Source organism: Emys orbicularis, chromosome 24 (genome assembly GCF_028017835.1).
Source record: "Emys orbicularis isolate rEmyOrb1 chromosome 24, rEmyOrb1.hap1, whole genome shotgun sequence".
NCBI classification, from domain to species: domain Eukaryota; kingdom Metazoa; phylum Chordata; order Testudines; family Emydidae; genus Emys; species Emys orbicularis.
Genome location: NC_088706.1, coordinates 2943614 through 3072476, shown reverse-complemented (window position 1 = coordinate 3072476; position 128863 = coordinate 2943614). Strand labels below are relative to the sequence as shown.

General features: G+C 48.8%; 1 protein-coding gene across 1 annotated transcript; it reads right to left on the bottom strand.

The window, feature by feature from the left end:
- Positions 1 to 7311: 7311 nt before the first annotated feature.
- Positions 7312 to 101784, bottom strand: LOC135894084 (excitatory amino acid transporter 5-like). Its single transcript, XM_065422105.1, has 11 exons — positions 101608 to 101784; positions 80692 to 80771; positions 59667 to 59879; positions 49773 to 49815; positions 46291 to 46513; positions 32731 to 32830; positions 29674 to 29907; positions 28499 to 28693; positions 23510 to 23644; positions 7567 to 7666; positions 7312 to 7449 (listed from the first exon to the last, which is right to left on the bottom strand). Exons 1-11 carry the CDS (start codon positions 101782 to 101784, stop codon positions 7312 to 7314), a joined length of 1638 nt encoding a protein of 545 aa, XP_065278177.1.
- Positions 101785 to 128863: the final 27079 nt, after the last annotated feature.

The following is a 128863-nucleotide window of genomic DNA, read 5'->3' as shown; positions in this document are numbered from 1 at the left end:
TGAACTGATGTCTTGGTAAATGATTGGAACATCAGACCCTCTTCCCATATAAGATGGCCTACAGTTTGGTCCCCCTTCCATTGTGAAAGGAGGCTGTCTAATTCTGGTGATAGACGGGCTAGACAAGTCAGGTAGGTGTTAAGCTGCGACAGAGGAGGGCATTAAGGGAGTAACCACCATTCATATGCTCAGACGTGTAACTTGGTCTCAAGGTGTCATGGACGTAAATCAAAGTATCAAAAGACATGAAAGGAATAAATTATTTAATTTCTTATGTCATTCCCAGGAACCTGGATATTAAACAGGAAGGATTGGAATTTCTTTCATGTATGAGAGAAAATTTGATGTTGGTAATAAAAACGATGGGAAGATTCATATGATTGGAATATTAAAATCATGGAATATTAGGGTTGGAAGAGACCTCAGGAGGTCATCTAGTCCAATCCCCTGCTCAAAGCAGGACCACCACCCCCTAAATCACCCCAGCCAGGGCTTTGTCAAGCCGGGCCTTAAAAACCTCGAAGGATGGAGATTCCACCACCTCCCTAGGGAACCCATTCCAGTGCTTCACCACCCTCCTAGGGAAATAGTGTTTCCTAATATCTAACCTCCCCCACTGCAACTTGAGACCATTGCTTCTTGTTCTGTCGTCTGCCACCACTGAGAACAGCCGAGCTCCATCCTCTTTGGAACTCCCCTTCAGGTAGTTGAAGGCTGCTATCAAATCCCCCCCTCACTCTTCTCTTCTGCAGACTAAACAAGCCCAGTTCCCTCAGTCTCTCCTCGTAAATAATTTTCGTTGCCCTCCGCTGGACTCTCCAATTTGTCCACATCCCTTCTGTAGTGGGGGGACCAAAACTGGACACAGTACTCCAGGTGTGGCTTTACCAGTGCCAAATAGAGGGGAATAATCACTTCCCTCAATCTGCTGGCAATGCTACTACTAATATAGCCCAATATGCCGTTGGCCTTCTTGGTAACAAGGGTACACTGCTGACTCATATCCAGCTTCTCGTCCACTGTAATCCCCAGGTCTTTTTCTGCAGAACTGCTGCTTAGCCAGTCGGTCCCCAGCCTGTAGCGGTGCATGGGATTCTTCCTTCCTAAGTGCAGGACTCTGCATTTGTCCTTGTTGAACCTCATCAGATTTCTTTTGGCCCAATCTTCCAGTTTGTCTAGGTCACTTTGGACCCTATCCCTACCCTCCAGCGTATCTACCTCTCCCTCCAGTTTAGTGTCATCTGCGAACTTGCTGAGGGTGCAATTAATCCCATCATCCAGATCATTAATGAAGATGTAGAAAAAAACCGGCCCAGGACCGACCCCTGGGGCACTCCGCTTGATACCAGCTGCACTGGCTACAACCTCCTCAGGAAGGGTAGAGGGAGCTGGCCACATCATCAGAGGCTTTATCTGCACACAGACTTGCACCAGTTCAACTTAGTGTGTTTTTAAACCAATGTAGTTAAATCAGTGCCAGTTTGTGTGTAGACAAGGCCAAAGATGCTATTACCTGCTTTAGTATTATTGACAACTTGGAAGCACAAGATCTTAAGGAATACTTGGGGATCAATGATAGAGCACAAAAGAAGGCATTGAAAGGGGTCTGTTACGGACTACCAAATAAGATTAGAGAACAGGGTAAACAGCTCGTTAAGCACCTATCTATAATGAATAGAAAGAAAAAGTGCATTATCCAGGGAGAATTTCAACTTGGGAGATTTATTGCAGGTCACAGGCCATCAATAGAAAATTATAATTTTGAGATACTCTAAGAACGTTTTACTTACACAAAATACATTGCATCCAATATGGGGTCATTCAATAGCAGACCTCATTCTGACAGAGAAAGATGAATTGTCCACTGAACTAAACAATATTGGTTGCCTAAATACAAGGGACCAATTGAGTTGCAAGTATCAGGGGGTAGCATGTTAGTCTGTATCCACAAAATCAACAAGGAGTCCGGTGGCACCTTAAAGACTAACAGATGTATTTGGGCATAAGCTTTCGTGGGTAAAAAACCTCACTTGACTTGCAGTTGATTTGTGCAAATGGAATACAGTCCTAACCAATAATATATATGCTTTACAAGAACTGATTTTTCCAAAGCTAAAGTTAATTGTGAGCAGTATTGATTGGGGCCAAAAATTTCAACAGAAAAATGTGAATAGGAATTGAGGGGTTTTTTAATAACTTGCTAGATGTCTAAGATGCCTCACTTCCATTGTCATGGGGAAAATGCTGCTTGAGCTAAAAACCATCTTGCTTTAGAGGTTATGAAAAAGCAATGAAAAATGAGAAACCAACGCCAGATTTGACCGGGTAATTATAAATGGGCTAGGTCAAATACAGGCTATCAGTCCTCATTCTCAAAGGCACCTGCACAACACTTTCAAAAGACGAGCCTTGGAGCTTAAATTCATAACTTTGCTAGACACTAAAAATCATGGACTGAACAGAGACACTGGATTTATAGCGTATTACAGCAATCTGTAACCCGCTAACATCCCTTTACTACAGGGCCCCCTTAGAATATGTGATAATTAGTGACGCTTTGACCTTGTATTTAGCTGTGACACTGTGAATACCTCTCCCAGACCTGAGGGACCCTCTGAATAGCTTGAAAGCCTGTCTCTCTCAGCAACAGAAATTGGTCCAATAAAAGATACTACCTCACCCTCCGTGTCTCTCTGGTTAGCCCGATGGCAGGCAGAATATTGGAACTGATAATATATGCCTCTATCAATAAAGAATTTAAGGATGGAAATGCCAGTCAGAAGGGCTAGACAGAATATAGTTCTTGTATTAAAAATAAAATTTATACTCTTGTCAAATAATTATATCAAGAAGAAAGTGAGGTTAATAAAAGTAATTACGCTGATGTAATTTACTTGTATTTCCTAATGGTATTTGCCTCAGTACTGTACAATTTTTTATTAAAAAAAAAAAAAGTATTGAACCATATCAAGGTGTGGTCCCTATTAAGTGGATCAAAAATGTTATTTAAGTGGGGGTTCTTGAATGGGGCTGTTTCTAGTGTGGCCCTGCAGTGAAGAATTAGAGGATGGCCCAATGGGTAAGGCCCTAGCCTGCAACCATGGAGTCCTGAGGCAACTCACATTAGGCCCAGATCCACAAAGGTGTTTAGGACTTAAATCCTAGTTTTGGCTCCATGGCGATCCACAAAACTCCCACCAAACCCTATAGGCGTCTAAACTTACTCAGCGCCTACATTCCTGCCTCTGAACATGCACCTCCTGCTAAGCCTCCAGGTGCCTGTCTTCTGCCTGAGGCTCAGGACAGTTCACAAACCAGGGGAAAATAGGAATTTGCCTAAGTTGTGGAGGGGCCTTATCCACTAGCTGTGCTCCACGTCCATCTACTGGATTGGATCCCATTCGAAATGTGGTAGAACGAAGTGGTGCCCACCAAATAACTTCTAGCCCAGTGGTTAAAGCACCCTCCCGAGAGGTGGGAGACCCCCCCGTTCAAATTCTTTCTCCCCCTCCAACAGACAGAGGAATTGAATGTGGGTCTCCCACATCTCAAGTGAGTGCTGTAACCACTGTGCTAAAAGTTATAGGTTGGCTAGCCAGAAGATGAATTTAGTTTTGAATAAACTATTGGTAAAACCCATTTGATTCAGAGGCTACCACCTCATTAGTTTTCGTGTCTCAGTTGCCTTCCTTGTGGCCATTGCTTTGGCAGAGTGTGTTAATTGACAAGAAATTCAATTTACAAAGACGCTTTTTCTATCACTTTTCCTGATGAAATAGAACTCTGGGCAGCACCCAAGTTCCCTCCTAAAGTTATTTCTCCCCTTCAGTTAGGAAATTAGTCCACCAAACTAGAGAAATAAATTAAATGGCATCACCTAGATGTCTGTTGAGCCATTACATTTTATTAGGGCAAATAACTTTTCAGGAAAACAAATGCTTTACTTTTTAAGCCTGTATGCTTTTCATCCACCAGATCCTACTGTCATGTTAACAGATGCAGCAACCACCAGTTGTGAGGGTACAACATAAGCTTACATGTTTGTGTATTAGAATTGAGAGCAATTTGATCACCTCTGAGGGCCTTTTCCCCCCTTAGGGACCTGGAAGAGATGTGTAAATATTAAGACAGTACCATCATGCATTCTATCAGCCTTTAGGGTGGAACTGGATCTGTCTGAGAGAAAATAGCATCAGTTTAACTTAAGATCTGATTCTAAACTAATTTTGTTAAATCTGTACGAAAGGGCTAGGGATATCCTTATTTTGGTTTTAAACAAATTTCAGTTGAATTGGTGCAATTTTCTCTGGGTATGTCTACACAGCAAAGAAAAACCTGCCCGCTGATTTGGGCTTATGGGGCTTGGGCTGCAGGGCTGTTTCATTGCTGTGTTGACTGCCCTGTTTGGGCTGGAGTCCAGGTTCTAGGGCCCTGTAACATGAGAGGGGCCCCAATCTTTGGCTCCAGCCTGAGGCTGGAAGTCTACACAGCAATGAAACAGCCCAAGTTGGCTGGCACGGGCCAGCCGTGGTGGCTAGTTCCTGTGTAGACATATCCTCAGAGACAAGGCCTAGGACCAATAGACTGTATCCCTCAACCGTACTGAAAGGGTTTCTAAGATTAGTATTTTTTTTAATTTCAAAGATTTCCATTCCATTTTGGATTTGAGAAAATGAAACAAATTTACTAACAAATTCAAATTTTATTTAGTAATGTTAGCAGTCTTTATTCCTCTTTGCAATCTTCAGGAGGGAGTGGAGTTCTTGATCTGAAGAGCCACTAATAGTATGTACGGTGTTTGGATTATGGTGGCTCCCAAAGGTCCCGGTGAGTACTGCATTAGAGACAGTCCATGACCCAAAAAGCTTTTCAGTCTAACCTGAAATGAAGCAACAAGTAAGTGTTTACACACACTGGCTTTATCCTCACTCCCTTTTCCCTCAAGGGTACGTAGGTTTTAATTGTCTTGATTCTGAATAGATAAAGGTTTTTTAATTAATTAATGAAATCTGCTGTCCCCACTGCCACAAACTGGCCATTCCTGGCTGGCTGATTTCTGCTAGGTGCTGTCCCCCTACAAAGGTCGCTGTAGCCCTGCTTACACTTTCTTATTGCAGCCTTGCAGGGCCAACCATCATAAGGCCCAAAGCTGTCATTGACATTTTGGTTAAATAAACATTAAAGGAAAATGTGGTTTTGGGCTGCGCACACCTATTTGCATAATTTTCATAGCATTTGCTTTTGTACTTGCCACATAGAAGATGCAGTTTATATTTTTCTTACAAAAAACAGAAAAAAAAATTAACCCCCCCCAGAAGATTACATTGAATCATACATAGACATTTTAGATCCAGTTTATAAAATTTTTGTTCTTGAAATAATAGCCTCTGCGCGGCGCACTGTAGAATGCCCCTGAGGTATTTCATAAGGAAATAAGTACTAGCTATTTCCTCAAAGGCTTTTCTCTCTTCCCCTCACAATTATACCTTTTAAATCCGTGATACTCAGCCTGAGGCTTACAAGCTGCAAGTGGTTCTCTAATGTGTCTTCCGCTGCTCCTTGCAGCACGTGATATTCAAACACTATGTGATTTAATTATTAACCAATTTAAGTGATTGACCAATCAGGATGCTTCTACTATGTTATTAACCAATTGTAGTTGATAAAATACTTGGTCAGTCATTTTGCTGTGAGAATAATGTATAATCTAAATATTGCCCCATCATACTGTTTAAATGTGAATACCTAGCACTATAGTAAATGAAACCATGACTTCACACCATTGTGGCTCTTTGGGGTAATGTTGATTGCTAATTGGGCTCCTGAACACTGAGGTCTAAGTATGACTGTTTTAAATTGTTACGTACTGCAAGGAACAGGCGCTTGCATCCATAGACCCCATGCAGCTCCACAGTCTCTCAGGGTCTGATCCAACCACATTGAAGTTAATGGGAGCCTTTCCACTGACCTCAAAGAGAGTCCGATCAGGCCCTTGTGGAATTCACTGAGTGGTTCCTTCTAGGGAATGCAAAATAAATGAATGGGAGTTTGAGAGAGGCAGCGCTTTGTTATATGGGAGTGGTAATGATACAGTGGGGTGGGGGAGAATGACATTTCCAAAAGGATATAAACTCACTCATGATTTTTTTTCCCCACAAAACCAGACTTGATATATTAAGGCTACCTTTGGAACAACATTCAAAACAGGGCCAGGTCCTCAGCTGGGAAATCAGTATAATTTTATTGGGATCTGGCCCATAACTCACTGATTGGGAAAAATGATGTGGGGAGGGGTTGGTTAATATGACATGTTTTATACTTGAAGAGGAAGATTGATTCATAAATAAAATATATTCAAAAGCACTGTTTTAATGCTTGATCATATTTTAAAAGAAAACATTTAAAGCCAGATACAATTGTATTTTCCATTTCCTTTTCATGCCTGCATGCAGTTTCCAGTTGCTTGCATTTAGTTCAAATTTATCATGAAGAAACCAAAGATGATTTTGATTCTTGTATTCCACTCTCATCATGCAAATTTTGCCATTCATTCCCAAATCTTGTGTTTAGTACCTGCATCTTCACCACACTAGATGGAGCAGTTATTGACAGAGCCCCAAATGGTTGTTGGGAACCTTATCAAGTGAAAAAATTGGAACATTTCCAAACAACTCTGCTACTAAATTCTGTGTCCGAAGATGTCCAAACAGCCTGTTCCTTGAAGACAAAATTAGATTTGGAATGACAGGCAGAAAGTCTGCTTGAAATCTCCATTTTTAGAAAATATAAAATCTCACTATAAAAATTTTTACCAACAACCATTTAAAAATAAGACGGTCAAAAAATGATCAGTATAATACACATAATGCAAACTGACCAGCAATTGCTAACAGACAATGGGCGAAGGTGACACAGCTCTGCCTTTTCTCAGCCCCTTTTTAAAACAACCAGCTAAGGTTCTCCTCTAATAACTGTCCATTCCTCTGTTCTGGGGGGGGGGGAAATTGTGTTGAGAAACTAGTGGCATGAAACCTTTAAAAATCTGTTGTTTTGGACTGTCAAGACAACAACGTCATAGCTGTAGCCTCTCGGGTTCAAGCCGCAAGCAGTTGGCACTGCTGCTTCTTATTTAACTTCTGGCCAGTACAGTTATGCTGCGGTAGGTCTTTGGAGCCTCCCAAACACCGCCATAGAAAATAATGGATTTTTCTGCCTTCTTTGTGCACAGTCAGGTCCACATCTACACCCAGAGTAGATTGGCAACGTTTTAGCACCGGAATCCCCTTCCTGGGGATGAAAATGCTGTGGCCATTACACCTGGCAGATACTGTAATTAACTCCTGTTCGTTCGGACAACGTTTCGACAATCATTTCCATCACGTGGTCTTTGGGCTGGAGAAGGGAGTTCTCTGCAGAAGAAAGCTTCTCTGTGTCGCTCACTGGATCTTGCTGCAAAAACAAGAAAGATTTGCTCTTAATTCTACTCCCTGACCTGCCCACAGTTTCTGTATTTGATTTTTGCTCCGGCACCCCTCTCTTTTTTTCCTCCCAAATGGATATACGTACTTTCTCTGGCTTCGGGGCAAAATCTTTCTGGCAGACGTGTGCTATGATGCCCGCAGCAAGTGCGTCACCCAGGACATTGGTCATTGTTCTAAGTCGATCTCTAGAAGAAAAAAGAGCAGTGAGAGCCAGCTAGCTTTGGTGAAAGTGCCGGTGGTGACAGATATTGGGAAGATTAATCTGATTTCCCCTGTAAGAACACAAGCAAAATAAATAACCTCTTGCATTTCCATACTACCTTTTTATCCCAAAGAGATCCCAAAGTGCTTTAAATATATACACTCACAGTACACTGATTTGCTTCACCTGACATTGCCAGGCAACTGCCTCTGGAGTAAAATGCAACAGCTATTCAAAAGGACAAGGTCAGGTCATTGAGCCCTACATTTTTGATTTACCAAACTGTGAATTCAAAAAAGTTACAAAATCTAAAATTTTATAGATTTTATAACAATTTTACTTATAAAAGTAGAAGTAGATAGTACCTTAGCATATGTATTGATGGGACTACTACTGGAATACTGTATTCACTTTTGGTGTCCACACTCTAAAGAGGATGTTGAAAACAGGATTCAGAGAAAAGCTACAAGAATGATTTGAGGTCTCAAAAACACTTTACAATGCAAGAGTTGGGTAAAACGCCCCCTAAATAGATAAAGCTCCTTAAAATGCCTCGGATTTTTAGGAGTGCAATTCCCATTGAAAGATTTCTGCTCCTAAATCCTTTAAACTAAGGCCTAGTCTACACTGCACGGTTATGTCAACACAAGACAGTTTATGTAGACCTCCCTATGGATGTGTCTACACTTAAATTTCACTTTTACTGACGTAACTGCCCCACTACACCAACTGAATAGCACCACCTCCCCAAGCAGCATAGATTCAGGGTGGATGTAGTTAGGTCGATGCAGTATCCGCGTAGACACTACGTTACTTACATCAACTGTTCTTGGCCTCCAGGAGCTGTCCCACAATGCCTCACATTCGCTGCCTAAGGGTCATGGGGACAAGAAGCTGCCCCTCCCTTTAAAAACTCCACACATTTTTGAAATTCCTTTTCCTGATTGCCCGGCTTGATGAGCACACCTAGCCTCTCTCCACTGGTGAGTGTAACTGCCCAGCTGACCATGCCCGGCTACATGCTGCAGATGTGCTCCTGCCTGGAGTACACAGGAGGTATTGGATCTCCTGAGCCTGTGGGGAGAAGAGGCTCTGCAAGCCCAGCTCCACTCCAGTCATAGAAATGTGACCCTTAAGAGCAGATTGCTCAGGGACAGCAGGAGAAGAGCTACAAGGGGGACCAGCGGCAGTGCCTCCTGAAAGCCAAGGACCTGGGGCAGGCATACCAGAAGGCAAGAGAGTGCAACAACCGATATGGTGCGGAGTTGCAGACCTGCCACTCTTACAAAGCGCTGCATGCCATCCTTGGTGGAGACCTCACCATGACCTCCGAGAGCCCTGTCAGTACTTTAAAGGAGCCCAAGTCACAGACCCCTGCCGTGAACAGTGAGGAGGAGGTGGAGGAGGAATATGGGGACCAGGCAACCGGGGGATCTAGCTGCCCAGTGAGCCAGGACATGTTTTTGACTCCACCAGCCAGTCCCGACAGTCCAGCTCAGGGAAGCCTGATGCAGGGGAAGGAACCTCTGGTAAATATGCTATTTTCTTTGAAAATCCAGGGATGGAAACCCCAAAGTAGCAGGACACATCTGTTAATTTACTTTTTTTTACTTGTGCTAGAAGAAGTAGTGAAACAACCAAGAGAGGGGCCACATGGAGCAGTTTGTTTATGTGCCCCGAATCCTTTGGAGAAATCTCAATGAAACTTTGATGGAGGTATTCTGCAATCCTCTACCGAAGGTTTCTGGGAAGGGCTGCCTTCTTTTTTCTGCTGCGGTAGGACACTTTACCACGCCACTTAGCAATTACTTCAGCAGACAACCATTGCAGAGCACAGGCTAGCAGCATACCATAGAATCATAGAAGATTGGGGTTGGAAGAGACCTCAGGAGGTCATCTAGGCCAATCCCCTGCTCAAAGCAGGACCAGTTCCCAACTAAATCATCCCAGCCAGGGCTTTGTTAAACCAGGCCTTAAAAACCTCTAAGGCCTGGTCTACACTGGTGGGGGGGGATCGATCTAAGATACGCAACTTCAGCTACGAGAATAATGTAGCTGAAGTCGACGTATCTTAGATCGACTTAGAATCACTTCGCATCCTCGCGGCACGGGATCGATGGCTGCCGCTCCCCCGTCGACTTTGCTTCCGCCTCTCACCGAACTAGAGTTCAGCAGTCGATGGGAGAGCGATCAGGGATCGATTTATCGTGTCTACACTACACGCGATAAATCGATCCCCGATAGATCGATCGCTATCCAATCCGGCGGGTAGTAGACGTACCTTAAGTATGGAGATTCCACCTCCTCCCTAGGTAACCCATTCCAGTGCTTCACCACCCTCCTAGTGAAAGTGTTTCCTAATATCCATCCTAGACCTCCCCCACTGCAACTTGAGACCATTGCTCCTTCTTCTGTCATCTGCCACCACTGAGAACAGCCAAGCTCCATCCCCTTTGGAACCCCCCTTCAGGTAGTTGAAGGCTGCTATCAAATCCCCCTCGCTCTTCTCTTCTGCGGACTAAACAAGCCCAGTTCCCTCAGCCTCTCCTTGTAAGTGATGTGTCCCAGCCCCCTAATCACTTTTGTTGCCTTCTGCTGGACTCTCTCCAATTTGTCCACATCCTTTCTGTAGTGAGGGGCCCAAAACTGTACGTAATACTCCAGATGTGGCCTCACCAGTGCCGAATAGAGGGGAATAATCACTTCCCTCGATCTGCTGGCAATGCTCCTACTAATGCAGCCCAATATGCCGTTGGCCTTCTTGGCAACAAGGGCACACTGCTGACTCATATCCAGCTTCTCATCCACTGTAATTCCCAGGTCCTTTTCTGCAGAACTGCTGCTTAGCCAGTCAGTCCCCAGCCTGTAGCAGTGCATGGGATTCTTCCGTCCAAAGTGCAGGACTCTGCACTTGTCCTTGTTGAACCTCATCAGATTTCTTTTGGCCCAATCCTCCAAGTTGTCTAGGTCACTCTGGACCCTATCCCTACCCTCCAGCGTATCTACCTCCCCCCCCACAGCTTAGTGTCATCTGCAAACTTGCTGAGGGTGCAATTAATCCCATCCTCCAGATCATTAATAAAGATGTTGAACAAAACTGGCCCCAGGACCGACCCCTGGGGCACTCCGCTTGATACCGGCTGCCAACTAGACATCGAACTGTTGATCACTACCCGTTGAGACCAACAATCTGGCCAGCTTTCTATCCACTTTATAGTCCATTCATCCAATCCATACTTCTTTAACTTGCTGGTAAGAACACCGTGGGAGACTGTATCAAAAGCTTTACTAAAGTCAAAATATATCATGTCCGCTGCTTTCCCCATATCCATAGAGCCAGTTATCTCATCATAGAAGGCAATCAGATTGGTCAGGCATGACTTGCCCTTGGTGAATCCATGTTGACTGTTCCTGATCACCTTCCTCTCTTCCAAGTGCTTCAAAGTGGTTTCCTTCAGGACCTGCTCCATGAATTTCCCAGGGACCGAGGTGAGGCTGACCGGTCTGTAGTTCCCCGGCTTCTCCTTCTTCCCTTTTTTAAGAAGGGCCTGGGTGGCTTCAGGATGCAAACAGCAGCTGTGCTCTCTGCCTCAGTTACCCTCAGGAGTGAGATACCAGCTAAAATCACCCCTGCCTGTGGAAAGCGGTGCTAGTATTCAGTCTCATTGCCCCATACACACATACTCATGCTTGTGAGCTATCCCCCCCTCATTTCCCTTACCTCCTCCCCCCCCCCGAGGGCCATATTCATAATGGCAGGTGCTGTGAGTGGGGCTGGGCTCTGTCAAGCCCAAGCAGATGTGAGAATGTACTGCTTACAACATTTGGGGAGCAAGGGAAGGGGGTTCAGTACAGTAACTCCTCACTTAACATCCTCCTGCTTAACTTTGTTTGGTGGCGCTTGGGACTTTCTGGGAGGGAGGGGGAGGAGCAGGGAAGCACCACGTCTCCTCTCCTGCCCCTCCCTCCCTCACAGAAAGTCTTAAGCGCCACCAAACAGCTGTTTGGCGGCGCTTAGGACTTTCGGGGGCGGGGGAGGAGCGGGGATGCGGCATGTTGTGGAGGAGGGTGGGAAGAGGTGGGCCTGGAGTGGAGCAGGGACAGGAAGTGGCGGGCCTGGAGCATCCCCCGGCAAAGTCGGCGCCTGTTCTTCGGGGAAGCTGCTACTATTGCTGTGAAGGTGCTTCCTAGCATCCTTGCCTGCAGCAGGCTGTGCCCGTGTGAGGTAAGCCAGGGGCCGTTCCCAACCACAGTACAGTACTGTACAGTATATAATGCCTTTTGTCTGCCCCCCAAAAATTTCCTTGGAACCTAGCCCCCCGCATTTACATTAAATTTTATGGGGAAATTGGATTAGTTTAACATCGTTTCACTTAAAGTTGCATTTTTCAGGAACGTAACTACAACGTCAAGTGAGGAGTTACTGTATCCTAAGTTTCTATTTCCATTGTGAATACACTAACAATGGTACCTCTCGATGTTGAATCTGCAGCTGCTGCCATTGTGGCCTTCAGGGTCTCCTCCTCCACACCCGCAGAAAGCCTGAGCCAGATGAGGAGGAGAAAGAAGAGGACTCGGGCTGGCATGTTCCATGGGATCATGCAGGCCTGTGCTGCATCAGAGAATGAGACCAGGGCCTGGAGGATGACCATTTCAGACAGCATGGAGAGGGAAAAGTTGAGAGGAGAAAGGCCCGGGAGTCCAAGCACGAAAAGGAGAGGGGGATATAATGGGGCTTCTCAGGCAGCAAACAGATGCTGCACTGACTCTGGTAACCTGCAGGTATAAGAATCCTGTGCTCGCCTCCCTCTGCAGCCCATAGAGAACTCAGTATCGCCTCCCTTCACCCCCCTCAATATTCCACATGGCATTGGGGTTGCTGCCAGTGTTCCCGCTAATTTTTCCCACCCATGTGCAGGATGAATTTTATGTGTACCAATATGGAGGTGCATATAACAAAATTCATGTGGTGGGGGTGGGGCTGAGGGGTTCCAGTGGGAGGGGGCTGAAGGCTGGGGCAGAGGGTTGGGGTGTAGGGGGTGAGGGCTTGGGCAGGGCCGGGGACGAGGGCCAGAGGGTTGAGTGCAGGGGGTGAGGGCTCCGGCTGGGGGGGTGGGGCCGGGATCAAGGATTTGGGGTGTAGGAGGGTGCTCCGGGGCTACGGTGGGGAGAGAGGACACCCCCCCCCAGCACTCTGTCCCTGCAGCAGCAACTGGGCTGGGATAGGAGAGGTACCTGTCCCTGCTGTGGGAGCTCTAGGGCTGGGGCTGCAGGATGGGTGCCCCTCCCCTGGCTCCAGCAGGTCCGTACCAGGGGAGGGCCGCGGCTGGGTCTGGGCCACTACAGCCATGGCAGGTCCAGGCCGCAGGGTGAGTTGGGGCCGGGGGAGGGGTGCCCCTCCCGTGGCAGGTTGGGGGCTGGGCTAGGTGGGGGCCGCAGCAGGTCCCTGGCCGGGGTCCCTAAGCGCCTGCGTGGTGCTAAGTAGGCTGCTGCGCATCCGCGCAGCTTACAGGGAACGTAGGTCGCTGCACTGCCCCCACCACTCCACCCCAAGGGACGTGAAAGACAATCACAACTACACGTAGACTGACCTGTGAAAGCCATGGTTGGGGTGTGTGTACCTGAAATGGAAATGTTTTGTTCTGTCCCCTTCATAAGTTCTGTCCCCTTCATTTATTAAGTTTCAAAAGGTTTTGTAATTGCCTGGTTCATGTTACAGAATAAAAATCCATTTTTGGAACAAAATTCATCTTTATTAGTTCACAACATGTGCTGTCTGGTGCTGAGCACGTCTGACAAGCACCAATTTCCTGTTACTTCATTTTGTCACAGAAACCATAACCTCGTTCAAGCCTATATTAATAGGTGCATTGGCAATGTTCTATTTCTACACACACACAATCACCACAAGAATCGTACCAGGCTGCAAAAGAGCAAGGCCAGGTAGAGTACACTGCAGCAACACACACTGTTCTGGCTCACTATTAAATGTTCTTTCAAAGTCTTCCTGAGCTACGTAGCTCTGTACTGAACCCTTCTAATAGCCCTTGTGTTCGGCTGTTCAAATTCAGCAGCTCCAGCTCCGCCCCGGTGGAAACTTTCCCCCTTTGATTCACAGGTGATATGCAGGACACAGCAGGCAGCTATCACCATTGGGATCTTTTTTTCACTGAGGTCCAACGTTGTAAGTAAACAACGCCAGTGACCCAAAGGCCCATTCAACTGTTGTTTTGCACCTGCTGAGCTGATAGTTGAAGCATTCCTTGGTGCTGTCAAGATGGCCAGTGTATGGATTCATGAGCCGTGGGAGCAAGGGGTAGGCTGGGTCTCCCAGGATATTGTGATTTCAACATTCCCAATGGTAATCTGCTGGTTGGGAAGGAAAGTCCCTGCTTGCAGCTTTTTGAACAGTCCTGTGTTCTTAAAGATGCTTGCAGCATGCACCTTCCCTGTCCCGCCCACAGTGATGTCAGTAAAGCATCCCCGGTGATCCACCAGCACTTGCATTACCGTAATGTACTCTGTGGCAAGGTGGTCTGGTGTTAAAATAGGGATGTGCATGCCATCTATTGACCCTCCGAAGTTCAGGAAGCCTATTGCTGCAGAACCATCCACTGTGTCCTGCATATTGCCCAGAGTCCTGCATAGCAGGTGGTGTGTAATGGCCTTGCACACTTGCATGACAGTGGCCTCCATGGTGCATTTCCCAACTCCAAGATGATTTCCCACCGACCGGTAGCAATTTGGCATTGCAAATTTCCACAGTGCAATCACCACTCACTTCTTCACTGTCAATGCAGCTCTCATTTTGGTGTCCCTGCGCTGGCGGACTGGGGCAAGTTTGGCGGACAGATCCAGGAATGTGGCTTTGTGCATCCAAAAATTCTGCAGCTACTGCTTGTCATCCCAAACCTGCACAACAATGCGATTCTACCAGTCAGTGCTTGTTTCTCAGGCCCAGAAGCAGTGCTCCACCACTTGCAGCTGCTCTGTGAATGCCACCAACAACCTTGACTTGTTTCTGTCTATGTCCCACAGTGATCTAGCCTTCAAGGAAATGTCATGTTCCCCACAGCTCCTCTTGGGGCTCTGCAAATACACCTCTACCCCAATATAACGCGACCCGATATAACACGAATTCAGATATAACGCGGTAAAGCAGCGCGCCGGGGGGGGGGGGGGCCTGCGCACTCTGGCGGATCAAAGCAAGTTCGATATAATGCGGTTTCACCTATAACACGGTAAGATTTTTTGGCTCCTGAGGACAGCGTTATATCGGGGTAGAGGTGTACTGCAAGATTAGGCACCCTGTGCTTGCAACACTCATGACAATAACGCGGAGCTGTGCAAGCTCCACGTGCTTGTCAGATAGCGGACAGTGAGGCGGGATACATAGGTTTATGGGGGATTTTGAAGAGGTGTGAAATATTACGGGATGCAGATGAAATTATGGGATGGAGAACACTTCATTATGAGAAGTTGACCCCATGCTCCTAGTCACACCTGTGCAACTCGTTTCTGCTTCATGAGGCATTGCAAAAACTTCCCAAAACATCCTGTGTCGCCTGGTGGCAAGTTGCACAGTGGAACACTGAGCCACAGTGCCCTGCACTCGGCATCGATACCAGCGCTTCTGGTGAGGAGGTGTGTGCCGACACAAGGAGCATAGTGCGCACAAGTACAAGCGATGTAATAACTGCGGCTGCTGTATGCCAATGTAACTTAAGTCGACATAATTTTTTGTGTGTAGACATGGCCTAAGGAAGAGATAAGAACATAAGAATGGCCCTACTGGGTCAGACCAAAGGTCCATCTAGCCCAGTATCCTGTCTTCCAACAGTGGCCAATGCCAGGTGCCCTAGAGGGAATGAACAGAACAGGGAATCACCAAGTGATCCATCACCTGTCTGTCGCTCATTCCCAGCTTCTGGCAAACAGAGGCTAGGGAAACCATTCCCTAGCTTATCCTGGCTAATAGCTATAGTTGGACCTATCCTTCATGAATTTATTTAGTTCTTTTTTGAACCCTCTTGTGGTCTTGGCCTTCACAACATCCTCTGGCAAAGGTTGACTGTGCGTTGTGTGAAGAAATATTTCCTTTTATTTATTTTAAGCCTGCCTATTAATTTCATTTGGTGACCCCTAGTTCTTGTGTTATGAGATGTAGTAAACAACACTTCCTTATCTACTTTCTCTACACCAGTCATGATTTTATAGACCTGAATCATATCCCCCCTTAGTCGTCTCTTTTCCAAGCTGAAAAGTCCCCGTCTTATTAATCTCTCCTCATACGGAAGCCGTTCCATACCCCTAATCATTTTTTTTTGCCCTTTTCTGAACCCTTTCCAATTCCAATATATCTTTTTTGAGCTGGGGCAACCACATCTGCACACAGTATTCAAGATGTGGGCGTACCATGGATTTATATAGAGGCAATATATTTTCTGTCTTATTATCTATCCCTTTCTTAATGATTCCCAACATCTGTTCACTTTTTTGACTGCCGCTGCACATTGAGTGGATGTTTTCAGAGAACTATCCACAATGACTCCAAGATCTCTTTTTAGAGTGGTAACAGCTAATTTAGACCCCATCATTGTATATGTATAGTTAGGATTATGCTTTCCAATGTGCATTATTTTGCATTTACCAACATTAAATTTCATCTGCCATTTTGTTGCCCCGTCACCCAGTTTTGTGAGATCCTTTTGGAGCTCTTCGCAGTCCGCCTGGGACTTAACTATCTTTAGTAGTTTTGTATCATCTGCAAATTTTGCCACCTCACTGTTTACTCCTTTTTCCAGATTGTTTATGAATATGTTGAATAGGACTGGGCCCAGTACAGACCCCTGGGGGACACCACTATTTACCGCTCTCCATTCTGAAAACTGACCATTTATTCCTACCCTTTGTTTCCTATCGTTTAGCCAGTTACCAATCCATGAGAGAACCTTCCCTCTTATCCTGTGGCAGCTTACTTTGCATAGGAGGCTTTGGTGAGGGACCTTGTCAAAGGCTTTCTGAAAATCTAAGTACACTATATCCACTGGATCCCCTTGGTCCACATGCTTGTTGACCCCCTCAAAGAATTCTAATAGATTGGTGAGGCATGATTTCCCTTTACTAAAACCATGTTGACTTTTCCTCAACAAATTATGTTCATCTATATGTTTGACAATATTGTTTTTTATTATAGTTTCAACTAGTTTGCCTAGTACTGAAGTCAGGCTTACAGGCCTGTAATTGCTGGGATCACCGCTGGAGCCCTTTTAAAAAATTGGCGTCACATTAGCTATCCTCCAGTCATCTGGTACAGAAGCTGATTTAAATGATAGGTTACAGACTAGAGTTAGTAGTTCTGCAATTTCACATTTGCTATTCTTGGGTGAATCCCATCTGGTCCTGGTGACTTATTGCTGTTTAATTTATCAATTTGTTCCAAAACCACCTCTAATGATACCTCAAGATTTTCAAGAATGCCTGTCATAGAGGAGGCTAAGGGCTAGTCTACACTGGCAAAGCTAAAGCGCTGCTGTGGCAGCGCTTTAACGTGGCTTGTGTGGTCGTGGCAGAGCGCTGGGAGAGAGCTCTTCCAGTGCTCCATGAGGAGCGTAGCTCCCAGCGCTGGGAGCCGGGCTCCCAGCGCTGGGGGACTGTTTACACTGGTACTTTACAGCGCTGAAACTTGCTGCGCTCAGGGGGGTGTTTTTTCACACGCCTGAGCGAGAAAGTTGCAGTGCTGCAAATTGCCAGTGTAGACAAGCTCTAAGTCAAGGGATGACCTGGTCATGGTCTGTACATACTTGAAGAAGGAGAAGATATCTGAGGTCTTGTTTACAGAGGGACACTCGGGAAAATTGAGCTGAATTAACTAAAGGTGTGAATTTAAAGTGGATTAGTTAAACTGCATTAAACACCTGTGTGCATGTTCTTATTCAGAAATAAAGTGGATTTAATTTGATTTAGGCCTGATCTACACGAGGCAATTAGGTCTGTAGAACCGCTCAGGGGTGTGAAAAATCCACAACCCCAAGTGATGCCGTTAAACTGCCCTAACCCATGGTATAGACAGCGCTAGGTCAAGGGGAGAATTCTCGCCCTGGCTACTGCCTCTCGGGGGGGGTGGATTATCTCCGCCGACAGGAGAACCCCTTCTGTGGGTGCAGGTAATAGCCTCAGTGAAGCGTTACAGCAGCCAGCTGGGTGGAAACAAGCCCTACGTTTAATCGAATTAAGTGAAAGCCACTCTAATTCTGAATACGAGTGTCCACCCAGGGGTTTCATGCCATTTAATCCACTTTAAAAATTAATTTGAATTAATTTTTTTGATTCTCTGTGTAGACAAGCCTTGATTCTACAGTGTTCTTTGTCAGAGAGGGGTACAACAAGAGTCAACGGCCGAAAGTTGGATTAGAAAAATTTAAACTGAAAACAGGATGCAAAATGTTGAGTGTAATTTACCATAGGAACAGCTTATCAAGGGATATGGTGGTTTCTCCATCACGTAAAGTCATCGGTCTTGATTTAAAGACTCCAACAGATATGTTCTAATTCACCCACAGGTTTTTGGACTTGAAGCAGAAATTACTGAGTGAAAATCTATGGCTTGAGTTGTGTAGGCAATCAGACTGTGACCATAGTGATCCCTTCTGTACTTAAAACCTCTGAATAAGCGTAATTTCTGCCCTCTCTGTATCTCTGACATGTCTCCTCTTATTTGTTTCCTCTCTAACATATGCAGTCCCATTCCTCTTGGAGTGATTGTCCATCTGGTTTCTAATCTTGGTGCACAAGTGCATGAGATCAGATTCTTTTGGCCAGCAGAGTCCATGGGGGCTGATGTCCTCTCTCATCCCCAGCTAAGGGCACAAAGCAGGTCCAACAGTCCCTCAGGTGCTTTGCCAATACAGAATGCCAGAGTCACTCTAGTAATGGGAAGGAGGGCAGACTGTGGAATCCATGTGGACAAAACATCTGGAAGAATCAGTTACTGTAAGGTAAGCAACCAGTCGTTCTCTGAATAATTCTCCACTCTTTGTGGAGAACAGCTGCCTGTTTGCTTGGAGGTGGATGCTAGGTTAAACAATGACTGTAGGACATCCCTATCAAAGTGGTCATCTGATCTGAAAGCTTCACACTGAGCAGAGATCTTCATTGAGCTGTCTTACAATGATGCCCAGGTTTTTTTCTGAAGTAGTTATAGTTAATTATAGACTTACACAGGCAGTCCCAGAGACTCTGCAGTATTCGAATCACGGAGCCTAATGGTAAATGACAAAAAGACGGGGTGGCAGGTCTGTAGAAATTTTGGTGGTGCCCAGAGGGCCCCCCCCCCAAAACTCCACACCCACCTGCCTAAGGCTCCGGGAGGGAGTTTGGGTCGGGGGATGAGGTCTGGGGTGCAGGCCCTGGGCTGGGGCAGGGGATTGGGGGGCAGGAGGGATGCAGGGTACAGGCTCTGGGAGGGAGTTTGGGTGCAAAAGGGGTGAGAGGTTGGACTCTTGGAGGGAGTTTGGGTGGGGGAGGGGGTCTGGGGGAGCAGGCTCTGGGATGGAGTTTGGGTGCTGGGTGCAGGCTCCGGGCTGGGGCAGGGGGTGGGGATGCAGGAAGGGGTGAGGGGTGCAGGCTCTGGGAGGGAGTTTGGGAATGGGAGGGGATGCGGAGGGAGGGGGTGCAGGCTCTGAGAGGGAGTTTGGAGACGGGAGGGGGGTGTTGGAAAGGGGTGGGGGGTGCAGATTCTGGGAGGGGGATGTGGCGCTTACCTGGGTCTCCTAGGTGAGGCGGGCCGGGCCGGGGGGGGGGGCGGCGCCTCTGCGCGCTGCTACCCTGAGGCGCTGCCCCCGCAGCTTCCTATTGGCCACAGGGAGCAGCGCCGTGGACACAGACCCAACCCACCCGGCCCAGGGGCTGCAGGGAGGGGCCGGCAGCCACGTGGAGTGAGCAGGCAGGAAGCCGCTGAGCTCTGCTGTGCTGCCGGTGGTGGGTGGGGGCCCTGAGTTAAATGGCTCAGGGGACGCGTGGAGGGGAGTGCCCGGGGGCGGAAGGCAGGGCTGAGGGAGAGACATTGCTGGAGCCGGGCCACGGGCCAGGAATATTCCCAGGAATATGGCCCATAGAACTCACCGCCCATGCAAGAAGATTCCCATTGCCCCTCACATGAACTAGTCTGTATAGACTAGAGGTACCAGTAGACAAAGCAGGATCTTTCTATTGGAAGAGACACTTGGGAAGCTGCATCAGTCAGAGATCTCAGCTCGGCAGCCCCATTATGCCCACTGCGGTTTGTCCTCTCCCTTCTGGGCAGCATAGTTTTGTGCTCAGACTTTGTTATTGTGACACGACACACCCCCATATTCACACCCTACACATTATTGTCATAATCTTTGTACAAAATATGCCTTGTGAGGTGGTATTTGAAAATGAATAACTCACTGGTCATTACTATTCTTGTGTGATGTGTGTACGTGATAGGTACGAAGCGTTAAGGACATATGCTGGAATGATAACTCTGTTCAAACCAGGTGTGTCATGGGGAGTTGTTAAACTGGTCTGTCCTAAACAAAGGAATATGTGTTTACCTCAGTTTACATAAAGACAACATGGCATCTACACCAGGCAGGAGAGGGAAGCTTGGTCTGTGTTTTACTTGTCAGAATCCATTTCACAGGTGGGCTGGTCTATAAAGCCAGGGGAGGGGGGCTGAACCTCAAGTGATAAGCAACTGAATCAACGGATTGTGTGCTGCATTACTGTATTATACACATGTTTAGAGTGAGGCCTTCTCTGAAAGTTGAGACACATGTGATTCATATCGTTCTGAAATGTATTAACACTATAAGGAATTATAGATACTCAGTGATATTCGGCTGTGCTGTCTGCCCAGGTAGGAGGGAATGTCACAGCTAACGACCTGTCTCCTATGCAAATTAAGCATGGTAGAATCAAACAATGGAAGCCCCATTTACATAGAAATCATACAGGGGAATGGAAACCTCATAGGAAGGGGGGTGGGGGGGAACTCTTTGGCATCTGTCACTAGACAGACACAAGAGGCCAGAGTTCCTGCAAGCTGAGGAAGATGGGTCCTTCAGTGTGGGGGGACCTGAATATAGGTGAGAAACCTGCTTAGGCAAAGGTCTTTCGCCTAAGGAGACAAGGGAAGCCAGCACCTTGTGCTTTTGTGGATGGTCCTGGCTGAGGGAAAGTCAGCCCTGGCTGGGAAGAAGGACTAGTTAGAGAAACCATCTTGAACAAGCTTGTATCTTGCTAGATTAAGTTTTAGACTTTTAATGTGTGTTTTTGCTTTTATTTGCTTGTAACCCTTTCTGACTTCATTCCTTTTACTGAGTGTCACTTAACCTCTGTCCTATTGTTAATAAATTTGTTTCATTTTACTATAAGCCAGCTCAGTGCAGTGTTAAAAGGGGAGGGTGTATTTACCCGTTAAGTTAATAAGCTGTGATGTGTTTTTGTGTCTTTAGAGGATCAAATGAACCTTGTTTCTCTGAGCTGCCCAGGAAAGGGCTGGCCATTTCAGGACACGAAGTTTGGGGAAGATTCTGCACTGGGAGTGAGTTGGGGTCACCCTGCTGGTTGTAACCAAGCTGGCGGAAGCCAGAGTGGGCGGTGGGGCTCTAGACAGGCTGCTGGCTCAGGGCTGTGCAGCGCGCACACACTAAGCGTGTGACCTGCATGCTGGTCACTGGCTGTGAGAGGCCCAGGCTGGGAGCTACAGCAGCACAGTATTATAAGGCACCCATGGTTGCAGGGCAAGTGGTGGCACGCCACCTCACTGGTCTGGATTGCATCCCAGAACCATAACCCCCTTGACAGTCAGATGGACATAGCGTCAGTCGAGGGCTTTCCAACAATCCGGAGGCCCCAGTGAAGGTTGCCAAAGATGTGAAGTTATCTGTGTTGGTGGCAGAGCCAGCACAAGCGGAGAGAGAGCGTATCTCTGCACTAACTCGGGACTCTGCATCGCAACCGATACACGAATGCTGGGCTGGGCTAGGCTGTACACACGGCCATCCTAGTGCTACAGGGCAGCGGTTAGGAGGGGGAAGAGCTTTGGTGTAAACGTCCTCAGACCAGGGCAATCAGACTGGTGCTCTTAGAGCTCTGCAAGACATACAGGGGAAAATGTGCTGATAGGCACTGCTATGTTGTGTGTGGTTATTTGAACCCAATACTGCTCAAGGAAAGCACACTTCTGTTCAACAGGATGGAAAAGAATCTGCTGTTGAGGAAAACCCTGTACAACACAAACCACCTAAATGGCCAGGTAGGCTGGCTTGCAGGTCAAAAGTATTCCATTAGATGTCTCTACAGGAGGAAATTTTTGACTTAACTGGCCAGCAGGGGACTCGTACCATGGACCTGTTCCCATCGAAAGGAAAGGCCATGTGCCAGCGGTACCACAGCTGGTGGTATTACTAGTTACAGGAACACCTAGCACTGTAGGCTCTTGCTCATAATGGGTTGCTAGTCTGTGGGAACTTCTGTCTGGTTTCTCCTGCTACCTTTTATGTGAAGGAACTAAAAAAGGCAGCTCTCCCCAGGGTCCTCTCTTCCTCAAATCCCAGTATGGCAGTGAAAGACATAGCTCAGTGAGCTGAGATTGTCCAGATGGGCTCAACACCCTCCCTCTACCTGCCTAGACATTCTTCAGAAAGGGCTAGTGGTACATCCAGACCTGGGAGCTCTAGGTGCCTCTGTATGTATGATCAGTAACAGAGCGGAGCACCTCTGACAGGATGACTCAGACAGTGCCTCAATCTCATAAGGAGAGTACCTCCTTTGCGTGCTACCAGGATGGTCCATCCCTGGCATGGTGTAGCGGTAGGGGGACCTCAGCTAGGAGAGCCAAAATTTCAGTGAGCATTTCTTACACGCCCCGTTTACTGAGGGGTTGGCACCTAGTTCCATAAAAATTCACGCCTCTGCTCTTAGTCGCTTATGGGCCTAGTGTCCAAATTTCTTAGGACAGTCTCTTTCCTCCCTTCATTCCCACCATCAGGTTTCTGGTGGCCCTTTGCAGTTTTAACTTGGTATTCAAAAGCCAAGTGATCCCTCCTTTGTACCCTTGTCCTGCTCTGACCTCCAGTTCCTCACACTTAAGGAGGTATTTCTGGTGAATAAGGGAACTAGCAGCCCCGCCCAGCTGATGTTCCACAGCAACAAAGTCATGCTCTGTTCTCCTCCTAGTTTTGTCCCTTCCACTCAAACCAAGGAATTTTCTCTCCCTCGTTCCTGTCCCCACACTAGGAAGGAGAGAATTTGGCATGTTCTCAACCTCAGGCGAGTCTTGAGAACGTACCTACATGGGTCAGACTGTTTTAGGAAGGAAGATTTCCTCTGCGTTCTATTTGAGGGCTCTAGGGAAGGTCTGGAGAGCCCATCATATGCCATCACCAAATGGATCACAACCTGCATTAAAAGAGATACATAGGCCACATTTTCAAAATTGGGCACTGAGCCTGGTGCCTGACTTTCATCAGGACTGAACACCCATGATTCCTATCAAAGTCCATGGAACTTCTAAAATCAGGCCCAAGCTGGGTATCCAAAATGTTGGCCCCATAAATCACTAGCCACTTAAGAAAACTGTGCTTCAGTGATTTCCTCAGGGTGTCCCAAGAAGTCCGTGGCAGAGACAAGAATACAATGCAGAGTTCCTGGTTCCATGCCTTGTTCTGTATCCCCTTAGACTCCAGTCACATCTATTAGAACTACTGTAGCTACATTTGTATAGTCAGAATACTCAGGCGTCACTGTCCTGAAGACTAAAAGCAACAACATAGGATATGGAAAAAAAAATACTTACAAAGCCCAGTCAACTGCAATGATCAGTGTGATGTCATCAGTGGGAAGGCCAACAGAGGTTAGTACAATGACCATTGTAACGAGTCCTGATTGGGGGATTCCCGCTGCACCTATGCTTGCTGCTGTCGCTGTTATGCTGCAGAAATAGAAAGGCCACAGAACCTTTGGCACTTGGAAGGCTCTTAATGGTTTTGATTGTATGGCAAATTAAACGTCAACTCTTCCAATGAAAGATCAGTGCATTCATTACCTAGCCTCACCCCCTCGTGGGCTTTCACATTGCCCTGGCAAGCGCTGTTGGCTAGCTGGGGAACACTCACTCATAAGCCCCTCGGTATTAAGCCTCAGTGTGCCCCCCGATTTATCTGCCTGTCTCAACCAGTGAGCCACCATTGTAGATTACAGAAATATTTCAACATATGTCTGATGTTTCTGTGCACCTAGTGGCTTGTTCCGACCCCTGCAAACTTTCCATATAGCAAAGGTTCCTTGAAAATGTATGTGCAGGCTAGATTGGAAGAAGATTGCCTGTAATTAAGCAAAGTTTTAATACAGATTTTTGTGGCGGATAGCTTTAGGCCCTGTCCTGCTTCCACTGAAGTCAACAGGAATTTCTTGCTATTGACTTCAGTGGCAGTGAGAAAGCGAGAGAGAGAATGTGTCCATCTGTCCATCCATAGGTGACCGCAAACAACACTTTAGCTTCAGCTGAAGCAGTAGAAGCCTGCATTTGTGAAGCAGAAGGATATGTAATTATGGAGAGGTGACAGCCTCTGTACAGCTAAGGTTGCAACCATGGTCTCATTATAAGGCTGACTGTGAATCCCCCTTGTCGATAAAAGAGAAGCCTCTTCTCTTGCTGTCATGTTTCTCAGGTTGTCCGTTGCTAGCTAGAATGAGTTCTGAAATCTTTTCCAGAAGAGTCTAACCTCACTTACTGTACTGCTGGGGCAGTGAATGAGGCAGGTATGGAGTGAATGAGTTCGGTGTGTCTTTCACAGCAGTAGCAGGATGGGGTGTAGCAAATGTGGCAACATTCTGCACGTGGAAGAAGGATGTTCTTGTGGGCGGAGACACAAGAGAACTGAGTTCTAGCCCTTGTTCTGCCACAAACAGCCTGAGGGACGTTGGCCAAAAATTTTCAAAGAAGCTTGGGCTGTATAAGTAGGGGCATTGCCAGCAGATCGAGGAACGTGATCGTTCCCCTTTATTCGACATTAGTGAGGCCTCATCTGGAGTACTGTGTCCAGTTTTGGGCCCCACACTACAAGAAGGATGTGGAAATATTGGAAAGAGTCCAGCGGAGGGCAACAAAAATGATTAGGGGTCTGGAGCACATGACTTATGAGGAGAGGCTGAGGGAACTGGGATTGTTTAGTCTCCAGAAGAGAAGAATGAGGGGGGATTTGATAGCTGCTTTCAACTACCTGAAGGGGGTTCCAAAGAGGATGGAGCTCGTCTGTTCTCAGTGGTGGCAAATGACAGAACAAGGAGCAATGGTCTCAAGTTGCAGTGGGGGAGGTCTAGGTTGGATATTAGGAAACACTATTTCACTAGGAGGGTGGTGAAGCACTGGAATGCGTTACCTAGGGAGGTGGTGGAGTCTCCTTCCTTGGAGGTTTTTAAGGCCCGGCTTGACAAAGCCCTGGCTGGGATGATTTAGTTGGGAATTGATCCTGCTTTGAGCAGGGGGTTGGACTAGATGACCTCCTGAGGTCCCTTCCAACCCTGATATTCTATGAAGGTTCTAATTTTGTGTTCCCCAGTCTCTGAGGGCCCAGCTTCAGACTCCTGGTGTCTCAACAGGGCCGCTGCACTCAGAATTAGTGGACACTTTTGAAAAAATGTAGCCTAGGTCTGTGTTTCAGTTCCCTCTCTGTAAATAAGGGTACGTCTTCACTACCTGCCGTATCGGCAGATAGCAATCGATTTATCCGGGATCGATATATCGCGTCTCGTTAAGACGCGATGTATCGATCCCCGAACGCGCTGACCATTGACTCCGGAACTCCACCGGAGCGAGCGGCGGTAGCGCAGTCGACGGGGGAGCCGCGGCCGTCGATCCCGCGCCGTCTGGACCCCAGGTAATTCGATCCAAGATACTTCGACTTCAGCTACGCTATTCGCGTAGCTGAAGTTGCGTATCTTGGATCGATCCCCCCCCAGTGTAGACCAGCCCTAAGATAATAGCTCCTGTGACAGGGTCGGGCCAAATAGCTACAGGAGAGTGATGGAAGGTAGATATATAAGAGTCAGATTAAGCAGGTCCCTTTTCCCTGGGTAAGGTAACAGAGGCAGTTCCAGAACAATCAGGAACTTGCTGGAACCAATTAAGGCAGGCTAATTAGGACACCTGGAGCCAATTAAGAAGCTGCTAGAATCCATTGAGACAGGCAGGCTAATCAGGGCACCTGGTTTAAAAAGGACCTCACTGCAGTCAGTGAGGGGCGTGCGAGGAGCTGAGAGTGAGTAGGCGTACTGCTGGAGGACTGAGAAGTACAAGTGTTATGAGACATCAGGAGGGAGGTCTGGTGGTGAGGACAAAGAAGGTGTTGGGAGGACGCCATGGGGAAGTAGCCCAGGGAGTTGTAGCTGTCACGCAGCTGTTACAGGAGACACTAAAGACAGCTGCAATCCACAGGGCCCTGGGCTGGAACCTGGAGTAGAGGGTGGGTCTGGGTTCCCCCCATTCCCCCAACTCCCTATTTGATATAAGAGGAGTTGATCTGGACAGTGGGTCCCACCAGGGGAAGGTCTCTGGCCTGGCCCCCGACCCATTAGGTGGGCCAGCAGAGACTGCGGGGATTGTTCTCCTTTTCCCCATGCTGGCCAGTGATGAGGTTAGCCGAGTGAACGGCAGGTTTGTGCCACTAACAAAAGGAGCCAAACTGAGGACTGCCAAAAACATCTGAGGCGAGCAAATCCACCAGAAAGCGCAGAACCCACCAAGGCAGAGGAGGAACTTTGTCACACTCCACACCTCACAGGGTTGTTAAGATGAATTTGTGAATGTTTGTGAGGTGCTCAGATACTTCAGTGTTGAGCCATAGGCAGGCCTCAAAAGAAAGCCAAATTGCATAGAACAAAATTTTGTCCTATGCAATTTGGCTGTTGTGTAATGCTTCTGGTCTCTGTAGTGCTTTTTACCTTAAGAATAAAGTAGGCTTCCATAGAAAGAACGGTGTGGTGCTTAAACTGGAGCAATTACACCAGTTAGCTGTCTCTGAAGAGAAAAGCAAGCAGGTGTCCTTGAGCGACCTGTCTGTGCTGGGAAATACACAGTAAAGGCAGGGAACTGTGCAGCCTGGAAATACCCTGGCCAGAAAGGAGAGACGCAGATCTCTCTTCCTTCCCCCCTCCTCCCCCCAAAAGCGAGGCAACAGCTGGGGAGTTGAAAGCCTGAGGGTGGGTGCCCTGGGCTGGACGCCCTGGGCTGGACCATGGAGTGGGAATCAAGGTGCAGTTGCCCTGACCTGTGACAGTGAAATGGGATTGAGTGAGGGCAAGTAGAAATATCGCACAGCAGCCTCATTCCCTGAGCACTATTCGTCCTACACACTGAATGAGGCAGGGTCCTGCAGAAGAATAGTAAATGAGCATTAATTAAAGACTCTTCACTAACACACACACACAAGGGGCAGAGCTAAGGTTGCACAGAGGTTATTATTAACTGAACTATAACGACTAATCCAGTCAGCACAGGGTTCCTTATGTTTCTCTCACTATAAATTCAGTTTATTTTACTCTGCCCTGAATTGTCCCGATGTAAACATGGTACAGAATTTTGTACTGGCAATTCACACCTGTATTGTATACATTTTCAGAGGAGAACTGCAGGTTTTGGCAGCTAGATAGGGACTCTTTGGGGCTTTTAGCCGCTGGCAAAACATGAAAGCATGATTTGGGATTATAGGATAAGCACATTGGCCATATGTGTTTCTGCTAAATTGATCAGCAGTGAAATAGTTAATGATAATACTTAAAAACAATCATCAGTTTCATTGAGATGGATGGGGTAGTTCACGTCATTCTCCAGGGAATTGTCAGGCTGTCTGCAGACTGACAAGATAGCACTGTGTCACTTTAGGAGTTTTTTGAATGAAAACATAGGCCTGGTCTACATACACAAGTGGTTCTGTGTAACTGTCTTGGTTAGGGTGTGATTTTTTTTAAAAACTGAAATAGTTCTACTTGTACAGCCCCCAACATGGACACAGTGATACTGGTACAGAGGTGCCATTTACCAGCCCGGCTTATTCCCCTCCCTGAATGGGAATAGGCTGTACCAGTAGAAGCACTTCTCTACCAATATAACTGCCCCCAGGCTAGGGGAATTGTACTGCTTTACGCCTGATCTATACTTAACATTAAGTTGACATAACTATGGTGTTCAGGGGTGTGAAAACACAGCTATGCCAACAAAACCCCTAGTATAGATACAGCTTCCTCGCACAGCGTTTGTACACAAAGCGTGTCTACCCCAGAAGCACTGCCCCGTCGACTGTGGAACTCCTGCTCGCCGAGAGGAGGAAGCGCTGTCGACGGGGGAGCTTGCCTGCGCCGCGTGGACCCGGAGTAAGTAAACTTAGTTTGATCTAGGAAACGTCGACTTCAGCTACGCTATTCTCGTAGCTGAAGTTGCGTTTCCTAGATCGATCCCCCGCCCCAGTGTGGACCAGCCCCAATAGAGAAACTCCTGTCGGTGCAGGCTGCATCCACACGGGGGGGCTATGCTGCTCTAGGATCTGTAGTGTTGACATGCCCTTAGAGTATACAGAACGGCAGAGGCACTGCAACAGGTAAAGAAGTAGTCAAACACTTCTATGCTTATGATGATACACTACTGTCCAACCACAGCTACCTTAAACACGTAATAGAATGACCAACGCTGAGTGGGAAATTTGGTAGCTGTTATGATACGTTGTCCTTAGATCTGGATAGGGAAGAAAGAGAACAGATTTAGTGTAAATAAGGGAAGAAATGTATTTACCTTATAGTTATAATTTGTCCCAAGTCCAAATCGTACTCGTTGACCTGAGCAATAAAGATTGCAGCGACTGCCTCGTACAGCGCAGTCCCATCCATATTAATGGTTGCGCCAACAGGGAGAACAAATCGTGCCACCCGTCTGTCTATCCCATTGTTTTCCAGAAGACATTTCAGGGTGATGGGCAGGGTTGCTGAGCTGCATTGCAAAGAAATAACAATCTCCATTGCTGTCGGTGTCATCGAGGCAGTTAATAAGAAGGCTGCTGGAGGCACAAGGTCACCAGATCTGCTTATAAAGCCAAGTGAAAATTCTGTACATCAGCTGCCACCTCCCTCTTAAACAATGGTGGAAGGAAAGTGTCCGAACTCTGTCTCAATTGGGGTGAACAGTCAGTTGGCAAAGTTTGCAGACAACACAAAAGCTGACTGCGAAGAGTTACAAAGGGATCTCGCCAAACCAGGTGACTGGACAACAAAATGGCCAATGGAATTCAATGTTGATAAGTGCAAAGTAATGCACATTGGAAAACATAATCCCAACTAGACATATAAAATGATGGGATCTAAATTAGCTGTTACCCCTCAAGAAAGAGCTCTTGAAGTCGTGGATAGTTCTCTGAAAACATCCACTCAATGTGCAGCAGCAGTCAAAAAAGTGAACCATGTTAGAAATCATTAGGAAAGGGATAGATAATGCTGTGGTTCTATGGTGGTTCTAAAAATCCTTAGAACTGACTGAACGTGCAGAAAGAGCCAGGCTTCCTTTTAATTTCTTACCACGCTGAGTTATTCTCCCCCACACTGCTCAAACCTGGCAGCGGCTCTAGTTTTCATTGAGAACTAGGCCCAAGCCACATCTCAAGTTTCAAACTTCACCTGTTTTTTTGCTGTAGCTTCATTCAAAAGACTGTTTTTGGTGGGGGGGTTTTAAACAATGGGGAAGTAGCTTAACTCTCCCATAGTTCAAATAGCTGAAAGGAGTTTGCTAAAGTATTTCCCTTGCACAAATAGCACACGAGGGACCAGTGATTAGTACATTACTCAGGAAACCCTTGTGCTAAACCAAGGATGAAAACATTTATACACAGCCTAGACTTGAATAATGAAACCACCTTCCCTCTCAGCTGGAATAATGGACTGTCTGTGACGAAGGACGACCAGACCACTTTGTCATACCTGGATGATGTCGCGAGGGCGATCAGCAGGGCTTGCAGTATTCCCCGGATGAAAGCAAAGGGGTTTTTCCTGGTAATGAGTGCGAAAAGCAAAGGCAAGAGAATAAGTCCATGGATGACTAGCCCTGTCACCACCGTTGTGGCGTAGAGTCCCAATTTCTTTCCAATCACAGCTGGATCCTCCATTTCCAAAATCTTCCCAGCAATGAGAAACACAATGCCAAATGGGAAGTACCTGCAATAAGAATAGTAAAAAATCGTTCATTGGGATAGGAACATGGCAAATGTCATAACAGAAAAGACCATCCTGTCCTGCTAGAGCAGTGGAGGGCAACCTGCGGCCCATCAGGGTAATCGCTGGTAGGCCGCCGGACAGTTTGTTTACATTTGCACGGCCACCTGCATGCCAGTGGCTGCGGTTCGCCATTCCCGGCCAATGGGAGCTGCGGGAAGCGGTGTGGGCCACAGGGACATGCTGGCCACCACTTCCCACAGCTCCCATTGGCCAGGAACGGCGAACCGCGGCCACTGGGTGAGCAAATGTAAACAAATTGTCTGGCGGCCTGCCAGGCCGCGTGTGGCCCGTGGGCCACAGGTTGCCCACCACTGTGCTAGAGTGTCTCCAGGTGTGGCCAAATGCTGTATAAACCAGAAGAAGGTATAAATTTCCACATTAGCAATCCAACCAACTTCACAATGTTATGCCATGTGGTGAGGCGGGACACTAGATGAGGAGGACTCTGAGCTACTACAGAAAATTATTTCCCAGGTGTCTGGCTGGTGGGTCTTGCCCATATGCTCAGGGTCTAACTGATCCCCATATCTGGGGTCATGATGGGAGGGAAAATTTCTTCAGATTGGCAGAAACCCTGGGGATTTTTCGCCTTCTTCTGCAGAATGGGGCATGGGTCACTTGCAGGTTAAAACTAGTATAAAGGGTGGATTCTCTGTAACTTGAAGTCTTTAAATCATGCTTTGAGGACTTCAGTATCAGCCAGAGGTTAGGGGTCTATTTCAGGAGTGGGTGGATGAGGTTCTGTGGCCTGTGATATGCAGGAGGTCAGACTAGATGATCACAATGGTCCCTTCTGACCTTAAAGTCTGAGAGCTCCTCTTGACCCAAGCTCATTATCCATTTATATTCTGAAGTATGAGAATTAATTCTTATTTTTTCCTAGGTAATGTAACTCTGAGGCTCTTCTTACTACAGAGAACCAGTAGCCTCAACTCTTTAGTGAAGCTTGAAACAAACCTTCTATTGCTGGAAGCCAGATTTCGATCTCCTTTTTCTCTCTCCACCCAACTTTACCAAACTGAAACGAGTCCCTTGAAACTTCCTGGGGTGATATTTTACCAGGGTAGAGTTTTTCAGAAGAGTTTTGAGGCAAAGTGGACAAGGCATTTGGGAGCTGTGGGTTTAAAATATGATATTCCAAAGAGTCTGGACAACATTCCAAAAACAACGAGTGGCAAATGCTACAACTTGTGCAGACTAGTTTGGGGTTTTGGAATAGTTTTATAAGGGCTAACAGGAGAATTAGTTAGTTATTCAACGTCCTTTCGTATATTTATGAAGTTTCACAGTCTTTTAAACACTGCATGTCAGCAACTGCATGCTTTGGAAAGCATACATCTGCCCAATACAATTGTTCTAAAACAAGTCCAGTGCTCGAGAGAGTTTACAAAGCTATATATCTATATAACATAAACACACAAACCCCTATGTTCAAAGACCATTAAGATTATGGAGGCTACATTTACACTACAGCCGGGATTGACGCTCTGAGATCGATCCACTAGTGGTCGATTTAGCGGGTCTACTGAAGACCCGCCAAATCAACAGCAGATCGCCCCCAAAGAGAAGAGTAAGGTAAGTCGACGGTAAGTTGACCCCCCGCGGTGTAGACCCTGCAGTAACTTGATCTAAGGTACGTCAACTCCAGCTACGCGAACATAGCTGGAGTTGCGTAGCGTAGGTCGACTTACTGCGGCAGTGTAGACATAGCCAATGGCAAGCACTCAAAAGTTAAGGTAATACCAGAATTAAGGTTGTCTGTGCAACTTTAATTTGGCCCCCTTTGTGCATATGCACTATTGAGCACTCTTTGATTACATGACTGTGTACTACTTCCCCTCCCTGCCTCAGCTCCCTGCCTCATTCAGCGCACAGGGTAGACATTCTGGTTTGCTGAATTCTAGTGCAAGAGGCCACATCAAGGTTTCATCTGAGAGTTTTCTAACCACAGTTAATGCAAACCAGTAACATAGGCCATATCTATATTCTAGTCCAGGGGTAGGCAACCTATGGCATGCGTGCCGAAGGCGGCAGGCGAGCTGATTTTCAGTGGCACTAACACTGCCCGGGTCCTGGCCAACAGTCTGGGGTGCTCTGCATTTTCATTTAATTTTAAATGAAGCTTCTTAAACATTTAAAAAACCTTATTTTCTTTACATACAACAATAGTTTAGTTATATATTATAGACGTATAGAAAGAAACCTTCTAAAAACGTTAAAATGTATGACTGGCCCGCGAAACCTTAAATCAGAGTGAATACATGAAGACTCGGCACATCACTTCTGAAAGGCTGCCGACCCCTGCTCTAGTCACAGGGTGTGATTGCTTTGAGCTAGCTAACTCGTAGACTGGTAGCAGGGAAGTGGACTAGCCCCCCAAGTACTTATCCAGGATTCGGGGTGGCTTGTACAGCCCACATTGAAGCAAACACTTGCTGCAGCTTGGCTGCTGCCAGCACTCGAGTGATCTAGATTAAAGCTATCTCAGGTATGTCTACATGAACTGCCATTGCACCCCCAATAGGAATCAGAATGACTATACAATGAGAATGATTAAGTCTCAGACGTAAAGGTATGAATAGGCACATTTGCTGAGAATTTCCAAATGTTTTGCTTTTATGTTGACTGCAGAAGAGGGAATATTTTAACATCCTGAATTTACAGTTCCCGAACTTTTCTTTTTTGTAGCAATATAACTGAAACTGGGCTTAACTGTGAGATATGAAAACATCCAAATCGAGTCAATCAGGATTATTTACTTACCAAACTGCCATTGATACAATCTTCATAACTGCTTCGTTCAGACACTGGCACACGTTGACTAAAGGAGTTCCACGCTCACCCATTTTCCCTAGAAGGAGGCCTGCAACCAGACATGTTAACTTGAGTTATTAAACAGCACTGATACGGAACATAGAATCATAGGACTGGAAGGGACCTCGAGAGGTCATCTAATCCAGTCCCCTGCAATTATGGCAGGACTAATGTCCAATCTAAACCTCCGTTACTGCAATTTAAGTCCATTGCTTTTTGTCCTATCCTCAGAGGTTAAGAACAACAATTTTTCTCCCTCCTCCTTGTAACAACCTTTTATGTACTTGAAAACTGTTATATCCCCTCTTCGTCTTCTCTTTTCCAGACTAAACAAACCCAATTTTTTCAATCTTCCCTCATAAGTCATGTTTTCTAGACCTTTAATCATTTTGGTTGCTTTTCTCTGGACTTTCTCCAATTTGTCCACATCTTTCCTGAAATGTGGCACCCAGACCTGGACACAATACTCCAGCTGAGGCCTAATCAGCGTGGAATAGAGCGGAAGAATTACTTCTCGTGTCTTGCTTACAATACTCCTGCTAATACATTCCAGAACGATGTTCCCTTTTTTGCAACAGTGTTACACTGTTGACTCATATTTAGCTTGTGGTCCACTCTGACCCCCAGATCTCTTTCCGCAGTACTCCTTCCTAGGCAGTCATTTCCCATTTTGTATTTGTGCAACTGATTGTTCCTTCCTAAGTGGAGGACTTTGCATTTATTCTTATAGAATTTCATCCTATTTACTTCAGACCATTTCTCCAGTTTCTCTAGGTCATTTTGAATTATAATCCTATCCTCCAAAGCACTTGCAACCCCTCCCAGCTTGGTATCATTCACAAACTTTATAAGCGTACTCTCTATGCCATTATCTAAATCATTGATGAAGATATTGAGCAGAACCGACCCAAAACTTATCCCTGTGGGACCCCACTCGTTATGCCCTTCCAGCATGACTGTGATCCACTGATAACTACTCTCTGGGAACAGTTTTCCAACCAGTTATGCAGTCACCTTATAGTAGCTCCATCTAGGCTGCATTTCCCTAGTTTGTTTCTGAGAAGCTCATGCAAGACAGTATCAAAAGCTTTACTAAAGTCAAGATATACCACGTCTACTGCTTTTCCCCCCTATCCACATGGCTTGTTACTCTGTCAAAGAAAGCTATCAGGTTGGTTTGACACGATTTGTTCTTGGCAAATCCATGCTGACTGTTACTTATCACCTTATTATCTTCTAGATGTTTGCAAAATGATTGCTTAATTATTTGCTCCATTATCTTTCCGGGTACAGAAGTTAAGCTGACTGGTCTGTAATTCCCCGGGTTGTCCTTATTTTCCTTTTTATAGATGGGCACTATATTTGCCCCTTTCCAGTCCTCTGGAATCTCTCCCGTCTTCCATGACTTTACAAAGATAATCGCTAATGGCTCAGATATCTCCTTGGTTAGCTCCTTGAGTATTCTAGGGTGTATTTCATCAGGCCCTGGGGACTTGAAGACATCTAACTTGGCTAAGTAATTTTTAACTTGTTCTTTTAACATGCAAAGACCTTCAGTTGATGGTGGCTGCAATATAGGAACAATTGACAAACTCCCAAAAGGGCAAATTTCTAGTCTAGATAAACATCCATGCAATTTATATTATTTATTATTCATGTTTATTACAGTTGGACCTAGAGACCAACCAAGAACAGGGCCCCAGTGTGCTAAGTACTACACAAATACAGAGTCATGGACAGTTCCCTACGTCAAAGAGCTGGCAATCCAAGGCTATGTCTTTACTGCAAAGTTAGCTCGAGTTATCTACACTCAAGTTACCTCCTCTCCAGTTAGCCTCACTCGAGGGAGAGTGGCCATGTAGTAAGTGAAGGCCCTGATAAAGGCTCAGTATGAGGCCTGAGGCCTGAACTAAAGTAATGGTCAAGACTCTGCTAACATAAAGCAAAGTTAAGCTGTGAGCAAGAGGCAGGCCCTGCTCACAGAAGCTGGCAAGGAAAGGGCTGATGTTGCATAAACATATATCCACTTAGCATAGTTACAGTATAAACATGGTACCAAGACACACTATACCGAAACATTCCACAGATAACATGGAACAGGCCGACCCATCCCAATAACAGGGGCAAAAGGGTAAAATGATGGATAGAGTTGTTTTGATCGAACCAACATGTACAAGGTGAGAGGCGGCACCTTATTACGTAGGGAGGTTGTACCTTGCTACGTGAAGGGGTTGCACCTCAATACGTCAGGAGTGATGTGTAACTTGTTTGTACCTGTGTATAAAAATGTATCCCATGGGTGGTGTCTTTGGGTATGTCTACACTACGAGGGTAGTTCGATTTCTCTTAAATCGAAAATGTAGAATCGATATTGCAAAGTCGAACGTGTGTGTCCACACTAAGGACAGTAATTCGACTTTGTGAGTCCACACTAACGGGGCAAGCATCGACATTGGAAGCGGTGCACTGTGGGCAGCTATCCCACAGTTCCCGCAGTCCCCGCTGCCCATTGGAATTCTGGGTCGAGCCGCCAATGCCTTCTGGGTAAAAAAAAGGGGTCGAGGGTGCTTTTGGGTAATTGTCGTCATCCGTCCGTCACTACCGCCCTCCCTCCCTCCCTCCCTCCCTCCCTGAAAGCGCCGGCGGGAAATCAGTTCGCGCAATTTTCCGGTCAGTGCCAGCGCGGACGCCACAGCACTGCGAGCATGGAGCCCGCTGCGACCATCGCTGCAGTTGTGGCCGTTCTCAACGCCTCGCAGCTTATCATCCACCTTCACCAGAGGCAGATGCAGATAAACCAGGTGAGGAGGCTACGGCACCGCGGTGAGGGCCTGAAGTCTGAGAGTAGCACAGGCCTGTCAGAAAGCACGGGACCCAGCGCCGACGACATCACGGTGACAATGGGTCATGTGGATGTTGTGGAACGGCGATTCTGGGCACGGGAAACAAGCACGGACTGGTGGGACCGCATAGTGCTGCAGGTCTGGGACGAATCCCAGTGGCTGCGAAACTTTCGCATGCGGAAGGGGACTTTCCTTGAACTTTGTGAGTTGCTGTCCCCTGCCCTGAAGCGCAATGACACCCGGATGCGAGCAGCCCTGACTGTCCAGAAGCGAGTGGCCATAGCCCTCTGGAAGCTTGCAACGCCGGACAGCTACCGGTCTGTCGCAAACCACTTTGGCGTGGGCAAATCTACCGTGGGGGTTGCTGTGATGCAAGTAGCCAACACAATCGTTAAGGTACTGCTCTCAAAGGTAGTGACCCTGGGAAACGTGGAGGTCATCATAGATGGCTTCGCCGCGATGGGATTCCCAAACTGCGGTGGGGCTATAGATGGAACTCACATCCCTATCCTGGGACCGGACCACCAGGCCAGCCAGTACATTAACAGAAAGGGCTACTTTTCAATGGTGCTGCAAGCACTGGTGGACCATCGGGGACGTTTTACAAACATCAACGTCGGATGGCCGGGCAAGGTTCATGACGCTCGCGTCTTCAGGAACTCTGGTCTGTTTAGACGGCTGCAGGAAGGTATTTACTTCCCGGACCACAAAATAAGTCTTGGGGATGTGGAGATGCCTACAGTGATCCTTGGGGACCCAGCCTACCCGCTAATGCCCTGGCTCATGAAGCCCTATACTGGCGCCCTGGACACTGAAAAAGAACTGTTCAACTACCGGCTGAGCAAGTGCAGAATGGTTGTGGAGTGTGCTTTTGGCCGTCTCAAGGGGAGATGGAGAAGCTTACTGTCTCGCTGTGATCTCAGCGAAACCAATATCCCCATTGTTATAGCAGCTTGCTGTGTGCTCCACAATCTCTGTGAGAGCAAGGGGGAGACCTTTATGGCGGGGTGGGAGGTTGAGGCAAATAGCCTGGCATCTGATTACGCCCAGCCAGACAGCCGGGCGATTAGAAGAGCCCAGCGGGACGCGCTGTGCATCCGGGAGGCTTTGAAAGCTAGGTTCCACAGTGAGCAGGGTAACCAGTGACTTTTAAGTTTCTGTACAGAGAAGCTGAACCTGCCCCCGTTTCTTTACCCAGTTAATGTTGACTATCCTCTCCAGTTACAGACCCCCTCCACCCCCTTCCAAAAAAATAAAATCAGTTTTATTTTGTTAATGAACACCGTTGTCTTTATTACTGTTTTCGCGGGAATGTTTTAAACCTGGGACGCAGACTGTGGTGGGGAGCGGGTGTAGTGTACTGATGCAAATGATCCTTCTAAACTCCAGGAATGACAGGATTCGCAGTGGTGGACTGGTTGTTTCAACGGAGCCTGCCAGCCCTCCTGAGTGGGACTGCGTGTATGTGGGGGCTATGTGACTTTATGGCAGGGGGAGGAGGGTTACAGATCCCCTGCTGCGTGGCTCTGTGATCCAGGACAAGGACTGCTGCATAAGATCTGTAACTGCCCTCCCCCGCCACAAAGTCACAGAGCAACCCCCCTCCATCCCCCCACGCACAGAACATGAAAACCACCTCCCAGACTGACCAGGGTAACTAGTCACTGCACTGTGTATGTGCCCTGCTGCTGGACCTGCCCCCGCCTGTGTACCCTGCTAAAGATGACTGTCCTGTCCAATTACCAAGCCCCTTCCTGCCCTTCAGACAGACTGTCCCACAAAAGAACATGATTGAAACAGTAATGAACAGAAACGTGTTTTTTATTAACAACCACACATGAAACTGGGGGGTGAAACTTGGACGGGGGCTTGGGTGAGGCGGGCAGGAAAGGACCTTTCAAATTTTGGGGAATGACAGCCTTCTGGTGCTTGAGCAGTCTGCAGGGGTGGAGTGAGAGTTTTCACGGACTCTGCCGCCCCTCCTTCTTTGGACTTTGGGCGAGGGGGGTATGGGACTTGGTGGCGGGGGAGTGCGGTTGCTGATAGACTGCAGCGGGGCTCTGTCCTCCTGCCTCCGTTCCTGCAGAACATCAACAAGGCGCCGGAGCGTGTCCGTTTGCTCCCTCAGAAGTCCAAGCAGCGTTTGAGTCGCCTGCTGGTCTTCCTGCCGCCACCTCTCCTCACGTTCCATGTGTGTCCGGTGCATTTGGGACAAATTCTCCCTCCAATGGTTCTGCTGTGCTGCCTGGGCTCGGGAGCAGCCCATTAGTTCTGAGAACATGTCCTCTCTCGTCGTCTTCTTCCTCCGCCTACTGTGCGCTAGCCTCTGGGAGTGTGATGCCAGGCTGGGTTGGGAGACAGTCGCAGATGTGGCTGTGGGAATGAGAAAAAGGTAGTGAATTCCTCCGAAACATAAATGTAGTTGTGAATAAAGAACATAGTCTTTCTCTGTGAACAAGACCATGCACCGCACCTCTCACATGCGCACTCAGGACAAGGTCGAATTTTCGGACCTCGCCTTCAGTGCCTGGGGTCTTGCACTGCCGATCTGGGAAGCGGGGCAGGACACCGGAATTTCTGTAGCAGGCAGACATGGTAAGCCATAGACTTGTGGCTGCTTAAAACTTTAGTAGTACCACTGGCCTCCATTCACATTGAAAGCAATACCACTCTCTGCTGCCAGCAATCGGCCAAGCATGAACTCTGGCCCTGCCCCACCCCCTCGCGGATGTCCCAGGGAAAGATCCCTGTATGCTGAGACTTGTGGCTGCTTAAAACTTTAGTAGTACCACTGGCCTCCATTCACATTGAAAGCAATGCCAGTCTCTGCTGCCAGCAATTGGCCAAGCATGAACTCTGGCCCTGTCCCACCCCCTCGCGGCTGTCCCAGGGAAAGATCCCTGTATGCTGCCCCTCTCCCGCCTTCACCGCGTGGCTGTAAACCAGCGGTTACAGTTCTGTAAAGGAACTTGCAAGCCGTCCCAATACTAACAGTCCCCAACCTAATTCAAAGCAGGTCATCATGAGCGACATAACCATAATGAGGATCTCGGACAGCGAGAAGGAAAGGATGCTTCGGGAAAGCCTGCAAAGACCAGGGCCCTATGCCGCCATGCTGTGCAAGGCAATGATCCCGGAGTACTTGAGGATCTCCTGGCGCGGGAACGTCTCCTACTTCGGAGGACCCACTAAGGCCGCTCTCCCCAGGAACCTGATGAACAGGCTTTCCCATTACCTCCAGGAGAGCTTCGTCGAGATGTCCGTGGAGGATTTCAGCTCTATCCCTGGACATATAGACTGGATTTTAATATAGCTGCAGTGGCAGGGACTAAAGAGTGGAGCAGCTTGGGCAGCAGAATCATGCACAACCGGACACTGTTAGATTTTTTTTAAATAGTTGGAACTGAATACTTAAGCGCCCAGGGTAAAGAAATCATGAAGAACACATTGTTATTATTCTTAATATTCCAGTTTTGTTAAAAATAAATGTTTAGATGTTTAAAACACTTACTGCTTGATCCTTCCCCTGAATCTGTGTCCGGGTTAAATGCTGGGGAGGGTTGGTAGGGGATCTCTGTAAGGGTGATGAAGAGCTCCTGGCTGTTGGGGAAATCAGCTTGGTAAGCGCTGTCGACTGCCTCGTCCTCCTCATCTCCTTCCTCACCTTCCCCGTCCGCTAACATGTCCGAGGAACCGGCCGTGGACAATATCCCATCCTCAGAGTCCACGGTCAGTGGTGGGGTAGTGGTGGTGGCCGCACCTAGGATGGAATGCAGTGCCTCGTAGAAACGGGATGTGTGGGGCTCTTTGGTCTTCTGGTAGCCTTGTCTCAGCTCCTTGATTTTCACACGGCACTGCGTTGCATCCCGGCTGTATCCTCTCTCTGCCATGGCTTTAGAGATCTTCTCATAGATCTTTGCGTTCCGTCTTTTGGAGCGCAGCTCGGAAAGCACGGACTCATCGCCCCACACAGAGATCAGATCCAAGACTTCCCGATCAGTCCATGCTGGGGCCCTCTTTCTATTCTGGGATTGCACGGCCATCTCTGCTGGAGAGCTCTGCATCGTTGCCAGTGCTGCTGAGCTCGCCACGATGTCCAAACAGGAAATGAGATTCAAACTGCCCAGACAGGAAAAGGAATTCAAATTTTCCCAGGGCTTTTCCTGTGTGGCTGGTCAGAGCATCCGAGCTCGGACTGCTGTCCAGAGCGTCAACAGAGTGGTGCACTGTGGGATAGCTCCCGGAGCTACTAGCGTCGATTTCCATCCACACCAAGCCTAATTCGATATGGCCATGTCGAATTTAGCGCTACTCCCCTCGTTGGGGAGGAGTACAGAAGTCGAATTTAAGAGACCTCTATGTTGAACTAAATAGCCTCGTGGTGTGGACGGGTGCAGGGTTAATTCGATGTAACGGCGCTAAATTCGACATAAAAGCCTAGTGTAGACCAGGCCTTTGTCCGGCCACGGGGGCAGTGGAAAGTCCCGCCACTGAGCCGGCTCCTTGCCAAGAGGCACTTTCTCGTAGTATGCCCGGTAGACTAAGTAATCTACGGGGAACTGCCATTGTGTCCGAGATCGCAATAAACCTAGTCGAAGTGACTTTGCATCTTACTAGACTCTGTGGTTATTGGGGGTTCTCGTCGGGTTTGCTGTGTCAGCTATCTGCGCAGAGCTGGGGCAGCACACAGAGGGAACATACGCACGCAGCCGAGTGATATCAACATAGGAGCAACCAGAGCACCACACCGGTAGCATCTGACAACAGGCCACACTGCAAAATAACACTCAAGCTGCACAGAGTGATTGCATCAGCAGCACAGAGTAGCTGCATCCCCACTGCATTATTTGCTCCAGCATCGGCAGCACTGAAGTGTCATTCCCCTACCACTTCTCCTGAGCTACAACCTTCTGGGAGTCCGTTTAGGAACAACACTTGAGTTATACCTTGAGCTACTACTGTAGTGAAGACAAACCCAAAGTCGAAAGTCAGACACTGGGCAGGGGAGAGGGATATAACAAGCTTTGGACAGCTGTGAAATTTATCTGAACTTATTTAGCTCCCTATCCTCTCCCCACCCTCCCTGAAGTCATGTGATCGTTCCCTAACAATCTGGGCTTATGATAGACTCATAGACTTTAAGGTCAGAAGGGACCATTGTGATCATCTAGTCTGACCTCCTTGTACATTGCAAGCCACAGAACCTCACCCACCCACTCCTGTGATAGATCTCTAACCCCTGGCTGAGTTACTGAAGTCCTCAAAGCACAGTTTAAAGACTTCAAGTTACAGAGATGTCTATGATCTGGCCCCTTCTTTTGGGCAGGGAGCTGGTAGGCCTATTTCACCACCACCAGGCAGTAACTTCTAGAGGCAAGTGGACTATCTTTCCTGTTCCTATTTGGTAATAACAGAATAATCCATTTCCTGGGGCACTGACCCTCCAAAAGTTAGTTTTGTGGGATTAATACAGCCCATAATGCAACAGGCTAAACTATCCCTCTTCTTGAATGAAAGGGATTGCACCTCATTTCTACTCTAGTACTGTATTTACCTAATAGCATGTGACATTGCCTATTCTTGTTTGATTCCATAATGACAAACCCTACTGTGTTGGTCATACTCAGGAGTCAAGACTGCTGGGGAAGCCATAACTCTCAATTTCCTGGCTTTTAACAAAATAAAAGTTCTTCAAGTATCTACCAACATGGTTCCCATGGCGCGTGAGATCAGATTTACTGGGAAGCAGTGTCTGATAGGGCCACCCTGCACCCTCGCTGTCCTTGTGTCCCTCCATCCCCACACAGAGTAGGGCCATCTGACTTTCAGTTCCTTCTTACTGCCCATATGTGAGACAGAATGCCTGCAGTGCCTGCCTGCTTCTCGGTGATCCTACTGCAGTTAGTTGCTGGTGATTGGTTAGTGCAGTTATTAGGTAGTCAGCCCTTTTTATTTACCCATTGGCTTTACCAATGTTTAAAAAAAAATTCCTAGGTAGCTAGATGGCTTGGAGCCCCCTTGAAGTTGAGCTGTTACAGCAGAAGCTAAATCCCCAGGTTTAAGACATGCCCCTCCTTTGATGCTTCTATGCCACTCAATGATGGGCATGCTTAAGTGCTTTTCTTGTTTTGGCAAAGGGCATATCCCTGGCTGTTGCTCCCTGGGCTCTTTTCCAAGCGACACAGCAGGATCGGGGTGCCTGCCTAAAGTTTTCTGGAGTGCTCTGTGAAGGCCTCCTCACGCATGATGAACAATGATATAGCTAAGGCTCAGGCCTCCATCCAGTCCCTCTCAACTAGCACCTGGGTGAGAGTCCACCCTGAGCACCAAGGCTGAGACACCCAAAAGACCCCAGGTATCAAGTATGATGCATGTGCCAATTGTCTCAAGAAGGGGTAGGAATGAGCATCACTCCAGAGACGAGAGAGAGAGAGGTTTCCAGGGCCTTCAGAATCAAGACATAAGAGTCAACATGTGTTAGACTCATCTCAAGCTCTGCAGCTGAGGGGCAGCTAATGATCTAAGATCCCTTTGGTGCCCTGATACCAATATGAACAGAGTCCTGTGGTACCAGCTAAATCCACTGAGCACCTTTCCTCTGGGTACCCAGCCCATCGATACCGTCATTCTTGGCATCTATGGCCTGTTCAGCACGGCGTGACCTGTCTGTGGGCCTAGTACTGCAGTCACACTTGCTGGCTTTTATGACATCAGGGGTGCCAACTAGACCTTTGGCCACCAAATCCATGGCAACACATGTAGCAACTGGGCCATCGGGACTGTCTACCCCCCATCCCAGGTAGAAAGGTTGCAGAAGCACCTTAGTACACCAGGAAGGGTAGCCCTACACTGGCAGAGGTGTAGTCCTTTGTCTTCTCTATCGGGACATAGTAAAGACTCATCAACTCATCCCCCTTCTCCTCCATGGGCACCACGCTGGGAGTCAGGGAGGGCAATGGGTAGGACTGCTGCGTGTTGAGCATCTATTCAACATGCCCTTTGAAAGATGGCCCAGGAGGATCTAAATATTTAAAATTATAAATATATAATTGCTTTAATTTGTAAGTTACACTGAGCCATTGAAGTGACACTCCAGAGAGCTCATAGATAAGCCACAGAGGAGTAAGGAATTAGTTGGTATGGGCTTGACTGAGATCCTTCAACTCAGCCCAGAGTAAGGGTTGGCACGTAACAGTTCCACCTGCAAGTGGCGCTTTCTGCTGTCCCCTTGCTTGGAGAGGGGAGGGCAGGGGAGTTAGCTATTCCCCTGCTGTGCTGGCGGGAGGGAATGCACCCAGCCAGCTGCTCTAGCGGGCAGTTGGGGGATGTGGAGCCAAGGTTCCTCCATCTTCATCTCCTCTCTATCACTTGATCATGGGGGAGGGGTGCACACTGGGTTAGCTGCCCTCATGTGCCAAGTAAAGGCTAGTCCAGTGGATTTCAAACTTTTGAGATTGGTGACCCTTTCCCCACAGCAAGCCTCTGAGTGTGACCCCCCCTCATAAATTAAAAACGAGGGGGGTTAATTTAATTTAATGGGGGCTCGGAGCTGTCAGCCTCACAGAGCTGATGGCTCGTGACCCCCATGTACCCACCTTGTGACTCCGAGGGGTCATGACCCCCAGTTTGAGAACTCCTGGGCTAGTGACTATCTAGCCCTAGAGAGCAGTTAGATCCCTTCCTGGGAGAACATCTGTGCCGTGTATGTTGGAACCATATGTGATGAAGTGGGGGATTTTCTTATCTTTTCATGGTTTGCATGCAGAGGGCATGGTTTAACGAGGTGAGGGGAGAGGGAGTTTGTTGTTGCAGAGGACCAGAGAGGGAACTTGGGGCCCCAGCCAATGGCCTGGAGGAGGGACACCCCAGCGACCGGTGACCTGACGACCCTCACCGGAGACCCAGCTCAGGAGTTGCAGCCAGTTCTGGCCAGTGGGAGGACAATGGGCTGTGAAGAGAGGACCCCATGACCTAACCAGCCGGTTCCAGCCAGAGGGGGGGTGAAGAGAAGAGGAGGCCCAGAGGACCCTGTTTACCTGGAAAGAAGACAATGGACAGAGGTGGGGCCTGGGGCCGGTGATATCAGATGCCCAGCTGGGAAGCAGGGTAGCTCTGGGCTGGAGAGCGGGATCAGGCAGAGCCCACCTGGAGGCAGAGAGACTGGGGTGTGCTGTGCTGAGGGAGGCCAGGCCTGAGGATCAGAGGGTTTCCTGTGCTGTGTTCAGTCGCTCAATAAACCCTCCTGTTTTACACTGGCTGAGAGTCACTCCTGTCTAGAGAACAGGGTTGCATCATCCCCTTCGGGGGGTGGAGGCCCAGAGCGAGTGGACTCCCTGAGGGGGCCCACGGCGAGAGACAGACGTGCTAAGGCTCAGAGAGGTGCAGTTCCAGGAGGTGGAGGGGCCTGACCCCGAGAGAGAGTGGACCCTCGAGAAGAGCTGTCTCACTGAAAGGGGCACCCCCCACGGACCGCACGGGGCCAAGAGTGGGCACGATCTGTGAGTCCGTGACACCATATAGAAAATTCCCTCATATGGCCAGCTAGAAAATATCAACTGCTGTCCTGTTCTAGGGGCCTGTTTTACTGTGACGACTTCAGAACGGCGTGGGATGGGCTGAGATACTGGCCCAAACGAGTGTCATTTGTAATCCTCAAGTTTAATGTTGGTATTTTTAGCAACAGCAGCCCCCAGGATGAAGCTCTGGACAGCCAAAGGCAAGGCAATGTCAATTGAAGATGCTACCTGAAGAACCAAAGGGGGAAACTACCTGAAGCCAATGCATGTTCAGCTTACGTGGCAAAGCCCACCTGCTTGCAGAAGGCTTTGCTCAATGTCTGAAGACAAGGAATTACAATAAAAAAAACACACAGTGAGCAAATGCTGCTGACCCTGGGGAGAACCGAGTCCACGATGGACATCTCCTCAAATCTTGAAGGAATGTCTGTATGGAGCGCCTACCTCTGTATCTAGTCTGCCATCTCCTTTCAGAGGTCCAGTCGCTACATCACAATCATTCCATTCCAACACTGAATTGACCTTCCTTCCTGCCGGTCCCTCTCTGCTACCTCCCTTCTCTACCACTAATGACAATTCCACCCTCCTTCCCCCTCCCAGCTTCATGGCCTTGATGTAATCTTCATCTCTTTTGTCTACTTCTCCTGCCTTCACCCCCATATGCAGTCTCTAGGCCACATCCTGTCAGTTCTTCCCCTTTATTATAACCAGATACACTATTTCCTCTATCCCCCCTGCTTCCCCTGGTCCATGATCTCACCCAGATCACTGCTACCTTCTCTTCTCACCTCTCCTCCTTCAGTCTATTCAAAACATCCCTGTGCTTCACTCACCTTTATCTCCCACTGCGCTGACCACATCACCTCTATCCCTTTAAGTCTCTTAATTGGCTTTCTGTCCCTTACCACAGTAGTTCTCAACCAGGGGTACATGCACCCCTACGGCTGTGCAGAGCTCTTCCAGGGAGTAATCAACTCATCTAGATATTTGCCTAGTTTTACAACAGGCAACATAAAAAGCCCTAGTGATGTCAGTAGAAACTAAAATTTCATACAGTGACTTGTTTATATTACTTTATATACTACACACTGAAATGCAAGTACCCAATATTTATATTCCCAATTGATTTATCTTAGAATTATATGGTAAAAATGAGGAAGTCAGCACTTTTCCAGTAACAGTGTGGCTGTGACACTTTTGTATTTTTATGTGAGATTTTGTAAGCAAGTAGTTTTTAAGTGAGGTGACATTTGGGGTACGCAAGAGAAATCAGCCTCCTGCAAGGGGTACAGTGGTCTGGAAAGGTTGCGAGCCACTGCCTTACCGCATGAAGTTCCTTCCCCTTCAGAGCCTTACCTAGTCTTGCCCCCCACTTACATCTCTGATCTCAAGTCCTCCTGTTCTGTTCTCTCCTTACTCCTCTACTCATCTGCTTTTCACTTTCAGCTTCATCTTTGACCACGGTGTCCCTGATGCTTGGAACAATCTCCAATTTCCTGCTGCCAGCAACTCATCTTTCCTTCCTCACCTCCCGCACTTACAATCCAGAATCTTTCCTTTCTTGTTCACCCATCATTTAGCCTCAATTTCCCTTCCCTCATTTGCTGGCCTACGATGGCTTGGCTCTGCTAGGTTACAAAGACAGAATAGAAACACTCCCTGCATTGAACAGTTTACAAAGTGCTGTGTAAATTCTAGAGCGTTATTAGTAGCCTGTAATGATTTCTGATAACTGTGTTTACTTACGACCTAACTTTTCCAAATGTAGCCTGTCACCCCTTTTTAATGAGTTTTAACTATATAAAAAGTTTGGATGATTAGTGAGTGACAAGCTGTGTTACCTAGAAGAGCCCAAAAATGTCACAAAATTATTTAAAACACTTAATAAAGAGCCTATTTTCAATCATTATTACCCATATTAATAGAATTAATAAATAATAAATAACATAATAATTAATAATTTCTCAGAAAATGCATCTTGTACTGGGAATACACGGAGAGGAAACCCTGCCTTGTTACGTAGGAACGCAGAGGTTTAAATCAATGCAACCTTAACTATGGAGCTGCTATGATACCTTCAGAATTAAATGCCTCCCAGTAATGCTTGATCAGTGGGTAGCATGAAATCTGACTCTGTATTTGGCAAGTACCTATTGTAGCAGAGAAGATAACAATCCCCAAGACATTCATTTCATTGCTGGTCCCAGGCAGGGTCCGGTAGGTCATTTCCGGAGATGGGGTGATCTCAAGAAGCACAGGCCTTTGGATTTCGGGATTTTCATAGTCAGGTGCAAAGTAAATGAAGCTGAGAGGTTTCCCTGGGATCTTTGGAAAGCCTGAAGATTTCACCACTGGGACGAGAACTGTTCGATACTGCAAAAATTAAATGAAATTAAAAGCTAACGACCTGCTAGAAAAGGACTGGCTTGTGCTCACTCCCATTGACTGGGGCCAGTTCAAGCCCAAAATCTGCAAGGGGGAAGCTTGTTCTGCAAGAGGGAGAGTGATATCAAGATCAGCTGGTACTACCACTGAAAATAAGAGACCAGCTGTGACCTAAGCAAGAAACCAGACTGGGGAAGTGTTTTTGTTCCCTTCAGATCACAGTCCAAGCATCCCTGGATGCAGTGTACAGGATGCACGTGAAGGTACATGCACAGCTCACTTACCTGCATGATAGGCAGGGTAACATACGTTCTGTTTTGGCTGGGACAGTCCATTTTAAGCCCTGTCCCTGGTGTCCCAATTTTATTTTATTTTTTGGCAAAACTGGGCATTTGTCCCGTTTGCTCTTGCCAACTGATCGTCAGCGAAAGCAAACGGGACAAATGCCCAGTTTTGCAAAAAAAAAAAAAAAAAATGGAGCACGCCCCCTAGTGGGGCATGGAGGAACGTTCGGGGGGAGTGAGCGGCAGTGCCAGCCTCACCCGGAGGGGCCCAGGCCAGCCCTGCGTGTGGGGGGCATCCCCTAAGGCTCAAGCCAGCTCTGCACGGGGAGGGGGCGCTCAGATGAGCAGCTCGGGCTGTGCTGACAACTGCCCCCAGCTAGGAGGGGTCGGCCTTGCTTTGTGTAAGCGGGGGAATGGTCCCGCTATTGTGGGGAACGTTCCTGGCTTCTGCACTACCCCGGTGAAGTGGGCTAGCAAAAGGATCTGAGTCCTCGCTCCCACTTCCTTTACCCAGAGGCCTCCCTGCCCTTGAGGACTCCCCTTCCACTCTCCTGTCTGGCAGAGTCCTTGTAAACCCCGACAAGGCTGGGCCCAGGATTCCTGGGGGTCTTGACCCCCAACCCTGCTGTGGTCACCCAGGACAGGGGCTAGGGTGTCCCCACTCAGGGGTACTCTCACTGCACTGGGCACCTCCCTGACCCACTGATCATTTCACACAATTTAAAGCAAATCCAAGTTGATTAATTAACAATTAATTTAAAAAAAGAACAAGGAAAAATGGGAAAGGTTAAAGGAAAACACATCACCCCGCTCTGTGGGGGGGAACATCACAAGCAGTGTCTCTGGAACGTCAGGGCAGGTCACAGGCTGTTCCTTGTAGGTCCCAAGCTCCTTCTCAGGCCCTGGCTGTGCTGCAGAGACGCTGCGGGTTGGACACTTGCTCTGGCGGTGGCCACACGCTCTCAGGCTCTAGGTGGCAGGACCCTTCTTCCCAGCGTCGCCCCTGCCCGGTCGGGGTTACGATCCCCCCCAAGCCTGGCCTGCAGAGCCTCTTGGCTGAGGCGTCTCCCTGTGCTGGGCCCTCTGCCCAGGGTCCCCCTCACTCTCCCCAGCTGCTCACCGCACCCAGCTCCGGACTGCTCCAGCTCCAGCTCCAGCCCCAGCTCCAGCTCCAGCCCCAGCCCCAGCCCCACTCGGCCTCAGCACGGCTGCAGCTGCTGCTCTGCCTCCAGCTCCCTGGGCTGCTTCTCTGGCCTCTCTGGCTTTGGGGCTGCAGCTCTGCCCCCAGCAGCTTAGCTCGAGCCCCTGCTCTCTCCTTAGCTCGGCCCCACTCTGACTGACTCAGGCTATTCCAGTTCCCACGGAGGACAGGACGCCCCTGGCCTCCTGACTCCCTGATTAGCCTGCCCGCCCTGTCAATCAGGCTGATCTGGAGCATTGGCCTCTCCCCATTGGTCCTGGGGACTGTCAGTCTCAGGCTCCTGATTTGCCATCGACCCTCCCCCTTTTAGTGCTGGGAGCTAGCCAACCAAAACACCCCCACTGAATGTTAGTAAGGGGGCAACAGTCCCCTTACATTTGCAATCACCAGTCCTGCATTTCCTGTGTCTCCCTCGAATTTCTCTCTCTTGCCTTTTTGCTTCACTCGCTTTTTTCCTTTCCTCTCTCATTGACCTTGTGATCTTTTCCCCTGACTTTTTCAGTCTATTTCTTGCTCTATCCCACTTTTCTTGGTTGTGGAACAGTTGTTCTCTTTTCCTTCTCTCTTCCTCTTCAGGTTTTTCCCCCTCTCGTGTTCCACATTCCAATCGCCCTGGGCTCTCCCCACCTTCACTGTCTCTCACATGCGTTCTTCTGCCTCATACCCCCAAAACCAGGCTCTTCCCTCCACCCCCCGATTACTGCCTCCCTGGGAAGATCCAGTAAACACAAACCACAGGTACACATTCGCCTGGAATAGGCTGGTACCTGATGCTGGCTCCCTCTACCCAATCCACGTGGTCCTTGTTACACAGCCTCCACCCTGCAAAATCCACACGTGCCATTCTGCCTTCCCTCCCCCTCCCAGACTCTCTCCCCTCCCCACCACACATGCAGCCTACTTCCCCTAGGCCTCCCCCTGCACCCACAGAGCGGCTCATTCTCCCTCCCCCCTCCAGTCCCCATCCATTCTCCCTCTCAGGCCTTCTCACTCTTCCTTTCTCACCCTTCTCCCCAGGCTCTCTTCCCCACATCCTGGCTCTCCACCCTCCACCCCACAGGCCAGCTCCTCCTCCCAGCTTCCTGCCCTCTACCTCCTGGTGATTCCCCACCCCCACCCCAACATGCCCCTCAGGGTGGGGATGGCGAGTCTGGCCAGGAGGCGGAAGCTCTGCCGTTCGCCCTTTCCCTGCAGGCTCTGCCGTCTGGTACCAATAGGAGCTCGGGCCAGAGAAAAAGCCAACGGCTCAGTCCAGAGCAGCGTTAATGGCCAGATTTCCAAAGGAGCTGAGCCCCGGGGTCTTCGGGAAATCTGGCCCTAGGCTCGTTCTAGTGGGGGGCAGAAGAGCCTTTTCATTTTTAACTCCCCAGGTGTACGGAGGCTGAGTCTGGGGAGGACACGACATATCACCAGCGAGGGACCCCCCTCCCCCCAACCGTGCAGCCTCCCAGCCAGGAGGGCTCTAAGCCTGGCCAGGGCACATGTGCAGCCCCAGCACACGTGGCTGAGTTGAAGCTTCCAACCATGTGCCACGAAACGGGATCCACCCTTGTGACGAGCCACAGTCACTGTGGGTGAGTATGGAGGGGGGGGGGGGCACTTCTTCCTGGGCAGGCTCCTACAGTGAAAGGTGCTAATCACTGATATTGAGAAAGCCATCCAAGCCCACCAGACTGCCCATGTGACCCGTCCCCATGAGGCTGTTTTCATTGTTCTCAGGAGCTGAGAGGTGACTTAGGAGCTCAGGATCAAGGGAACTCACCTGCTGGAATGAAGCCTCAATCAGGTTAGAAGGAAACATATTTCTGTAAGAAATGAATGAGACAGGAATGAATCAGCCTCATGAGCTTGAAAAGAAAGTGGAGAGCCTCTTTGCAGGATTAACATTCAGAGAATTAAGGCGAGTAAAGTACATTATGGCTCATGCTCATTCAGTTCAACTGATTCTACTGCCCCCTTTCCAAGTTTAAATCAGGAGTGGAAATGGGATTGAAAAATCAAGTGATAACACGGCTGCTGAGCCAATTATGTAAACCCAGTGGCTAATGTTGTATTTCTGAGAACCCGTTTGCCATCCACCATAATCTCTCCACCGCCAAGAGGACAGCCATACAGTCCCTGAAATCTAACCACCAGATAGTGATTGAACCAGCAAAAGGGCCACCACTGTAGTCCTCAACTGTGGTGATTATGTTAACGAGGCCAACTGACAACTCTCTGACACCAACTACTATAAAGAACTCAAAAGAGAGCCTACACCACAATTCACCCAGGAATTTAAGGACATCATCAAATCCTTCCCCAAACAACTCCAAGAGAAACTCTACAAACTCATCCCCACGAACGCACCCTAGGGACCTTCTCACCTCAAGCCACTCCCCACACAAAGGGACAGCTTCCTCCAGGACACAACTGGCTTCCTCCAGAAACTCCACAACATTAACAGCCTGCCTCAGAACACCATCCTTGCCACCACCGATGTCACTTCCCTGTACACCAACATCCCTCACAATGACAGCATTGCTGCCTGCCTCAAATATCTACATGACAATGGACGTCCCTCAGAGATCCGCATCAAATCCTTCCCCAAACAACTCCAAGAGAAACTCTATAAACTCATCCCCATGAATGCACCCTAGGGACCTTCTCACCTCAAGCCACTCCCCACACAAAGGGCCAGCTTCCTCCAGGACACAACTGGCTTCCTCCAGAAACTCCACAACATTAACAGCCTGCCTCAGAACACCATCCTTGCCACCACCGATGTCACTTCCCTGTACTCCAACATCCCTCACAATGACAGCATTGCTGCCTGCCTCAAATATCTACATGACAATGGACGTCCCTCAGAGATCCACCCCAAACACATCACCAAACTCATCCATTTCATCCTCACCCAATTTTACATTCAACAACAAACACTTTGTCCAAACCATGGGAGCAGCTCTGGGTACTAGGATGGCTCCCCAATATGCCAACCTCTTCATGGGCCACCTTGAAGAAGAATTTCTGGACAAATACACCACAAAAAAATGATATACCTGAGATACATCAATATTTTCATCCTCTGGACAGACGACTTAAACCCCCTCACAGATTTTCACCACAACTTCAACCACCACCCGTCCATTAAACTCTCTCTGGGACACTCCCACACTAGTATCAACTTCCTGGACACCACAATCAGCTTCAACAATGGAATCCTACAGACCACTATATACAAGAAACCCACGATCACCACACCTACCTTCACATGTCCAGTAACCACCCCAAACCCACCAAGAAATCTGTTCTTTGCAGCCAGGCACTCACATACCACAGAATATGCTCTGAGGAGAACGTCTGGGATACATACCTTAACACGCTTGAAACCACCTTCACCAAACAAGGGCATTCCACCAGAGAAGTAGATTGCATCATGGAATGTGCCACCCAAATGCCTTGAGCGAACCTGCTTCAATACAGAAATAAAACCCCTTCTGACCCCACGCCCCTAGTTGTCACCTACCACCCCAGTCTGGAACCCATATAGGGTATCATCAAACAACTACAACCCATATTTGATGGGGACCCCATCCTGAGAGAAAATTTTCCTGAACCCCCACTTCTGACCTGCAAACACCCTGCAAGGTCCCCACCAACTCAAAGCAGCACCAGACCCTGCCAGAACAACAGATGCAAAACCTGCAGACATCTCTCCACTGCTACAATGATCAACATCCCCCACAACACAGCTTTCAAGATCTATGGATCCTACACATGCCTATCACAACATGGAGTGTACCTCATCCAGTGCACTAAAAATGCCCCGAAAACAACTGTGTGGGTGAAACCAGACAATCACTACACTCTCGAATGAACTCACACAGGAAAATGATAAAAGACAAAAACACCCCGTCCCCTGGGGGTGAACACTTTTCACAAAGTGATCACTCTATGTCTGACCTATCAATCCTTATTTTCAAAGGAAACCTGCACAACACCTTCAAAAGGAGAGCCTGGGAGCTTAAATTCATTACTCTGCTAGACACTAAAAATCACGGACTGATGAGACACTGGATTTAGGCCCTGTCTACACTGGCAAGTTTGTGCACAGTAAAGCAGCTTTGAGCGCTGTAACTCCCGAGGTTACACACTGCCCAGCCACTTAGTGCACGGAAAGTGCGCAGATGCAGCGCTCTAAAAAACCCACCCCGACGAGAGGCGTAGAGCTTTCTGCGCCGGGGCTACTGCGCTGGAGTGCCAGTGTAGACACCGTGGTGATTACAGCGCTGCCATTGGCCTCCAGGACGTGTCCCACAATGCCTGTTCTCGCCTCTCTGGCCATCGGTTTGAACTCTACTGCCCTGCTCTCAGGTGACCAACCAGCAGCCCCACCCCGTACATTCCTTTGCAAATTTGAAAGTCCCCCTCCTGTTTGCTAGGTGATGCGTGCAGTGGTCTCAGCGTATCTTTCCAAGTGGCCATGCCTGTTCCATGCACCAGGCGATCCCCCGCTTGGAGCAATGCCGAGCTGCTGGACCTCATCGGCATTTGGGGAGAGGAGGCTGTGCAGTCCCAGTTGCGCTCCAGCCATAGGAATTATGATACCTACGGACAGATTTCACGATGCATGACAGAAAGGGGCCATGACCAGGACACACTGCAGTGCAGGGTCAAAGTGAAGCAGCTGCAAAACACCTGCCACAAGGTGCGGGAGACACACCTCCGGTGCTGCGCCCATGACCTGCCAGTTCTACAAAGAACTGGACACAATACTCGGCAGCGACCCTACTTCCACTGCAAAGGCCTCTGTGGATACTTCGGTGGCTCATGTGCCAGTCGAGAGTGGACCGAGCCAGGAGGAGGAAATCTTGGCTGAGGATGTGGAGGGGGAGGGGGACCCAGAGGCAGAGGATGGCTCAGAGGTCAGAGATGCATGCAGCCAGGAGCTCTTTTCTACCCTGGAGGAGGCTAGCCAGTCACAGCTGTTGGATGTTGGCGAAGTGCAAACAGGAGAGGAGGCCCCTGGTAAGTGGCTTTGATTTGGGGAATCGCTGAAGCGAGTTGTTGGGGGCAGGAGGGTTGCAAAAAGCAGGCTTGTGTCTGTATGATGCAGGTACCACCATATGCCTAGTCTGAGCAGCGGAACAGGGTGTTGATTGACTCCGTCACGTCACGGGAATCTGCCTCAGAGATTCCAGGAAACTCTCGTGGAGATACTGGGCAATCCGCTGCCGCAGATTCCTTGGGAGAGCTGCTTTGTTTCTTGCACCATTAAGGGTAACTTTTTCCCGCGCCACTGTGCCATCACGGGACGGGGGGGGGGGAGGGGCAGAGGTGAAAGTGGACTGGTACAGGCCGGTACAGCATACCAGTAAGAAGCCAGTGCCAGCCCGTATGCAGCCGACATTCAAGCACTGCCACAGTGGCACTTCAATGTCGTTGCCCCTTCCCGCCCCCCGTTGGCCACCGACAGTGGGGGGCAAAAGGAGCAGCTGCCCCAGGGCCAGCGATTTCAAAGGGCCTGGCGCTCCCGGCCACCGCCGCTGCTACTGCAGCAGCGGCCTGAGCCCCAGGCCCTTTGAAATCACCGCTGGAGCCCTGTATCGGTAAGAATGTAATACTGCTTTCACCCCGGGAAGGAGGACCATTGCTGCACACAGGCGAGCTGCATTAAGGGCCAGGGCAGAAGCCATAGGCTGGGAGAAGACCCTCCCTTGATTCCCTGCTCACCCTCAGCAGCGAGGTATCTTCCATAATGATCACATCCCGTGGGAAGTGTGGGGACAGGAAAGATTATCAGGCCCCCCCACAGTGCTGGCTCTCCCCAAGAGCCACGTGCCCAGTGTACAGCAGGGTCCGGGAAGAGTGATTTCCCCTGCCCCTGCGGCTACTCACCATTTTGGGAGTCTTGTGGCTCACATGTGCTTGCCTGGGGTCAGCCAGTTAGTGACAAGTGTGAGAGTACTGGCTAAAAGAACAGGAGTACTTGTGGCACCTTAGAGACTAACAAATTTATTAGAGCATAAGCTTTCGTGGGCTACAGCCCACTTCTTCGGATGCATATAGAATGGAACATATATTGAGGAGATATATATCCACACATACAGAGAGCATGAACAGGTGCGAGTTGTCTTACCAACTCTGAGAGGCCAATTAAGTAAGAGAAAAAAAAACTTTTGAAGTGATAATCAAGATGGCCCAGTACAGACAGTTTGATAAGAAGTGTGAGAATACTTACAAGGGGAGATAGATTCAATGTTTGTAATGGCTCAGCCATTCCCAGTCCTTATTCAGTCCTAAATTGATTGTATCTAGTTTGCATATCAATTCCAGCTCAGCAGTCTCTCATTGGAGTCTGTTTTTGAAGTTTTTCTGTTGTAAAATAGCCACCCGCAGGTCTGTCATTGAATGACCAGACAGGTTAAAGCAGGGGTAGGCAACCTATGGCACGCGTGCCGAAGGCGGCACGCGAGCTGATTTTCAGTGGCACTCATACTGCCCGGGTCCTGGCCACCGGTCTGGGGGGCTCTGCATTTTAATTTAATTTTAAATGAAGCTTCTTAAACATTTTAAAAACCTTATTTACTTTATATACAAGAATAGTTTAGTTATATATTATAGACTTATAGAAAGAGACCTTCTAAAAACATTAAAATGTATTACTGGCACGCAAAACTTTAAATTAGAGTGAATAAATGAAGACTCGGCACACCACTTCTGAAAGGTTGCCTACCCCTGGGTTAAAGTGTTCTCCCACTGATTTTTGAGTATTATGATTCCTGATGTCAGATTTGTGTCCATTAATTCTTTTGCGTAGAGACTGTCCGGTTTGACCAATGTACATGGCAGAGGGGCATTGCTGGCACGTGATGGCATATATCACATACTGGCTGTGTATTAAATCACTCAATCAGTGTTCTCTGTGTTGCAAAACAATACTGCTTCTGTAAAATGTTGTTTAAACTTCCTTGGGAGCCCAGCCTCCCTCTTTATCGGCAGCAGAACGGTTGCGAAGAATTAGAAAGTGGCCACGAAGAACTAAGGAGGACTTTCTGCGTGAGGTTATGATGCACTCTGCGGCCGAGAAACAGGAATTGAAGGAGTGGTGGGACAGCGAGAAGAGGGACTGAAAGGAGAATGCAGCATACCAGAATGAAGCCATGAAGCAGCTCTTAAACATTATGGAGCGCCAAACGGACACGATCCAGGTGCTACTAGCACTGCAAACTGAGCAGCTCTGTGCCTGCCCTCCCCTGCAGCCGCTGTCGCAAAACTCTTTCCCATGCGCCCCCACACACACTGCCAACACACTCTTATCAACCTTCTGGCTCCAGCCTGTACCCGCGGCATTCCACTCCTCCCCCCTCACAGTCCAGCCCTGCGGACTCCCACTATCCATTGCACTCAACACCCATCCCGCTGCAATTTGGCCCTCTGAAGTACAGTACCTGCTGCATTGTACTCCAAAAAAGAAGGCTGGATATGATCCCTGGACATACACAAATCTTAAGCCATCCTGGGACCCCACCTCCTCCTGGGACCTTCCATTCCCCCATCCCACTCAGTGCTGATGTGTTTTTTTTGTTTGACTCTCTCCTCCAGTTGTTGTTTTTTAATAAAAGAATTACGTTGGTTTGAAAGCAATCTTTATTCGATTAATTGAAAGCAAACAGAACCCCGCAAAGCAACAATTATGTTAAACCTTCATATTGCATCGTCTGTACCAATCACAATCACCTCCTAGCATTACAAGCACTGCACTCGCGAGCATAGCAACAAATATTAGTGGCTTTCAGCTTCAAATTGCTGCCTCAAGCCATCCCTGATCCTTATGGCCCCGCGCTGTGCCCCTCTAATAGCCCTGGTCTCTGGCTGTGCAAACTCAGCGTCCAGCCACTGAGCCTCAGCGGTCCAGCCCTGAGTGAAGCTTTCACCCTTTCCTTCACAAATATTATGGAGCGTACAACATGCGGCTATAAGCATTGGAATATTGTCATCGGCCAGATCCGGCCTCCCATAGAGGCAGTGCCAGCGGGCCTTTAAACGGCCAAAAGCACACAACAGTCATTCTGCACTTGCTCAGCCTGTTGTTGAACCACTCCTTGCTGCTGGCAAGTTGCCCCATGTATGGCTCCATGCGCTATGGCATTAAGGGGTAGACGGGGTCTCCCAGGATCCCAATGGGCATTTCGACTTCCCCTACGGTGATCTCCTGGTCTGGGAAGAAAGTCCCTGTTTGCAGCTTCTTGAACAGGCCAATGTTCCGAAAGATGCGCGTGTCATGCACCTTTCCGGACCAGCCTGCGTTAATGTCTGTGACATGCCCCCGGTGATCTACAAGCACCTGGAGAACCATTGAGAAATACCCCTTGTGATTAATGTACTCGGAGGCTAGGTTGTCTGGTGCCAGAATTGGAATATGCGTGCCATCGATTGCCCCTCCGCAGTTAGGGAAACCCATTTGTGCAAAGCCATCCACAATGTCATGCACGTTGCCCAGAGTCACAGTCTTTCAGAGCAGGATGCAATTAATGGCCCTGCACACTTCCATCAACACGACTCCAACTGTCGACTTTCCCACTCCAAACCGGTTAGCGACCGATCGGTAGCAGTCTGGAGGAGCCAGCTTCCACAGTGCAATCGCCACGCACTTCTCCAGTGACAGGGCAGCTCTCATTCTCATGTCCTTGCGCCGCAGGGCTGGGGCAAGCTCATCACACAGTCCCATGAATGTGGCTTTCCTCATCCGAAAGTTCTGCAGCCACTGCTCGTCATCCCAGACGTGCATGATAATGTGCGCCCATCACTCAGTGCTTGTTTCCCGAGCCCAAAAGTGGCGTTCCACTGTGGTCAGCACCTCCGTGAATGCCACAAGCCATCTCATGTCGTAGCTACTACGTGTAGCGAGATCAATGTTGAACTCCTCTTGCCTTTGTAGTTTAAGGAATAAATCCACTGCCACTCCTGATGTGTTAGTGAGAGTGAGCAGCATATTGGTCAACAGTGTGGGATCCATTCCTGCAGACTGAAGAGGCAGAGTGCACAGTACACAAACCGTTGAAAGATGGCGCCAAATGCAGACAGAAGCACAGGGACTACTGGGATGGGAAGCAATGCATCATGGGGCATTGGGACAGGACCGAGGATGCCCCGTGACCCCCTCCGTCTTTCCACAACTTTTAGCGGCAGAAGAGGAAGCGATGCTCTATGGGATAGCTGCCCAGAGTGCACCACTCCGAATACCGCTGCAAGTGCTGCAAGTGTGAACATGCTATTGTGCGGGCAGCTGACAGTGTGAACACACAACAGCGGTTTCCCTTTGGTGCTCTCTGAGTGGCGCTGTTACTCCAGGCGCTTTAATTCTACCAGTGTAGACATACCCTTATTGTTTATTACAACAATCTGTAACCCAGGAACCCCCACTTTTTGTCCTCTGACTGCAGAAGTGTTAACGGGCCACTCTACCTTGCATGGTCCCTTCCAATATGGGTTAACTGCTTATGCTAAACAAGCTATTCCCCCTTGCATTTTCCTGTGAGTGAGTTCCTTTCCCAGACCAGAAGAAGAGCTCTGTGTGTCTCAAAAGCTTGTCTCTCTCTCACCACCAGAAGTTGATTCAATAAAAGATATTCCCTCACCCACCAAGTCTCGCTAATATCCTGGGCTACAACTACATGGCATACAAACTATTTCTCTACGTTTCAGAATTAATTGAGCACTTAATAACCTGCTCCTTTCATGTCACTGGCTGGACTCTGTAATTGTTCACTCCTGCCTGGCTGCCAGAGACAAGCCACTCAGAGCCCTTGCTAGAGGCCTGCAGCCGGCTGGGTAAAGGGGGAGAGTGGAAGGAAGATGGTGGCCAGGGTGCCCAAGACCCAGAGTGGCCACAGGGGTATCTCTCAGGAGAGGGAGGGCAGCTGACTCAGTGCATGCATGTGCGGGAGATGATGAGTTGATGGGGGGTGTTGTGGGGGAAGGGAAGAATTAACTGACTTTGTTGGGGCTCACTCCTGCTGCATTCGTTGCAGGGCCCCCTGCCCGTGGCGAGTGAGGAGAAAGCAGAAGGCTGGAGCTGAGGGAGTGACTTCTCGGTGGCAGCTGGGGAAGAGCAGATCCCCCCTCACTTCACTGACCGTAGACACCTGGGGTGGGATCCACGAAAGGCTGTAGGCTTTGCAATACCGAGTGTCACAGCACCTAACTTTTGGGCACCTAGAAAATCACAGGCACAACACTGGGCTCCACAAAGCCTGGGTTAGGTGCCTCGGTTCCTACATGATGAATGGGAGGGAGGTGTCCCAGGGTCTGGGCAATGCCCCAGCCTGGAGCCAGTCTCTTGGACCCACACATCTCTGCAGGGGGAGCAGGTGGTGCTTGCAGCGCTCACCTGGGATGTGGGAGGTCCAGTTTCAGCTCCCCCCTCTCTGTCAGAGGGGAATCAGGATCCAGAGGTGGATTACAGATGTGTAGGGCCCTGGGCCAGAGCAAGTGGGGGCCCCCCTCCCCAGGCTCCTGCTGGGGAAATGGGGTCAGGGCGCGGGAGCTTCCCCAGCTCCCTGGCAGGAGCAGGTCAGGGCACAGGGGTGCCCATTTTTCCAGAGCCCCCCACTTGGCCGGGGCCTGTTGGCCAATCCACCACTGCCAGGATCTGAACAGGGGTCTCCCCCCATCCCGGCTGGGTGCCCAACCACTGGATTAGAGTGCGTCTCTTGCTTTCCCTCTACCTTCCCCCCCCCCCCCAGTAACTAAGTGTTTATCCAGAGTGGAATGGCCATGGGGCCAGAGAGACTGGAAATGACTCTGTGGCCTGGTGGTTCGGGCCCCAAGGTGGAAGATCCTGGGGGTCCAGTCCCTTCCTCCAGTCACTCTTTCGTGATTGATCCACAGTGGAACAGCTTCAGGGACTCCACCTCACCACATCCCCAGCTCAGTGGATAGCACACTCTTCTGAGAGGTGGGAGGCCCCTCTTCAAATCCTTTCACTCCCCTGGCAGAGAGGAGGATTGAACCTGGGGTTGCCACACCCCAGCGAGTGTGCTAACCACTGGGCTAAAGGTTATAAGGTGGGTCAGTACCACTGCCACCACCTCCTCCTCCAGCCAGATTTTGAATGGGACCAGATCCAGTAGACCTGCTCAGAGTCCACATACAGATTGGGCTCTGCACACAACTTAGGGAGCCGAATGCCTGTGTCCCCCATTCATGACTTGTTCTGGGGCTTAGGGCAGGAGACAGGCGTCCGGATGCCTAGAGCGAGGCAGCAGCATGCACGCCCCACAGTCTAAAATTTGGGTGTCTACTGGCTAGGGAACTTTTACCGCAGAAATTGAGGTGCTGAGGGAGTTTAGGTGCCTACAGGGTTAAGCAGCAGCTAAGCAGGAGTTCTGTGGATCGTTCTGGTGCTGCACGGAGAGGTTTAGGCACCTCAGTTGCTGCATGGATTGCAGTCAGAGTCAGTTGTCGTGTGAACAAGTGCACTCTGGGGAAGTTGTACCCACTTACTCCAGGGCTGAATTTGGCCAATTTCTTCTTAAATGTTCTTTGAGACGTTAATCTTGTTAAAAGCTCATGTGAACTCATGTACGGTGTGACGAACTTGGCTGTAAACAAGAAAACAGGACCTGTCGTTATAAAATCAGGGCTAGTCCAGAAAGCTGCTGGAGCGTACCTGATTAAATCCAGTAAGGCATCTGCAGAACTCAACACCACTTTGCCCACGGTATACTCCTCCTTTTGGGCAGCAGCACCTGGATGAATGTTGATCACAAGCACAATCCCAACAGTCACAGCCATGAATGTCGTCCAAAGATAATAGGTGAGTGTGATCAACCCCATCTTCCCACAGGCCTTGGAGTCCATGGTGGCCAGGCCAGACATCAGGCTGAAAGAGAAAAGAACACGTTCAGCGAACTCTCACAACTGAACTGCACAAGACATGTCTCTGGCAGAGACCGCCCGAGTCACCAACTCCACGTGGTGCTTGCCCCAGCAGAGCCCGCACTGGCCATGAGACCTGCAGGGTGCTTGCCACCTGCCAAGGTCCTGAACTCCAATCCACTTAAGCTCATTGAGCTCAACCATCTGCTCAGTGCACAGGGCTGGACAAGGAGCAAACAAGGTGTTAGCTTCCGTTATGCTGAAACCAGCATCGTGTCAGCCATTATATCAATCACTGGGAGGCTTCCCCTGGGATTCCATGTCCAACGCTGGCCACGCCATTTGAAATGGGCAACAAAAATGGTTAGAGTCCTGGAGAGACTTCATATGAGGCCTCAGAGACAAGAGAAATAAGCAGTGACACGACAGAGGATTAGATAAAGTAATCCACGAGTTCCTATTTACCTGCTCAGATTCTCCAGCCTGTGTTATGCAGGAAGTCAGACTAGATGATCATAATGGTCTATGACTCATAAATGAGACAGTCAGTGTAATTGAAAGGCAACAAATTTTAAGTGGATTTTAAAAATCCTGTAGAACTAATTGGCACAAGATATCACTGATGCCAAGAATTCAGTAGGATTAAAAGGAAGGGATTAGACATTTAATGAATCATAGGCGCCGACTCTGTGGGTGCTCTGGGGCTGGAGCACCCACAGAAACACTCACTAGCAGCCCCCCCAATCAGCTCCTCCCTCTCCCCCCAGCACCTCCTGCCTGCCAGCAGGCCCCATCCATCAGCTGCTCCCCCTCTCTCCCAGCGCCTCCCATCTGCTGCGATCAGCTGTTCAGCAGCGTGCAGGAGGCACTGGGGAGGAGGGGGAGGAGCGAGGGTGGGGCGTGTTCGGGGGCGGGGGCAGAGCGGGGGTGGGAAGAGGTGGGCTGGGGGTGTGGTGGGGGCAGGAAGAGGCAGGGCGGTGGTGGAGTTGGGGCGGGAAGAGGTGGGGTGGGAGTGGGGGATTGGGGTTGAGTGGGGGTGGGGCTTGGGGTGGAGCACCCCCCAGGAACACAGAAAGACGGCGCCTCTGTAATGAATAATAAGAACACCCACACTTAAATGAGATAGGACAGAGAATTTATAAGAAAGTGAGCCTGTCTGCTTCAGGGCATAATCCAAACTTCCCCCAAAGGCAGGTTATTCCATAAATGTCACTTGTCCAGGTTTTTGTAATAGTTGGGCCTACAAATTTACCCTAATTGGGAGCTCAGCTGAGAGTGGAACTTCCTAGAATGTCACAATAATGGGTAACAATAAATGTTAATGGAAAAAGGTGGGAAAGGGAGTCCAAACGCAAAGGCCAACTGCTAGAATCCAAGGACTGTGTTAAAATCCTGCCTGGTAAAGAAGAGACGTGTGGGGCCAGAAAGCAATGGACCAAAATTGGTGTGTCAGAAATTAGGCCTAATTGGTGGACAAAAGAATGAAGGGCTGGGCTATCTGCCCACCACTGCCTTTGGGGCCTTAAAAGAAAAGACTTTGGGGGGTGGAATCAGGACAACGGTTGGCTCAGAAGCGGGAGGACTGGGAGGAGAAAGCTACCCCATCATGGCTGCCATCGGAGGTGATGCTAGCCCATGGGAGGCCCAAGCAGGAACATTTGGGGGCCCCTCTTACCTCTCCCTCCACAAACCAAACAATCTTCCCAGCCCCCACACACAGACACAGACACTTGTTAAAAAGTCCACGTTCAATAAGATGGATGGTATTTGTGGGTAATACTAAATCGGGGGCCAAGACTGTATATTTTGCAACACTGCTGTAAGCCTGTAAACAAAAAGGCAGCTAAAAGCAATAACCTGAGCAGCCCGGTACTGGTGCAAGTTTGCCAGGTCTTAGAGCAGCTGATCAGACCGTGGGCCATGCCCATGTTTCTCCAGCAATAAGGATGCAAGTAAGAGAGAAGCTGCATTTTCTCTCAGAGCTGTTCTTTTCTCTCCCCTTTTGGGTTCCATTGTTTTATTTTCTAGGAAATGGGATCGGACTTTAACAGTAGCAGCAGCAGCAACAGCTCCAGCTCATCTCAACTATTTTTTTCTCTCTCACGCGCCCCAAACCAGGAAAGTTATGACCACTTTTAATCCATCTAAAAGGCTAGAGAGATAAGGTGGGTGAGGTACACCTTGTCTCTCTAATATCCTGGGCCTGACACGGCTACAGCTACACTGCATACATCTAAGAGACAGACTGCCAGGCACGGGTTTTTGTCCTTCTAAAAACTCGACAGTTAAGGGAAAGGAAGAAGGGTTGTTGCTCAAAGCCTTACTCAATACTTTACATTTTTAAGGCTTTAGCTGTTTTTCCTTCTTTTTCTCGATCTTTAATAAAAGGCCAGAGAGGTGTTGAGTCGTGTGTTCCATGGGACTAAGCCAGCTGAGGTCTCTGTACTCAGAACCCCACACTTGGTTTAAAACTTAGTGTTGTACAGTGACAGGGTCAGGTGAGCATCTTTGACTGCCTGCGTCCATTTATTCCACTGAAATGAATACAGCCGGTTTCTTGCACCTTCTTCTGAGGCAGCTGGTGCTGCCTATCATCAGAAAAGTATCCGAGTCAGGAGGGATCCCATTCCCTGGTCAATAGGTGACTCTTGGGGGGGACACAAAGGGGAGGACACGTGACCTTCCCACGTGACTCCTCCCCGCCCCACCCCCAGCTCGGGGCCCCTGCGCTCTCCCCGTCCCCCCCCAATCCCACGTTACCCGGGGGGGGGGGCTCTCTGTTCTCCTGCTGCGCTGGCTCCCCCCTGGCTCTTCCTGGAGCCACTCCCGGATGCTGCCCAGTGCAGCGCAGCGGCTGCCTGGGAGAGTGTCTGACTGCGGCAGCAGCAGGCTGCCTCCCTCCCAGGCTTGGCATACAGGACAGCGGCTGAGCGAGTCGGAGCTCCCCCCGTCCTCCCCAAGGCATGCTCGGAGTCAGCTCCTGTCCCCAGAAGCTGAGCCTGGGCGGGGGGCAGCCTGCTGCTGCCACAGCCACGTGCTCTCCCGGACAGCCGCTGCACTGGGCAGCGTGGTTGGAAGAGGAGAGGCTCTGGCCCTGCCTCTTCCCTTCTGGCTCTACCCCTGCCCCTTCCTTTCCCTGCCCAGCCTGGCTGCTGGGGGCACTTGACCTTGCTGGAGGGGCACTTGGCCCTCCGTGCACCTACCCCGAGTCGCCCCTGTCAGAGGCAGTCTGGAATGTCCGTGTGCCTGAGCTCTTCTTGGGTTACAGGAAAACTGAATGTTTCTGAATTCTGCAAAAGCCTTTTTTGAGCTCTCCCAGTGGGCTTGTTTTTACCCGTCCAAACTCCTTGTACACTCAGGGCTGGTCTACACCGAACAGTTACATCTGCAGAGCGACATTTCACACCCCTGAGAGACACTGTTACACCAACTAACCCCCAGTGCAGACGAATTCTTCCATCGACCTAGCTACTGCCTCTCACGGAGGTGGACTACCTACAATCTCATCGCTGTAGTAAGTGGCTACATTTACTGAAGCACTACAGTGGTGTAGCCAGAGCCTCAGGCCATGTCTACACTACCACTTATGTCGGCAAAACATATGTCGTTCAGGGGCTGCCTGAAACAGTAGCTCAGAGCAGTGCACTGTTTCCTCTCATCTCAATGGGGCTTAATTCTGAAACCCAATTCCCCTCCCCTGCCTTCTGATGTGCCAAAAGCCCCAATTGCTCCCCACCTAGCTGCCAAAACCCACAGCTACCCCCTTAAGACCTGTGCAATGCAATGATGTGCTGTCAGTACAAACATCTGTGCCACATTAAAAAGCTCAGATCCACACCTCAATGAGTGCCCTACCCACTGGGTGGTAGAGTTAGTTTTTTATGCTCTGATCCCATTAGGGTGACCAGATGTCCTGATTTTATAGGGACAGTCCCGATTTTTGGGTCTTTTTCTTATATAGGCTCCTATTACCCGCCACCTCCTGTCCCGATTTTTCACACGTGCTGTCTGGTCACCCTAGATCCAATGGAATTGGTCCTGCTTTGAGCAGGGGGTTGGACTAGATGACCTCCTGAGGTCCCTTCCAACCCTGATATTCTATGATTCTATGATATTTAATTCTTTTTACAATATGGAACAGCTCCACCAGGAGACATTAAGAAAGCATTACAGAGACTGACTATAACCTGTTGATTGGACCTAGGTTCAAGTCTCAGCTCTGAATCAGGAAACTTTCTCTGGTTTTTGTCATGAACAATTTCAAAAGGTCTTGTGTTCATTCTGCATCAAAACCTCACATTTTTGGTGAAATGTAATTCTTGTTTTCCAGTCAGCCCTGTTCATTTCCAGACATTCTAACATTTGGGTATTTTAAAAAGATGATGAATTTTTGTAAAATAAGCATACTCTTGGGTTTTGGTACTAGCTGAGCTCCATTCAAACACACTTTCAAACTTTCCTCATCTTTAACTGAGTTTTGGCTTGCAAAAGTAGCTTAAATGTATCCCCTGGTGCATATATGCTATTACTTTTTTTTAAAAAGCTGTTAAAAGAACATTATGATTGCCAAGTCAAGCACTCAAAAGTTAGGAAATACCAGAATTATGGTTTCCTGTGTAGCCTTAATTCTGTCCCCTTGTGTATATGAATTATGAGGCGTTTTTAATTACATAATCACATACTATTTCCCCCCACTATTTTAGCAGCAAGCCTGCAGCAAACTCTACCAAGGAAAACACGGATAGGAAACAGCGATTTTGGTAGTTTATAACTTGACCATATCTGGGTGGATTTTTCATGGGAAGAGCAAAAGGCCCCAAGATTAACTCCCTGTCTAATTTCAAGCTCCTGATGTAAACATGGAGACATCAATTCTCTTAAAAAATAGTCAGAACAAAACGTTTATAATGGAAAATGATACAGAACCTAAATACAGGAGTCACTGCCATTCCAACAATGACCATTCAGGACTCCCTCCCAGAGGCTGCTGAGGACTGAAGGTAGAGTTATGCAAACAAAGTGCTAGCATCGAATATGTTTGCTGTGTACCTGTGCAGAAAGCTTTCCTCACAAGGGCAGAAACATGTGAACAATGCTCAGCAGTCTAAATTAATCTCTACCAGTCCAATGTGAGGGGGCAGAGGTGGAGACCGGGCGTGGTCAGGGCCCAGTACAATCAAAGGAGGCGCACTACATCAGTGTTGACCTTTGACCACTGACCTGATATTTAAAGGGGGCTATTTGGAATTAAAGCAGAGTTTAAATGCCAAAATGCTTAATATGAGCATTTAAAGCTGTAACAAAAGTAGGTGGCCACTGTACTATACATTAATGTTTTGGACAGGCTTTGCAATAAGTTTGGTTAAGGCTTAGCAAAGTCTAGCAGTTAAGCAATGAGAGTTAGCGTAAGGATTTCACTAAGGTTATAGGGATTTCTGCAACATGGATCTTGTGATAAACAAGCAAATCACAAAGAACAGTTTGTTTGCAAACAAATTTCTCGGAGATTCTTAGGCAAATGTACCCGAGAGGGCTAACCACATTCATGTGTTGGAAACTTATTGACACAAATAGCTTGGGGCAGTGATCAGAATCCCAATTATGGTTTGACAGACAGCCATACGTGGACAGGAGGCTGGAAACAAATTTCAATATGGTCCCCAGACATGTGGGTAGGGTGACCAGATAGCAACTGTGAAAAATCAGAACAGGGGGTAGCGGGTAATTGGCGCCTATATAAGAAAAAGTCCCCAGAACCAGGACTGTCCCCATAAAAACGGGACATCTGGTCACCCTACGTGTGAGTGTACGGAAAAAAGGGGATAAAATAAGATATACGCCCACCCTTTAGTTGGACTCATTGGAATAATAAGCAGGCGGAAGCTCAAATGTCATTTCCACTTGTGAAGATCTCCACTTACTTTTTCTTCTGCCTTTGCTGTTACCAGTCACTATGAGGTTGTAAGTACGTCAGCTCTGGGAATTGTTCTGGCCTATTCAAGCCATAAGATTGTAAGCACACACTAAGCGGAGGGGTCGGGGGGGAAAGTAGTGGGTCGTTTTGTAATACTTGTCTTGCTCTATCTTACTTTTCTATTATTTCAATTAGACTTGTCTGAATGAAATAAAACTCAAAGTCTCAATGTGTGCTCCACCAATCTCATTTCCTATAATAAATTTACATAGCTGCCTAAGTAAAGAAACACTTATTAGTGACTGGTACAATTTACACTCTAAATTAATCAAAGGCTACCGCAGAGACAGAGAGCAACATCTTCAGAAGCAGTATTGCTGACTCGCATAATATTTGCTGCCTTTCTTACAGATCCAGCTGCTGGAATCATGTCATTACCTGATAATCTCAGTTTTCATTATAAAAGAAAAGTAAATTTCTAGCCCTTGTTTAGAGAAAAGCTAAAAAATGTGAATTTATGAAATCCAAAACCGGAAGACAAATAAAATTAATTAATTAGTGACTTGGATGTTTGGAGTTGAAGACATTACGCAAGTCACTGTGGCAATTTTGAAATTTTTCCCCAGAGTCTGGGAAGTTTCACCCTAAAGAGTGAAAATTTCAGAAAGATAGGAGCAACTGAAAATAGGGGGTAAGAAGGGAAACTTGCTTTAGGTATGGCATTCACTGTTCCTGCTATATTGCAAAGAACTTTAAAAAGTCGGCCTTTAAACAGAAAGGTCTTCTCTACCTGAACTTTAGCAGAGCTGGCACGCGCTGTAATTATTTCTGTAATCTTGGCCCTGCTCCTGCAAACACTCAGGCCTGGTCTATGGCACAGATTACGTTGACCTAACTATGTATGTGTCTACATTAAAATTTCATTCCCGCCAACGTAACTGCCCCGCTATGCTGACTTAATAACTCCACCTCCGCGAGAGGCGAAGAGTCCATGTCAAAGTAGTCAGGTCAACTCAGTGTCAGTGTAGACAGTGCGTTGCTGACATGGACTGTTACTGGCTTTCAGAAGCCATCCCACAATGCCCCACACTGCCAGTATAATCGGGACAAGCGCTCCTGGTGAGGACATGCACCACCGATACAAGGAGCGTAGTGTGGACACGCAAAAGTGATTTAATTACTGCAGCGGCTGCATGCTGTGGTAACATAGGTTGACATAATTTTGCAATGTAGACGTGCCCTCAGGCATTTCAGTAATTGTACAAACTGACTGGGACTATTCTGTGACGTTGTGCAGTCTATATGGTTTTATAAAAACATAATAAGAAGTGAATATAATGTAACTGGAATAGTTTTATAAAAATATCATAAGTGAATATAATGTAACTGGAATATGCTTCATGCAAAAGGTCTCTTGTAAGGTATCATTACAAAGCTTATAATCTACTGAGTGTGATCATCCCATTTGTATAAATGTACCACTCTTGTATCTAACACTAGAAATATGAAATATAACTCTGAGGGCCTATTGTAGTTATGTAAAGTGTGGGCCATTAATGATGGATTGGAATCTTGATGACTCCCATTAACAAGGACCATTGTCTGCAGATGGCTGTGTTTACCTGTTAGTCTTCCTGTATATGTGTGTGCTGGCAAGTGGGCAATGAAGTCTTGCAGTGACATGTGATCATGTCACCTGAACTGGAATCCATCTTTAACCTGGTGCTTTTCCAGTGGGGGTGGGGTGGAAACCCAGAGGGACAAAGGGTTCCCGCCTTATGCAAAAGATATAGAAAAGGGGGAGAGAGGAGCCATCATGAAGAATCCCCTAGCTATCACCTGAGCTGGAACAAGAGCTGTACCAGGGGAAAGAATTGTGCCCAGGCCTGGAAGGTGTCCAGTCTGAGAAAAACTTACTGAAGCATCTCTGAGGGTGAGATATCTGTATTCAGTTTGATTAGGCATAGATTTGCGCATTTTATTTTATTTTGCTTGGTGACTTACTTTGTTCTGTCTGTTACTACTTGGAACCACTTAAATCCTACTGTCTGTATTTAATAAAATCACTTTTTATTTAGTAATTTACTCAGAGTATGTATTAATACCTGGGGGAGCAAACAACTGTGCATATCTCTCTATCAGTGTTATAGAGGGCGAACAATTTATGAGTTTGCCCTGCATAAGCTTTATGCAGGGTAAAATGGATTTATCTGGGTTTAGACCCCATTGGGAGTTGGGCATCTAAGTGCTAAAGACAAGCACACTTCTGTGAGCTGTTTTCAGGTAAACGTGCAGCTTTGGGACAAGTGATTCAGACCCTGGGTCTGTGTTGAAGCAGACGGGAGTGTCTGGCTCAGCAAGACAGGGTGCTGGAGTCCTGAGCTGGCAGGGAAAACAGGAGCAGGGGTAGTCTTTGCACATCGGGTGACCGCTCCCAAGAGGGTTTCTGTGATCCAACCAGTCACATATTCATCTGCATAAGTTTTTGCAAGATCAGACCCTTAGATAAATATCCACCTTGTACGGTCACTGTGGATGGCTGTGTGCATAGATGACAAAAGGCATACATGAAACTCATTTAGATGAACAGTACTAACTGGAACCAAAGATTAGAGAGAATCCTCCAAGGCAGTAGTATATCTTACATATACAGGGGTTTTCAATTCAAGTAAAAAGTGAAATCTTACAATGATTACATTTCTATCTGTCATGCTTCATCAATGTATGCAGTGGTGGTGTGGCTGTGTTGGTCCCAGGATATTAGAGAGACAGGTAGGTGAGGTAATATCTTTTATTGGACCAACAGCTGTTGGGAGAGAGACAAGCTTTAGAATTTATGCAGAGCTCTTCTTCAGGTCTGGGAAATCTGCTCAGAGTGTCACAGCTAAATACGAGATGGAACAGATTGTTTAGCATAAGCAGTTAGCAAATATTTCAAGGGACCATTCAAGGTGAAATGGCCCAATAACACCTCTCCAGTCACCCGGGGTAAAGGAAGGGTGGGGAAGGCTACTTGGGGGAGGGTGGGGATTGGTAGTGGGTTGCAGATTGTTGTAATAAGCCATAAATCCAATGTATCTATTCAGTCCATGATTTTTAGGGTCTAACCAAGTTATGAATTTAAGCTCCCTGGCTCGTCTTTTGAAGGTGCTGGGCAGGTTTCCTTTCAGGATGAGGACTGAGTGTGGTAGAGTAGATCACTCACATGTAGAGTGATCGCTTTGTGAAAAGTGTTCACCCACAGCTGATATGGTCTTTTATCATCTTCCTGCGTGAGTTCATTTGAAAGCATAATGGTTATCTGGTTTCACCCACACTGCTGTTATTGGGGCATTCAGTGCACTGGATCATGGATTTGGAAAGGTGTGTTGGAGTGGGGGTGTTCATCATCATAGCAGTGGAGATATGGCTGCAGGTTTTGCATCTGTTGTTCCAGCAGGGTCAGGTGTTGCTTTGAGTTTGTGTGTCCTGGTCTGTGGGGAGCTTGCCAGGGAGACCCATCATATCTCCCTCAGCACCCTTACTGAAGGAATTACTTAGAAACCATCTTGAAATGACTCTCCACACAAAGGGCCAGCTTCCTTCAGGACACACTAATTTCCTCCACAAACTCTGAAACATTAACCACCTCCCTCTGAACACTATCCTTGCCACCAGGGATGTCACTTCCCCATACACCAACACTCCTCACAATGACAGCATAGCTGCCTGCCTCAAATATCTACAAGACAATGGACAACACACAGCTATTCACCCCAAACACATCTCCAAACTCATCCATTTCATCCTCACCCATAACAATTTTACATTCAACAACAAACACTTTGTCCAAACCATGGGAACAGCCATGGATACTAAGATGACTCCCCAATATGCCAGCTTCTTCATGGGCCACATAGAAGAAGAATTTCTAGACAAATGAACCACGAAACCAATGATATACCTGAGATAAGTCAATGATATCCTCTGTACATACAACTTAAACTCCTTTATAGATTTCCACCACAACTTCAACAACCAACACCTTTCCATTAAACTCTCTCTAGAACACTCCCACACTAGCATCAACTTCCTATATACCACAATGAGCTTCAACAATGGAACCTATAGGCAACAATCTACAAGAAACCCACAGATCACCACACCTACCTTCACATGTCCAGTAACCACCCCAAACACACCAAGAAATCTGTTCTCTACGGCTAGGCACTCAGATACCTCAGAATTTGCTTCAAGGAGAAAGTCTGAGATATACACCTTAACACACATAAAACCGCCTTCACCAATCAAGGACACTCTGTACGGGGAGATTTCGGCAAACCAGTAAAGTGCCTGATATCACTATTGTTTATTGCTAAAAACAGCCAAGTCAGCAGCCGTAAAGTGGCCATGCAGCAGCCTTATCTTAACCAAGGCAGGAGGGGAGGGGGTTTTGGGGGCCACGGAAGGGGCAGCTTGACCCCGCGTCCTTCCTGAGAAGAATTGTGTTGAAGTTGCTGATACATGCATTTTAGAAGAGCAGGATGTGCCCTCAGGAATGTTTGTTAGGGCCTCAAGGCTGCAAACTCTGGGGAAAAAACACACCTGGCTAATCAATGATCAGAGGGAACCTCTTGCTTGACCGTTGAAACTGCTTGCTTAACAAGTTTTCTTTAAGTGACATGTCATTGTTTTACTAATGTATAAATAAGGGGGAAAAGTTTGAGGTAGGGGGACTCTTCAGGACTGGACTCGCCCTCTGGATACATCTTGTGTTCCCTACCAGCAGACAGGCTGCCGCTGTGCCACTCGAGAGCCACACTCAGCTTCGGTAATTGAGGGTTGGGAGTGTTTTACTAACCTGTTGCAGACGTGTGTAAGTGCTTGAGACTAAGTAAAGTTTAGCTTTAAGTGAAAGCACTCTTGTGTTGTCCTGTTTGTGCCAGCCATCTATCGGTCGGACGGCTGTGTCTCCCCTGATTCATTTCCTGATACCACCTCGCACAGAGTAAAAGTTTACAAAGAGCTTTGGGTTGAAAGAACAACTCCAGTAGCAAAGTAGATCACACCATGGAATGGGACACCCAAATACCCCGAAAGAACATGCTTCAATATGGACATAAACCCCCTCTGTCTGCACACTCCAAGTTGTCACCTACCACTCCACACTGGAACCCATATGGGATATCATTAAACAGTTACAACCCATACTTGACGGGGACCACGTCCTGAAAGAAATCTTTCCTGACCCCCCACGTCTGGCCTTCAGACAACCCCTCAACCTCTCCAAGGTAATCATCAGAAGCAAACTCCTCACAGATATTGGTCACACACCAATTCAAAGCAGTACCAGACCCTGTCAGAACAACAGATGTAAAACCTGCAAACATCTCTCCACTGCTATGATGATCAACACCCCTCACAACACACCCTTCAAGATCCATGGGTCCTACTCATGCCTATTGAAACCTGTGGTGTACCTCATCTAGTGCACTAACTGCCCCACTAACAGCTACATGGGTGAAACCAGACAATCACTACGCTCTCATGTGAACTCACACAAGAAAATGATAAAAGACAAACACACCCTATCCCCTGTGGGCGAACGCTTTTCACAAAGCAATCGCTCTATGTCTGACCTATCAGTCCTCATCCCCAATGGAAACCTGCACAACACTTTCAAAAGGCAAGCCTGGGAGCTTAAATTCATTACTCTGCTAGACACCAAAAATCACAGACTGAGCAGACACACTGGATTTATGGTTTATTACAGCAATCTGTAACCCGCTAACAATCCCCCCTCCCACTTCCTTTCCCCCTATGATTGGAGGGGTGTTAACGGGCCACTTCACCTTGAAATATATGTTAACTACTTATGCTAAACAATCTGTTCCACCTTGTATTTAGCTGTGACAATCTGCCCTGGTCTACACTTGGGGCGGGGGAGGATCGACCTAAGATATGCAAGCATAGCTGAAGTCGGCGTATCTTAGGTCGACTTACCTGGCCGTGAGGACGGCGACAAGTCGATCGCTGCCGCTCCCCCATCGACTCCGTTTCCGCCTCTCGCGAGCTGGAGTTCTGGAGTCGACGGGGAGCGCGTTCGGGGATCGATTTATCCGCGTCTAGATCGATTAACCAGATCTGGCAGGTAGTGAAGACCTGCCCTCTGAGTGTTTCCTAGACCCGAAGAAGAACTCTGTGTAAGTTTGAAAGCTTGTCTCTCTCACCAACAGAAGTTGATCCAATAAAAGATATTACCACACCCAGCTTGTCTCTCATGCTTCATTAACACAGCTTATTGCAAATATCTTACTATGTTAAACAATTAACTATCTTGCTCTTGGAAACACACACATTTTCATGTCAGCCTGTGGAATGAGCTGGTGACTAATTTATCTTCAGCTGTAAAGTTCTGATAAAAGGGCAGGATCTAGGGAGAAAGCCCTGAGCAGTGTTCAGCTGAGGAACAGACAGGTGTGACGTTATGGGTGTAATATAATATTTTGTTGAAAGGTGACAGGGCCAGAAAGAGTTAATTAACTCCCAGACTGACCTGACCCATGGCTGAACTGTAGAGACTGGTTAGGAAGATAGGTAAATGAATAAAGCTTTGAAATGCAAGTCTGCATTGTTAGAGGTAGAAGGGGAGATGTTTGCTCAGGTCTTGTAATGTAAGCAAATAAGTCTTGTCTATTGCTATAACTTTAATTCAAAGATCAAAAAAGGAATATTAACATTTGTGATAATACTTGAGTAAAATAGTATTATTGTCTATATGTCTCTTTAAAGGTTGTGGTAACCTGTATCTGAACTGTTTAATGGATAAATTACCCTGTGCTAATTGCCAGGATGATTGGAAGGAGAATTAAGCCTATTGTTTTCTCAGGCCAAAAGGCTGCTGAAAATGTATAAGAACCCTGGGACATGATCCTTCTGCATCTCAGATCTGCTTTGGGTTTCAAGAGGGGGAAACCTTAAGCCACAAGGATTGAGATCCCCAGTCATTGACTGGAGCCACCCTGAATATGGACATTGAACTATAACCCATGGACTATTTCTAAAAGGACTTTTGGCAACCACAAGCTCACCTCTGCTATGTATCTAAACCGCAAAAATTGACTTCAAGTCTGTATGTATATTGATCTTTTAACCAACACTCTCTCTCTTTTCTTTTTTAATAAATTTTAGTTTAGTTAATAAGAATTGGCTATAAGCGTGTATTTTGGGTAAGATCTAAGTTATAATTGGACCTGGGTATGTGGCTGATCCTTTGGGATTGGAAGAACCTTTTCTTTTATATGAGATAAGATTTTCAGTAATCAGCATCATATCTAACAGGTGTGTCTGGACGGAGGCCTGAGGCTGGGTACTTTAAGAAAACTGCGTTGTTTGAACTTCTAAGTAACCAATGAGGTACTATAAAAGCTGTTCTGTGCTGGTTGGTAAATCTAAGTATTGGGATAACCACCAGCTTTTGGGGTTTGTCTGTCCCGTTTTGTTTGCAGTTCATCCTAACTGAGTAACCTCAGCTGGCTCCCACGGGCAGCACTGTCACAACAGGGATGAAAGGTTAAGCCTGAGGAAGGCAGAAGTTGGGTTTATGTTGGTACTTTTCATTTAGGATTTTGTTGGGGGATTCCAGTGGCGAGCCCTGTGTGTCCTGGCTCTGAGTGAAGGGTGAACATAGAGAGGTTGTGGGGAGAAGGGCTGGTTATAGGTAGGACGAGGCCCAGGGAAGTAGCAAGGGCAGGTCAGAATAGACAGATCTTGCCTGCTCACTATAGGGCTGTGGGCTGTAACCCAGTGGAGCGGAAGGGCCCCAATTCCCCTACAAGCCACCGGCAAGGTTGTGTGTGACTGGAGAAGGGGACAAGGACAACAGGGGGCCTTGAGAGAAGGGCGCAGGGACCATGGGGCCCAGAGTTAGGGCCGAAGACCTTTTTGTAAGGATATTTGGACTTTGGACTTTGTTGGGACTAAATCATGGCCTGGCTGGAGGGCTGAGTTACAGGAAGGTAGCAGGGCCGGAGCAAATATCGGCAGGGGGACGCTGGCAAGAAGAGAGCCTGCTACACTATGCCACACCCAGCCATGAGGAAGTGCTCACGCTTGAATGGTGAATCCACTCTTCTACGCCATCCAAAACAGTGGAAACGTTATTTTACAGTGGCAGGACAACTGGAGAAATGTACCGGGGGAAATGCAAATGTGTCAGTTACCTCCTTAGCCACAAGCGTATGCAAGAAATTTTACAGACATATACCATTAAACTAGAAAGTCATACATTTTTAAGGCCAGAAGGGACCATTATGACAAACAAGTTGGACCTCTTGCATAATACAGGCCACAGAAATTCATCCAGTGACTCCTGCATCCAGCCCACAACTTGTGGTTGAGCTAGAGCATCTCTTCTAGAAAGAGACATCTAGTCTTGATTTAAAGGCTTCATGTGACGGAGAAATCACCACAACTTGAGGTCAGTGAACTACTTTCACTATTAAAAATGCGTGCCTTTTTTCTAGGTCAAATTTATCTAGCTTTAGTTACAAGCTACTGTATCTCTGTATGATTTTGTCTACACGACTAAGAAGCCCTGTGGTATCAAGTTGTTCCTTAGGCCTGGTCTACACTACGAGTTTAGGTCAACTTTAGCTGCGTTAAATCGAATTAAGCCTGGACACGTTCACAGGACGAAGCCCTTTCTTTCGACTTAAAGGGCCCTTTAAACCGGTTTCTTTACTCCACCTCCGACGAGGGGATTAGCGATAAAATCGGCCTTAGGGGGTCGGAATTGGGTTAGTGTGGACGGAATTCAACGTTATTGGCCTCCGGGAGCTATCCCACAATGCTTCATTGTGACCGCTCTGGACAGCACTCTCAACTCAGATGCACTGGCCAGGTAGACAGGAAAAGCCCCGCGAATGTTTGAATTTCATTTCCTGTTTGCTCAGCGTGGAGAGCACAGGTGACCACGCAGCTCATCAGCACAGGTAACCGTGATGGAGTCCCAGGATCGCAAAAGAGCTCCAGCATGGACAGAACGGGAGGTACGGGATCTGCTCGCCATATGGGGAGATGAATCTGTGCTGGCCGAACTCCGAAGCAGTAAACAAAATGGCAAAATATTAGAAAAGGTCTCCAAGGCCATGAAGGACAGAGGCCATAACAGGGACGCACAGCAGTGCCGCGTGAAAATTAAGGAGCTAAGGCAAGCCTACCACAAAGCCAGAGAAGCAAACGGAAGGTCCGGGGCTGAGCCGCAAACATGCCGCTTCTACGCGGAGCTGCATGCCATTCTAGGGGGTGCAGCCACCACTACCCCAACCGTGTGCTATGACTCCCTCACTGGAGAAACACACAGGGAAGCGGGTTCGGGGTACGAGGAAGATGAGGATGAAGATAATGTAAATAGCTCACAGCAGCAAGGAAGCGGAGAAACCGGTTTCCCCAACAGCCAGGATATGTTTATCACCCTGGACCTGGAACCAGTAACCCCCGAACTCACCCAAGACCCTGTGGGCACCCAGGGGACCTCTGGTGAGTGTACCTTTGTAAATATTACACATGGTTTAAAAGCAAGCGTGTTTAATGATTAATGATTAATTTGCCCTGGCAATCGCGGCCAGTACAGCTACTGGAAAAGTCTGTTAACGTGTATGGGGATGGAGCGGAAATCCTCCAGGGACATCTCCAGAAAGCTCTCCTTCATGTACTCCCAAAGCCTTTGCAAAAGGTTTCTGGGGAGGGCTGCCTTATCCCGTCCGCCATGGTAGGACACTTTACCACGCCAGGCCAGTAGCACGTAGTCTGGAATCATTGCATAACAAAGCATGGCAGCGTATGGTCCCGGTGTTTGCTGGCATGCAGACAACATCCATTCCTTATCGCTCTTTGTTATCCTCAGGAGAGTGATATCATTCACGGTCACCTGGTTGAAATGGGGCGATTTTATTAAGGGGACATTCAGAGGTGCCCCTTCCTGCTCTGCTGAACAGAAATATTCCCCGCTGTTAGCCACGCGGTGGGGGGGGGGGGGTGTGAAGTGATCATCCCAGAGAATTGGGTGTGTGGGGGAGGGGAATTAGTTGGGTTTGTGCTGCACGTTAACCCTGAAACCGCAGCCCCTCCTTTTACATTGCAGACCCATTTTAAATGGCCAACCCAACGGGTGCTTGGTATGGTTAATGAGAGCAGTACTGTTTGAAACCATCCCCACATGTTAAGAAGGTTAAAAAAGCCAAAAGACTGTGTCTTACCATGGCTGCCTGCAAGCTGAAATCTGTGGCCTGGCACTGCGTGAGTGATCTCTCACACCAAACCGGCAGGCCCTCAATATAAGAGGAAAAATGCGACCTTGTAACAAAAGCACATGTGCTGTGTGATGTGAACAGCAAAATTTAACGTGAAAGAGTGTACCCATTGTTCTCTAAAATGTATCTTTTTTAACCACCTCTCCCTTCTCCTCCACCAGCTGCAAATCTTTCTCCTTCACAGAGGCTAGTGAATATTCGAAAGCGGAAGCGAAGGACGCGTGATGAAATGTTTACAGAACTACAGACTGCCTCCCACGCTGACAGAGCACAGCAGAATGCGTGGAGGCAGTCAATGACTGATTATAGAAAAGCCCAATATGAGCGAGAGGAGAGGTGGCGTGCTGAATCGCGGGCTGAAGAGGAGAGGTGGCGTGCTGAATCGCGGGCTGAAGAGGAGAGGTGGCGTCAGCTTGCACACAGAAGGCAAGAGTCGATGCTCCGGCTGCTGGAGCATCAAACTGATATGCTCCAGCGTATGGTTGAGCTGCAGGAAAGGCAGCAGGAGCACAGACCGCCGCTACAGCCCCTGTGTAACCAACAGCCCTCCTCCCCAAGTCCCATTGCCTCCTCACCCAGACGCCCAAGAACACGGTGGGGGGGCCTCCAGCCACCCAGTCACTCCACCCCAGATGATTTCCCGAGCAATAAGTGTTAAAGTTTTAAAGTTTTAAACTGCAGTGTGTCCTTTTCCTTCCCTCCTCCCCCACCCATCCCGGGCTACCTTTGCAATTATCCCCCTAGTTGTGTGATGAATTAATAAAGAATGCATGAATGTGAAGTAACAATGACTTTATTGCCTCTGCAAGTGGTGCTTGAAGGGGGGAGGGTAGGGGAGGGTGGGGTGGTTGGTGTACAGGGAAGTAGAGTTAACCGGGTGGGTGGGGGGGCGGAGATTTCATCAAGGAGAAACAAACAGAAGTTTCACACCGTAGCCTGGCCAGTCACAAAACTCATTTTCAAAGCTTCTCTGATGCGCACCGCGCCATGCTGTGCTCCTCTAACCGCCCTGGTGTCTGGCTGCGCGTAATCAGCAGCCAGGCGATTTGCCTCAACCTCCCACCCCGCCATAAATGTCTCCCCCTTACTCTCACAGATATTGTGGAGCGCACAGCAAGCAGCAATAACAATGGGGATATTCTTTTCGCTAAGGTCTGAGCGAGTCAATAAGCTGCGCCAGCGCGCTTTTAAACATCCAAATGCACATTCTACCACCATTCTGCACTTGCTCAGCCTGTAGTTGAACAGGTCCTGACTCCTGTCCAGGCTGCCTGTGTACGGCTTCATGAGCCATGGCATTAAGGGGTAGGCTGGGTCCCCAAGGATCACGATAGGCATTTCAACATCCCCAACGGTTATTTTCTGGTCCGGGAAGAAAGTCCCTTCCTCCAGCTTTCGAAACAGAACAGAGTGCCTGAAGACGCGAGCATCATGTACTCTTCCCGGCCAGCCCACGTTGATGTTGGTGAAACGTCCCTTGTGATCCACCAGGGCTTGCAGCAGCATTGAGAAGTACCCCTTGCGGTTTATGTACTCGGTGGCTTGGTGCTCCGGTGCCAAGATAGGGATATGGGTTCCGTCTATCGCCCCACCACAGTTTGGGAATCCCATTGCAGCAAAGCCATCCACTATGTCCTGCACGTTTCCCAGAGTCACTACCCTTGATATCACCAGGTCTCTCATTGCCCTGGCAACTTGGATCACAGCAGCCCCCACAGTAGATTTGCCCACTCCAAATTGATTCCCGACTGACCGGTAGCTGTCTGGCGTTGCAAGCTTCCACAGGGCTATCGCCACTCACTTCTCAACTGTGAGGGCTGCTCTCATCCTGGTATTCTGGCGCTTCAGGGCAGGGGAAAGCAAGTCACAAAGTTCCATGAAAGTGCCCTTACGCATGCGAAAGTTTCGCAGCCACTGGGCATCGTCCCAGACCTGCAACACGATGCGGTCCCACCAGTCTGTGCTTGTTTCCCGGGCCCAGAATCGGCGTTCCACGGCATCAACCTGCCCCAGGAACACCATGATTTCCACATTGCTGGGGCCTGTGCCTTGTGAGAGGTCTAGGTCCATGTCCATTTCCTCATCACTCTTGTCGCCGCGCTGCAATCGCCTCCTCCTCGCCTGGTCCTGGTTTTGCTTTGGCATGTCCTGGCTCTGCATATACTCCAGGACAATGCGCGTGGTGTTCATAGTGCTCATAATTCCCGCGGTGATCTGAGCGGGCTCCATGATCCCAGTGCTAGCTATGGCGTCTGGTCTGAAAAAAGGCGTGAAACTAGTATCTGACGGACCAGGGGAAGGAGGGAGGGAGGGAGGGGCGAGTGACGACATGGCGTACAGGTACAGGGAATTAAAATCAAGAAAGGTGGCTTTGCATCAGGGAGAAACACAAACAACTGTCACACAGAATGGCCCCCAGAGATTTAACTCAAAAGCCTGGGTTTAGCAGGCCGTTGATTTGACGGAGGGAGGGGGGGAAGGAAATGAATACAGAACAAATCTATTTTTTACATCTTAAGACGACAGTGCAGCATGACTGATAGCCCTCGGCATTTTCTGGGTGCTTGGCAGCAAATACTGGGCGCTTGGCAGTTAGCCTTCAGGCCTATTGCACGATCTGCTGCTCAGGGAAGACTCAGCTAACTTGCAATGAGCCAACAGGGCGCATGGCAGAAAATGGCATACTACGACTGATAACCATCATCATCAAGACAGTTCCATAGGACTGAGCATGTCTGCCGAGGTGCCCATGATTGACAGCCACTGCTGTACGACGAGGACGGTTACCAGTCGTAATAAACCATCTACTACCAAAAGGCAAGGGGGCTGGTGCAATGCAGCCCCACGGCTGCCGGCACCCAGATCGCCAATGAAGGCTACCAGTCATGCTGCACCGTCTACCGCCAAAAGGCAGTTAGCTGCTGCTGCTGTGTAGCAATGCAGTCCCACGTCTGCCGGCACCCAGATGACATATGGTGACGGTGAGCTGAGCTGTGCGGGCTCCATGCTTGCCGTGGTATGTTGTCTGCACAGGTAACCCAGGTAAAAAGGCGCGAATCTATTGTCTGCCGTTGCTCTGACGGAGGGGGAGGGGCCTGACGACATGTACCCAGAACCCCCCGCGACACTGTTTTGCATCATTCGGGCATTGGAATCTCAACCCAGAATTCCAATGGGCGGCGGAGACTGCGGGAACTGTGGGATAGCTACCCATAGTGCAATGCTCCGGAAGTCGACGCTAGCCTCGGTACTGTGGACGCGGTCCACCGACTAGAGCACTTAGAGCATTTTATGTGGGGACACACACAATCGGCTGTATACAACCAATTTCTATAAAACCGGCTTCTATTAATTCGATCTAATTTCGTAGTGTAGACATACCCTTAGTGTCAGAGAGTAAACTCTGTTCTGTTGCAGGAAAAGGAGAAGGAAAGAAACCTGCATCTTCTGGATTCCTAGTTTTCCGGTATCAACTTTAAAGTATCACCAGCACCGAGCCGTTGAAACTGTTTTTACATTTCTGCATTTCCTTTTGACATGTTGATGATTCATTAAGTGACAATTAATTTGGGGATGTTACTACTTGTTTCCCCATCTTCTTAGGACTTACCACTATGAAAAAAAGAATAGGAGCAGTGAGTATTGGAAAGGTGGCAGAGAAGTTGTGGCGGGGCAACGACTCACCGGCGCGGCACCTCCTGCTGGTCATCCTGGGAATTAGCTCTTCCAGCCCAGAGCGCCCTCTTCAGGCTGGTGTCTCACCTGCTGCTGGCCCCCATGTCCCTCCTGGACCCCAGTGCCCTTTACATCAGGGTTCTGCCCCCGCAGTAACCCACAATCTGGGTCTCCCCATCCAGGGGAAACCCCAACCCCCTATCCCCACCTTGCCTCAGTGGCTACTGCCAGTCATCATCTAGCCCCCACTCCCTGGGGCAGACTGCAGTCTGTAAACCACTCATCATCGGCAAGGGGGGGTTGGACCAGCTGCCTCTGCCTATTCCTGGATTGCCCCTCTACAGCCCTAGTGCCCTTTGGGGCCCTTAACTCGGCCTGCAGCCTGGGGCTCCCCAGCTCCCTCTGCCCTTCCCCAGCACTGCTCCACCCTAGGTACCCTCCTCAGCTTCCCAGGCAGCCAGGTCCTTCTCTCTCAGGGAAGCTAGAGAGAATGGTTTTTTTTAGCCTCTGGCCCTCAGCCCTCTTATAGGGCCGGCTGTGGCCTGATTGGGGCATGGCCCCACCTGTGGCTGCTTCTCCCAATCAGCCTGGCTTTTCCCCCGCTGCAGCCCTCTCCAGGGCTGCTTTATCCCCTTCGGGCAGGAGCGGGGTGAAGTACTTTCATTAAGTAAACCGCCTGTTGGAGTTTGTTACAGCATACTTAAAAATGGGCACAAATGTGCTTCTGATAAGTCATGCCTGAATTAATATCAATATATATGTTACAACGTCAATGCACAATCTACTGCTCCTTGGTTAGAGGGTGGGTTCAGGATCTGAGTGTCTCCCTCCATGCGGCTTTGTAAAGAGGATGGCTTGGCTCCTGTAAATACATTTCCTCAGCACAATTTCATAAACATGACCTTTTATTCTTAAAGTAAGAGAGTTGTTCTTACCTCGAAGTAATGAGGGGTAGAATCAGCATTTTTAACATCCTCATAAGGAGCTCTCCAGGGAAAGAAAAGTATTGCTTCTCCTGTGTAAAGAACAAAGATTGATCAGGCAGGAGAATCAGCTGGCAAGATGTAAATAATGGAAATGTACACATTATTCAAAGATACAAACATTACAGATTCTCATTCTTGCAACAGATCCATAATTCCAACTTTGTATCTTTTATTAAATCTGTTTTCTTCCCGTCATTGTCCAGAAATGATTGCTGAATCTTTTGGTCTTGTCTGGTTTTATGCTATATGGGGGGGAATGTACTGGGACTGGCAATATGGACAACAAATAGAGTGTAATAAAATGAAGACAAAGCTGGAAAAGGATGTTAGACTACTGCACTTGAAGCATTGGAAGTACAATGTCCCCATGGTCCTGTAGCAATAATCAGAATCACTTTCTCAACCATCAGCTATTAGCAATATCAATTCCTGGACATTGTTGGTTATAGCTGTAAGTAGGGTCTGAATGAATTCTTCCCTGACAGCTAGCTGGGAGGGGGAGAGACTTCAAGAGCAAACTGTACTTACATGAACACACCTACTCTGCTGACATATCCAGCAGATAGAGTGGTGTATTGATCAAAGTAATCAACTTTGGCTGGTATTTGGTTACAAATCACTTTAGTACTGAATGCAGGGGTAGTGAAATGCTGTTACCAATGTTGTTATTATTGTATGAATAAAGGGGAGCAGAACTATGCTTAACCTTTGCCAAATGAGGGGGTCACCCTCAGCTGAAAGGACTTCGTTAAGCCAGGGGCTCGAGTGCCAGAGCCCTGGGAAGGTAAGAAGGGTGGGGACAGGTGTCCTAGCCCGAAGGATTGTAGACCCTCCCCAAAGGTTCCCCTGGGTTGGTTTAACCTGTTCCTCCCCAGTGTTCAAAGAAAGAGCTAAGTAGGCTTCATTACGAGCCTCTTTTGTTATTTTAAATGCTCTATCATTGAGAGCTGAAATCACTTGAGATGGGGCAGTGTCTCTCCCCAGCCTGCAAAGAGCTGAAAATCACTAAGAGACTGATCTGCAGAGGTCACAGCAGAGAGGCAGGTGGCAGCAGAAGGTGACTGACAGTCGGCTGGCGAATGAGTGGCTGGAGAGGCAGCGAGGTTGCTGCTGCCCGGTTACTGCTGGCTCCACCTGGCAGAAGGGTTACATGCTATCAAGAAGTTGGGCCTTTACCTATCTTAGGTAAAACAGGCAATTGCAAGTGACATCCAGTGCACAAGTGCAGTTGTGCACAACCTTTTCACTAGTTGCCCAATGCACAAAATAAATTGTAGATCCACATGAGGGAGCAAAAGTAAACTAGTAAGCATGTTGGTCTGGTCATCTATGTATTTAAAACTTTAAGATGCAACATAGGCGTCAGCCAGTGTTCCGGGTACCAACCCCACGCATTAAAAACCATAACATGAACATGACTAAAGGACTGCCCATAAATAGATCTGCCTAAGTCCCCCTCCCCCAACATCCTTAATGAAGGAGAAACTAGGGGCTTTGCCGCATGCCTAGAAGAGTAACAAAACTGGAGTCTGGGGGACAAAGGCAGGGAGCAAGTTCCAAAACCAAGAGCCCTGCCTGGACGACATCCTGCCAGCGGCTACCGCTCCTGTATACCGAGGGTGTTCCCGTGCCTCTGGTGACCTCAGCTGTGGCAGTGTGTCCTAGGGAGAGAGGCAGTTTCTCAGGTAACCAGGTTCCATTTAGGGTTTTATAGGTTAAAATCAACCCCTTTAATTCCACTCTGAAGCTTATTGGACACCAGTGAATATCGCGGAGCACGGGTCTTATGTGTTCCCAGCATGAAATTCCACTTACCTAGCTGCAGCATTTTTCACTAGCTTCAGTTTCTGAATGGTTCCAAGGTAGAGTGCCATGTACAGCATTTTACAGCAATCTAATTTTGAGATGACAAAGGTCGGGATAACTGTGGCATGGTCAGTATTGGAGAAAAGGTCACACTTGTCTTACCAGGTGCAGATAAAGTGCTCTTCGCTATGGCCACTACAGTGTCCTGCAGGTGCAACTCAGGATCTAACACATATTTAAGCACCCTCCCTCCCTCCCCCCATTTTAATCCAGGTGATAACCCGGATTAAATTGGAAACAACTTTTCATTGAGAATTTTACTTCAATTTTTTATTTAATTGCTTTAAAAGGCCCCCTTCCCCCCCCAAAAAAAAACCCCACCCTTGAGAATGAAACAGAGCATTTTGTTTGACCCAAAACATTTTTTTCCTCAATTTTTTGTTCTGCCTTTGAACCAAAAAAGTTGATTATTTGCACGGCTCTACCCTGGAGGCCAGAGAAAGGCAGGCCAGGCCTTTCTCACAAAAAATGGTGTAGGAGGTGCCCCGTGCCCAATAGCTCAGTAGTTAAAGCATTCACCTGGTAAGTAAGAGACCCAGGTAAGTCTGTCTGACTCATAGCAGGGAATTAAATGCAGCTCCCCCACTTCCCAGGTGAGTGTCCTACTCACTGGGCATTTTGGGCCTGGGGCTCTCGCAATCTCTCCTGTTGGAGCTTTTCCACTTTGCATCAAATACTGAAATAAATCACTCTTCCTCTGCGGCATTTTGTGCAAGGCCTGATCTGCTAGACAAGCTCCAAGGTGGTCTCGGAGAATACCTGCCCAGTCAGGGTCTTCAGGTGCTGAATGGCTCAGCCGCATCAGGACTTAGGTGGCTTTGCTCATGCTCACCAGCAGAAATCTAGGTGCCGAGAGGACTTTACCTGCAGAAACTTAAGCACCTATGGAATGTAGGCATCTGCAGAGTTATTTGGCAGCTGAGCAGGGGGTTGGAGGATCTATATTTTGGATTTAGGTGCCTAAAGTGGCAGCTGGGTCCTAGGTACATCAGTTCCTTTGTGGAGCTAGCCCTAGAATGGCTTGCTCAAGGTCAAACAAAAGTCCTGGAGTGCAGCAGGAAACCAAACCCAGCTCTCCCCAATCTCAGGTTAGTGCCCTACCCACTAGCCCATCCCTCCTCTAACATGCCTCACCTGTGTGCAACCTCCCCACGATAATACTGCTGCTGCACCCGGCCTTTGCCATTTCAGGAGTTTGTGATTTCAGCTCTGCCCCTGGGTCCCAGCAGTAATGCTGCCTGTGGTATTTACCTTATTTTCTGAATTAAAAATGAAAAAACTGGAGCTATTTGGTTTGCAATCCCCTTGCTCCATAGTAATTAATTTTACAAACTCCCTTGGAGTTGTATCTACTCTGAACCAACCAGTGCTCACAGAGAGAAATGTACTTCTGTGCCCAGAGCCAGCACAGAGATTATGCACTATTGAAATCAAACTTCAGTCTAATTTTGAGGTCGTAAACTGGGGCCTGGGGCTCGTGTTGTCCCTTTGCACAAAGATGAATTTCATCAACAAGCTGCAGCTCGTGACCTTTAAAGGGACTAAACCCACATGAGGCTCACGGGAGAAGGTTTTGAACCTACTATGGTTGCACATGCTGCTGATTCCTAGAACTGACAAAATTGAGTGTGTGTGGGGGGAACAAAATGTTCTGCTTTTCAGTTTCTTTCATCTGTAGTTTAAACAGGGCTCTGTGTATTGTCAGTATCACGGAGGGCTGGTCAGTAACCTGGTCTAATCCCAGTGGAGACTCTGGCTTTCACCATCAGTCTCCAACTCGCCAGTACCTCGGATTCCTCACAAATCGCAGGCACCATTAACACATGCCAGGCCCTCTAGCCAAGGGATCGTTGTCACAGCACCACAACTCTCTGGGGGATAGCTGTTGCCGATAACCTCTTTGCCCCATCACTGGGCTTGGAAGGATTAAATTTGTATCTGTAAACGCTGATAAACATGGATTTCACTAGACACACACAAGCCAACGAAGAAGTATTTCCATTGCTAATAATCAACGTGTACAGAGAGGCAGAGAAAGAGAAAGAGAAATGCTGCGAGAACTTGTTCGGGGATATTTACTTTGTATATTTTGATAGGATGTTGGCAATTTGTGTTTTAAGGCTTATAAAGCTTTAACTTTTTGAATCTCAGCATCTACTGTCATTAAATTATTGTCTGACCCCACCCCCACATAATTTTGTGCAACTGTGAACATTTCAATCAATAAAAAAATTAAAAAATGCTTAATAATAAATGTCAATATGTGGTGAAATGATAAAAAAATAAAAAATCGACGTGTCCAGGCCTACCCTTCCCTGAGGCAGTCCTGCCCTGACAGCCGCTGTCACCAGTAACGCCCTTTGCCCCAAACGCTGATGGCCCACGGTACCAACAACCTGCCTCTCCCATCCCTGAAGGACTGCGGTCACCATAACCCTTCCCAACGTCTGCACTGCAGCACGGGGCCAGCCGACCTGGGCTCCTGGGGCTCAGAGTGTAGATGTCTGGGCTTGGCCTGGAGCCTGGGCTCTGGGACCCTGAGACGGGGGAGGGGCTCAGAGGCTGGGCTCCAGCCCCAGCCCCAGCCCCCTCCCCAATTCATGAGGGATGCTGTCATTGATAAACCCTCCCCCAAACTGACGGGTCAGTGTCACTGTTAACACCCCTCCCCATTATTGAGAGACTGCTGTCACCCGCCCCCCCGTCACCCTTCCCTCAGAGGTTGGTGTCACTGGGGATCAATCCCCGTCCCCTGTCACTGAGGTTTCTGTGTTCCTGCCACACCCCTGGCACCGCTCACCCATTCCTGGCCTGCTTCAGGGCACCGAGAGAGGCCCCCACTCAGGTTTCAGGCCTCTAGGCATCAACGTTCTCTGGCAGAAACTTGCATCCTTCTCCCACCAGACCGGGGGTTGAGGCTGAAATTCGCTTGCAATTGCCTGTGCTTATCCCATCAGGTCTGACTATAGACCAGCACCTGCATGTCTGCCTGGCCCAGGGACTATGACAGGCTCACCACGGACCAGCCAGCTCCCACAGGGCACAGACCACTCATCTACAACAAAGGCACTACAGAGAAAACAGCTCCGAAAAATGGTATTACCCACCGCCCACATGGGATCCGGCAGGGCTGTACACACCATCCTCAGCTCTGTTACGGAGTGCTTCGCTCCCTGTTGTCACTGATAACCATCCCCCTCCCCGCACCAATGCTGAAGGATCGCCGGCACCAATAAACACATTCCCCCCACACTGAAAGATCTCCAGCACTGATAGCCCCCCCCCCCACGCTGAGAGGTCGCCAGCATCGATAACTCCATGCCCCCCAAAGCTGAGGGATCGCCAACACTGATAACCCCACACTCCCCGACACTAAGAGATCGCCACCACTGATAACACCACACATGACCACGCTGAGGGACCGCTGGCACCGATAACCCCACGTCCCCCGGCGCTGCGGGATCCCCAGCACCGATAACCCCATGCCTCCCGACACAGAAGGATTGCTGGCACTGATAACCCCAACGGCCCCACCCCAACACTGAGAGATTGCAGGCACCGATAACCCCACACCCTGTGATGCTCAGAGATCAGCAGCACGATAACCCCACGCCCCCTATGCTGAGAGATTGCTGGAACCGATAACCCCACGTCGCCCAATGCTGATGGATTGCCGGCACCAATAACCCCATACCCCCCACGCTGAGGGGTTGCCAGCATGGAGAACTCCACGCCACCAGCTGCTGAGGGGTCGCCAGCACTGATAACCCTGCGCCACCTATGCTGAGAGATCGCCACAATCATCGAATAATAGAATCATAGAATATTAGGGTTGGAAGGGACCTCAGGAGGTCATCTATAGACTCATAGACTTTAAGGTCAGAAGGGACCATTATGATCATCTAGTCTGACCTCCCGCATGATGCAGGCCACAAAAGCTGACCCACCCACTCCTGGAATAATTCTCTCCCTTGACTCAGCTGTTGAAGTCCCCAAATCATGATTTAAAGACTTCAAGTCGCAGAGAATCCTCCAGCAAGCGACCCCTGCCCCATGCTGCGGAGGAAGGCGAAAAACCTCCAGGGCCTCTGCCAATCTACCCTGGAGGAAAATTCCTTCCCGACCCCAAATATGGCGATCAGCAGAACCCCGAGCACGCGGGCATGATTCTCCAGCCAGACCCACATTGACCATTGATACTAATTACCAGCGATGGCATGTTATTGACCTATTGACTAAAATCACGTTATCCCATCAAACCATCCCCTCCATAAACTTATCAAGCTTAATCTTAAAGCCAGAGAGGTCTTTCGCCCCCACTGTTTCCCTCGGAAGGCTGTTCCAGAACTTCACCCCTCTGACGGTTAGAAACCGTCGTCTAATTTCAAGCTCAAAGCAGGACCAACACCAACTAAATCATCCCAGCCAGGGCTCTGTCAAACCGGGCCTTAAAAACCTCTAAGCCCTGGTTGGGATGCTTTAGTTGGGGTTGGTCCCGCGTTGAGCAGGGGATTGGACTAGAATACCTCCTGAGGTCCCTTCCAACCCTAATTTTCTAAGGATGGAGATTCCACCACCTCCCTTGGTAACTCATTCCAGTGCTTCACCACCCTCCTAGTGAAATAGTGTTTCCTAATATCCAACCTAAACCTCCTCCACTGCAACTTGAGACCATTGCTCCTTGTTCTGTCATCTGCCACCACTGAGAACAGCCGAGCTCCATCCTCTTTGGAACCCCCCTTCAGGTAGTTGAAGGCTGCTATCAAATCCCCCCTCACTCTTCTCTTCTGCAGACTAAACAAGCCCAGTTCCCTCAGCCTCTCCTCATAAGTCATGTGCCCCAGCCCCCTAACCATTTTTGTTGCCCTCTGCTGGACTCTCTCCAATTTGTCCACATCCTTTCTGTAGTGGGGGACCCAAAACTGGACGCAATACTCCAGATGAGGCCTCACCAGTGCCAAATAGAGGGGAATAATCACGTCCTTTGATCTGCTGGCAATGCTCCTACTAATGCAGCCCAATATTAGCCTTCTTGGCAACAAGGGCACACTGCTGACTCCTATCCAGCTTCTCGTCCACTGTAATCCCCAGGTCCTTTTCTGCAGAACTGCCGCTTAGCCAGTCGGTCCCCAGCCTGTAGCAGTGCATGGGATTCTTCCATCCTAAGTGCAAGAGTCTGCACTTGTCCTTGTTGAACCTCATCAGATTTCTTTTGGTCCAATCCTCATAAGAACATAAGAACATAAGAAAGGCAGTACTGGGTCAGACCAAAGGTCCATCTAGCCCAGTATCCTGTCTACCGACAGTGGACAATGCCAGGTGCCCCAGAGGGAGTGAACCTAACAGGCAATGATCAAGTGATCTCTCTCCTGCCGTCCATCTCCACCCTCTGACAAACAGAGCTAGGGACACCATTCCTTACCCGTCCTGGCTAATAGCCATTAATGGAGTTAACCACCATGAATTTATCCAGTTCTCTTTTAAACTCTGTTATAGTCCTAGCCTTCACAACCTTCTCAGGTAAGGAGTTCCACAAGTTGACTGTGTGCTGTGTGAAGAAGAACTTCCTTTTATTTGTTTTAAACCTGCTGCCTATTAATTTCATTTGATGACCCCTAGTTCTTGTATTATGGGAATAAGTAAATAACTTTTCCTTATCCACTTTCTCCACATCACTCATGATTTTATATACCTCTATCATATTCCCCCTTAGTCTCCTCTTTTCCAAGCTGAAGAGTCCTAGCCTCTTTAATCTTTCCTCATATGGGACCCGTTCCAAACTCTTAATCATTTTAGTTGCCCTTTTCTGAACCTTTTCTAATGCCAGTATATCTTTTTTCAGATGAGGAGACCACATCTGTACGCAGTATTCGAGATGAGGGCGTACCATCGATTTATATTAGGGCAATAATATATTATCTATCCCCTTTTTAATGTTTCCTAACATCCTGTTTGCTTTTTTGACCGCCTCTGCACACTGCATGGACATTTTCAGAGAACTATCCACGATGACTCCAAGATCTTTTTCCTGACTTGTAGCTAAAATAGCCCCCATCATATTGTATGTATAGTTGGGGTTATTTTTTCCAATGTGCATTACTTTACATTTATCCACATTAAATTTCATTTGCCATTTTGTTGCCCAATCACTTAGTTTTGTGAGATCTTTTTGAAGTTCTTCACAGTCTGCTTTGGTCTTAACTATCTTGAGCAGTTTAGTATCATCTGCAAACTTTGCCACCTCACTGTTTACCCCTTTCTCCAGATCATTTATGAATAAGTTGAATAGGATCGGTCCGAGGACTGACCCTTGGGGAACACCACTAGTTACCCCTCTCCATTCTGAGAATTTACCATTAATTCCTACCCTTTGTTCCCTGTCTTTTAACCAGTTCTCAATCCATGAAAGGACCTTCCCTTTTATCCCATGGCAGCTTAATTTACATAAGAGCCTTTGATGAGGGACTTTGTCAAAGGCTTTCTGGAAATCTAAGTACACTATGTCCACTGGATCCCCCTTGTCCACATGTTTGTTGACCCCTTCAAAGAATTCTAATAGATTAGTAAGACACGATTTCCCTTTACAGAAACCATGTTGACTATTGCTCAACAGTTTATGTTTTTCTATGTGTCGGACAATTTTATTCTTAACTATTGTTTCGACTAATTTGCCCGGTACAGACGTTAGACTTACCGGTCTGTAATTGCCGGGATCACCTCTAGAGCCCTTTTTAAATATTGGCGTTACATTAGCTAACTTCCAGTCACTGGGTACAGAAGCTGATTTAAATGACAGGTTACAAACCTTAGTTAACAGTTCCGCAACTTCACATTTGAGTTCTTTCAGAACTCTTGGGTGAATGCCATCTGGTCCCAGTGACTTGTTAATGTTAAGTTTATCAATTAATTCCAAAACCTCCTCTAGTGACACTTCAATCTGTGACAGTTCCTCAGATTTGTCACCTACAAAAGCCGGCTCAGGTTTGGGAATCTCCCTAACATCCTCAGCCGTGAAGACTGAAGCAAAGAATCCATTTAGTTTCTCCGCAATGACTTTATCGTCTTTAAGCGTTCCTTTTGTATCTCGATCATCAAGGGGCCCCACTGGTTGTTTAGCAGGCTTCCTGCTTCTGATGTACTTAAAAAACATTTTGTTATTACCTTTGGAGTTTTTGGCTAGCCGTTCTTCAAACTCCTCTTTGGCTTTTCTTATTACATTCTTGCACTTAATTTGGCAGTGTTTATGCTCCTTTCTATTTGCCTCACTAGGATTTGACTTCCACTTTTTAAAGGAAGTCTTTTTATCTCTCACTGCTTCCTCCAATTTGTCTAGGTCACGCTGGACCCTATCCCTACCCTCCAGCATATCTACCTCTCCCCTCAGTTTAGTGTTATCCGTGAACTTGCTGAGGGTGCAATTAATCCCATCATCCAGATCATTAATAAAGATGTTGAACAAAACCAGCCCCAGGACCGACCCCTGGGGCACTCAGCTTGATACCAGCTGCCAACTAGACATCAAGCCATTGATCACTACCTGTTCAGCCTGACAATCTAGCCAGCTTTCTATCCACCTTATAGTCCATTCATCCAATCCAGACTTCTTTAACTTGCTGGCAAGAATACTGTGGGAGACCATATCAAAAGCTTTGCTAAAGTCAAGATATATCACATCCACTGCTTTCCCCGTATATACAGAGCCAGTTATCTCATCATAGAAAGTAATCAGGTTGGTCAGGCATGACTTGCCCTTGGTGAATCCATGCTGACTGTTCCTGATCACCTTCCTCTCCTCCAGAACTGATAACCCCACGCACCCATAAACTGAGGAATTGCTAGCACTGACAACCCCTGACACTGAGGGATCGCTGGCACTGAAAACTCCAACCCTGCGATGTTGAAAGATCACTAGCACTGATAACCCCACACCCTGCAACGCGGAGAGATCGCCGGCACAGATAACCCCAAGTCCCCTGACGCTGAGAGATCAGAGGAACCGATAACCCCTTGTCACCCGATGCTGACGGATCGCTGGCACCGATAACCCCATGCTCCCGCCCGACACTGAGAGATCAACAGCAACGATACCCCCCCCCCCAACGCTGAGGGATCGCCGGCATCGAGAACTCCACGCCCCCACTGCTGAGGGATCACTGGCACCTATAATCCCACTCGCCCCAACACTGTGAAATCGCCAGCACCGATAACACCATGCACCCCCACGCTGAGGGATCACCGACATTGATAACCCCACACTCCCTGACACTGAGAGATCGCCAGCACTGAAAACCCCGCATCCCCCGACACTGAGAGACTGTCAGCAGTGATAACCCCACAGCCCCGATGCTGAGAGATCGCCAGCACCAATAACACCTCACAGGCCCACGCTGACGGATTGCCGACACCGATAACTCCATCCCCCCACGCTGAGAGGTCTCCAGCACTGATAGCCCCACCCCCACGCTTAGGGGTTCCCCGGCAATTGAGAACTCCACGCCCCCCAACACTGAGAGATCACCAGCACCAATAACCCCATACCTGTGACACAGAGGGATCGCCAGCACTGATAACCCTACGCCCCCCGATGCTGAGGGATCGCCGGAACCGATAACCCCACGCCCCCGACACTGAAGGATCGCCGGCACCAATAAAACCATGCCCACCCATGATGAGAGATCGGCGGCACTGAAAACCCCACGTCCCCCGACGCTGAGGGATCGCCGGCACTGATGAAAACCCACACACACACACTTTGAGAGATCGCCAGTACCGATAACCCCATGCCCCCCGACGCTGGAAGATCGCCGGCACCGATAACCCCACGCCCCCTGACGCTGAGGGATCGCCGGCACCGATACCCCCCCCAACGCTGAGGGATCGCCGGCACCGATAACCCCACATCCCCCAATGCTGAGGGATCGCCGGCATCGATAACCCCACACCCCCCGATACTGAGGGATCGCCGGCACCAATAACCCCACGCCTCCCAGCACTGAGGGATCGCTGGCACCGATAACACCACGCCCCATGGAGATGAGGGATCGCCGGCACCGATAACCCCACGCCCCCTGACGCTGAGGGATCGCCGGCACCGATAACCCCATGCCCCCCGACGCTGAGGGATCGCCGGCACCGATAACCCCACGCCCCCGGCGCTGAGGGATCGCCGGCACCGATAACCCCACGCCCCCCGGTGCTGAGGGATCGCTGGCACCGATAACCCCACGCCCCATGGAGATGAAGGATCGCCGGCACCGATAACCCCACACTCCCCGACACTGAGAGATCGCCTGAACCAATAACCCCACGTCCCCCAATGCTGAGGGAGAGCCGGAACCAATAAACACCACCCCCCCATGCTGAGAGATCGCCAGCACTGATAACCCCACCTCCGCAAACACTGATGGATCACCAGCAGTGATAACTTCCCGCCCCCCACACTGAGACATCTCCAGCACTGATAGCCCCCGCCCCACGCTGAGGGGTCGCCGGCACCGAGAACCCCAGGCCCCCGACGCTGAGGTGTTACCTGCGCACATTAGGGCACCCCACCTTTTCCCAGGCTGTAGGGCTCCAGGCGAAAAGCACCTACCCTTACCCAATCCGTAGGGCTCTGGGTGTAACTAACCTGGTCAGTGTAAGTACCCACCCCCTTTCCCAATACATAGGGCTCCGGGTGTATCCTACTTCTGCAGGTGTGCAGGACCTTTTCCCAGTGAAAGAGGCTTACACAGTAATATACGACATAGCCTCTATTTAATAAACAGACGCACACACAACACACACAGTGCTCACCGCTCCCAATCAGACAGATGAACTTTTCCTGCTGGCCAGTCAGGATCAGGTCCATCTGGGGGACTCCAGTTTCTGCACAGTGTCATTGACAGAGTGCTGAGGTCTGGCAGCTCTGATCTTTGGGGCTGTGTCCTGGAGTTGGTTCCCAAATAACTTCTTTTTGGACCCCAGTTTATAGAGTGAAATCTGAGCCCTGTTTAGCTGCACCTTAACCAATCATTATACTAACATTTTACTAACCAATCCTAACACAGTGTAACAAAATTCTTTAACCAATCCTACCCCACCACCTTCATTAATTTACAACTAGCAAAATTAATTATGTAACAGACAGAAACAATTAAAGAACCAGACAGAGACCATACAGATAAACAATAGGGAAGTGGGGACCATAATGACAAAACAATAAAGAAATGAGGATTTCACAACCACAACTATTGAGAAGTGATTTCTTGACAGACAGGCTGCTGTCAAACTGAGTTTTCTTTAACCATCTTAAGAGCTGTTTCTTTATCTGGTGATAGTGGGGGGCCATTAGGACGGGGTCTCCTTCTTAACAGCCTGATATTACATTGATTTAATGTCATTTAGATGGAATGTGAGGATGTGACATCCTGCTTCTTAGCTAATGGCTGCAGCTCGGCTGCTCTTTTAATCTGGCTGCAGACGAAGGCCTTCGGCTTTAGGCCTTACAATATGGCTGCAAACAAAGGCCTTATCCTTACAGAGGGATCGCCGTCACCGATAACCCCACACCCCCGGCGCTGAGGGATCGCCGTCACCGATAACCCCACACCCCCGGCCCTGAGGGATCGCCGTCACCGATAACCCCACACCCCCGGCGCTGAGGGATCGCCGTCACCGATAACCCCACACCCCCGGCGCTGAGGGATCGCCGGCACCGATAACCCCACGCCCCCGGCGCTGAGGGATCGCCGGCACCTATAACCCCACGCCCCCGGCGCTGAGGGATCGCCGTCACCGATAACCCCACAGCCCCGGCGCTGAGGGATCGCCGGCACCGATAACCCCACACCCCCGGCGCTGAGGGATCGCCGGCACCGATAACCCCACACCCCCGGCGCTGAGGGATCGCCGTCACCGATAACCCCACGCCCCCGGCGCTGAGGGATCGCCGGCACCGATAACCCCACGCCCCCGGCGCTGAGGGATCGCCGGCACCGATAACCCCACGCCCCCGGCGCTGAGGGATCGCCGGCACCGATAACCCCACGCCCCCGGCGCTGAGGGATCGCCGGCACCGATAACCCCACGCCCCCGGCGCTGAGGGATCGCCGTCACCGATAACCCCACAGCCCCGGCGCTGAGGGATCGCCGTCACCGATAACCCCACACCCCCGGCCCTGAGGGATCGCCGGCACCGATAACCCCACGCCCCCGGCGCTGAGGGATCGCCGGCACCGATAACCCCACGCCCCCGGCGCTGAGGGATCGCCGGCACCGATAACCCCACGCCCCCAACGCTGAGGGATCGCCGTCACCGATAACCCCACAGCCCCGGCGCTGAGGGATCGCCGGCACCGATAACCCCACACCCCCGGCGCTGAGGGATCGCCGTCACCGATAACCCCACACCCCCGGCGCTGAGGGATCGCCGGCACCGATAACCCCACGCCCCCGGCGCTGAGGGATCGCCGGCACCGATAACCCCACGCCCCCGGCGCTGAGGGATCGCCGGCACCGATAACCCCACGCCCCCGGCGCTGAGGGATCGCCGGCACCGATAACCCCACGCCCCCGGCGCTGAGGGATCGCCGTCACCGATAACCCCACGCCCCCGGCGCTGAGGGATCGCCGTCACCGATAACCCCACGCCCCCGGCGCTGAGGGATCGCCGTCACCGATAACCCCACAGCCCCGGCGCTGAGGGATCGCCGTCACCGATAACCCCACAGCCCCGGCGCTGAGCGATCGCCGGCACCGATAACCCCACACCCCCGGCGCTGAGGGATCGCCGGCACCGATAACCCCACGCCCCCGGCGCTGAGGGATCGCCGGCACCGATAACCCCACAGCCCCGGCGCTGAGGGATCGCCGGCACCGATAACCCCACACCCTCGGCGCTGAGGGATCGCCGGCACCGATAACCCCACACCCTCCGACGCTGAAGGATCGCTGGCACCGATAACACCACGCCCCATGGAGATGAGGGATCGCCAGCACCAATAACCCCACGTCCCCTGACGCTGAAGGATCTCCGGCACTGATAACTCCACATCCCCTGACGCTGAAGGATCGCCAGCACCGATAACCCCACGTCCCCGATGCTGAAGATCGCCGGCACCGATAACCTCACGTCCCCGACGCTGAAGGATCGCTGGCATGAATAACCCTCTTCCCCAGTTACTGCAAGAATCACTGTCAGCGATAACCCCACTTGCTGGTCCCCAAGGGATTGTTATCACCGATAACCTTGGCCTTGGGTGCGCCATAGAGCAAGGAATCCAAATTCTTCTGCTAGAGCCCCTGAATTCTGAGTGACACGTGGGGAGGGGCCAGGCTTGCATACAGGTTGGGGTAGAGGAACCACTCAAGCCACGGTCCCCACCTCCACCTCAGTGTCAATGTACGCACTCACTGTGGGGAGCCAATGGGTGGTTTACCTCATGTTTCGCAGCCACTCTCCTCTCTCTCTCCCTGACCGAGGCATTCACACTGGAGTCAGTGCTGGGGAAAGCATTCCCAGAACGTGCACTGGACTCTCTTTCTGGGAAGACACTGACTGAGAACACATCCCAAGAACACATCCCAAGGCTGTGCAGGAATGGCCAGGCAGGATCAGCCATGGGTTCCACCTAGTCCAGTAACCTGTCTTCAAGGCCAGCACCAGATGCTTCAGAGGAAGGTGCAAGAGCAGTTATGGGATAACTTTCCCTCAGGGGCAGATTCCCCTCCCCCCCATGGTTAGAGGCTGGCTGTGCCCTCACACAAAGTGCTGGAGATAACTTGTGTCTATGAATGCTCCCAGGGGTATTCTAAGACTAAGATTTTCAAAGAAGCCTAAGAGCGTTAGGGGCCCCCCTCATTGAAATTCAATGGGATTTGGGCACCTAACTCCTTAGGGTTCCTTGAAAATTCCAGCCTAAATATCCTACGTGTTCATATCGGCTTTGACTAGGGCATAGAAAAACTAGCTCATGTCTCTGAGCAGAGCCACACGACCACACATCTCTTGCTCTGCTCTCCCCAGCTCAGCAGTCCCAGCTGCATCAGGCGGCTGAAATGCCTGGTCTATGTGTGTGCCTTCTCCTGAGAGATGCCTGGTGGTCCAAGATGAACTTCTTGTCACTGCTTCCCAAGTTAGCATCCCCCATCCTGTAAGTGGGAACTGCATTCTTTGTTCCTAGATGTATAGGAATGCATTGGCCACTGTTGGAAGACAGTATACTGGGCTAAATGGACCATTGTTCTGACCCAGGATGGCCGTTCTTATGTTCTTCTACATTTACGTCATATACCTCTACACAGATATCACTGGACTAGGCTTCCACGGGAGGTTGTGGAACCCCTGCCATTGGAGGTTTTAAGAACAGGTTGGACAAACCCCTGTCAGGGATGGTCTAGGTCCTGTGGTCCTGCCTCAGTACAAGGGGCTGAACTAGGTGACTTCTCAACGTCCCTTCCAGCCCAAGGTGTCTATGATTTTGTGATGTAGCAGTATTCAAAATTATTGTTTGCTTGTGCCCAGTTTACCAAGCAATTCCATACTGCTCGGTATCAGTGACTTTCCCTCTTCATTATTTACCACTACTCTAATTTTTGTGTCATCTGCAAATTTTATTAGTGATGATTTTTCCCCCCCAAGTCATTGATAAAAATAGTGTACAGCCAAGAACTGATTTCTGCAGGACCCCAGTAGAAACATACCTATGCAATGACAATTCCCCATTTATAATGACAATTTTAGACCTCTCACTTAGCCAGTTTTTAACCCATTTAAGGTGCACCATGCTTTTTTTAATATGCTCTAGTTTGTTTAATCAAAATACTAACTTTATCAACCAAATCCGTAATCTCATGTGACGAAGTGGGGGATTTTCTTGTTTTTTTCAATGGTTTGCATGCAGAGGGGATGGGATGCAGTTTCCCTGGGTGTTACTGGTTTAATGAGGTGATGGGAGAGGGAGTTTGCTGTTACAGAGGACCAGCGACGGCACTTGGGACCCCAGCCAATGGCCTGGAGAATGGATACCCCAGCAACTGGTGAACTGGAGGCCCAGCTCGGGAGTCACAGCCGGTTCTGGCCAGGGGGAGGACAATGGGCTGCGAAGAGAGGACCCCGGTGACCCTGACCAGCCGGTTCCAGCCAGTGGGAAACATAGGACAGCTGAGAGGAGAGGAGAGGAGATCCAAGTGACCCTGTTTACCTGGATAGAAGACAGTGGACAGAGGCGGGGCTTGGGGGCAGGTGATATCGGATGCCCAGCTGGAAAGCACAGGGGGCTCGGGACTGGAGAGAGAGAGCACGCAGAGCCCACCTGGATTCAGGAGAGACTTAGATGTACTGTGCTGAGGGAGGCCAGGCCTGAGGGCCCTGAGAGTTTCCTGTGTTGTGTTCAGACGCTCAATAAACCCTCCTGTTTTATGCTGGCTGAGAGTCGCTCAGGTCTAGAGAACATGGTTGCATTATTCCCTCTGGGAGTGAAGGCCCCAGGGGTCCAGAGCGAGTGGACTCCCTGAGGGGGCCCATGGCAAGAGACAGGTGTGCTAAGGCTCAGAGAGGCTCCAGGAGGCGGAGGGGCCTATGGCTTAATCCCTGAGAGAGAGTGGACCCCCGAGAAGGGCTGTCACACTGAAAGGGGTTCCCCCCAAGGACCGTACGGGGCCAAGAGTGGGCACGATCTGTGAGTCTGTGACAACGTGGTAGCAGAGGATGGTTGGCGAATGCACCCTGTAGACAGTTGGCTGCGAGCGCGGGCACTTTGCAGTGAGTGGCTGCCCACGATAAAATGAGGAAATTGAAGGAACCAGCGAGGAACTGTCCTATAACTAGCTCCGTAAGAGGGACCTGGCACATCTGTGTAGGGAGAGAGGGCTGAGCGTGGGGAGGCTCACTAAGGAGCAGCTGATGGCTCAGCTTGTAGAGAATGACCAGTCTGAGGAACAGCCTCCAGACCCCAGAGGGGCTCCCGGGGTGCCCGGAGAGCTAGGGAGTAGCTGTGGGGGCAGTCCATGTAGCAACCGGGAGTCTATCAGACCCGACTCCCCAGTCAGCACAGGGGAACCCCAGTCAGGTTTCTCCTTGGAGGAGCTGCGGAGGCTGGAGCTAGAGCTGAAAGCGAAGGAGCTGGAGGAGCGGAGGCTGGAGGACCGTTCAGAACAACGGAAGCACGAGTTGGAGTTGGAGGAGCGGCAGGCCAAGAGGGCCTGCCGGGGGGTAAGTGGGGAAGGGCCCTGAGACACCAGTTTTGTGGGGAATTTAGATACCAAAGTGCTGCCCCAGTTTAAGGAGGTGTGGGGGGGAAATATTGATGCCTACCTCACAGCCGTTCAGAAGGTTTGTGATCTGAACCAGATTGACCCCGCAGACAGGCTTCGCTGTCTGACCCCCCTGCTGGGTCCCAAGGCCATAGAGGCATTCAGCCAAATGGATGGTATTGAGACGGAGGACTATGACCTATTCAAACAGGCATTGCTGCTGAAGTTTGAACTGACCCCCAAGGCGTACTGGAAACTATTCCGGGGTGTACATAAGACCCCAGGTGTCACTTACAAGGAGGTCGCCAACCTGCTAGGGGAATATCTTTGTAAGTGGGGGAAGGGCACAGGGGCCACTACCGCAGAGGACGTGTATAACCTGGTGGGGTTGCAGCAGCTGTGTGACATCTGCCCTCCGGACCTTAAGATGTGGTTAGTGGACCGGAAGCCTAAAGATCTGCGCAGTGCGGATGCACTGGTGGATGAGTTTGTGAACAGCAGATGGGGGGCTAAGGAGGGACCCAAAGAGGTCGGGGTGCACCATCACCTGCCTACCGAGGTGCTAATGGGTAACGACTTGGAGAACTGGCTGGATGGCACTCAGAGCACCCTGGTCCTTACCCGGAGCCACAGCCAGCGAGGGACGCGGGATGTCCCAAAGGGAGGGACCGAAGCACCGAGGGTAGGGCTTGACAGGGCTGGGCCGGCGCCTCCCTCCCAAGGTGGGGAAACTGTGGCACCGCCAATCAGGGCTGTATCCTCAAACCCTGCAGCTGAATTCCAGACGGAGCTGGAGGAGGATCCCTCCTTGGAGAAGCTGAGGCCCCTTGCTGGCCACAGCGGTGCAGGATCCCAGGGGGAGGACTGCCGGGAGAGATTCCTGTGGGACAAAGGATTCCCGTACCGGGACTGGACTGGTTCGGGGCAAACTGAACCTTGGAAAGCCAGGAGGCAGTTAGTGGTCCCCCAGAGGTACTGCCACAGACTGTTGTACTTGGCCTATGATAGTCCCCACTCAGGGCATCAGGGCATCCAGCACACCAGGCAGAGGCTGCTGCAGAACTTTTACTGGCCCGGGATCTTTGACGCTGTCCAACAGCATTGCAGGTCCTGTGACTCCTGCCAGAGGGTGGGGAAGGCGTGGGATAAGTGTAAAGCAGCTCTGAGACCTTTGCCCATCATAGAGGAGCCTTTTCAGAAGGTGGCTATGGACATAGTGGGGCCCCTCAGCAGGGTGACCCGGTCAGGGAAGAGAGACATTCTAGTGGTGGTAGATTTCACTATGCGCTACCCCGAGGCGGGGGCCTTGTCCTCTATCGAGGCAGACACCGTGGCAGACCATTTTCAGCAGAGTGGGGTTCCCCAAGGAGGTCCTTATGGACCAAGGGTCCAACTTCATGTCAACCCTGCTCCAGTGCTTATGGGAGAAGTGTGGGGTCTGACACACCTGAGCCTCGGCATATCACCCTCAGTCCAACGGGCTGGTGGAGAGGTTCAATGGGACCCTAAAGATGATGCTGAAAACATTTATGGACCAGCACCCGCAGGATTGGGACAAGTATTTATCCCACCTGCTGTTCGCATACAGGGAAGTGCCCCAGGAATCCACAGGGTTTTCCCCGTTCGAGTTGCTGTATGGGAGGAGAGTGAGGGGACCCCTGGACTTGATATGCAGAGAGCTGTCCCTTAGGTCTGTAATACCAGGGACAGATAATGGTGTGGTCATCTTAGACCAGCTTTACTTCCTCTATCACCACTGACCTGCTTTGGCAGCAGAGCAGATCTATTGCATCTCTCCACCAGCCATCAGGTTCTCCTTAGCAGCCCAGCTTTTGAACACCCATTGCGTTGCTCAGTCGCTTCAATTATACATTTGACATGCTTGCTTTATGGCTTAAGCCTTACATTTCTCTTTTCATTTTCCTTTTAGTTTTTGTTACACTAAAGTGCAGGGACCAAACAATAACTAAGGCATGTTTGCTGAGGATTTCTGGAACAATGTACGCCAGGAGATATTTTTGCAGCAGTACCTGCTGAGGCCCGTACCTGAGCACAGCTGTAACTCCCCGCCCACTATGGTGTCTGGGGAGGGGCATGTGACCATTCCTACCCCTCCCTTGCAGTACTGATGGTAGCAGTACTGCAACCCCCTCACAATAATCTTGTGCCCACCCCACAACTCCTTTTTGGGTCGAGGCCCGTACAATTACAACACCGTGAAATTTCAGATTTAAATAGTTGAAATCATGAAATTTATGATTTTTTAAATCCCATGACTATGAAATTGTCCAAAATAGAACGTGGATTTGGTAGGGCCCTAGCTCCAGGGCACGTGGGCTCATTGGGCACGGGAACACAGCAACCTGAACCTCAGTGGGTCATTGGGCACAGATGCTCAACAGGCAGGGAGACTCCCTCGGCAGGCGTGGCAGTGGCAGACGGGGTGTCACTGAGAATCACTATGCTTGGCGCTTGCTTCACTTAAGTAACCAGCTTATCTCTGCTATGGGCAGCATGCTGGGAGACATAATTGAAGTGACAGACATTTCTAAATCCTGCCAGATTAAATGAGGTTGTTCCAGAATGAGCAGAGCTCTGAGAGGTAACAACCAAACAACGGCACCTCTCAACTACCTAGCACCAGAGCCAGCTAAAATAATGCCTACATCAAAAATCGGGAGGAAGTTGTTGCATAGTCTAAGAGAACCAATGTAATCTAACACATCTTTTTAACTTTGTGTTATTCATTAGCACTGCATCCTTGTCCATGGTAGCAAGGGTCCTGGGAAATGCTGAAAGATCGGATTAGTCAATTACATTTTGGCTCAGTTAATTCCTCTACAAGAAGCTCATAGACGAGAGGCAGCGTGAGGGCAGGTATCAGAAATTGCTGAATTCTAATCCCACCTCTGCCACTGACTAGTGATGTGGCCTTGGGCAAATCTCTTCATCTCAGTTGCCAGCTCTCTCTAATGGGGCTCACTATTTATTGACACACTTCCCAGAGCTGGTGGGAGGACTCCTCAAGTGCTATGCACGTGCTGAGTACTATGATAACAGAACCTGGCTCATTTGCACAGTGGAGCAAATCCTGCACCTAGCAGCGAGCCTGAGTAGCTGGACCAGGAACAGGGCAGATGTGTGGAGAGGGGGTGGTGAAATGAACCTGCCCCCTCCATGCTGCAGAACTATTCCCCAAGGCGGCTGTAGCCTCTCTAAGGGAAAGGCCAGACAGCAGTGGGTACTCTAGCCCTGCGTCTCCCCTTCCCCACCCATGTCCTCCCCCTGTCTGCACATTGCCAAACAAGGAGCCCTTGCAGAACTGGGCTCCATACCATGCTGGCTTGCCCTGTCCCCTCCTTGTGCAATGGAACTGCGCTGGTTCCTCTGCCAGGGACACCGCCCTGGCAGAGTGAGGGGCAGGGTTTGGCCCACTGTGAGTGAACGATTTCCGCAGATCAGGAAGTGGAGAAACCTTGAGACTGCATGGAGGATTCCTCACCAAAAGGGCCTTTAGTTTGGCAATGCTGTGCCAGTCAGTACGTTTTGTGAAAATAAATAAGCGTTAGTGCTAAGAGAGCCTGCTAATGCTGCTAGAGCTGTGCTGGGGAGCAGGGGTGAGGTGAACGGGTGTTTTTCTCTGTACAGTTTATAGCGTGAGGTTTAATTTCTACACAAAAGAAGTTTTATAGCAATAGTTCCTTTAACCCGCCCCGTGATCCCACCCCAATTTTTCTGCACATACAACATGTTTCTGCCACTTACCAGGTCTGTCAGCTCCAAAACCCTTAGCAAAAATCCGAGCAGGCATCCAGTTACAACAGAGAGCATCGAAAGAGTCAACAGGCCATTCTTTCTCCAGAAAGCTCGGATCCAGTTCCAGATGGCCGAGCAGCTAACGGAAAGTGAGTTTAACGAGGCTTTTTTAATACGTTCCCACATGATCCTCTTTAGAGGTCCAGAAAGTTCCACTCCAAGCAAAATGTCTCTTTGATGCTGCTAATATTCCCGAGGTTGCTAGTAGTCATCATTAGTGATCTTCCTTGTTCTGCAAAATCATTTCCCTTTGCCAGGTTCAGAACCCACCAGAAACCAGATCAGAATCAGAGAACTCTCTCTCACATAATCCCAAAGGGAGAACCAGTGTTACACTGCTATTTGGGACCCATTCGCCTTAATGGAAAGTGACATCTTAGACTAGTTAATCCAAGCTTTCTAGTTGGCTGGAAGAAAGGTTGATGACAAAAACATGCATAGGTTAACCCCTTCGTTGCTATGTGGTTGCACCAGGTACACTCTCCGCAGCGCTCCACGTGGACACGGAATCAGAGGTTAGAGGAGGGAGAGTTGCATTAGTTCACACAGCCCAGGAAGCCAGTCCTGGATGGTCGATCCTACAGAGCTGTCATTGGGGTATACGTGCTTTGCACAGGGTCACAGGTCGAGGGTCCCTGCTGTGGGTCCCACACTGGGGCTTTAGTAGGCTGACAGCAGTGACTGGAACTAGGATCTGCAGAAAAGGACATAGGGGTTACAGTGGAGGAGAAGCTGGATATGAGTCGACAGTGTGCCCTTGTTGCCAAGAAGGCTAACGGCATTTGGGGCTGTATAAGTAGGGGCATTGCCAGCAGATCGAGGGACGTGATCATTCCCCTCTATTCGGCATTGGTGAGGCCTCATATGGAGTACTGTGTCCAGTTGTGGGCCCCACACTACAAGAAGGATGTGGAAAAATTGGAAAGAGTCCAGCGGAGGGCAACAAAAATGATTAGGGGGCTGGAGCACATGACTTATGAGGAGAGGCTGAGGGAACTGGGATTGTTTAGTCTGCAGAAGAGAAGAATGAGGGGGGATTTGATAGCTGCTTTCAACTACCTGAAAGGGGGTTCCAAAGAGGATGGATCTAGACTGTTCTCAGTGGTACCAGATGACAGAACAAGGAGTAATGGTCTCAAGCTGCAGTGGGGGAGGTCTAGGTTGGATATTAGGAAACACTATTTCACTAGGAGGGTGGTGAAGCACTGGAATGGGTTACCTAGGGAGGTGGTGGAATCTCCTTCATTGGAGGTTTTTAAGGTCAGGCTTGACAAAGCCCTGGCTGGGAGGATTTAGTTGGGGATTGGACTACATCATAGAATATCAGGGTTGGAAGAGACCTCAGGAGGTATCTAGTCCAACCCCCTGCTCAAAGCAGGACCAATCCACAACTTTTTTTTTTTTTTTTTTTGGCCCCAGATCCCCAAATGGTCCCCTCAAGGATTGACCTCACAAGCCTGGGTTTAGCAGGCCAATGCGCAAACCACTGAGCTATCCCTCCCCCCTGAGGTCCCGCCCAACCCTGATGTTCTATGAACAGAGATCTGCACATTTTCTTCTTGGTCCCTAATATAACAAGGCCTGTCTGGGGCCTCTGGGTGCCCCTGCAATATCCTTGTTTAATAATAATTAGATCCTGGAGCTTTTCTTCTTACTGTACCCCCAAGGCCCTACTGATGGATCAATATAAGGGTCTCTGCAGCATGAGAGCGATTTGCAAAAATAAGAATATTCACTATGATAATTAATAAGGCAAATGAAAGAAATAGAGTAGTGCCAAGATCCCAACCTACACAACACCTAAGGGTGATGTGAAAGATACAATCACCTGAGATATCACAAGATTTTCTAAAGCAATAATGCAAAGATATGTTTCCTTTAGGTAAAACACGGTATCATCAGAAATATGTGAACGGAGAGCTAAAATTGTGCAACTGTTAAGCTTAGGCAAGCCTGTTACAAGACAGATGGAAAATACCGACGTCCACAGGAGGTCTTGTTAGGAGCAGTGTCCCTTGATGTAATCATATCTGAGGCCTTGCCTTCACTGCAAAGTTAACTCAGGTCAACTTGAATCCTGTCCCCTGCTAAACCCCTTCGCTCGAGTAAGCTGGCTCACCAGGGGCATAGCCAAGTGAGCACAACTTGTCGGCTGCTAACACAACCATTCTGCAGTGTGGGCACAGGCTTGCTCCACGCCAGTGGTGCTCGTCCTTGCGTACCTTCCAATAATTCCCCATGTGCCCAGAAGGGGTCAGACAAGTTCTGTCAGGGCCCACACATGGTAAAAAGCCCAGAGAAGAGTTGCTGCAGGATAAGTATAAAATTAAAGAATTAAAGTTAGCTTAGCTTTGGTTAAGGAAATATATCTGTGTTCCAAAGAAAGATCCTGACTAGCAAGAAGAAGGAAGGCCTCGGGGAGAAAGGCAGTTGTAAATCTTATCTGGATTAAGACTGGAAATGAGGGGGAACTGTCTCAGATTGGTTTTTAGCCGGTCAATTATTGGCAATGACATCACTTGTTTGTGAAAGGGTATAAAACATAATCTCTGAAAGGGTTCATTGCTAATACCTGCCTGACCACGCTGGAGCTGACCAATATGGGTCTAAGTACCTCTGGGGTTAGCCCATTTGTAAGTATCTTGAGCAAATGCTTAGAAATGTTTTGTTACTGTTTGGGTGTAGTAAACTGCTTATTAGTTAGGCTTTTTAGGCATGTTTAGACCAACTGCTCAAAGTACCATTTGGCCTTTGGATTTAATAAAGGAATTTACAGTTCAATTGGTGTTTGGTGATTTCCCATATAAATAGTGATTTCAATGGTCTTGGTCTAGAGTCACACCCAGGGTCAAAGCGGTGTCACAGGTAGAAGCCACACCAAGGGTCAAAACCAGAGTCATTACTGGGGTTAGGACAAGGGAGCAGGAACAAGGCAAGGGGGCAGGAACTTGGTCTCAGGGGTCTGACCAGCAGCAGGGGCAGCGGTGGTGGAAACAGATCATCCAGGAACAGCTTCAGGATGCATTCATGAAACGCTGGATGGACCTTCCAGGATCGATGGATAAATTCAAATGCCACCAGATTGATTTGCCGAAGAATGGGCAAGCCCCATACCCTGCTCCCCAGCAGGAGCTCGAGGGCTAGCTTCAAATGGCTGGTGGGCCGGATCCAGCCGACGGACTGTAGTATGCCCACTCCAGCTGTACATGCTCCTTTAGGTTAGCCTGGATCTTATGAATAGTCTGTACCAGATGTGAGGCAGCAGGAACTGGCACAGGTGGTGGGGAACAGAGGGATGGAGCCATGGATGAAAACCATACTTGGAGTAAAAAGGACTGAATTTGGTAGAAGCATGTTTTGCATTATTATAAGTAAATTTGGCTAACAGGAGTAATGCAACCTAGTGATTTGGGCATTGGTTCAGGAAACAGTGTAGATACTGCCAAGTACCTGGTTGACTTGTTCTGATTGGCCGGTCGTCTGGGGCTGATGGGAGGTGGATGTATGAGAACGGATATCCAGGAGGTGCAATGTTTCCTTCCAAAACCTGGATATCAACTGAGAGCCCCAATCTGTGGTAAGATGATTGGGGAGACTATGGAGTTGAAAACATGCATAATTAGGAGTTGTGTGGTAGTATCTATGTTCGACAGGTGTACAGGAGGAATAAGATGCACCATTTTGGTGAGCTGATTGACTACGGCTAGTATGATATTGTGTTGTTCTGCTTAAGTACGACTAAGAAATCAAGAGTTATATATGACCATGGTCAGGAAGGGGTTTTGGATGGTATCAGGCTGAAAGACTTGCTTTTGGAGGTCTTAGTCAGAGTGCAGGTGTCACAGGACCTCACATCATCCGGCATCTGCAGCCACCAGAATGAGTGAGCTACTGCACGCCAAGTCTAGGACTGTCCAAACTGACCCACCCAAGGGGTGGCATAGTGAATGTGTAGCACCTCGAGTCACAGGGGACCCTCGGGGATATACAGATGGTCATTAACATAGAAGAGCTCGTCGGACCAGGAGTAATGGTGTAGGGTGGTCCCAAGGAGGCCCTCCTTGGATGATGTTATGAGCTTTACAAAAGGACCATGAGGAAGGGCTACTTGACGTGAGGTAGGGAAGTCCAATGACAGTTCCACAAAGGCAAAGATGTGGTTTTATAATGTTGGGTGGTGGTTCTTCGAGATTCAAAGGTTCCATATAGTTCTCTCCCTTTCGTGAAAGGGCATCTGCCTTACTGTTCTTGTGGCCTGGGCAGTACGTGATCGTGAAGTCAAACCTTGAAAAGAACAAGGCCCAGCATAACTGCTGCTGATTCACAGACTTGATCAGGGCCGGCTCTGGCTTTTTTGCCGCCCCAGGGGGGGCGAGGGCGGCCGGAGCCCCGGGGGGAGGGCGGCGAGCCCTGGCGGGGGCTCCGCTCTCCCCCCGGCCGCCGGGGGGAGGGCGCCGGGGGGGGAGGGCGGCCGGAGCCCTGGGAGGAGGGTGGCGAGCCCCGGCTGGGGCTCCGCTCTCCCCCCGGCGGCCAGAGCGCCGGGGGCAGGGCGGCAAGCCCCGGCCGGGGCTCCGCTCTCCCCCCGGCGGCCAGAGCGCCGGGGGCAGGGCGGCGAGAGGGCGGCGAGCCCCGGCTGGGGCTCGCCGCTCTCCCCCCGGCGGCCGGTGGGAGGGCGCCGGGGGGGAGGGCGGCCAGAGCGCCGGGGGGAGGGCGGCGCGCTCTCCCCCCGGCGGCCAGGGGGAGGGCGCCGGGGGGAGGGCGGCCGGAGCCTTGGGAGGAGGGCGGTGAGCCCCGGCGGGGGCTCCGCTCTCCCCCCGGCGGCTGGTGGGAGGGCGCCGGGGGGGAGGGCGGCCAGAGCGCCGGGGGGGAGGGCGGCGAGCCCCGGCGGGGGCTCCGCTCTCCCCCCGGCGGCCAGGGGGAGGGCGCCGGGGGGAGGGCGGCCGGAGCCTTGGGAGGAGGGCGGTGAGCCCCGGCGGGGGCTCCGCTCTCCCCCCGGCGGCTGGTGGGAGGGCGCCGGGGGGGAGGGCGGCCAGAGCGCCGGGGGGAGGGCGGCGAGCCCCGGCGGGGGCTCCGCTCTCCCCCCGGCGGCCAGGGGGAGGGCGCCGGGGGGAGGGCGGCCGGAGCCTTGGGAGGAGGGCGGTGAGCCCCGGCGGGGGCTCCGCTCTCCCCCCGGCGGCTGGTGGGAGGGCGCCGGGGGGGGAGGGCGGCCAGAGCCCCGGGGGGAGGGCGGTGAGCCCCGGCCGGGGCTCCGCTCTCCCCCCGGCGGCCAGAGCGCAGGGGGCAGGGCGGCGAGAGGGCGGCGAGCCCCGGCCGGGGCTCCGCTCTCCCCCCGGCGGCCGGTGGGAGGGCGCCGGGGGGGGAGGGCGGCCAGAGCGCCGGGGGGAGGGCGGCGAGCCCCGGCCGGGGCTCCGCTCTCCCCCCGGCGGCCAGGGGGAAGGTGCCGGGGGGAGGGTGGCCGGAGCCTTGGGAGGAGGGCGGTGAGCCCCGGCGGGGGCTCCGCTCTCCCCCCGGTGGCTGGTGGGAGGGCGCCGGGGGGGAGGGCGGCCAGAGCCCCGGGGGGAGGGCGGTGAGCCCCGGCCGGGGCTCCGCTCTCCCCCCGGCGGCCAGAGCGCAGGGGGCAGGGCGGCGAGAGGGCGGCGAGCCCCGGCCGGGGCTCCGCTCTCCCCCCGGCGGCCGGTGGGAGGGCGCCGGGGAGGAGGGCGGCCAGAGCCCCGGGGGGAGGGCGGTGAGCCCCGGCCGGGGCTCCGCTCTCCCCCCGGCGGCCAGGGGGAAGGCGCCGGGGGGAGGGTGGCCGGAGCCTTGGGAGGAGGGCGGTGAGCCCCGGCGGGGGCTCCGCTCTCCCCCCGGTGGCTGGTGGGAGGGCGCCGGGGGGGAGGGCGGCCAGAGCCCCGGGGGGAGGGCGGTGAGCCCCGGCCGGGGCTCCGCTCTCCCCCCGGCGGCCAGAGCGCAGGGGGCAGGGCGGCGAGAGGGCGGCGAGCCCCGGCCGGGGCTCCGCTCTCCCCCCGGCGGCCGGTGGGAGGGCGCCGGGGGGGAGGGCGGCCAGAGCCCCGGGGGGAGGGCGGTGAGCCCCGGCCGGGGCTCCGCTCTCCCCCCGGCGGCCAGAGCGCAGGGGGCAGGGCGGCGAGAGGGCGGCGAGCCCCGGCCGGGGCTCCGCTCTCCCCCCGGCGGCCGGTGGGAGGGCGCCGGGGGGGAGGGCGGCCAGAGCGCCGGGGGGAGGGCGGCGAGCCCGGCCGTGGCCCTGCTCTCCCCGGCAGCCGGAGCGCCGCGCCGCCCACCTCCAGGTGCCGCCCCAAGCACAAGCTTGGTGGGCTGGTGCCTGGAGCTGGCCCTGGACTTGATCATATATATTCCAGGTTTTTGTGGTCTGTTAAGACTCGTATGGGGTCTTTTGCCCCTTTGAGGTAGTGTTGCCATGTCTCAAGCCCTGCCTTGATTGGGAGTAATTCCTTGTCAGCTATTTCATAATTGTATTCAGCTGAAGTAAGTTTTCGAGGGGGGGAAAAAAGGACAGGGATGCATCTCCCGTTGGGATCCCATTCTTTGGGACAGTCCTGCCCCAATGTCTACGTCAGAGGCATCAGTTTTAAGGATAAAAGGCTGGTTGGGGTCAGAGTGGGCTAGCACTGGGGCTGAGGTGAAGTCTTCCCTCAGATGTTCAAAAGCGTGATAGGCCTCGGGAGGTCAGTGAAATTTAGCAGGTTTATGAAGGATGGTGGTTATGGGAGATGTGATGTTTTAAAAGTTGGAGATAAATCTATAGAAGTTGGCAAACCCCATGAATTTCTGAATGTGTCAAATAATCCAGGGCTCTGCCCAGTCCTGAACCACTGACACCTTCTGAGGATCCATCCATAGCCCTCCTGATGATGGATGAACCCCCAAAATTTGATGGCTGACTTATTGAATGTGCTCTTTTCTAGCTTTGCGTACAACTCATGCTGGTGTAATCTTGTGAGAACTTCACAGACATAGTGGTCATGGCTTGAGTACGTTAGAATATCATCCAGAGATGCAACCACATATTGGTCGAGGATGTCTCAAAGAATGTTGTTAATTAGGTACTGAAAGGCGGCAGGGGTGTTAATAAGGCTGAGGGGCATTACTAAATATTCAAAATGCTGATACCTAGTCCTAAAGGCTGCCTTCCACTCATCCTCCACCCTGATGCAAACTAGGTTATATTCTCCCCTAAGATCCAATTTGGTAAACACCAGGCCAACCGTATTCTATCCAAAAACTCCAGAATTAACAGCAGTGGGTGCTGATTGAGTACGGTTATTTGGTTGAGCGCCCCGAAGTCCACACAAAGTCTCAGAGAGCCGTCTTTCTTTTTGACTGAGAATACCAGGGGGGCCTGCAGTGGAGGTAGAGTGGCAAATAAATCCTTTTCCTAGGTTTTCATGGATGTATTCTCTTAAGACTGCTAACCCTGGCTCAGACATGGAATGAGTGTGTCTGAATAGAATTTTAGCTCCAGGTTGAAGGTCTATGGAACAGGGGTGGCCAACCTGAGCCTGAGAAGGAGCCAGAATTTACCAATGTACATTGCCAAAGAGCCACAGTAATACATCAGCAGCCCCCCGTCTCCCACCCGCCAGCAGCACCGCCGATCAGCACCTAACTCTCCATTCCTGTGCCTCCCGCCCGCCGCGATCAGCTGCTTTGTGGTGTGCAGGAGGCTCGGGGTGAGGGGGAGGAGGAGGAGAAAGGGCACGGCAGACTCAGGGGAAGGGACGGAGGCCTTGGGGGAAGGAGTGGAGTGGGGCCTGGGCCTGGGGCAGAGCCAGCACCCTGTAGCACATTGGAAAGTTGGCGCCTGTAGCTCCAGCCCCAGAGTTGGTGCCTATACAAGGAGCCACATATTAACCTTTGAAGAGCCGCATGTGGCTCCGGAGTCACAGGTTGGCCACCCCTGCTATGGAACAATCGTAATCACAATGCAGGGGCAATGTGGCTGCATTTCATTTTGCAGAGACCTCCTGGTAGTCTCGGTATGTTGTGGGGAGGAATGGTTTTTCATGGAGAGTTGGCATTTCTGGAACTGACAGAGTGTCCGCCACTGGGAGGAACCTCTGGGTGCATGAAGCAGTTTTCCGGCTTGGGTTCTAGGAGTCTGGGTTCTTGAAGTGGGAGGCAGTTCTTTCTACAGAAGCTCGATGGGAAAGAGATGGCGCCCTGGGACCACAGGTTATGGGGTTGTGCTGGATTAGACAGGGTGTCCCCCAAAATCAAGGTAAAATATGGGGAGCTGATAAGACTGAACTGTAGGACTTCTTGGTGTTCCCTAATCACCACTTCCAAAGATACAGTCTTCTGAGACACTGGGCCTGCTGTCAGTGGGGACCCATCCACTGTATCCACCATATCGGGGATGGTTTGGAGTTGTACTGGGAGGCACAGTTGCCAACTTTCACGTGGTAAATAAGCACCCCGACTTTCACAATAAGCCAAAAATCAAGCTAATCCCATTTCAAAACAAGGTCAAAACAAGCCAATCCCTAAGAACCCCAACACTCTATGTGACTAGATCCCCCCAGCGTGCAGTCTGGGACTGTGGTGCACCCCGACTCTCTCTCCCCATTGCCCCTGCTTGCTCCTTGCCCCTGCTTCCCCCCCCCCTTGCCCCTGCTTGCCGGGAGTTGATCAAAAAAAGAAGCAACAAGCTACAAGCCAAAACTAGCCAACAAGAAACTCACAAGCCAATTAAGCCAAAAAGAAGCACAATTTCTGTGTTTATTTTGGTGGGTCTGCTGGGAGGCCGAGGACCTGGGATATGGAAAAATCCATTATGGAAAAATCCCCCATTCCTGAGTCAATCAAGGCCCATTGCATGGGAAAGGCCTGCTTGTCCTCCAGGATACACAATTTCAGGAGGATTTGTAGAGGTGGGGATGAATAAGGGCAGAGATGGTGTTAGCTCATTGGGGGCCTTAAGCAGGAATATTTTGCCCCCCCCCCCCCACACACACACACCACATAATAAAAAGTGAATAGGGGGCTCCCTGGAGCTGCTCAAGGCCCTAAACAATTGCTTAGTCTGCTTATGCCTAGTACCAGCTCTGACTGAGGGCCTCCTAGTTGAACTTAACCTTGGATCTGTCAGTGGTGGTGACCACATTCGGGACCCCAGCTGAGCCTGAACCTGAGGTTTTCCTGTTACTGGGCTGGCGGAGATTTTGGCGGGGCACATGGATACTGCATGTCCTGCTCCTCCACAGTAGAAACAGGTATTCCTATTTTCGGTGCTCTTGCTCACCTAGGGACAGGTGGGGCTGCACCACGTCTATCTGCATGGGCTTGACCACCTTTGAGTCTGAGGGCTCAACCTTGGGCAAGGGCGGAACGTAGACTGTGGCTTCCTGAGTTCCATTGTCATTCATGAAGCGTGGCGTCTATCCTGATACACAACTCCATAAAAGCCTCTAACCTGGCAGGAGGGCCTACCTGTGTCAGCTTGTCCTCTAATTCATTGCAGCGACTGATGGACAAGTGTGACATCATTCCAGGAGGTGTCTGTGGCCAAACATCTAAACTGGGTGACATAGGAAGGGGTTGACCCAGGGTTAGCTGGAGATCATATAAGGCAGTCTCCATTGTGTGAGCTTTATGTGAGTTGTCACAAATGGGAGTAAACCCTTGCAGGAAAGAATCCCAGGTGGTCAGTGTGACACCCTGGCACCCCAATGTTCAGCACTATCATGTAATTAGGACATGTTTTGTACAAAGTCTGCCTTGTGAGGTATCATTCTAAAAGTTTTGATCTGCTAGACCGTAATATCTCATTGGATTGTACGTGTTATCGTCGTATGGGAAGTTATGAAGTTTGGCTACGTAGGTGTTACTGAAACCGATTGTGAGGTTGAAAACACCCACAAGCAGACTTTCAAGTACAACCGTAAAAAGGCCAAACAATGTTAATGGCTTATTGAGGAAAGGCACACAAGCATAAGGATTATCCCAGGAACTGTGTACAATAGAAACCTCTCAGAGATAGTACTACTCAATGGGAACTGTTTGACCCAGGTCACAGCAAAAGAGCTTTCCAGCGAGTGGGAAGAAAATATAAAAGGGGGACAATGACATCATGCTGGTACCTCACTCTCCCTAAAACAACACACCTGGAAACATGTGAGGAGTAAGGACTGAACTGTGGGAAGTGATGGTCTCAGGCTGGAGGGATTTTTAGCCTGTGTATGAAAACCTGGGAAAGCCAAGATAGCTTTTGCCTTAAGAATCTGACAGCCTGTTTAGCACTCAGGGTGAGACTTTGCTAATTCATATCCTACCTAGTGTGTTAAGCTCAGTTTGCGATTTTGTTCATTTACTAAGGTAATCTACTTTGGTCTGTTTGCTATCACTTATAATCACTTAAAATCTATGATCTGTACTTAATTAATTTGTTTTTGTTTGATCTAAAACCAGTGTGTAGAAATTATAACTTGGGACAGAAAGCTGTTGCATACATAGGCACCAACTCTCTGGGTGCTCTGGGGCTGGGGAAAAAAATGGTGGGTGCTGAGCACCCACTCACAGCCCCCCTATCAACTCCCCTCCACCCCCCCAGCACCTCCTGCCCACCAGCAGGCCCTGCCGATCAGCACGTCCCCCTCCCTCCCCGCGCCTCCCACCCGTCATGACCACCTGTTTCGTGGCATGTGAGAGGCTCTGAGGGGGAGGGAGAGGAGTGAGGACTCGGCGTGCTTGGGGAGGGGGGCGGAATGGGGCAGAAAGAGATGGGGTTGGAGTGGGGTGGGTGGGAAGAGGTGGGGCAGGGTGGGGGTGGGGCCTTGGGGGAAGGGGTGGAGTGGGGGCAGGGCCTGGGGCAGAGCCAGGGGTCGAGCACCCCCCAGCACATTGAAAAGTCGACGCCTGTGGTTGCATCTCTCTCTCCACATTGAGGGAGGGGTCGACTTTTATGAGCGTACGCTATACAGTTCCCTGTGCAGCCAAGATGGTACAATTTTGGGTTTACACTCCAGACGGGGGTGCGAGCCTTAGCAACTGGGAGGTGCCTTAGCTGAGCCTTCCCAGGCAGAGCTGATCTCAGCATGTGTGTGTGAAGCTGCAGCTGGGTGTGTCCCTACCTGTGTGAATGCTGGTGAAAGAACAGGCTTGGAGAGCTTGGCAACTTATCACAGCACCACAGTGTGAGAGGGAGCCCAGGCTGGTGGGTCAGGCGGGCTCAGTGGTACCCCAGTTCCAAGTGGCACACCGGGGGAAACCCATCACAATCAGCACTGGGTGGTCCTGCTCTAAAAGGGGAGAGGCCCTGTGACATTCTATACCTTGGGGGAGCGTCCTGTAACCCCTATATTCCTTATTTATATATAATTGTGATATTGCATATAAAGCAGGCCATGTGAGGTATCAGGGGAAAGGTTATGATCTGCTGAAAGTCATTTTTCTATTTAAATATGTATCTCATTAATGCATATAAAGTTATGAGAATTGTGTTGTATTGTTGTCACTAAAATATGCTGTAGGTTTGGGAAGTGCCCTGATACAAGCTCTCCAGAGATAATGACAGGGGATACAACCAACACCCGGGTGGGTGCTGAACAGACACCACCAGCCATTGTCCAGCAGAGGACCTACAATTCAATGACTCACTCACAGGAGCCACACCGGGGTATTGCTTTACCTTGTGACAGCAGTGCCCACCAGACATGCCTGGACTTGTGTTCTCCAAGCACATGCACTAAGGGTAGAAAACAGAACACAGGGGCCCCATGCTTGGCCTTTTCTCCTCCACCCACCTATGCTGCAAGGAACAAGGATACTCAGAAGACTGAAGACTCCAACAGACAAGACTGGGCCAGGTTTCAAGGGAGAAACCTGTGTATTATGACCTGCAGTATCCAGTGGGGTAAGAAAAATTGCTTAATTTAGATGTTACCCAGTCTAATAGAGTTGAGAGTTTAGACTGCGTGCTTATATTTTATTTTATTTTGGTAACTAACTCTGACTTTTTGCCTATCACTTATAATCACTTAAAATCTATCTTTTGTAGCCAATAAATTTGTTTAACTGTTTATCTTTACTAGAGAGTTTGCCTGAAGTGTTTGGTAAGGGTGCTTGCTCAGGTTTACAAAGGCTGCTGTATACAGTATAAGTGATACTAGAATCAGGCTTTCTGAAATTATTAAATACCTGGAGGGGTTCACATAAACTTTGATCACCTTTTTAAAGGGAAAACATTACCCACTTGCCAGCACACAGGTATACAGGGAGACTTACAAGTAAAAGAGAGCTATCTGCAGACGATTGTCCTGGTTAATGGGAGTCATCAAGATTCCAAACCACCATTAATGGCCCACACTTTGCATAATTACAATAGGCCCTCAGAGTTGTATTTCATATTTCTAGTTTCAGATACATGAGTGGTACATTTATACAAATAGGATGACCACACTCAGTAGATTATAAGCTTTGTAATGATACCTTACAAGAGACCTTTTGCAAGAAGCATATTCCAGTTACATTATATTTAACTCATTAGCATATTTTCATAAAATCATATAGAGTGCAACATCACACAATGGATTTGGCCTGATGTGAGGGGTTCTCTCCAGATGCTGTTTTTAAACCGGTCTCAGAAAATAGCTCACGAACAAGAGAAGCGGCTAATCAAACCTGAGAGTGACAAATGGCGAACACTTGGGTTTCTGGAATGGCAAAGAACCCTTACCATGGGCTTGGGGGCCATGAGGGTTCTCTAAGAGACGGGAAGCATCACCAAGTTAAGGGCTCCAGAGAAACTGGCCAATATTTTCAAACTTTAGGATGCCTGAATTTCAGCCCCTAAACCCACTTTTAAGCAACTAACTAAAAGTGACCTGATTTCCATAGGTGCTGAGCACTCAAAACTCCTAGTGAAATCAACAGGAGCTGTGGGTGCTCAGCTCCTCTTCAAATCAGGCCACGTATAAGTTATTTAGGTGCCTAATTTAAGGCATCTAATTTTCAAAATGTAACCAAAGCCTATTTCATGCCGTTACAGGATGAGTTTTGCTAATAGCAGATATCACTGACTAAAAATCCAACACAAACGGTGACTCAATGGGAATGATGTCATAAAAGGATGACATATCCCCTCTGGCTTGGGTAACAAATGAAGTAGCTGCCCATTGGTTCTCAGACAACCAATCGGAAAGTATGTTTTCTCTGTCTGCACTGAGGTTATAAAAGGCTGCAGGCTCAGACAGGGTCAGCATACTACTGTGGTGATTTCAAGAGGTGGCTTAGCCAAGCCACACTTTGTCAGGCCAGTCATAATCAGGCCAGACCAGGAAGAAATCAAAGAAGGCAAAATAAGAGAGAGAAAACCAAGTGAACAGAGCCAGGAACAGAAGGAAAGAGAGTCAGGCAAGCCAAGCAAAGAAAGACACAGGCAAGTGGAGCCAAGCAAGGAAACATCCACTGAAGCCAAGCAAGTCAAGAAAAAAGCTAGGCAGGCCAATTCCTGAGTAAAGACTCAGGTAAACCAAGCAGAGAAAACAAAAGAAAGCCAAGAAAGTCAAGCCAAGTGTTGCTGGAACACTAGAAGTCTGCAACATGTCTGAGACTGAGTCTGAGCACTCTGGTGAGACCTCAACCGCAAAAGACCCTAAGGCCAAAATCAGCCGTTCTTCCCGGGCTGGGCTGCAGTTCTCTGTCAGTCGCATAGACAGATTGCTCCGCAAAGGACAATTTGCAGACCGTATTGGAGCTGGAGCCCCAGTAGATATGGCCGCGGTGCTTCAATAAGTGACTCATGAGATTGTGGATATTGCTGGGGAAGTCGCTGCACGCAGCAAGAAGCGTCGGATTTCCCCACAGCACTTGCAGCTGGCCATTCACAGCGACTCAGAGCTCAAGAAACTGCTGGGAGGTGTCACCATCTCTCAGGGCGGAGTCCTGCACTTAAATCAGCCTGCGGTTTTACCTTCCAAGAAGAGGAACGGCAGGAGAGCCATCAAGAGAAGGATTGCCCCTGCTCCTGTCCCTGTTAAGTGAGAACAGAGCAAAGGGGAGACTGCCACCCCAGATTTGGGAGAAATGACAGTCACTTGATTGCAAGGCTCTTTTCAAATGCATCAGTCTGGTCTAATAAAAGCAGTTAAAATGCCTGGTCTTCTTTTGTGAATTAATTTCCTCTTTTACTATCCTACAATTTTAAGGGATCATTCAGTTGGTCAGGTAGCTGCATTGATAATATGGTATAAAAGCCTAGAAAGATAGAACTCAATCATTTCATTAAGAAATTTACATCAGAAATTGTCTAAATGGTGTCAAGTATCAGAGGGGTAGCCGTGTTAGTCTGGATCTGTAAAAAGCGACAAAGAGTCCTGTGGCACCTTATAGACCAACAGACGTATTGGAGCATAAATGTCTAAATGGTGTAGATTCTGGGAGGTGATTTCTGTGTTTTTTTCAGGCATTTCCCCAATAGATTGAAGATTAGGAACAGTTTTCCCATAGTGAAGTTGATGTGTATTGCATGTTTTGTGAAAACAGAAAAAAGAACAAACTCATGACAGAAAAATGTAATCCATTACACATGAAGGATAAAGCCTATGGGCCTGGTTTTTCTTTTTGTTTTGTTCTTTTTGGTTTGTTTTGTTATTTTTTAGTTACCCCATTATAAAACCATTGACTCGTTTAGAGTAATATCAGATTTATACAGTATAAGTGATACTAGAATCAGGCTTTCTGAAATTATTAAATACCTGGAGGGGTTCACATAAACTTTGATCACCTTTTTAAAGGGAAAACATTACCCACTTGCCAGCACACAGGTATACAGGGAGACTTACAAGTAAAAGAGAGCCATCTGCAGACGATTGTCCTGGTTAATGGGAGTCATCAAGATTCCAAACCCACCATTAATGGCCCACACTTTGCATAATTACAATAGGCCCTCAGAGTTATATTTCATATTTCTAGTTTCAGATACATGAGTGGTACATTTATACAAATAGGATGACCACACTCAGTAGATTATAAGCTTTGTAATGATACCTTACAAGAGACCTTTTGCATGAAGCATATTTCAGTTACATTATATTTAACTCATTAGCATATTTTCATAAAATCATATAGAGTGCAACATCACACAATGGATTTGGCCTGATGTGAGGGGTTCTCTCCAGATGCTGTTTTTAAACCGGTCTCAGAAAATAGCTCACGAACAAGAGAAGCGGCTAATCAAACCTGAGAGTGACAAATGGCGAACACTTGGGTTTCTGGAATGGCAAAGAACCCTTACCATGGGCTTGGGGGCCATGAGGGTTCTCTAAGAGACGAGAAGCATCACCAAGTTAAGGGCTCCAGAGAAACTGGCCAATATTTTCAAACTTTAGGATGCCTGAATTTCAGCCCCTAAACCCACTTTTAAGCAACTAACTAAAAGTGACCTGATTTCCATAGGTGCTGAGCACTCAAAACTCCTAGTGAAATCAACAGGAGCTGTGGGTGCTCAGCTCCTCTTCAAATCAGGCCACTTATAAGTTATTTAGGTGCCTAATTTAAGGCATCTAATTTTCAAAATGTAACCAAAGCCTATTTCATGCCGTTACAGGATGAGTTTTGCTAATAGCAGATATCACTGACTAAAAATCCAACACAAACGGTGACTCAATGGGAATGATGTCATAAAAGGATGACATATCCCCTCTGGCTTGGGTAACAAATGAAGTAGCTGCCCATTGGTTCTCAGACAACCAATCGGAAAGTATGTTTTCTCTGTCTGCACTGAGGTTATAAAAGGCTGCAGGCCCAGACAGGGTCAGCATACTACTGTGGTGATTTCAAGAGGTGGCTTAGCCAAGCCACACTTTGTCAGGCCAGTCATAATCAGGCCAGACCAGGAAGAAATCAAAGAAGGCAAAATAAGAGAGAGAAAACCAAGTGAACAGAGCCAGGAACAGAAGGAAAGAGAGTCAGGCAAGCCAAGCAAAGAAAGACACAGGCAAGTGGAGCCAAGCAAGGAAACATCCACTGAAGCCAAGCAAGTCAAGAAAAAAGCTAGGCAGGCCAATTCCTGAGTAAAGACTCAGGTAAACCAAGCAGAGAAAACAAAAGAAAGCCAAGAAAGTCAAGCCAAGTGTTGCTGGAACACTAGAAGTCTGCAACATGTCTGAGACTGAGTCTGAGCACTCTGGTGAGACCTCAACCGCAAAAGACCCTAAGGCCAAAATCAGCCGTTCTTCCCGGGCTGGGCTGCAGTTCTCTGTCAGTCGCATAGACAGATTGCTCCGCAAAGGACAATTTGCAGACCGTATTGGAGCTGGAGCCCCAGTAGATATGGCCGCGGTGCTTCAATAAGTGACTCATGAGATTGTGGATATTGCTGGGGAAGTCGCTGCACGCAGCAAGAAGCGTCGGATTTCCCCACAGCACTTGCAGCTGGCCATTCACAGCGACTCAGAGCTCAAGAAACTGCTGGGAGGTGTCACCATCTCTCAGGGCGGAGTCCTGCACTTAAATCAGCCTGCGGTTTTACCTTCCAAGAAGAGGAACGGCAGGAGAGCCATCAAGAGAAGGATTGCCCCTGCTCCTGTCCCTGTTAAGTGAGAACAGAGCAAAGGGGAGACTGCCACCCCAGATTTGGGAGAAATGACAGTCACTTGATTGCAAGGCTCTTTTCAAATGCATCAGTCTGGTCTAATAAAAGCAGTTAAAATGCCTGGTCTTCTTTTGTGAATTAATTTCCTCTTTTACTATCCTACAATTTTAAGGGATCATTCAGTTGGTCAGGTAGCTGCATTGATAATATGGTATAAAAGCCTAGAAAGATAGAACTCAATCATTTCATTAAGAAATTTACATCAGAAATTGTCTAAATGGTGTCAAGTATCAGAGGGGTAGCCGTGTTAGTCTGGATCTGTAAAAAGCGACAAAGAGTCCTGTGGCACCTTATAGACCAACAGACGTATTGGAGCATAAATGTCTAAATGGTGTAGATTCTGGGAGGTGATTTCTGTGTTTTTTTCAGGCATTTCCCCAATAGATTGAAGATTAGGAACAGTTTTCCCATAGTGAAGTTGATGTGTATTGCATGTTTTGTGAAAACAGAAAAAAGAACAAACTCATGACAGAAAAATGTAATCCATTACACATGAAGGATAAAGCCTATGGGCCTGGTTTTTCTTTTTGTTTTGTTCTTTTTGGTTTGTTTTGTTATTTTTTAGTTACCCCATTATAAAACCATTGACTCGTTTAGAGTAATATCAGATTTATACAGTATAAGTGATACTAGAATCAGGCTTTCTGAAATTATTAAATACCTGGAGGGGTTCACATAAACTTTGATCACCTTTTTAAAGGGAAAACATTACCCACTTGCCAGCACACAGGTATACAGGGAGACTTACAAGTAAAAGAGAGCCATCTGCAGACGATTGTCCTGGTTAATGGGAGTCATCAAGATTCCAAACCCACCATTAATGGCCCACACTTTGCATAATTACAATAGGCCCTCAGAGTTATATTTCATATTTCTAGTTTCAGATACATGAGTGGTACATTTATACAAATAGGATGACCACACTCAGTAGATTATAAGCTTTGTAATGATACCTTACAAGAGACCTTTTGCATGAAGCATATTCCAGTTACATTATATTTAACTCATTAGCATATTTTCATAAAATCATATAGAGTGCAACATCACACAATGGATTTGGCCTGATGTGAGGGGTTCTCTCCAGATGCTGTTTTTAAACCGGTCTCAGAAAATAGCTCACGAACAAGAGAAGCGGCTAATCAAACCTGAGAGTGACAAATGGCGAACACTTGGGTTTCTGGAATGGCAAAGAACCCTTACCATGGGCTTGGGGGCCATGAGGGTTCTCTAAGAGACGAGAAGCATCACCAAGTTAAGGGCTCCAGAGAAACTGGCCAATATTTTCAAACTTTAGGATGCCTGAATTTCAGCCCCTAAACCCACTTTTAAGCAACTAACTAAAAGTGACCTGATTTCCATAGGTGCTGAGCACTCAAAACTCCTAGTGAAATCAACAGGAGCTGTGGGTGCTCAGCTCCTCTTCAAATCAGGCCACTTATAAGTTATTTAGGTGCCTAATTTAAGGCATCTAATTTTCAAAATGTAACCAAAGCCTATTTCATGCCGTTACAGGATGAGTTTTGCTAATAGCAGCTATCACTGACTAAAAATCCAACACAAACGGTGACTCAATGGGAATGATGTCATAAAAGGATGACATATCCCCTCTGGCTTGGGTAACAAATGAAGTAGCTGCCCATTGGTTCTCAGACAACCAATCGGAAAGTATGTTTTCTCTGTCTGCACTGAGGTTATAAAAGGCTGCAGGCCCAGACAGGGTCAGCATACTACTGTGGTGATTTCAAGAGGTGGCTTAGCCAAGCCACACTTTGTCAGGCCAGTCATAATCAGGCCAGACCAGGAAGAAATCAAAGAAGGCAAAATAAGAGAGAGAAAACCAAGTGAACAGAGCCAGGAACAGAAGGAAAGAGAGTCAGGCAAGCCAAGCAAAGAAAGACACAGGCAAGTGGAGCCAAGCAAGGAAACATCCACTGAAGCCAAGCAAGTCAAGAAAAAAGCTAGGCAGGCCAATTCCTGAGTAAAGACTCAGGTAAACCAAGCAGAGAAAACAAAAGAAAGCCAAGAAAGTCAAGCCAAGTGTTGCTGGAACACTAGAAGTCTGCAACATGTCTGAGACTGAGTCTGAGCACTCTGGTGAGACCTCAACCGCAAAAGACCCTAAGGCCAAAATCAGCCGTTCTTCCCGGGCTGGGCTGCAGTTCTCTGTCAGTCGCATAGACAGATTGCTCCGCAAAGGACAATTTGCAGACCGTATTGGAGCTGGAGCCCCAGTAGATATGGCCGCGGTGCTTCAATAAGTGACTCATGAGATTGTGGATATTGCTGGGGAAGTCGCTGCACGCAGCAAGAAGCGTCGGATTTCCCCACAGCACTTGCAGCTGGCCATTCACAGCGACTCAGAGCTCAAGAAACTGCTGGGAGGTGTCACCATCTCTCAGGGCGGAGTCCTGCACTTAAATCAGCCTGCGGTTTTACCTTCCAAGAAGAGGAACGGCAGGAGAGCCATCAAGAGAAGGATTGCCCCTGCTCCTGTCCCTGTTAAGTGAGAACAGAGCAAAGGGGAGACTGCCACCCCAGATTTGGGAGAAATGACAGTCACTTGATTGCAAGGCTCTTTTCAAATGCATCAGTCTGGTCTAATAAAAGCAGTTAAAATGCCTGGTCTTCTTTTGTGAATTAATTTCCTCTTTTACTATCCTACAATTTTAAGGGATCATTCAGTTGGTCAGGTAGCTGCATTGATAATATGGTATAAAAGCCTAGAAAGATAGAACTCAATCATTTCATTAAGAAATTTACATCAGAAATTGTCTAAATGGTGTCAAGTATCAGAGGGGTAGCCGTGTTAGTCTGGATCTGTAAAAAGCGACAAAGAGTCCTGTGGCACCTTATAGACCAACAGACGTATTGGAGCATAAATGTCTAAATGGTGTAGATTCTGGGAGGTGATTTCTGTGTTTTTTTTCAGGCATTTCCCCAATAGATTGAAGATTAGGAACATTTTTCCCATAGTGAAGTTGATGTGTATTGCATGTTTTGTGAAAACAGAAAAAAGAACAAACTCATGACAGAAAAATGTAATCCATTACACATGAAGGATAAAGCCTATGGGCCTGGTTTTTCTTTTTGTTTTGTTCTTTTTGGTTTGTTTTGTTATTTTTTAGTTACCCCATTATAAAACCATTGACTCGTTTAGAGTAATATCAGATTTATACAGTATAAGTGATACTAGAATCAGGCTTTCTGAAATTATTAAATACCTGGAGGGGTTCACATAAACTTTGATCACCTTTTTAAAGGGAAAACATTACCCACTTGCCAGCACACAGGTATACAGGGAGACTTACAAGTAAAAGAGAGCCATCTGCAGACGATTGTCCTGGTTAATGGGAGTCATCAAGATTCCAAACCCACCATTAATGGCCCACACTTTGCATAATTACAATAGGCCCTCAGAGTTATATTTCATATTTCTAGTTTCAGATACATGAGTGGTACATTTATACAAATAGGATGACCACACTCAGTAGATTATAAGCTTTGTAATGATACCTTACAAGAGACCTTTTGCATGAAGCATATTCCAGTTACATTATATTTAACTCATTAGCATATTTTCATAAAATCATATAGAGTGCAACATCACACAATGGATTTGGCCTGATGTGAGGGGTTCTCTCCAGATGCTGTTTTTAAACCGGTCTCAGAAAATAGCTCACGAACAAGAGAAGCGGCTAATCAAACCTGAGAGTGACAAATGGCGAACACTTGGGTTTCTGGAATGGCAAAGAACCCTTACCATGGGCTTGGGGGCCATGAGGGTTCTCTAAGAGACGAGAAGCATCACCAAGTTAAGGGCTCCAGAGAAACTGGCCAATATTTTCAAACTTTAGGATGCCTGAATTTCAGCCCCTAAACCCACTTTTAAGCAACTAACTAAAAGTGACGTGATTTCCATAGGTGCTGAGCACTCAAAACTCCTAGTGAAATCAACAGGAGCTGTGGGTGCTCAGCTCCTCTTCAAATCAGGCCACGTATAAGTTATTTAGGTGCCTAATTTAAGGCATCTAATTTTCAAAATGTAACCAAAGCCTATTTCATGCCGTTACAGGATGAGTTTTGCTAATAGCAGCTATCACTGACTAAAAATCCAACACAAACGGTGACTCAATGGGAATGATGTCATAAAAGGATGACATATCCCCTCTGGCTTGGGTAACAAATGAAGTAGCTGCCCATTGGTTCTCAGACAACCAATCGGAAAGTATGTTTTCTCTGTCTGCACTGAGGTTATAAAAGGCTGCAGGCCCAGACAGGGTCAGCATACTACTGTGGTGATTTCAAGAGGTGGCTTAGCCAAGCCACACTTTGTCAGGCCAGTCATAATCAGGCCAGACCAGGAAGAAATCAAAGAAGGCAAAATAAGAGAGAGAAAACCAAGTGAACAGAGCCAGGAACAGAAGGAAAGAGAGTCAGGCAAGCCAAGCAAAGAAAGACACAGGCAAGTGGAGCCAAGCAAGGAAACATCCACTGAAGCCAAGCAAGTCAAGAAAAAAGCTAGGCAGGCCAATTCCTGAGTAAAGACTCAGGTAAACCAAGCAGAGAAAACAAAAGAAAGCCAAGAAAGTCAAGCCAAGTGTTGCTGGAACACTAGAAGTCTGCAACATGTCTGAGACTGAGTCTGAGCACTCTGGTGAGACCTCAACCGCAAAAGACCCTAAGGCCAAAATCAGCCGTTCTTCCCGGGCTGGGCTGCAGTTCTCTGTCAGTCGCATAGACAGATTGCTCCGCAAAGGACAATTTGCAGACCGTATTGGAGCTGGAGCCCCAGTAGATATGGCCGCGGTGCTTCAATAAGTGACTCATGAGATTGTGGATATTGCTGGGGAAGTCGCTGCACGCAGCAAGAAGCGTCGGATTTCCCCACAGCACTTGCAGCTGGCCATTCACAGCGACTCAGAGCTCAAGAAACTGCTGGGAGGTGTCACCATCTCTCAGGGCGGAGTCCTGCACTTAAATCAGCCTGCGGTTTTACCTTCCAAGAAGAGGAACGGCAGGAGAGCCATCAAGAGAAGGATTGCCCCTGCTCCTGTCCCTGTTAAGTGAGAACAGAGCAAAGGGGAGACTGCCACCCCAGATTTGGGAGAAATGACAGTCACTTGATTGCAAGGCTCTTTTCAAATGCATCAGTCTGGTCTAATAAAAGCAGTTAAAATGCCTGGTCTTCTTTTGTGAATTAATTTCCTCTTTTACTATCCTACAATTTTAAGGGATCATTCAGTTGGTCAGGTAGCTGCATTGATAATATGGTATAAAAGCCTAGAAAGATAGAACTCAATCATTTCATTAAGAAATTTACATCAGAAATTGTCTAAATGGTGTCAAGTATCAGAGGGGTAGCCGTGTTAGTCTGGATCTGTAAAAAGCGACAAAGAGTCCTGTGGCACCTTATAGACCAACAGACGTATTGGAGCATAAATGTCTAAATGGTGTAGATTCTGGGAGGTGATTTCTGTGTTTTTTTTCAGGCATTTCCCCAATAGATTGAAGATTAGGAACATTTTTCCCATAGTGAAGTTGATGTGTATTGCATGTTTTGTGAAAACAGAAAAAAGAACAAACTCATGACAGAAAAATGTAATCCATTACACATGAAGGATAAAGCCTATGGGCCTGGTTTTTCTTTTTGTTTTGTTCTTTTTGGTTTGTTTTGTTATTTTTTAGTTACCCCATTATAAAACCATTGACTCGTTTAGAGTAATATCAGATTTATACAGTATAAGTGATACTAGAATCAGGCTTTCTGAAATTATTAAATACCTGGAGGGGTTCACATAAACTTTGATCACCTTTTTAAAGGGAAAACATTACCCACTTGCCAGCACACAGGTATACAGGGAGACTTACAAGTAAAAGAGAGCCATCTGCAGACGATTGTCCTGGTTAATGGGAGTCATCAAGATTCCAAACCCACCATTAATGGCCCACACTTTGCATAATTACAATAGGCCCTCAGAGTTATATTTCATATTTCTAGTTTCAGATACATGAGTGGTACATTTATACAAATAGGATGACCACACTCAGTAGATTATAAGCTTTGTAATGATACCTTACAAGAGACCTTTTGCATGAAGCATATTCCAGTTACATTATATTTAACTCATTAGCATATTTTCATAAAATCATATAGAGTGCAACATCACACAATGGATTTGGCCTGATGTGAGGGGTTCTCTCCAGATGCTGTTTTTAAACCGGTCTCAGAAAATAGCTCACGAACAAGAGAAGCGGCTAATCAAACCTGAGAGTGACAAATGGCGAACACTTGGGTTTCTGGAATGGCAAAGAACCCTTACCATGGGCTTGGGGGCCATGAGGGTTCTCTAAGAGACGAGAAGCATCACCAAGTTAAGGGCTCCAGAGAAACTGGCCAATATTTTCAAACTTTAGGATGCCTGAATTTCAGCCCCTAAACCCACTTTTAAGCAATAACTAAAAGTGACGTGATTTCCATAGGTGCTGAGCACTCAAAACTCCTAGTGAAATCAACAGGAGCTGTGGGTGCTCAGCTCCTCTTCAAATCAGGCCACGTATAAGTTATTTAGGTGCCTAATTTAAGGCATCTAATTTTCAAAATGTAACCAAAGCCTATTTCATGCCGTTACAGGATGAGTTTTGCTAATAGCAGATATCACTGACTAAAAATCCAACACAAACGGTGACTCAATGGGAATGATGTCATAAAAGGATGACATATCCCCTCTGGCTTGGGTAACAAATGAAGTAGCTGCCCATTGGTTCTCAGACAACCAATCGGAAAGTATGTTTTCTCTGTCTGCACTGAGGTTATAAAAGGCTGCAGGCCCAGACAGGGTCAGCATACTACTGTGGTGATTTCAAGAGGTGGCTTAGCCAAGCCACACTTTGTCAGGCCAGTCATAATCAGGCCAGACCAGGAAGAAATCAAAGAAGGCAAAATAAGAGAGAGAAAACCAAGTGAACAGAGCCAGGAACAGAAGGAAAGAGAGTCAGGCAAGCCAAGCAAAGAAAGACACAGGCAAGTGGAGCCAAGCAAGGAAACATCCACTGAAGCCAAGCAAGTCAAGAAAAAAGCTAGGCAGGCCAATTCCTGAGTAAAGACTCAGGTAAACCAAGCAGAGAAAACAAAAGAAAGCCAAGAAAGTCAAGCCAAGTGTTGCTGGAACACTAGAAGTCTGCAACATGTCTGAGACTGAGTCTGAGCACTCTGGTGAGACCTCAACCGCAAAAGACCCTAAGGCCAAAATCAGCCGTTCTTCCCGGGCTGGGCTGCAGTTCTCTGTCAGTCGCATAGACAGATTGCTCCGCAAAGGACAATTTGCAGACCGTATTGGAGCTGGAGCCCCAGTAGATATGGCCGCGGTGCTTCAATAAGTGACTCATGAGATTGTGGATATTGCTGGGGAAGTCGCTGCACGCAGCAAGAAGCGTCGGATTTCCCCACAGCACTTGCAGCTGGCCATTCACAGCGACTCAGAGCTCAAGAAACTGCTGGGAGGTGTCACCATCTCTCAGGGCGGAGTCCTGCACTTAAATCAGCCTGCGGTTTTACCTTCCAAGAAGAGGAACGGCAGGAGAGCCATCAAGAGAAGGATTGCCCCTGCTCCTGTCCCTGTTAAGTGAGAACAGAGCAAAGGGGAGACTGCCACCCCAGATTTGGGAGAAATGACAGTCACTTGATTGCAAGGCTCTTTTCAAATGCATCAGTCTGGTCTAATAAAAGCAGTTAAAATGCCTGGTCTTCTTTTGTGAATTAATTTCCTCTTTTACTATCCTACAATTTTAAGGGATCATTCAGTTGGTCAGGTAGCTGCATTGATAATATGGTATAAAAGCCTAGAAAGATAGAACTCAATCATTTCATTAAGAAATTTACATCAGAAATTGTCTAAATGGTGTCAAGTATCAGAGGGGTAGCCGTGTTAGTCTGGATCTGTAAAAAGCGACAAAGAGTCCTGTGGCACCTTATAGACCAACAGACGTATTGGAGCATAAATGTCTAAATGGTGTAGATTCTGGGAGGTGATTTCTGTGTTTTTTTTCAGGCATTTCCCCAATAGATTGAAGATTAGGAACATTTTTCCCATAGTGAAGTTGATGTGTATTGCATGTTTTGTGAAAACAGAAAAAAGAACAAACTCATGACAGAAAAATGTAATCCATTACACATGAAGGATAAAGCCTATGGGCCTGGTTTTTCTTTTTGTTTTGTTCTTTTTGGTTTGTTTTGTTATTTTTTAGTTACCCCATTATAAAACCATTGACTCGTTTAGAGTAATATCAGATTTATACAGTATAAGTGATACTAGAATCAGGCTTTCTGAAATTATTAAATACCTGGAGGGGTTCACATAAACTTTGATCACCTTTTTAAAGGGAAAACATTACCCACTTGCCAGCACACAGGTATACAGGGAGACTTACAAGTAAAAGAGAGCCATCTGCAGACGATTGTCCTGGTTAATGGGAGTCATCAAGATTCCAAACCCACCATTAATGGCCCACACTTTGCATAATTACAATAGGCCCTCAGAGTTATATTTCATATTTCTAGTTTCAGATACATGAGTGGTACATTTATACAAATAGGATGACCACACTCAGTAGATTATAAGCTTTGTAATGATACCTTACAAGAGACCTTTTGCATGAAGCATATTCCAGTTACATTATATTTAACTCATTAGCATATTTTCATAAAATCATATAGAGTGCAACATCACACAATGGATTTGGCCTGATGTGAGGGGTTCTCTCCAGATGCTGTTTTTAAACCGGTCTCAGAAAATAGCTCACGAACAAGAGAAGCGGCTAATCAAACCTGAGAGTGACAAATGGCGAACACTTGGGTTTCTGGAATGGCAAAGAACCCTTACCATGGGCTTGGGGGCCATGAGGGTTCTCTAAGAGACGAGAAGCATCACCAAGTTAAGGGCTCCAGAGAAACTGGCCAATATTTTCAAACTTTAGGATGCCTGAATTTCAGCCCCTAAACCCACTTTTAAGCAACTAACTAAAAGTGACGTGATTTCCATAGGTGCTGAGCACTCAAAACTCCTAGTGAAATCAACAGGAGCTGTGGGTGCTCAGCTCCTCTTCAAATCAGGCCACGTATAAGTTATTTAGGTGCCTAATTTAAGGCATCTAATTTTCAAAATGTAACCAAAGCCTATTTCATGCCGTTACAGGATGAGTTTTGCTAATAGCAGATATCACTGACTAAAAATCCAACACAAACGGTGACTCAATGGGAATGATGTCATAAAAGGATGACATATCCCCTCTGGCTTGGGTAACAAATGAAGTAGCTGCCCATTGGTTCTCAGACAACCAATCGGAAAGTATGTTTTCTCTGTCTGCACTGAGGTTATAAAAGGCTGCAGGCCCAGACAGGGTCAGCATACTACTGTGGTGATTTCAAGAGGTGGCTTAGCCAAGCCACACTTTGTCAGGCCAGTCATAATCAGGCCAGACCAGGAAGAAATCAAAGAAGGCAAAATAAGAGAGAGAAAACCAAGTGAACAGAGCCAGGAACAGAAGGAAAGAGAGTCAGGCAAGCCAAGCAAAGAAAGACACAGGCAAGTGGAGCCAAGCAAGGAAACATCCACTGAAGCCAAGCAAGTCAAGAAAAAAGCTAGGCAGGCCAATTCCTGAGTAAAGACTCAGGTAAACCAAGCAGAGAAAACAAAAGAAAGCCAAGAAAGTCAAGCCAAGTGTTGCTGGAACACTAGAAGTCTGCAACATGTCTGAGACTGAGTCTGAGCACTCTGGTGAGACCTCAACCGCAAAAGACCCTAAGGCCAAAATCAGCCGTTCTTCCCGGGCTGGGCTGCAGTTCTCTGTCAGTCGCATAGACAGATTGCTCCGCAAAGGACAATTTGCAGACCGTATTGGAGCTGGAGCCCCAGTAGATATGGCCGCGGTGCTTCAATAAGTGACTCATGAGATTGTGGATATTGCTGGGGAAGTCGCTGCACGCAGCAAGAAGCGTCGGATTTCCCCACAGCACTTGCAGCTGGCCATTCACAGCGACTCAGAGCTCAAGAAACTGCTGGGAGGTGTCACCATCTCTCAGGGCGGAGTCCTGCACTTAAATCAGCCTGCGGTTTTACCTTCCAAGAAGAGGAACGGCAGGAGAGCCATCAAGAGAAGGATTGCCCCTGCTCCTGTCCCTGTTAAGTGAGAACAGAGCAAAGGGGAGACTGCCACCCCAGATTTGGGAGAAATGACAGTCACTTGATTGCAAGGCTCTTTTCAAATGCATCAGTCTGGTCTAATAAAAGCAGTTAAAATGCCTGGTCTTCTTTTGTGAATTAATTTCCTCTTTTACTATCCTACAATTTTAAGGGATCATTCAGTTGGTCAGGTAGCTGCATTGATAATATGGTATAAAAGCCTAGAAAGATAGAACTCAATCATTTCATTAAGAAATTTACATCAGAAATTGTCTAAATGGTGTCAAGTATCAGAGGGGTAGCCGTGTTAGTCTGGATCTGTAAAAAGCGACAAAGAGTCCTGTGGCACCTTATAGACCAACAGACGTATTGGAGCATAAATGTCTAAATGGTGTAGATTCTGGGAGGTGATTTCTGTGTT

Excerpts from the sequence above, each read along its gene's own strand:
- LOC135894084 (XM_065422105.1), bottom strand. The coding sequence starts at position 101,784 with ATGTGGGAACGTATTAAAAAAGCCTCGTTAAACTCACTTTCCGTTAGC. Across the intron at positions 23,645-28,498 it reads GGACAAATTATAACTATAAG|CATAACAGCGACAGCAGCAA; the intron begins GTAAATACATTT and ends CTATTTCTGCAG. Across the intron at positions 7,667-23,509 it reads ATTGCAGTTGACTGGGCTTT|AGATCGACTTAGAACAATGA; the intron begins GTAAGTATTTTT and ends TTTTTCTTCTAG.